Source organism: Strongylocentrotus purpuratus, unplaced genomic scaffold (genome assembly GCF_000002235.5).
Source record: "Strongylocentrotus purpuratus isolate Spur 01 unplaced genomic scaffold, Spur_5.0 spur5_scaffold_17, whole genome shotgun sequence".
In the NCBI taxonomy this organism is placed as follows: Eukaryota; Metazoa; Echinodermata; class Echinoidea; order Camarodonta; family Strongylocentrotidae; genus Strongylocentrotus; species Strongylocentrotus purpuratus.
The window spans coordinates 22,738,028-22,882,206 of record NW_022145602.1 but is presented as its reverse complement, the minus strand read 5'-3'; the positions used below and the strand labels follow the sequence as shown (position 1 = coordinate 22,882,206).

The 144,179-nt window shown below is 35.4% G+C and overlaps 2 protein-coding genes across 2 annotated transcripts in view; both read right to left on the bottom strand.

Moving 5' to 3' along the window:
* Positions 1-48,120, bottom strand: part of LOC100893784 (sushi, von Willebrand factor type A, EGF and pentraxin domain-containing protein 1) — a 54,432-nt gene extending 6,312 nt beyond the window's left edge. The window contains exons 1-17 of the mRNA XM_030987928.1: positions 47,941-48,120; positions 43,669-43,860; positions 42,760-42,948; positions 41,632-41,823; positions 40,723-40,911; positions 39,596-39,787; positions 38,687-38,875; positions 37,560-37,751; positions 36,651-36,839; positions 35,524-35,715; positions 34,615-34,803; positions 33,487-33,678; positions 32,578-32,766; positions 31,450-31,641; positions 30,541-30,729; positions 2,844-3,047; positions 1,858-2,061 (exon numbers count right to left, since the gene is read on the bottom strand). Of these exons, the coding sequence (XP_030843788.1) occupies positions 1,858-2,061; positions 2,844-3,047; positions 30,541-30,729; positions 31,450-31,641; positions 32,578-32,766; positions 33,487-33,678; positions 34,615-34,803; positions 35,524-35,715; positions 36,651-36,839; positions 37,560-37,751; positions 38,687-38,875; positions 39,596-39,787; positions 40,723-40,911; positions 41,632-41,823; positions 42,760-42,948; positions 43,669-43,696 (2,911 nt within the window). The 5' untranslated portion in view covers positions 43,697-43,860; positions 47,941-48,120. The remainder of the gene's footprint in view (positions 1-1,857; positions 2,062-2,843; positions 3,048-30,540; positions 30,730-31,449; positions 31,642-32,577; positions 32,767-33,486; positions 33,679-34,614; positions 34,804-35,523; positions 35,716-36,650; positions 36,840-37,559; positions 37,752-38,686; positions 38,876-39,595; positions 39,788-40,722; positions 40,912-41,631; positions 41,824-42,759; positions 42,949-43,668; positions 43,861-47,940) is intronic.
* A 9,777-nt stretch (positions 48,121-57,897) lies between these two features.
* On the bottom strand, positions 57,898-120,650 carry LOC585401 (CUB and sushi domain-containing protein 3-like). The gene is made up of 14 exons (XM_030988314.1): positions 120,500-120,650; positions 107,173-107,355; positions 105,684-105,872; positions 105,061-105,249; positions 101,762-101,950; positions 100,158-100,346; positions 97,510-97,701; positions 96,593-96,781; positions 95,765-95,953; positions 66,109-66,318; positions 65,124-65,327; positions 63,562-63,759; positions 61,841-61,976; positions 57,898-60,377 (listed from the first exon to the last, which is right to left on the bottom strand). The coding sequence occupies exons 1-14, from the start codon at positions 120,648-120,650 to the stop codon at positions 60,197-60,199; spliced, it is 2,589 nt and encodes an 862-aa protein (XP_030844174.1). The 3' UTR covers positions 57,898-60,196.
* Between the last annotated feature and the right edge of the window lie 23,529 nt (positions 120,651-144,179).

Genomic DNA, 144,179 nt, shown 5'->3' with positions numbered 1-144,179 from the left:
GAAAACACGGAATACCCAGCTTATATTAATAATCCGTTTGAGTCACGCGATCATCACCGCGGAACTGCTGGCAACTTTGACTACGATTTAAATAGGTGTTTTAAGACACCTAATCATGACTAATTTTTCACACCTAAAAGTCACGTATGCCCAGCTTAGATTAATAATCCGTTTGAGTCACGAGATCATCACCGCGGAACTTATGGCAACTTTGACTTCCATTTAAATAGGTGTTTTAATACACCTAATAATGACTAATTTTTCACACCCAAATATCACGGATTCACAGCTTAGATTAGTAGTCAGTTTTAACTACGTGATCATCACCAAGAAAGTTATGGTAACTTTGAAACCATTTAAATAGGTGTTTTAAGACACCTAATAATGACTAATTTTTCACACCTAAAAGTCACGTATGACAAGCTTAGATCAATAATCCGTTAGAGTCACGAGATCATCACCGCGGAACTTATGGCAACTTTGACTACCATTTAAAAAGGTGTTTTAAAACACTTAATAATTACTAATTTTCACACCTACATATCACGTTTTCACAGCTTAGATTAGTAATCAGCTTGAGCCACGTGATCATAACCAAGAAATGTATGGTAACTTTGAAACCTTTTAAAGAGGTGTGTAAGACACCTCAGAATTACTAGTTGAATATAACCAGAGATTCACGGACAGAACAATAAGACGATTAGCCGGTGTAAGTAACGTGATTATTACCATCAACCTTGGATAACCTGTGAAACCAATCAATAAAGGTGTTTACAAGACCAAATAATTACGTATTTATCGCCACCATCGGTTAACTGACAAAAAACCCGTTGCTTGGTCAAGTGGTTATTTGGTCATAAACACTTGATTTACAGAGGTAAGTGGAATCACGCTACTCCAGTCGCGTGATAAACTGGTGGTTTTTAGGTTAGATGAAAACGTGAACAGGAGTACCTTTTTTGTTTAAATGAAGGCACGTGTCGATAACGTTTAAATCTAGTTCAAAAGGCACTATACTTTAAAATCACTTAAAATACACTCCCAAAAGAGGTTACTTTTTGGTGTTCTGTTTATTGGGTATTTACTCTTGTTTCTAATGTTCTAATGAAGTGTCGGATCACATCCTTTTTTCATTTAATTAGCCAAAAGTTTCGAAAACGACCATAATGCCCTTTAAAATATTTTGCTATGATAATTCGGACGAGGATAACTCGTTGAGCAAATGGGACGTTCTATTAAAATGATTAAGAAATTATTTCTGGCAGACTGTTTTCAAGTATTATATATTAAAATTGTTATCATTGAAATAAGTCTTTTAACTAAAGGGTAACAAGCCCAATATATTATCTCTGTCCTGAGAGTTCTATGTGTGTTGCCACAATTTAAATAGTGGAATATCGGTTTAAAGAACTAAACTGTTTGTTCTTTAATAGCTAACCAGTTAGGCGAGGCGTCAAAAATAAATATACCAGCCAGCGGCAGCTAACTGCACTTGTGCGTCTTGGCTGCATTTTTTATATTAGCTCAGCCGGCTACCGCTGGCGGTAGGAAATGGCATTTAAAAGCATGCGCCGGCTGCCGCCTTTCGAATGGAAACCGAGCCTCAGATCCCAGCCTGGCGCAAGCCGGCTGGGCTAATAAGTGAAAAATAATTGCCCCAGCCAGGCTTCGGCCGTAATTGCAGCCTCGATATTTTTGACGCCTCGCCTTAAATGACAGTTCTCATCTGGTTATATATGAAGAGTGCAATGTTCTCTCCGATATGCATTTTAAAATTCTGTGTGCGCGTGTGTGTGTGTGCGTGTGTGCGTACGTGTGTGCCTATGTGTGTGAAATCACATCGCGGCCCGTTATTACCTTTCACGGGGTCAGGGCAGACTATATTTTGTCCGTTCCAAATTCCGTTGAGACATGACAATTCGAACCATTCAGGAACCCCGTTAGTCACTTCGTTACATGTCACATTTATCATGTCACGATGTTTGTAGGAAAGACGAAGATTCTGAATGTGTGAGTCAAGAGGCACCGCCGGGGCACTGCATTGGGCTTTGCCAGTAGCAACTGCATGGATGATATAAATATATGACCATAGGATATCACCATCAGTACATTTGTCATCCACTTGAATCATGGAGGGGTAGAAATTAAAATGTGCTTGAAAAGGTGAATTATTACTACCGACTGTTTGCGTTATGCAAAATGTGAGATACAATATTCCAGAAGAAAACCGAAATTACCAGGGTTCCCATTATTTTGTTTTGGTATTCAAACTATGTTTGTATTTTGGAAACACGTCGATTCAACTCAATTTGTTTCAATCCAATCAAATTCAGTCAAAGACTAAACTGAATATCTTTTACAGTGCAAATTAAATACAATGTTAATACTGATTGTAAGATTAGTAACACAGTAAAATATGATGTGGGAGAAAAGTACACGAAATTACATAAAGACAATCTCGACGAAAGTTAATATGGATTATTGAAGTACAAACGAATTTATAATTTCCATTGTACGGTGGAATATGAAAATATATGAAAAGGTAAAAAGTGATCATAATAATGATCATTATTATAGTATAATTATATTAAATAACCCACATGCAGTCTCGATTTTATACTCAGAAGTGCGACAACATTTTATTTCACTATTAAAGCAATTTAATAATGGTTTTGCGTTAACAGATCATCTTTTAGATGTTATTGTTTATCGTAAAATGGCTATATGCAGCCTGTGACGAAGATATGTTGTCGATTGCCAGTTGTGCAAGTTAGACAACGATCAGATTGCGATACTCCGCCAACTCCTTTCATAATTAATATTAAACATCCACAATTAAATACCTGCAGCGGGGGGTTCGGGCAGGGCGGGCGGTGGACAGGATACAACGGGTCCGCTCCATAATCCTTTGTTGTGACACTGAAGGGTGAAGGTAGAACCACTGGCATCACACGTCACATTCACTTTGTCTGTGAAGTTGTAATTCAGACGGAGATCTTGCACCGTGGAATGGGGAGGAACATAAGGAGCACTACAAGGTATGGAACCTGGAAGTAGTCAAAGAGAAAAACAAAACAAGATGTGATATTTAGTGAATAGCAAGATCTTTCCATTGTTATCTTCGTTAGGAAACATTTCGACTGAGGGGTAAAGGTTGGGGAGGGGGGGGGGGGGTGGGAGGTTACCGTTATTAAGGTAGACTTGGGTTCTAAACAGGTGCCAAAATAACCCAAGAGGCTGAAGGGATTTTAAATCTTGCATTAGAGAAGCACGATAATTCAAACATGGGTCCAAAAAGATCAACCAGAGAAGGATATAAGGTCTATTGATTTAAGTGTTTATACAATGTATTTTGTCCCGATTAATGATTTGTGTAAAATTAAGATTTTTTGGTTCAAACACGGGGACCTAATCGGTCATTAATAATGAACAATGCATTCAGCCGTCGACATAATGACGCTCCGCCGACTATTGTTGCGGGCTTTATTTCGTCAAAGATAAGGTGTAAAGTTAGACTCAGCGTAATATAAGGGTTATTATATGATTTAAGGTTAGGATGTCTGATAAGGAGGTTAGCGTTAAGTACAGTGTTTGGTTTAGGGTAAGAGTTGCAATATGGTTTAAGGAAGGGACGTCTAGGATTGGGGCTAGATTTACTGTCAAGTACAGTTTTGGTCTAGGTTAATAGTTGTAATAGGGTTAAGGTTAGAACGTCTAGGATGGAGGATTGTGTCAGGGTAAGATACATATGCATTAAAATTAGTGAGACATGTCGAATGAAATGAGATAAAATATGACGATGAAATATATAACAATAATGTAAGAATGTGAGAGGAAGAGCGAGGAGAAACGAAATGGGGAGAAAAGAGAAAAAAATGGGGACATGAAAAGATAAGAAAAGACGTGTGTATGAGGAGAGAGATTGGAATAGATAGATAACAGAGCGATAGAGAAAGAGAAAAAGAGGGATAGAGTTAGAGAGAGAGAGAGAAGGACAAAGAGAGAAATAAATGGTTGGAAACATTGAAAAGGGGAAATGTGTAAGCTTTAGTGTAATCTTTAAATACACACACACGTTAATCAATACGTATATAATTTCTTGAATGTGTGAATAGATTTGCAGAGATGTGTCATAAAGATAAAACGAAAAAAAAGCATCCTAATGAATTATTAATACAAAAAAAGTATGAACTTTGATTTCTTAATTCAAACAATCTAATTATTTCTTTTTATTGAATGTTATTGTATTATTATAGTACTACACAAGTAGCAAGAACAAGCTGAGCAGTAGCAGGCATAAGGTTTGATGTTAGGACGTCTAAGATGGAGGTTAGGCTTAGGTTTAGGGACGGGTACATCGTTTGGTCTAGGGTAAGGGTTGCAATCAGGTTTGATGTCAGGACGTCTCAGATGGACGTTAGGGTTAGGGTTAGGTACAATCTTTGGTCTAGGGTAAGTGTTGCAATAAGGGTTATTGCGAGGACGTCTGAGATGGAGGTTAGGGTTAGGGTTAAGTACAGTGTTTGCACATCTTTCAAATTCATTCATTTATAATGCGCACATTTCAACCCCAAAAGATGCTCAAGACGCTTAACAAGGTAAATACAAGAAACATGAAAAACAAGTTCAATTGATGTAATGCATGCAGCCATTGAACAATTTCAATTTAGAAATTCCATACAGTATATACTTAACGTTTTTAATTACGCTCCTCATTTTTTTTCTACTAATTAATATAAGTGATAAGAGATCCCCTAAATAATCTGCATTTAAAAAAAAAATTAAGGTATTATATTGCAATATCTAGATATGCCCCATGAAATAAATATTACTAAGATAGTCGATTAAACAACCATAAACAAATACAATAAAAACAATTAAAACAAACTTAATACATTATCATCGTAAACTGACATGCCGAGGAGAGGCTTTTTTTTGTAATTTAAGAATTTAGTTCGTCTTTTTTCCTTTTTTCTTTATTTTATGTATCTATTTCATTAAAAAAAAAAATCGGGGGGGGGGGGGGTGGCGTTCCTATAATATTATATACTTCGGAGTCGAAAATGCAAAACCGATCCAACTGATAAGTTAAAAACAGCCACTGGCAAACTTCAAAATATAGCATATAAGTTTTCTACCCATTAATTTAAATAATACAAATAACATAATGCAATTGAGCAAAATGCATCGTAGACTTCTCTAAACAATAGAGGCTCGGAAAAAAAAAATCTACTTACAATGCACTTCAAATTTACTCCATCACTGACTTAAGCTATAATAAATTCATTATTTTGATAAAACAAAAATCTATAACGGTTTTCTTATAGTACCTTGTCTTTATTTGTTTTGTAAGCTGCCAACGCGAGCCTTACTTCGTCTGTTTTCACCTCGGTAGAATGACTAACACTACATATCTCTATGATAACTATATTATACAAGTAATGAGGACAGTAGTTAAAGGTGGTTTTTCAAATCGAATTTAGTTTCTATGTGTAAAGTGCTTTTTTCAGTTAATGTGATTATTGTAACGGTTGACGAATAATAAAACGCCTCACTTAGTTTGTGGCATGCGATAAATGCTTGGAGTTTGCTTTACACTGTTTGAAACGTGCACATTCGTAGAATTCAATCTGTAGCGCAGATGTTCAGTTCAGTCATTAGGTATTCGCTGTTGTATGCAAATTTATTTCAAGACCCCACTCCCTCTGTTTTCCTTTAGTGGAATATTAAAACGAGATGTAAACAATAGCAGTAACTGTCTCCCGCATTATTTGACAGAGTGGATCAAAACAGCAACGGAAAGCCTGACAGAATGGTTTCTCAATGTCAACCCCTCCAAGAATGAGCAGCGCGTAGGCCCACACCTGCGATATTACAAGTAAGCCGAGAAGGAGAAGTTTGAGAGATGACGAAGAATCTTCCCTCTTTGTTTTTCTATCATCCGTTTCAAGCAGCTAGCTAATGGAGACGTTCACGAAATGAAGAGAAGGGGACTGCGGCGTCATAAGTCAAGAAAATTAGTTATCGCCTTTTATCAATGATTTAAATCTACAAAAGGCATGATGCAAAGTACCGCAATCGAAAGGATTCGTGAAGAATATATATTTTTTAAATCTTGCGTGATGTACGTATTACTATTATGATAAGAAAATGATTAACAAAACAGATATTAAAGTGGAATACACTTGCTACGTCTAGCTCACCCCCTTTCAATTCCCTTGAAAAACCTAACGTTAGGAATAAACAGAAATAAAACAAAACATAAAATTACAACAAGTACGCTTACGAGAAATTATTTTGCAAAATAGCAAATGAAGAAATATACAAATGAAGCACAATTTTGAAACTCATCTCTTGTTCACTGCACAGTAAAATTGTTAGAATGCCGGCCTACTTATTTCTATAACAAATCTTTTTGTAAAGATTAAATGATAATATCATACCATAATAACATCAGCCTTATGACGTCTGATCAATATTGTGCTATAAATTTCGGTGACAGGACAATATTACCGTTAACGTTTTTACTTATCTTTATTGTGCTAGAACATAGCTCAGCCATTCCCCAAAATACTCATTCTCGGATGCCCAGATATATATTTGGAGGCAAGTATTATAATATACTTTTCCCTTTTTTTATCAGTCAAACGCCTCACCTGGTTTGTGGCATCTGATAATTGCTTGATTATTATTTGTCAGTGTATCAAACGAGCAGATTAGGAGTTGTGAACATCAGTAAGTGCACTTAGGCACCAGCCATACTGCGCGCGCTGATATATTTATGATTATTATATTCAGTTGTCCCTCTTCATAAACGTCAAATGTTGTTTAATGTTGGTTGTGTTGCATCAGAAAAGAAACAGTTGAGCCCAACTACCACAATGTATGCTTTACCTGCACTAAACTCCATATTAATCATATTTTCCCCTCTCAATTAAGTGTGTGTGGGGGGGGGGGGAGGGGTAGTTGTTATGTTAAAAATGAGGAGGCAGGTAATACATGCGTACACGTGCGCGCGCAAGTGTGTGTGTGCGTGTGTGTGAAAATGAAACATCACCCACATTTTCGGGTAAGGGGGTAATCACTAAAAACAAAGTGTTATTTGAAGTTATCATAAGTCTAATTTCACCCCCCCCCCCCTCCACAAACATGGAAACAAAAATAGAAAAATTAAACTAAAATAAAAAGATGAGAGATTTTACAGGGGAAAATAATTATTTGTGGTAGGGCTTTGAGAGTATTATGTGAATATCCATGTAGGACAAAATAATTCAAAGACTAAATAAATATGAATTATGGGAAGATGGATATTTTCTTATTTTATTTTGCTCAATTCTACCTTTGCCAAGCATTTGGCAACTTTGAATGCCACAATTCTGCACCTATAAAACCTTTATCCATAGCATAACAGAGCCTTCAAATTTTCAGTAAAGCGGCTCACCTGATTTTTAGCATCTAACGAATGCTTGGATTGTGTTTATTTTCAGAAAACCTGCAACTCTGGTGGTTGATAATTCCGTCAGCGCAGCAGTACACATGTGTCATGGTGTACGTGCTGTTGTGTCTAGTAAGCAAAAACTTTATATTTGAGGGGCACCGTTAAAAATATTGCCCAATGGGATCTCTAAACTTACTATGCAACGAGACGAAGAAGAGAAGGCGGACATCATCGAGGAGTTACATTTTCAAATGGACCCGACATGAAGAAACACTCAATATGCAATATGCTTGTCGAAAAACATTTGTAGAGTTTCGGGAAATTTTCTCGACTAAAAGGTTTGCGCATGTTTCCCTGCGCATATCCACTGTAGTTTGCAAGCGAGGTCTTTGCGTCTTTGCATTTTCCGCGCAAGTAGACTTATGTCTGGTGAACATTTTTCGTTTTTTACCAAGCTGTCATTGGCTAATGTCATGCCTCCTGTCTTGATTGATCAGACGCATACAAATTGGATTTGTTGTTTATTGAATGTATCTTAACAGTCTTTATTGTAGTCATAGCGATAGGAAGATATGACCTTATCGAACGCCACAACACATAACGCAGGTGATCCCATATGTCAATAGACTGCTAGGGATTGTCTGTAATAAATAAGGCACCTTTAAATGGTTGTAGAGAAATCTACATCGACTCCAAACCATTTGCCTTCACAGAGTGAATTGACATTCGACAAACAATTCACCTGACTTAGGCAAGGCCTTTCCTACGACCAAGTATTCAGAAATATATAAACAAACAAAAACTTTATTCTGAAGTAAAAATGTTAATTATGATAATAATTTGCCTTTTTACAGTGTAAGCAATAAAATATTGATTTTGTGACTCGTAGCTATATAAAGAATAACCAATCGTCATTAATATTTTCGGGGAATTCCTTCCCGATTTTTGTTCCTCCTCACTCAATCTGTGTTCTTATTTACACTGTCTTTCAGTGCCTTTCACCAATGAGCTTTTTTTCCTCAACTCTGTACCGATGCCTGAATAACCCGCTTTGAACTTTAAAATTAAAACTAAATAACACGACCGCAACAGTTCTCAAAAAAATCAACCTTTAAAGGTACTATGTCCCATTTGCAGCCAAACAAATGAAAAGGTTAAATTCAAACGGCATTTGAAAGATAATACTAATTTAGAACTTTCCTAGAAAAAAAAAGTGTGGGGGGGGGGGGGTTGAAAATGTATTTAAGTGGGAAAATAACGACTATTAGTTGTCGAATCAACTTAGGAGCTATAGAGCCAGTAAGTAAAAGTCTGATTTTCAGACCATTGTACCGAATGGTTGTACGTTTTAAGCTGCGCAAATATTCAATCAGTTTAATTTTGGCCATTACAAGAAGTGGGTTATTTATGTAGAAAAATGCTCATGTACCCTTTACACCTCATTCTATGTAGATCTATGTTATTACCAAAAAAAGAAAACGCCTCACCTGGTTTGTGAAATCCGACGAAAACTTGATATTTGATGTGAAGCAAACATGTCGAGTCAGATGGTATCATACACCGTAAGAACAATCGGTCACTCTTAACATACTGAACGAGCTGGGATGTTTATAGAGATCCTACTACTTCGGCCCCCTTCCCCGTTTACTTATCTTAAAGCCCGTCTGCACTAGTTGGCCAGGATGTATTAGACCACCCAGCGTGGTCACTGACAAGTGGTTATCTAATCAGCTCTCAATTAACATAAGAAAAATAGGATCACGGGGGACCAGCGGTCTCCAATTAGGCATTGTTTACTATATAGAGGGCGCAAGTAGCTATATAAGTAGTGTAGTAGGGCTTTAAAGTATGTGGCTTTTGGGTGTCACAAATTATAGAAGGTCAGTGCAACCCAACTATACTAAAGATGTGTGTGCGTGTTTTGGAAGGGGGTGCAGGTGTTTTCGTCTCTTGCCAATATATAGAGTGTGATATATTGTTGTTTTTTTGGTGAGCATTAGGTAACTTTATCGGTACGATGAGACTATTGTGGTCTGGATCGATTAAGGAAATTAGCAGAAGTGCAGATCAGTGGCGTACGCAGATTTTTAATTTGTTTTGGTCCCAAAAATTACGCAACAACTCAGCCAACCGCTGAATAAGCGGGGGGGGGGGGGGGGGGGGGGGGGTCATCTTTTTCAGCAGGTCATCCATTATAATTTTTTTTTTTTATTTAAAATATATATATATATATATATATATTTATATAAGGGGGGTCACCCCCCCCCCCCTGCCTACGCGCCTAGTGCAGATACTTGGATTGTAAAATATGAATTTTTCGATCAAGATTTCCGAGCTCTTTTTAAATCATTAGAGCTATATGCAAAAACTAAAGACGGAAAGAGAGAGAGGGAGAGTGAGAGAGAGGGGGGGGGGGGGGTGAGCAAAAAAGAGAGACAGAGGAATAGGCAATAAAGAGAGAGAGAGAGAGAGAGAGAGAGAGAAAGAGAGATAGAGAGAGAGAGAGAGAGAAAGAAGCTAGTCTTTAGGAATGATACCTTAGTCCGCAAAATGGTATGGTCATATTCAAATGAAAAATGTCCAATCCGTTTAGTTACTTCGGCGTTTAGAACTATATAATATTTCACAGAAAACAAAATTCACCTTAGATTGTTCCAAAATCTTCTGACAGTTTATTCAAACGTCTCACCTGGTTTGTGGTATCCGACGAATATTTTGATATGTTTGTTGTAGATAAACGTGTAAATTCGAAGATGCCATAGCCGTAAGAACAAAAGAACACCTTCGTCATGTCGATCGCGCTGGTATATTCAAAAGAATTCCACCAATATGCTCAACGTATCTACTTTGACGATGCGCCTTTGTGCTGTGCTGATAAGAGAGTGTACGTCTATATCGCATTGGGGTACAGTTTATTCCAACTGCCGTTTGCTAGCTTAAACTTTACTGACTTTACCGAGACTCATAGCCTGCCATAAGGATGCATGCACGCTACCGTATTGGTGCTTTGTACATGCAAGTGAACAATTGCTTCACTGCCTTTTGCGTGCTTGCACACATTCGTAATAGCAGTTATTGTTAATGATCATTGGACTATACTGCGTGTTTCGCATGCACTATTCATAGAACCATCGCGTTAATCAGATTATCTCCCTAAAATACCTGGCACGGGGGATTTGGGGCTTGGCAAAATGGGGATTATTAGCCCTGTGGCATGATAAGAGCTAACATACCGTTTTTTTTATGTCCAGCCATACCAATTATCCATTTAAATAATTACATATATATATATATATATAATGGCAAAGTAAACTTGAATTTGTTCAAATTTAGACATTCAATGTGGCTCTATCTGTTTATTTAAGTCTCAAAATTCGGTCGATGTATTACTAGTATATATAACAAATTCCTTGTTTTAGTTCGAAGCCGGTATAAAGGGATTTTCCAAGGTCCATACACATCAACTACCACCAAGTTTTCTTCAATCTATTTTTTCCTTTCCCTTTTCTCTTAACCTTTTTTTTACCACCCGTCCCCTGAATTGTAGTAAACAAATATCGATATTGTTCTCTTTCGTAAGTGAAAATTAAAAATCTCCATTTAGTCTATGCCATAGTATGATTAAACATTATAGTGATGAAGAAATAAAATGCTGTAAACACTATCACGGCAATGCGAATGGCAAATGCCTCTAGAAAGGGCTGGTTTTGAGCTTTAAAAAAAAAAAAAAAAAGTTTTTTAGTGGAAAATGTATGTGTGATGCCGTCAAATTTCAAAGACTTTTAATAATTTAATTCCATTTTTTGTGATGGTTCTTACTAGTTTTTTATATGTCTTGAAGATAAACTTCGATAAACTGCGCAATGAGAACATTTTCTAAATAAATTAACTGATGGTGAAAAAGTTAGCTCGCAATCTACAAATCCTACTTATCACGTTTTAAATTATTTGTCATTTCCGTGTGTACGCATTTCTTTTTTTGTATCGATGCCTTAAACATTCCGCATACTCTTTCATATTGTTGCTCTCTTTTACAACGTATTATATGGATATAAATTTCATTAACATTAACATCTAGAAAGCGTTTGTATAAAAAGTAAATTAGACGTATGAACTTTGAGAAGATTTTTAAGCTCGAATGTACTTCTGCCTTTAATATGTCAAACGTCTCATTTGGTTTGTGGTATCCGAATGTTGATATATTGGACTTGCATTAAATGCCACTGATAAAGGGGATTTTTGCGTTAAAAAAGAAAAGAAATTTAGGAGGGACAATTCCTTTAAACACATTCATAGCATATTCATACCATTTTGCATTATGAATGTTGCTCGGCGGCATTCCGTGTTCCAACATTCTATTGGTCACTATATATGTCGTGGCTTCGAATCCCGACACGACACTGTTATCCTTTGGCAAGATATATACATGCACTTGCTCCTCTCCACCCAGGTGTTAAATGGGTACCCGGTAGGATGTGAACGTTCATGTGGTTGAACGAGCAAGTTCTTTCTGGGACGCACTGTATAGCGCCCAATAAATTATGATATAACGTACATGTAACTAGTGTGCGCTTCCAAAGAGCTTTGAAAATGATTACCCTAGCTTTAGCTCCGGTGTGACGGCGTTTAGTGTGACTGGCGGATCGTGTTCGCGGAACAAAATCCGCCGGCAGATATTGTTCCCGTCACAAAATCTGCCGGCAGATATTGTAACCCACCACGCAGAGTGGCTGGCAGATAGTGTTCCGTTTTGCAGCTATCGTTCCATTCTGAAGGTATCGTTTTTATGAGTGGTACGGTACGGTCTCCGCTTGCTGCATGCATGCATGCTGGCTAGGCTGCGTGCGATTGCAATTGCATGTGTACCGTAGTACTATACTGTATACCACCATGGATGCTGAGTGCGAGTACGAGTTCGAGCAAGAGGCCGCTCTTATTAAGAGTTTTCTCTTAAAAGAGGAATTAAGCCACCTAAGCGTAAAAAAGAAGAAAGCGATAAGGCGAAATTAAGAAAATAGTTTATGATATTTAAAATCTGTTTTTTCTATCATGTAGAGTGACCTTAAAGTTCACTCCCCCCCCAAAAAAAAAATGAAGGGAGGATATGGGATGATGCAAAGAGCCTCGATCACCCCCCCCCCCCCCGGCCCCGCAAGTTTCGTAATCAGTACAACCGAATAAAAAAAAATGTTATAAATCTGTAAGGGATGCACAGTAATGGCAAATTTTAAATTGATAAAGAAATACAATATAATCCTTTTCGTCTATTGGATGCGGACAACTTCTAAAGGTGGCAAAATAACCTGAATTATACTCTGTAAGGATTCGAGAATAGTTTGAAAATAGGGGTAAAACAAATTTAAGTTTATTAGGTCTATATTGTTTTATTAGCTTATAAATCTATTTTTAAAGAAATGATCGAAGCCGTTGATAATTTCTATTTCTTGCAATTTATCATATAAAATCAAAGGAATCTGTTTGGTTTTTTTTTTTTGGGGGGGGGGGGGGCTTACCAATGTTTAAAACGCTGCTATGGGAATCAGGTTGTTTTATTCTAAAAGGTTTTCTTGGCTAACAAATGCAGTAATACAAAAGTTTGAAAGATTCCAAACAAACACGTCAATTTGCTCTGACCAATCATGATCCTTCCCATATCTGCCTTCATTTTAGTTATAAATGAAAAGAAAGAAAATGAAAAAGCACAGAGACTGGATCACAGGAAAAATGTTTAATGAAATGAAATAAATACGTAATTAAATTATGATTTATTTCTGTTAAAACAGCAGTTGGGGAGGAGGTCTTATGTATAGGCCTCTAGAGGCCATTAGACCCACTCGGGCATAAATAAAACAAAAATGCCAAAATGTCAATTATGCTGGTTTTAACATAAAATTAGAACGATGGACAAGAAGAATGGACAAGAAGAAAGAGAGAAAACAAGGCTTTTTCGCCTGTGGGCGTCAATGCAATAAAGGGGGATGCTTTTCGGAATAGCCTACAGATTCGATGTCCAATACGAACAAATCAGACAATTTAAGTCTAGCAATCCGCCATGTTATTCACGATAGAATTATCAGACCATGTCCTGTAGCCACTAGCGTACCTATGGGGGGAAGGGGCCGGATTCCCCCCCCCCCCCCGACGAAAAAGAAAGAGAAAGAAAAGAAGAAAAGAGAAAAGGGAAAAGAAAGGAAGGGAAAAGAAAGGAAGGAAAAAGAAAAAGAAAGAAAAAAAAAGAGAAAAGGGAAACGAAAGGAAAGAAAAAGAAAAAGAAAGAAAAGAAGAAAAAAGGGAAAGAAAGGAAAGAAAAAGAGAAAGAAAAAAGGAGAGAGAGAGAGAGAGAGAAAAAAAAATGAAAGAAGTAGGGAAGGAAAGAGGAAAAGAGAGACGCATTTGCCGACAGAAATTTTGAAGGGCTTCATAAGCCCAGTTCCTGTCACTGTTGAGGGAAAAATCAGTTCGTAATGCCTCGCGCTCGCATGATTATTTTTTATCACTGATATGTGGATTCAGATACAAAAAGGGGGCTAATTACTTTTTTGTATTTGTTTTCAGGTCGATCACGATGTAGAAACAAATTAGTTGCATGTTTCAATATTATAGGGGGTAATGATTACTTCAAAAGGTTTTTTAATTAGATAAGAGCCTAATTAAACCATGGAATAATTAACATTTAGGATAGGGAAGGAGGGTGGTAGATGCTATGCATTTGTTAATCGGCAAATTTGGATGACGTCGCACCCTTAAAAGTTGGCAGCAAATTTGGGTGTCACACCCCTAACCCTAACCCCCCCCCTCCCAATAAAACAATCTTTTTCGAATTATGAAGACTTTTCAAATCAACAAAACATAAGTAAGGTACGGGTATGCATGAAATAGCGCGATCGCAAACATCAAAATACCGTGGGAGGGGGGAAAACCCTCCCCCCCCCCAAAAAAAAAAAAAAAAAAAAAACCCCCCCCCCCTGACGCGGTATGCCAGGTTCGCCACTGCCTGTAGCTATATAGGAACAAAATCCGCCAATGCACATTATCCGCCGTGTTCACTAGCGGCAGATTTGGTTGTAGCGGGTACGATATCCGCTGCTGATCACGATATCTGCTAGGCAGATTTTGTTCCGAGAACACGATCCGCCAAGGTAACAAGATCTGCCGTCACACCGGCAGCCGTCATCAGCGCATAGTGCATTTCGAGGAATAATAATACCAGGTACCCATTTACCTCACCTGGGTCGAGTGTGGCAAATGTAGAATTATGTCTTGCCAAAGGACATGAGTCTCGCGACGGGACTCGAACCTTGTAATCCACAGTCCGGTGACATATCTACTCGGCCATGACACTTCTACAAGCCTTAGTGGTAAACATCTCATTCAGCTCGATTGGAATGACAGAGTAGACTATAAGAGTCGTGATCGAGTGGTTTGGTCACTTGAATGGAAGTTAATAGGTCGTGAGTAGGTCTGAGTCTCAGCACCTGATATTGCCCTGAACAAGACATTTCATATGCATTGCTCCTATTTACCTTATAGTGCTACACGCTTCCCTAGTGTGATGCCAACGTGCGCGTCCGTACAAAAGGCGACTAGCTGCAAAGCTCTCCGGGGCTGGAGAATGGACACTCATTTTGCCGAATCTAGTCTTGCAGTATTTAGATTATTAAAAAATCATTCAAACCTAATATCAAGCAATGTAGGTTTAAGATATACATTTGCAGATACTGAAATTGACAATATGCCATATGTGTCGTTCATTGGATAGACGCACTGGTTAGTTCTGTAGTGGAAGGTTATCATATAATATGCACATGGTAGCAAGCACTATTTGACCGATGAGCTTCGAATTGCTTTTCAACCGAACTAGGTGAGAAACGTTAATTTATATTCAAGAAAATGTACCCGGACGCATATGTTTAAATGTAACTTGACGGGTGCCAGAGTGATGAATAGCAAATCTTCAGTGATAAATTGGGGGAGTAACGAATAAGGTGAAGCAAGGCAATTTCTTAAATGGATGTCACTACTTAAACAAAAATATAACATTCGTTACTTTCGATTTCTCTTAATTGGTATAATAATTTTTGTTTTTGATAATTAAAATTTGGATATTCATGTTTTTTACTTGACCTTTTTGTTTTAATTGTCTCTTTTAAATCTCGAATAACAATGTTTGTAGACTTCCAATGCTTGAAGAATCGGCAACAGTCTATATACATTACATGGTATTTTTGTCCTCGAGAACAAACTACTCGTTGATTTACCCTTTATACCCTCTGCCTAGTTATTAATACTCGATGCGATATTTGTTCATGTCATGGCATCCACGTCAAAACATAATGATTTAAAATACCCTGCAGTGCCATTCGTCCTGTGGGTTTGGGTTGATCCCAGTCGCGGATCCAGAATTAACAACATATCTGCAGGAACACTTTGGTTGATGTGCATGTGTATGTGTGTACATAATGCAGTAAACAGTTATATAAATACAACAATCACTGAGCGAATGCATAGTGCACTGGGCGGGGGGGGGGGGGGGGTATATCGAAAAGCTTCCGTTCACGAGAAGGGACAACAAATAAAACGCCTCACCTGGTTTGTGGCATTCGACGAACAGTTGGGATTTGATTGACTCTGTATTGAATGAGCAGATTTCGTGTAGAAATATCCGAAGAACAAGACAATCTAATCACAGGCCTACATAACGTGCTGCCGCGATCAAAATAATCCCATCAATATCGGCTCAATTTGACGACAAATGTGTGATCAATGATAACATAAAAACCAATAAAAATAAGAATAATGTCTACTCCAACTACCATTTACCAGATTGACCTGAATCTTGCTTCCATATGTAATGTTGAGTTGGTCCGTAGGTGAGACGAATGTCTGCTTCATAGCAACATGTTTGATATAAATATATACCTCTACAGATAGTTCATACATTGTCCCGTTCTCAATATAGTGTTATATATAGGCGTATTTCTTGTATTTTGTTTTTACAGCTTCCTTCCTGACAATATTTAAAACATGTTAGATTACAAACATAATACTGCCCTAGAGACCGACACAAAAATACAAAAAAAAAAAAAACAAACATTACGATTTTCAAGCAAAATAATAGTAAATGAAAAAAATCATGATTAGAAAGAGAAATCGTAGTAGATCAATCAGGGAATGCTTGGTAAATGATAATAGCACTATTTTAAAGAATATTGATGAAAAAAAAAATCAGCGAAGACTGAACATGCGTTGAGTTTTGAGCTGGGTTCAAAGAAAATATGTTGCTATATATTAGTTCGTTTATCTTATGAAGATCTTTAATAAATGAAACATGTAATTGAGAATTTTGAGGCCAGTGATTTGAATTTTTTTCATTGAAAAAACGATATACCTAAACTAGATGGTTATAAAAGAAAACTTTATTAAGGATTCTTAACAAAAGACAAATTTGTTGAGGTTCTTAAGGAAATAAAGTGCAATACAACTCCTAAAATCGATGCAACGTATGCGGTCATTTTTAAGCAGGGTTGGCGAGGCACGCTGACTGTTGTTTGTTACCCTTTCGATTTTATTCAACGACGCCGCTCGCTTAGTGAGCGCGAAATTCGATCTAATAGCAAAAGATACAACACCAAATTCGGTGCATGGGACTGTTCTAAAAAAATATGCTGCAACAGATTACCGATGCAAAAATTCAATGTAATAATTCTATGAATTTTTTCTGCTTAGTGAATGCGAACTTCGATCGAAAAGCTGAAGATACAACACACCAAATTCGGTGCATGGGACTGATCTCGAAAATTATGCTGCAACATATTGGCGATGCATAAATAAAATGTGTTTATTTTATGAATTATTCTGTAACAATTGTGATTTATTAAAGGGAAATTACAGACACGAAAATGTGTTCTAGAATTAGGTCAATTGGGTCCATTTTGTGACTTCAATGTTCATGTTTCGAGCCTACAGGAGATTGCTTCAGAACAAAGGGCGAACGCGTTTGAGAATTCTGCTACAGTGATGAGCTCGTCGATGCGCATGCGTACTGCTTTAAAAGTGACCGCATACGTCACAGTCCACTTGTGAATGTGCAAATCGAAAAGTCCCTATTAACAACATGAATGCAGATTATACGATATTTTATAAAGCATAGGCTAAGAGACTAGATGAAGCTTATGGTGATATAAATCATACTGACCAGGTAAGATATATGAAAGGCGGAACAAACGGGAGAAGCTGTAAATTTGATTGACGATATTTTATTTTATTCGAAGTCATGAAAAACTAACAAGTTTCTGATAGGTTTGCATATACTTTTGATTTTGTTTCGCATTCATTTTTATTCAAAATTCTGAAGAAATCTCATTTGAGGACGTCGTAAAGCAAATTGGTTAAGATGCACCAAGGTGGTCCTTTCTTGCCTTATTTATTTGTAAAAGTAAAAGAGATTTTGGCGAACGCGATAAGAAAGCATACTTGGGTCAACAGATTCAATCTGATAGGAGAGATGAAATTAGACAACTTATACAAATGTTTTACACGATGTTAATTCTGTAGGGTGGGTAAAAATGTTTTAAGGAAAGCTTTCGAAAATAAGTGGATTTAAGGTTAATGAAGACAAGACAAGTAGTTTTAAATTCAGAGGAATCATCATTTTGTTTACTCGATATTAATATAAAGGATGAAATGAATTTAAAATAAATTTAAAGCAAAACCCCCATAAACAAAGGAAAACAAAAAGGAGGTGGTGTCAAACAAAGAGCACACATTTACTGAAAATAGATCGGTTATAGAAAGTGATTAATCTTCCTTTTCAGTAACCGTATCGGAGTGGGCCTTTCCCGAAGTGGATACGTTTTTTTTCGATTTTATTTAGAGAAGAAAGGATTGGATGAAAATAACGATTATGTTTCAGGACTATAAGGGGGGTACTTTGAAAGGCTTTAACTGTTCGCAAAGGCTCAGGGAGTAATGTGGATAAAACGATTATTTAGTGAGGAGGCAAACATTGGCTAGATAGTTTGTTTTTATTATATGTGTTAATCGACGGATGGAAGATATATATTCACTCGTTATATGGATGTGCAACACCTGGTATTTAATGCACCACAATACAATGAATAGTTTAATGGTTTGGCAATATATTGACAGTTCTAAAAACTATGCATACATCAGTAAGTGTAGGGAACATATCTTATTCACATTTTCTTTGTAAGCATCACTTTTAATTGGTTGGTATTGAAAATTTATATTACAAAAATATTAGCAAGTCTAATCATGTAGTCTTGGTATTAGAATCAACTGATATGATTAAGATATTTTAATTTATCTTTGCTATGCCAAGACTCCAAAAAAGGGAATTTCTACTAGACATCAAAAGGATATTTTTTTCTTCTTCTTATCAATTTGGGAAAAGAGTAATTTAATTGAGGATAAATTACTTGGGTAATTATCTAGATTTGAATACAAAAAGAAAGAAAACGTAAAAATCTTTTTAAGACCCTTTTATACAACTCTAAGTGCGAAAATACAGAATTTCCAATGAAACTTGCTGCATGACACGCTTTATACAAAATACAACCTTTTTAAAGTTTGCGTTAGCTGCACGCAGATATCTTATATACATTTTGCCTGAAAGAAACGTAAACATTCCATCATGTATATCCTATTGGTAAAGTTAAGATTTGTGGTAGGAAGTAATGCTAGTGTTTGATTTACAGGAGCATAACGAAATATATTGTCAAGACTTTTTGTCCAGCGTTGGTGGATATTTAAGTAGAACCGACATACAACAACGATATAGAATCTTTATTTGCTTATGTAGGCTTTAGTCTAATAAAATAGGATCACTGTCTTTACACTTAAGAGCCTCGAACCCAAACAATTCCGCAGATTCAACCGATCATACAGGCTTGTTTAAAAGACGGAAAACCAAATACCTACCAGCAGAAATCAGCAATTCGACAGCATTTGATAACTAATAATCGTCAAATTGCATTAACAAAATAATTATTAAGAAAGGAGAAAACAAAATGAAAACTAATCTCAATCATTGAAATTATAAAGACAATGGACTAGTACTTTACATTTTTTCTGATTAAATTTTATTCCCTGTCTTCTGGGTAAGAAATAAATGAGGTAATACAATAATAAAGAGTGGTAATTTCGGGAGGTGCAAGCAATTCATGTACGATTTCCGTTTATAATACTGTTTATTGTGTAATTCGTCTTTATACAGCGATATAATAACATGAACACTTCCTTCACACCTCCTCTCCTTTAAACGATTATACTGTAAAGTCCTTTCATAATATTATAAACATCATATTTCCTGTTTATTTTATATGTTCGGGAAATATCGGTTCTTTTAACACTTTATAAACCTTACAAACAATTTGATATCAAATAATCGTCAAAAACAATTATAAAGAATTCTTAGTTTCGCAAAAATTATATATACAAATCATACTATTATTAAGAGTAGGGTTATTATCAGCCCTGGTTTATTTGTATACTCGGTTTATTATTATTATTATTATTATTAATGATATAATTTTCATCTTTTATTAATGGGAGGGGGGGGGGGGGGAAATATGAGTATACACAAATGCACTGCAATCAGAACGAAACTAAGTTGAATGTTGGAATTTCTGTAATTTGAATAAGGAAATATTAAGCCTACTTGATGATGACATGAGGAACAAGCGTTATAAAATCAATACACCCACATCTATGAAAATATAATAATATAACTAGAATTGAATCAGTAATATGAATAAGGAAATATTAAGCTTCTCCAATAAAATACTAATAAGTACATTGCCTTCAAAATATATGTCGGATAGCCAAGTGTTGAATGAAGCTAAAATCACCCTTTTGTCTTTCTTGGTTATTTATCAGTGTCAGTCCACAATGCTGTATTATTGAAATTGTTTTAGGACCATGTAATATTAATAATAATAATATACCGTACTTATATAGCGCATATCACAATATGTCTCTATGCGCTGTAAGAAAGAAAAAGAAGGTAAGGTGGATAGAGTAACACAAGAAGAGTGAGATATGCTCAACATGCTTCCTCTCGTTAACATTGGAAAGTATTTTGTTAAAGAAATGTTTTAAGAAATGTTTAGTAATCCTGAAGAATTTCATCCTATGTCATTATCATGCAGCTTGTGTCAAAATATCTATGCGCGCTGTGGTTGAGTCAGGCAGCCACCTCCACGCAATCCTTGACGTGACTCGGTAACATCAGATTCTGAAACAAAATCCTGGATTAAGCTCATGACGCGATAATAATTATAATAAACCTTTTGGTCAGTCAGGAATCCAGTGCCTTTTACAGCCGATCGCCTGTCTGATTATCAAATTTTGCATTTTTCTAACGGTCTAACGGGAAATTTGAAAAGTGGGTGGATAGTGATTCTTTACAATATTATTATATTTGGATGCACCAGAAATTTAAGCCCCCAAAACACTGCTGCTTTCGAGAAAAATTAAATATATAGATTTACCGGTGCTCCCGGTAAATTTTGATAAATGTTAAATAGCTCCTACGGCCGTACAATGGTAGCTTCGACCATGAAAATCTCAGAGTATGTAGTTGTGGTATATAATTTCCGAACGAGAATAGCTAATCGGTCGATTTTAGTCAATAAACATTTTTTTATAGCTCAACTATTATCTTGATCTTGAGAGGGAGCTATTAAACATAAAGTGTTTATTATTTACAATTTCATAATTTTAGAGTCGATTTCGACCGCGACAACGATCACTGAATATTGCAGGATCGTATATGCTTCCAATATGTTCATTTGAACCAAATTCATGACCCCATACCAAAACTTTGTATTACCTTTAAGGGCTTCAATACTATACCATATTTCAGACACTGATGTTAAGTAGGGCCGTGCATCTTAGATTTAACATTGGTAAACGATGGCTTTAAAGTGACTCGGTAACATTGCCTCAGCTTCTGAAACAACATCCTGGATTTAGATCATGCTGCGATAATATTTATAAACCTTTAAATCAGTCAGGAATCCCACGACTTTTACAAGCCAATCGCCTGTTTGATTATCAAGATATTTATGATTGGAAATCGAAATCCAATTTTGCGTTTTCCTAATGGTTTCTATAACACTACAGTCTATTGAGGTAAATTAGTATGGTAAAACCGGTCACTCAAATACTTTTACGTTTTTGAGACACTTCATGATCCTTTTGAAGCGCAATTTTTTTAAGGGCTTCAATATTACACCATATCACAGACAATGATAACACGTAGGGCCATACATCTCATTTTTTAAAAACGTTTAACAATGCCTTCCATCAGTGACTGGTCATAATTCAAAAAATGTATGCGCATGACAACAGTTTCCATGGTTGCTGTCTGTGTAATTGCATGTGTATAATTATAACCGTCTCACCTTGTTTGTAGCATCAGACGTGTGCTTAATGTGTGCGTGACAATGTATAAAACAAGCAGCCTTGGTGGAGTGCATGCATTCATAATGGACAGCTTCTTATCCAGTAAGTAAAAATCATTTTTAATATTTGATATAAAACGTGATTTTTGCCTGTTACCAACACAAACAAGGGACAATCCCCCAAAAGTTGACCAGAAAAATAGCGCTTAAAAGGGCCCCGACTTTGTTTTCCGCTTACCTCGCGGTTTGAAAAAGATGATCCCTGCTCCAACTGAGGAGAGAGAGAGAGAGAGGGGGGGGGGGAGGTTCAAATACACAAGGAACATACACAAATAAAGAATGATTAACAAAGATATACACATAGAGAGAGAGAAAATCAAATAAGTTAGGATAAACGAAGCCAATTATCTTCTTTTCCAGAGTGTAACTGTGGGAGGGGGGGGGGGGGGGGCGCCTATGTCAGGTTATGTTTTAAATTGGTTTAAATTATAAAAAAAAAGGTTTTTAAAGAGGGACATTGTGTTTTGATATATATATATGTATATACATACATATATATATACATGTTGTCATTCGTTGCAGTGTGTCACGCTTTTAACAAAAGTATGGGGGCGGGGAAGGTAATCTTCACTTTAGTTTTCCTCGGAGCTTGATATATATATACATACATATATAAATGTATATAGCTATCTTAATGATGAAGAGTAACATTTGTAGTGTAATGATGATGGTTTAATGATGCGGTTAGACTGAGCACCCAGCCTCAAAAAAGATAACGATTGGTTAATAAATGCACTGACAATCACAAGTCCAGTTCTCCCTTCCCCTTTGCTATTCCAACTCGGCTCATTCAATTCAATTGAATTACCGTCAAACAAAATGAAATTATTATATTAGCCGTTTTTTCGACTTTAAAGAGGCAATAATCAACTGCCTCATCTGGTGTCTGATAGAGATGAATACTTGAGTTTTGGTATACACTGTAGAAAACGTGAAGCTTCGATGGTGCCAAAGGTCAAAGTGTAGCTGTACACCAACGACACACTGTACGAGCTGCTATATGCAAAGACATTCCACCACAATAGCTCCCCGAAACCAAGCTACTGACAGACGTTGACAATGTACGTGTGATCCGCATAATTATAATTAATATGCAGTTTTTCAACTTTTAAATGCCTTTACGTGTATGAAGCGACTTTCCTTTTGCCATCTTCTCCTCCTTTCTTTGAATATATTTTATTTATTTGTTAACTTATCGATAGACTCATAACATACGAAGGCTTAGTGGGAGAGCGGAGTTCCAGTATCCTTTGGTAAGGCATTATTCCATTTACAAATTCCCTCAGAGACGACTCAGATCAAAGTAGCTGACCGATGAACATACGCATGCTTTCTTACCAGTCATGTAACAAACTAAATAACCATCATATTCATAGCACAGGTTAGTTTATTTTCGTTTAAAATTTCATTCCTGTTTTTTTTTCGTTTCTCTTGAAAATATTAACGATGAATTTCTTTGGAAAGATTCTTTTCCGACTATTATTAATGTGGTATATGTCTGTGGTGCGTTATTCAACATAAATTCGAATACATTGCGCCAAACCCACTGTGTTAGGTGTGAGAATGTGAATATGTCCTAATAGAAACCTATCTGTGTCATCGTTGCGTATTAGTAATATTTTCGATTAATTTAGTTATTTTATACGCATGGAAATCTCCTTGGTTCTTCACTAAGAAAAAAAGTTATCTAAACAGAAAAAGAAAAAAGATTCATAAAGTTCCACATTCATAAAGTTCCACTTCAAAGAGTGGATGGCGTAGAAAAGTGTGCTTCCAAAGCCTCCGCCATTATACGGCTACAAGAGTTTATTCAAAATAGAATTGACAATCAAGATTTGCTAAGCAATTGCAGATTCATTTTTTTGAAGCTCTTCTTGAATCTTTGAATTGTCCTTCAATAAAAAGAATTCTCGACATGCATCATTTTTAGCACGATTTCGATAATTATGCTGATGACACTTCTAACGTAACTATGAATTTGATTTTACACACAGCAATTTTACGTTTTTTTAGCCCCCCCCCCCTAAAAAAAAACAACAACAAACAAACAAACATATATATAAATATACATATTTTTTTTTTATTATCTACGGTGCTTCCTATCACCCCCCCCCCCCCCCCCCCAATGAAAAGACCGTGATAAGCAGTCTGTTCAAAAGCCTCACCTGGTTTGTGGCATTCGACGTATGTATGGTATTGTTGTGACTTTGGAGTAAACGTGCACATTTGGTGATAAGTAAACCCGTAAGTGCAATCGTACACTAACGTCATACCGATCGCGATGCCCCAGTCAAAATAATCCTCTACAAGTTCAGCGGAATTTAGTATCAACACTTTAATGAATTTTATAATTTCTCTTTAAAGAGTGCGATACCCATTTGTTACAAGACAGAAAATCACACTTGACAAACTTTTCAGAGTGTAAGTGAAATGTATATCCTTCTTTCCCTTTTTAAAGACGATATTAAAATGTTTTAGATGACTAAATCCAGTCACCCATCCTTTTTTATCTAACGATCATGCTCCTCATTAATGTATTTCATATAAATGTCGACGGTAGATGGTCAGAGCCCAGTAATAAGGAAAACGTTAAATTACCAGACCGATTCCCTATCCTACCTATTAAAACATCAATCTCAAAATAGATGAAAATAGATACAGAGCATATTGTACTCTAAGTCCCAACACTAATAAAATGGCCTGTCATAAATATATACATACGTGTATAACTATTTATGCGGTGATTGACGAAAAAGAAACAATGAAAAAACCGTATAAGTTACAAAATATATAGGATTTTTCTAATATTTTGTATCTTCTGCAGTTATTTTGTTACTTCTTTGTCATTAAGATCTATAACATAATAGCATATGCACGCGTGTGTGCTTGTGGGAAATGTCATACGTTTTATTTGTTAATAATATAATATATTATTTACATTTCTTCTCTGATTTATTTCCCAGTTTATACTCGGAATGCCAAAATGTTAGTAGGTTTCCCCTGCCAAATTTGTCCAAAACATGATTTTACTTCTCAACATTCATTCAAGTTCACCAGATTTGGTTTGCTTGCGGTTCCCATGCTTGAATCTTTGTCAAATAATGTTCTTATGTGTCTCGAAAACCCCGTGTTTCACATTCAAATTAGGGTATATTTCAACTAAATTCGAAATGCGTAGTCGTAATTTATTTCGCCAATTGTGACTACGCAGTCATTTGATTTCGCATGAAATTGAATGAACTCAATGTTACCTCGGTTACTAATTTAGAAAGTTGGAAGTGAAACCTATATCAAATTACTTATGCTAATGTGAGTGAAAGGAGTCGCATATTTTACGTTCTTACACATACAGATGCATATTTAATATTATTTGTTCTTCAATTTTAAGGAACTCAACAGTTAAATGCCGTTATGGTATATGTGGTTTCACCAGATTGAGAGAGAGAGGTAGAGAGAGAGAGAGAGGGGAGGGGGGGGGGGTGCTAGCAGGTAAACAACGCTCAGCAGATCAACGCAACATTTATTATCGGTCTTATTTTGGTGTCAGGTAAAAATATTAGAGGAAAAAATGTCAGAGGTAAAAATGTCAGAGGAAAAAAATGTGAGAGGTAAAAATGTGAGAGGTAAAAATGTAAGAGGTAAAAATGTTAGAGGTAAAAATGTCAGAGGTAAAAATGTCAGAGGTAAAAAAGTCAGAGGTAAAAATGTCAGAGGTAAAAATGTCAGAGGTAAAAATGTCAGAGGAAAAAATGTCAGAGGAAAAAATGTACGAGGAAAAAATGTACGAGGAAAAATGTCAGAGGTAAAAATGTCGGAGGGAAAAATGTCAGAGATACAAACAAAATGACAGGTACAAAAAACAACGTTGAGGTAAAAACTGGTGTCATTATAATATCTCAGCACTATATCACACAAAATGTCGAGACGTAAGCTACTGGGCTAATCTACTATATTTTATAAATGACTGTGTATTGTACTTCGTACATGTCCTGAGGATAAAAAAATGTGGAAAGTTAAATTTGAAACTTATATTTTGTGATCAGGTTTGCATATATTAATTTCCATCATTTTTCGATATTTTAAATTGGTTGATGTTTTAATGTTTATTTGGTTTTGAGGAAAAAAAGCCTAGGTACATAGAATTTTAAGATTGAATGAGATAAAACAGGGAATCAGTTATAAAGATCGCAAAGAAATTCCACAAATTCAGTAATTAGACCCATCTTCATGTCCATCCTAGCAAAGACTGTTATGACAAGAAAACATTAAGAAAAAACACGGATGCTTTGTCCCCCTCATCAATACTCTATTACAAAAGTTTAACAAACGCTATCAAAGCTTCGCTTAAAGAATGTCAGATATAGTAGGCCTACAAGTGGTAAACGTTGAGACGTATCTATCCAGATATTTTGTCATGTGCTTTCGACCATAACACTGTGTAACTTTATATTAAACAATCGTGTTTGTGATTAAGAAACGTGGGAGAAATACAGTTTAAGTCCCTCAATTTCAACTGTTTTTCTGCCAAATTTATAATGCATTTTGTTTAATGTGTAGACTTGTACAAATATGCACCTGCTGGAAACTGCCGTATACAGTGAATGCCAGCACACCTTTTTATAAATCCTGCACCAAATATCCTTCAAACAATATTATCACGTATTCAAGCAGTATCATGATGCCATAAATGTGTACAGTAAAACTACGTTTCTGATATGTTGCTCAATGCTCATGAATAAATATTTGTGAATTTCAGAGTTTGAGCTCTCACAGCAATAGCTTAAACAGAACCTCTGCAAAGCACGCGCTTATCTGGAATGGTAAGGATGCGGTTAGCATTTGATGTAACATTGGCGGCTTAATTTTTGCTTTTTATCAGAGTATTAAAGCTGCTTATTGATGTTTTTCCAGACCATTAATAGGGACTTTTAAATTTGCACGACGAGAACGTGGACTGCTACGTGGACATCCTTTTAAGGCAATGTGACGTCCTTTTAAGACACTGTTGGGCACTGATAACTTGCCTTAAAAGGACGTCACACTGCCTTAAAAGGATGTCACAGCTAGCAGTCCACGTTCTCGTCGTGCAAATATGAAAGTCCCTAATACCGCAATAGTGATCGACGATCAACTCTTTGCAAAGCGCGCTTCTCTGGAATGTAATGGTGCGGTTAGCATTGATGTAACATGGGCGGTTTCTGCTTTGTATCAAAGTATCAAGCCCACAAGACAGTGAAATTGTTGGAAATATGCATTGTATTTGTAGGAAACTACATTTAATAGTAGTCATTGCCACGCTGTTAATATGTCCATCAATCTTCAGAAGGAACGGTGAAGTGGGGGGGGGGGGGGCGGAGACGGAGGACTCACAGCGTGATATTTCATCCTCTTTTTTTGGGGGGGGGGGATGCCATGAATTTTCTTTTTATTTGATGATTACACCATCAAGCTACAACTCGGCCTAAAATTCATGGCCAAACTATTCGATTTTAGACATTCTTTTTTCCAGAAGTTTGCTCAGTGTACCAGTATCACTTGCTAAGACAAAGGCATATGAGAGGGAGGCAGTCGGGTCAGTATGCCTCTCAAAAGAAGGATACCCCCCCCCCGTCTCCCCTCAGCAATAATCTGGCGAAAAGTCACAATTTCGGGCAGAAAGGTAAATAAAAGTTAAAGAAACAATAAAATAAAGCAGCGCTCAAATTAATGACTGCAGAAAATTCTTCGTGATAACCCTATTGCACAACCATTACCAATATTTAACCTGTAACATGCTTTTTAAAAATATATTTTTACCTTTAACATTTTTACCTCTGACATTTTGTAATAAAGTATTGATGAGGGGGCCAAAGCATCCGTGTCTTTTTCTTAATGTTTTCTTGTCATAACAGTCTTTGCTGGGATGGACATGAAGATGGGTCTAATTACTGAATTTGTGGAATTTATAACTGATTCCCAGTTTTATCTCATTCAATCTTAAAACTCTATGTACCTAGGCTTTTTTCCTCAAAACCAAATAAACATTAAAACATCAACCAATTTAAAATATCGACGAATGATAGAAATTAATATATGCAAACCTGATCACAAAATATACGTTTCAAATTTATCTTTCCACATTGTATTATCCTCAGGACATGTACGAAGTAAAATACACAGTCATTTATAAAATATAGCAGACTAGCCCAATAGCTTACGTCTCGACATTTTGTGTGATATAATGACACCAGTTTTTACCTCTACATTTTTTTTTTTACCTGACATTTTGTTTGAATCTCTGACATTTTTCCCTCCGACATTTTTACCTCTAATTTTTTTTTCCTCTAATTTTTTTTCCTCGTACATTTTTTCCTCTGAAATTATACCTCTGACATTTTTACCTCTGACATTTTTACCTCTGACCTTTTTACCTCTGACATTTTTTCCTCTGAAATTTTTACCTCTTGCATTATTATCTCCGACATTTTTACCTCTGACATTTTTTCCTCTGACAATTGTACCTCTAACATTTTTTCCTCTGACATTTTTTCCTCGGACATTTTTACCTCTGACATTTTTACACCGAGCCCTTATTTTGGCGTTGTCGATATTTATTTAGAACTTCCCTTTGCCATTTTGACCTCTACCCTGCCTGTGTACTAAAAAGGTCCGCGGACGAGCCGAAACAAAACTTCATTTTGAAATTGAATGACTTTTACATGCCGGATCTCACTTTTCATGTTCATTCTTTGATTATGTTAATGATTGGAATTAATCATTCCACATTCTTCAGTCACGTCAGAATTGACGGGATTGCACACTATGCCATAAACCACGCGTACTTCCATTCATTTTTTTTCTTCAGTTTTTTTAAGGTCATAAAGCACATATCAAGATTAAATAATATCAAGCATTCTAAATTGGTATAGTGAAACGCCTCAGGTTCCTAGCATCTGAAAACATCAGGTAGGTGTTCTCATCAGCTGTGAAGCTGTTTTTAAAAGGGATATTTCTAAGGACAACTCTGCACTGTCGTATGTTTTGTTTGTCGCCAAGCATGATTAACCATTTCACAATTGCAATTATTTGAATTTGGCGACGTACTTATGATTAAATGCGAAGCTGTTGACACAAATTTGTTAAGCTTAGATCCTTTTCTTTCATTTGATGCAACTCATATGAAGCATATCCTACGCATGAGTGATTAAAAACAATTTGAAGAGAGGGTAACAAAAAGTTAATTGGCGGGTGGTATCTGCATTTCAGAGAGAAAATTCATTACTGGAAAGTTCATTTTTACCCCTTTCATATGACACCTCAATGAGGGAAAATGAGCCAGGAAAAACTAAGTTCTGATTTTTGGTAATGCTTGCTTGCATTTCCATGATTTAAGCCTTAACTCTGTTTCGTTGACGATCCTCCATGCACAAATAAGACAAAAGACTTGATGCATGGCTGATCGTCAACGAAACGGAGTTCAGTCTTTTGTCAACTTTGTTTGTTGCTACGGCAGGCAGCCAGTGAAAACGAATTCTGGGTACCTTGTAAACAGTCCAAACTTTCCCTAAAGATCAGTAATAATAATAATAATAATAATAAATTACATTTATATAGCGCTTAATACAAAGTTTCTAAGCGCTTAACAAAAAATTAAATTAAAGTAATGTTAACCTACAAATTACAAGAATATAATACATGATACATAATTATAATAACAAATTCCAAATAACAATCATACAATAATAATAGTTAATATTTACATAACACTTTATAGTTAAACAAACAAAATATGATTACATTACATTACATATTAAACAGATAAGTCTTAAGTTTACTTTTGAATGTCAGTATAAGAGTAAAAGTCTTACTAACACCCTCACTGAAGTCTATTATGTGTACGTTGTTTATTCATCTCCCCACTATACTAGTAATAGTGATAATAAAAGGAAATCATGTTATGTTCAATTGTTGCTGAAAGAAGAATGAAACTTTTATCTTGTGGATAATAAGTATTATCTTAACGTATTAGGGAGGTTACATGAGAAATTGATCACAGGAAATAAAGTCGTGTCAAATCATTTCTGCTAATGAACATAATTTATTGAATATCATTCTCTGTAGATTGACATCTAGATATCACTTAGTGACTGTTTTCCTTCTATTATATAATGATATGTACGTTGTGGTATATGAAGTGCACTTCTGAGTATAAATTTATCGTACAACGGTGTCACTAATAAAATGGCAAACATCGAAAGATAAAGCATTTTCTTAATTTTCAAGTCCGTTTAGATCTTACATGCACTGGAATTAAATGTTATTTGTCCTTTCTCTTCATCCTTTAGTAGTAATATTGGTCATATTAGTATCAGAATCATTATCATTATTGTTATTATTATTGTTATTATTATTAATATTATTATTATTATTATTATTATTATTATTATTATTATTATTATTATTTTTATTATTATTATTGTTATTCCAACAACAATTGTGCAGTTCATTATACACGTATGCACGTAGGAGCAGTGGGGTGCTTTATGTTCTGTAGTATTTACACTTTTTTTAACATTAAGAGCTAGGTAGATAAATATAAAATGATATATGAATAAATGAATAATAAATATAGCTAACCTTCTGACGGCGGTGAGCAAGAAAGGACACGTCCCGTCCAAAACCCATCTGAGTTGCACTGAAGGGTAAACGACCTGTCTGTTGTGCCGTCACAGGTGATTTCTACCCTCTTACCGATGCTGTAGGACAAACGTACGTTTGCAGCTGATGCATACTTTGGGATATATGGACTAGTGCATCGTGTAGGGGCTGTGAATGGAAATGCAAGACGTATGTTTCAATAGTAGTTTAGACAGAGAAAGTTATGATCAATATCTACAGTTTGAACTAGGAATATCGAACAGTTTTACGACCAATACCGCAGCGATCAAAGTTTTACCCTACTTGACCTCCTAACTTGAACTATTGGTATATAATGCTTCTTCTAAACATAGCCTTAATAATCACAATTATTGATCGATCCTACATTCCCATGATAAGCCCACATACAAATGTTACCTGATAATAAGTCGGATCTTTAGTAATGTGCCGAGCCCCATACGATTAGCATATTATAGCAGTTTGGGCAAATGTATTGTTGTTTGTTAAACTCTGTTTGTAATTTGAACAATTAAAGTTTGCAGAGTAACGGGCACTTTTTCCTAAATCTAATATTAAGGTTTAATATCTTCCTCCATAATCATGACCATTAATTTGGGGATCGTTTATGACGGAAGCCAGTCGAAATTTTCCTGTCAGAGGGATAGGTTTCAGATACGAATGCACTGCCGTTATCTTGTTCACCTCTTTATAAACCTCAATTAATAAGGCAGCATATCTATTCATATATTTTAGTCGTTGTCAATGTTTATGATCTAAAGTGATCAAAAATTGTAAAACTCGCAAATTTGACTCTTATCAGAGTTATATTTTTAGTCCCGTATATAGTATCGTCTGTGGCAATAATGAATACACATATGACATAGATACCTGAGACGGGTGGCGGGCACGTCTGCATTGTTCCACTCCATAACCCAGTGGTTTCACAAAGAAGACTGAACGGTTGAATGGTGGTATTGTCACATCGGAATGTCACACTGTCACCAATGTTATAGTGCGGACTAAGGGTTTCGAGCGTTGAGTATCTCGGGACTGAAGGAGCATTACAGTTCGTCGGAACAGCTAGAGTTGAGGGAAACAAATTATAAGTTACTTGCTTCACAACTGTAATAAATGCCTACAATTACTAGTTTATGTCTGAACCCTCAATGTGGAGGATTGTGGAAACTAAACTAAACGAAAACTATATGTTTTACTTTCACCAAATTGCGAATGCTTCTTACGTAATGAATTACAACTAGACATATAATGGTTGTTTGGAACAAGAATAGGTGGGCTGGTTAACTAAACTTTGATACAAAATAGAGCAAAAATAAGCGAGATAATGCTAAAAAACAATGTCATGTAGATGAATGATGTGAACGAATTTCACCTTCCTTAGGCGTAACTCGCAACTTAAGAAATTTCTGATATGTGCCCTTTGATCGTAATTTTCACTATGATAACGTGATCAAAATGATAAATGGTGATGCTGAGCTTGTAGAGAATTGTCTTAGCTAAAACACATCGAAATTTGGAAGAAAATCGATCAATATTCACAGAGATACAATCAATTTTACATAAATATGCTGAGTTCATAACATGCAAATTCGTATTTTGAGTTCCAAGGCCATTATGATGATGTCACGATACACTTAATGGCCAAAATGAGCCAGGAAAAACTAAGTTCTGTTTTTTGGTAATGCTTGCTTGCATTTCCATAATTTAAGCTTTAACTGTGTTTCGTTGACGATCCTCCATGCACAAAGAAGACAAAAGACTTGATGCATGGCTGATCGTCAACTAAACGGAGTTTAGTCTTTTGTCAACTTTGTTTGTTGCTACGGCAGGCAGCCAGTGAAAACGAATTCTGGGTACCTTGTAAACAGTCCAAACTCAGTTAATTATATACGTGTGTGCGTTGGGGCTCTGGTATTATTAACGCTTTTTTTAACATTAAGAGCTAGGTAGATAAATATAAAATGATAAATGAATAAATGAATAATAAATATAGCTAACCTTCTGACGGCGGTGAGCAAGAAAGGAGACGTCCCGTCCAAAACCCATCTGAGTTGCACTGAAGGGTAAACGACCTGTCTGTTGTGCCGTCACAGGTGATTTCTACCCTCTTACCGATGCTGTAGGACAAACGTACGTTTTCAGCTGATGCATACTTTGGGATATATGGACTAGTGCATCGTGTAGGGGCTGTGAATGGAAATGCAGGACGTATGTTTCAATAGTAGTTTAGACAGAGAAAGTTATGATCAATATCTACAGTTTGAACTAGGAATATCGAACAGTTTTACGACCAATACCGCAGCGATCAAAGTTTTACCCTACTTGACCTCCTAACTTGAACTATTGGTATATAATGCTTCTTCTAAACATAGCCTTAATAATCACAATTATTGATCGATCCTACATTCCCATGATAAGCCCACATACAAATGTTACCTGATAATAAGTCGGATCTTTAGTAATGTGCCGAGCCCCATACGATTAGCATATTATAGCAGTTTGGGCAATTGTGTTGTTGTTTGTTAAACTCTGTTTGTAATTTGAACAATTAAAGTTTGCAGAGTAACGGGCACTTTTTCCTAGATCTAATATTAAGGTTTAATATCTTCCTCCATAATCATGACCATTAATTTGGAGATCGTTTATGACGGAAGCCAGTCGAAATTTTCCTGTCAGAGGGATAGGTTTCAGATACGAATGCACTGCCGTTATCTTGTTCACCTCTTTATAAACCTCAATTAATAAGGCAGCATATCTATTCATATATTTTAGTCGTTGTCAATGTTTATGATCTAAAGTGATCAAAAATTGTAAAACTCGCAAATTTGACTCTTATCAGAGTTATATTTTTAGTCCCGTATATAGTATCGTCTGTGGCAATAATGAATACACATATGACATAGATACCTGAGACGGGTGGCGGGCACGTCTGCATTGTTCCACTCCATAACCCAGTGGTTTCACAAAGAAGACTGAACGGTTGAATGGTGGTATTGTCACATCGGAATGTCACACTGTCACCAATGTTATAGTGCGGACTAAGGGTTTCGAGCGTTGAGTATCTCGGGACTGAAGGAGCATTACAGTTCGTCGGAACAGCTAGAGTTGAGGGAAACAAATTATAAGTTACTTGCTTCACAACTGTAATAAATTCCTACAATTACTAGTTTATGTCTGAACCCTCAATGCGGAGGATTGTGGAAACTAAACTAAACGAAAACTATATGTTTTACTTTCACCAAATTGCGAATGCTTCTTACGTAATGAATTACAACTAGACATATAATGGTTGTTTGGAACAAGAATAGGTGGGCTGGTCAACTAAACTTTGATACAAAATAGAGCAAAAATAAGCGAGATAATGCTAAAAAACAATGTCATGTAGATGAATGATGTGAACGAATTTCACCTTCCTTAGGCGTAACTCGCAACTTAAGAAATTTCTGATATGTGCCCTTTGATCGTAATTTTCACTATGATAACGTGATCAAAATGATAAATGGTGATGCTGAGCTTGTAGAGAATTGTCTTAGCTAAAACACATCGAAATTTGGAAGAAAATCGATCAATATTCACAGAGATACAATCAATTTTACATAAATATGCTGAGTTCATAACATGCAAATTCGTATTTTGAGTTCCAAGGCCATTATGATGATGTCACGATACACTTAATGGCCAAAATGAGCCAGGAAAAACTAAGTTCTGTTTTTTGGTAATGCTTGCTTGCATTTCCATAATTTAAGCTTTAACTGTGTTTCGTTGACGATCCTCCATGCACAAAGAAGACAAAAGACTTGATGCATGGCTGATCGTCAACTAAACGGAGTATAGTCTTTTGTCAACTTTGTTTGTTGCTACGGCAGGCAGCCAGTGAAAACGAATTCTGGGTACCTTGTAAACAGTCCAAACTCAGTTAATTATATACGTGTGTGCGTTGGGGCTCTGGTATTATTAACGCTTTTTTTAACATTAAGAGCTAGGTAGATAAATATAAAATGATATATGAATAAATGAATAATAAATATAGCTAACCTTCTGACGGCGGTGAGCAAGAAAGGACACGTCCCGTCCAAAACCCATCTGAGTTGCACTGAAGGGTAAACGACCTGTCTGTTGTGCCGTCACAGGTGATTTCTACCCTCTTACCGATGCTGTAGGACAAACGTACGTTTGCAGCTGATGCATACTTTGGGATATATGGACTAGTGCATCGTGTAGGGGCTGTGAATGGAAATGCAAGACGTATGTTTCAATAGTAGTTTAGACAGAGAAAGTTATGATCAATATCTACAGTTTGAACTAGGAATATCGAACAGTTTTACGACCAATACCGCAGCGATCAAAGTTTTACCCTACTTGACCTCCTAACTTGAACTATTGGTATATAATGCTTCTTCTAAACATAGCCTTAATAATCACAATTATTGATCGATCCTACATTCCCATGATAAGCCCACATACAAATCTTACCTGATAATAAGTCGGATCTTTAGTAATGTGCCGAGCCCCATACGATTAGCATATTATAGCAGTTTGGGCAATTGTATTGTTGTTTGTTAAACTCTGTTTGTAATTTGAACAATTAAAGTTTGCAGAGTAACGGGCACTTTTTCCTAGATCTAATATTAAGGTTTAATATCTTCCTCCATAATCATGACCATTAATTTGGGGATCGTTTATGACGGAAGCCAGTCGAAATTTTCCTGTCAGAGGGATAGGTTTCAGATACGAATGCACTGCCGTTATCTTGTTCACCTCTTTATAAACCTCAATTAATAAGGCAGCATATCTATTCATATATTTTAGTCGTTGTCAATGTTTATGATCTAAAGTGATCAAAAATTGTAAAACTCGCAAATTTGACTCTTATCAGAGTTATATTTTTAGTCCCGTATATAGTATCGTCTGTGGCAATAATGAATACACATATGACATAGATACCTGAGACGGGTGGCGGGCACGTCTGCATTGTTCCACTCCATAACCCAGTGGTTTCACAAAGAAGACTGAACGGTTGAATGGTGGTATTGTCACATCGGAATGTCACACTGTCACCAATGTTATAGTGCGGACTAAGGGTTTCGAGCGTTGAGTATCTCGGGACTGAAGGAGCATTACAGTTCGTCGGAACAGCTAGAGTTGAGGGAAACAAATTATAAGTTACTTGCTTCACAACTGTAATAAATGCCTACAATTACTAGTTTATGTCTGAACCCTCAATGTGCAGGATTGTGGAAACTAAACTAAACGAAAACTATATGTTTTACTTTCACCAAATTGCGAATGCTTCTTACGTAATGAATTACAACTAGACATATAATGGTTGTTTGGAACAAGAATAGGTGGGCTGGTCAACTAAACTTTGATACAAAATAGAGCAAAAATAAGCGAGATAATGCTAAAAAACAATGTCATGTAGATGAATGATGTGAACGAATTTCACCTTCCTTAGGCGTAACTCGCAACTTAAGAAATTTCTGATATGTGCCCTTTGATCGTAATTTTCACTATGATTACGTGATCAAAATGATAAATGGTGATGCTGAGCTTGTAGAAAATTGTCTTAGCTAAAACACATCGAAATTTGGAAGAAAATCGATCAATATTCACAGAGATACAATCAATTTTACATAAATATGCTGAGTTCATAACATGCAAATTCGTATTTTGAGTTCCAAGGCCATTATGATGATGTCACGATACACTTAATGGCCAAAATGAGCCAGGAAAAACTAAGTTCTGTTTTTTGGTAATGCTTGCTTGCATTTCCATAATTTAAGCTTTAACTGTGTTTCGTTGACGATCCTCCATGCACAAAGAAGACAAAAGACTTGATGCATGGCTGATCGTCAACTAAACGGAGTATAGTCTTTTGTCAACTTTGTTTGTTGCTACGGCAGGCAGCCAGTGAAAACGAATTCTGGGTACCTTGTAAACAGTCCAAACTCAGTTAATTATATACGTGTGTGCGTTGGGGCTCTGGTATTATTAACGCTTTTTTAACATTAAGAGCTAGGTAGATAAATATAAAATGATATATGAATAAATGAATAATAAATATAGCTAACCTTCTGACGGCGGTGAGCAAGAAAGGACACGTCCCGTCCAAAACCCATCTGAGTTGCACTGAAGGGTAAACGACCTGTCTGTTGTGCCGTCACAGGTGATTTCTACCCTCTTACCGATGCTGTAGGACAAACGTACGTTTGCAGCTGATGCATACTTTGGGATATATGGACTAGTGCATCGTGTAGGGGCTGTGAATGGAAATGCAAGACGTATGTTTCAATAGTAGTTTAGACAGAGAAAGTTATGATCAATATCTACAGTTTGAACTAGGAATATCGAACAGTTTTACGACCAATACCGCAGCGATCAAAGTTTTACCCTACTTGACCTCCTAACTTGAACTATTGGTATATAATGCTTCTTCTAAACATAGCCTTAATAATCACAATTATTGATCGATCCTACATTCCCATGATAAGCCCACATACAAATGTTACCTGATAATAAGTCGGATCTTTAGTAATGTGCCGAGCCCCATACGATTAGCATATTATAGCAGTTTGGGCAATTGTATTGTTGTTTGTTAAACTCTGTTTGTAATTTGAACAATTAAAGTTTGCAGAGTAACGGGCACTTTTTCCTAAATCTAATATTAAGGTTTAATATCTTCCTCCATAATCATGACCATTAATTTGGGGATCGTTTATGACGGAAGCCAGTCGAAATTTTCCTGTCAGAGGGATAGGTTTCAGATACGAATGCACTGCCGTTATCTTGTTCACCTCTTTATAAACCTCAATTAATAAGGCAGCATATCTATTCATATATTTTAGTCGTTGTCAATGTTTATGATCTAAAGTGATCAAAAATTGTAAAACTCGCAAATTTGACTCTTATCAGAGTTATATTTTTAGTCCCGTATATAGTATCGTCTGTGGCAATAATGAATACACATATGACATAGATACCTGAGACGGGTGGCGGGCACGTCTGCATTGTTCCACTCCATAACCCAGTGGTTTCACAAAGAAGACTGAACGGTTGAATGGTGGTATTGTCACATCGGAATGTCACACTGTCACCAATGTTATAGTGCGGACTAAGGGTTTCGAGCGTTGAGTATCTCGGGACTGAAGGAGCATTACAGTTCGTCGGAACAGCTACAGTTGAGGGAAACAAATTATAAGTTACTTGCTTCACAACTGTAATAAATGCCTACAATTACTAGTTTATGTCTGAACCCTCAATGTGGAGGATTGTGGAAACTAAACTAAACGAAAACTATATGTTTTACTTTCACCAAATTGCGAATGCTTCTTACGTAATGAATTACAACTAGACATATAATGGTTGTTTGGAACAAGAATAGGTGGGCTGGTCAACTAAACTTTGATACAAAATAGAGCAAAAATAAGCGAGATAATGCTAAAAAACAATGTCATGTAAATGAATGATGTGAACGAATTTCACCTTCCTTAGGCGTAACTCGCAACTTAAGAAATTTCTGATATGTGCCCTTTGATCGTAATTTTCACTATGATTACGTGATCAAAATGATAAATGGTGATGCTGAGCTTGTAGAAAATTGTCTTAGCTAAAACACATCGAAATTTGGAAGAAAATCGATCAATATTCACAGAGATACAATCAATTTTACATAAATATGCTGAGTTCATAACATGCAAATTCGTATTTTGAGTTCCAAGGCCATTATGATGATGTCACGATACACTTAATGGCCAAAATGAGCCAGGAAAAACTAAGTTCTGTTTTTTGGTAATGCTTGCTTGCATTTCCATAATTTAAGCTTTAACTGTGTTTCGTTGACGATCCTCCATGCACAAAGAAGACAAAAGACTTGATGCATGGCTGATCGTCAACTAAACGGAGTATAGTCTTTTGTCAACTTTGTTTGTTGCTACGGCAGGCAGCCAGTGAAAACGAATTCTGGGTACCTTGTAAACAGTCCAAACTCAGTTAATTATATACGTGTGTGCGTTGGGGCTCTGGTATTATTAACGCTTTTTTAACATTAAGAGCTAGGTAGATAAATATAAAATGATATATGAATAAATGAATAATAAATATAGCTAACCTTCTGACGGCGGTGAGCAAGAAAGGACACGTCCCGTCCAAAACCCATCTGAGTTGCACTGAAGGGTAAACGACCTGTCTGTTGTGCCGTCACAGGTGATTTCTACCCTCTTACCGATGCTGTAGGACAAACGTACGTTTGCAGCTGATGCATACTTTGGGATATATGGACTAGTGCATCGTGTAGGGGCTGTGAATGGAAATGCAAGACGTATGTTTCAATAGTAGTTTAGACAGAGAAAGTTATGATCAATATCTACAGTTTGAACTAGGAATATCGAACAGTTTTACGACCAATACCGCAGCGATCAAAGTTTTACCCTACTTGACCTCCTAACTTGAACTATTGGTATATAATGCTTCTTCTAAACATAGCCTTAATAATCACAATTATTGATCGATCCTACATTCCCATGATAAGCCCACATACAAATGTTACCTGATAATAAGTCGGATCTTTAGTAATGTGCCGAGCCCCATACGATTAGCATATTATAGCAGTTTGGGCAATTGTATTGTTGTTTGTTAAACTCTGTTTGTAATTTGAACAATTAAAGTTTGCAGAGTAACGGGCACTTTTTCCTAAATCTAATATTAAGGTTTAATATCTTCCTCCATAATCATGACCATTAATTTGGGGATCGTTTATGACGGAAGCCAGTCGAAATTTTCCTGTCAGAGGGATAGGTTTCAGATACGAATGCACTGCCGTTATCTTGTTCACCTCTTTATAAACCTCAATTAATAAGGCAGCATATCTATTCATATATTTTAGTCGTTGTCAATGTTTATGATCTAAAGTGATCAAAAATTGTAAAACTCGCAAATTTGACTCTTATCAGAGTTATATTTTTAGTCCCGTATATAGTATCGTCTGTGGCAATAATGAATACACATATGACATAGATACCTGAGACGGGTGGCGGGCACGTCTGCATTGTTCCACTCCATAACCCAGTGGTTTCACAAAGAAGACTGAACGGTTGAATGGTGGTATTGTCACATCGGAATGTCACACTGTCACCAATGTTATAGTGCGGACTAAGGGTTTCGAGCGTTGAGTATCTCGGGACTGAAGGAGCATTACAGTTCGTCGGAACAGCTACAGTTGAGGGAAACAAATTATAAGTTACTTGCTTCACAACTGTAATAAATGCCTACAATTACTAGTTTATGTCTGAACCCTCAATGTGGAGGATTGTGGAAACTAAACTAAACGAAAACTATATGTTTTACTTTCACCAAATTGCGAATGCTTCTTACGTAATGAATTACAACTAGACATATAATGGTTGTTTGGAACAAGAATAGGTGGGCTGGTCAACTAAACTTTGATACAAAATAGAGCAAAAATAAGCGAGATAATGCTAAAAAACAATGTCATGTAAATGAATGATGTGAACGAATTTCACCTTCCTTAGGCGTAACTCGCAACTTAAGAAATTTCTGATATGTGCCCTTTGATCGTAATTTTCACTATGATTACGTGATCAAAATGATAAATGGTGATGCTGAGCTTGTAGAAAATTGTCTTAGCTAAAACACATCGAAATTTGGAAGAAAATCGATCAATATTCACAGAGATACAATCAATTTTACATAAATATGCTGAGTTCATAACATGCAAATTCGTATTTTGAGTTCCAAGGCCATTATGATGATGTCACGATACACTTAATGGCCAAAATGAGCCAGGAAAAACTAAGTTCTGTTTTTTGGTAATGCTTGCTTGCATTTCCATAATTTAAGCTTTAACTGTGTTTCGTTGACGATCCTCCATGCACAAAGAAGACAAAAGACTTGATGCATGGCTGATCGTCAACTAAACGGAGTATAGTCTTTTGTCAACTTTGTTTGTTGCTACGGCAGGCAGCCAGTGAAAACGAATTCTGGGTACCTTGTAAACAGTCCAAACTCAGTTAATTATATACGTGTGTGCGTTGGGGCTCTGGTATTATTAACGCTTTTTTAACATTAAGAGCTAGGTAGATAAATATAAAATGATATATGAATAAATGAATAATAAATATAGCTAACCTTCTGACGGCGGTGAGCAAGAAAGGACACGTCCCGTCCAAAACCCATCTGAGTTGCACTGAAGGGTAAACGACCTGTCTGTTGTGCCGTCACAGGTGATTTCTACCCTCTTACCGATGCTGTAGGACAAACGTACGTTTGCAGCTGATGCATACTTTGGGATATATGGACTAGTGCATCGTGTAGGGGCTGTGAATGGAAATGCAAGACGTATGTTTCAATAGTAGTTTAGACAGAGAAAGTTATGATCAATATCTACAGTTTGAACTAGGAATATCGAACAGTTTTACGACCAATACCGCAGCGATCAAAGTTTTACCCTACTTGACCTCCTAACTTGAACTATTGGTATATAATGCTTCTTCTAAACATAGCCTTAATAATCACAATTATTGATCGATCCTACATTCCCATGATAAGCCCACATACAAATGTTACCTGATAATAAGTCGGATCTTTAGTAATGTGCCGAGCCCCATACGATTAGCATATTATAGCAGTTTGGGCAATTGTATTGTTGTTTGTTAAACTCTGTTTGTAATTTGAACAATTAAAGTTTGCAGAGTAACGGGCACTTTTTCCTAAATCTAATATTAAGGTTTAATATCTTCCTCCATAATCATGACCATTAATTTGGGGATCGTTTATGACGGAAGCCAGTCGAAATTTTCCTGTCAGAGGGATAGGTTTCAGATACGAATGCACTGCCGTTATCTTGTTCACCTCTTTATAAACCTCAATTAATAAGGCAGCATATCTATTCATATATTTTAGTCGTTGTCAATGTTTATGATCTAAAGTGATCAAAAATTGTAAAACTCGCAAATTTGACTCTTATCAGAGTTATATTTTTAGTCCCGTATATAGTATCGTCTGTGGCAATAATGAATACACATATGACATAGATACCTGAGACGGGTGGCGGGCACGTCTGCATTGTTCCACTCCATAACCCAGTGGTTTCACAAAGAAGACTGAACGGTTGAATGGTGGTATTGTCACATCGGAATGTCACACTGTCACCAATGTTATAGTGCGGACTAAGGGTTTCGAGCGTTGAGTATCTCGGGACTGAAGGAGCATTACAGTTCGTCGGAACAGCTACAGTTGAGGGAAACAAATTATAAGTTACTTGCTTCACAACTGTAATAAATGCCTACAATTACTAGTTTATGTCTGAACCCTCAATGTGGAGGATTGTGGAAACTAAACTAAACGAAAACTATATGTTTTACTTTCACCAAATTGCGAATGCTTCTTACGTAATGAATTACAACTAGACATATAATGGTTGTTTGGAACAAGAATAGGTGGGCTGGTCAACTAAACTTTGATACAAAATAGAGCAAAAATAAGCGAGATAATGCTAAAAAACAATGTCATGTAAATGAATGATGTGAACGAATTTCACCTTCCTTAGGCGTAACTCGCAACTTAAGAAATTTCTGATATGTGCCCTTTGATCGTAATTTTCACTATGATTACGTGATCAAAATGATAAATGGTGATGCTGAGCTTGTAGAGAATTGTCTTAGCTAAAACACATCGAAATTTGGAAGAAAATCGATCAATATTCACAGAGATACAATCAATTTTACATAAATATGCTGAGTTCATAACATGCAAATTCGTATTTTGAGTTCCAAGGCCATTATGATGATGTCACGATACACTTAATGGCCAAAATGAGCCAGGAAAAACTAAGTTCTGTTTTTTGGTAATGCTTGCTTGCATTTCCATAATTTAAGCTTTAACTGTGTTTCGTTGACGATCCTCCATGCACAAAGAAGACAAAAGACTTGATGCATGGCTGATCGTCAACTAAACGGAGTATAGTCTTTTGTCAACTTTGTTTGTTGCTACGGCAGGCAGCCAGTGAAAACGAATTCTGGGTACCTTGTAAACAGTCCAAACTCAGTTAATTATATACGTGTGTGCGTTGGGGCTCTGGTATTATTAACGCTTTTTTTAACATTAAGAGCTAGGTAGATAAATATAAAATGATATATGAATAAATGAATAATAAATATAGCTAACCTTCTGACGGCGGTGAGCAAGAAAGGACACGTCCCGTCCAAAACCCATCTGAGTTGCACTGAAGGGTAAACGACCTGTCTGTTGTGCCGTCACAGGTGATTTCTACCCTCTTACCGATGCTGTAGGACAAACGTACGTTTGCAGCTGATGCATACTTTGGGATATATGGACTAGTGCATCGTGTAGGGGCTGTGAATGGAAATGCAAGACGTATGTTTCAATAGTAGTTTAGACAGAGAAAGTTATGATCAATATCTACAGTTTGAACTAGGAATATCGAACAGTTTTACGACCAATACCGCAGCGATCAAAGTTTTACCCTACTTGACCTCCTAACTTGAACTATTGGTATATAATGCTTCTTCTAAACATAGCCTTAATAATCACAATTATTGATCGATCCTACATTCCCATGATAAGCCCACATACAAATGTTACCTGATAATAAGTCGGATCTTTAGTAATGTGCCGAGCCCCATACGATTAGCATATTATAGCAGTTTGGGCAATTGTATTGTTGTTTGTTAAACTCTGTTTGTAATTTGAACAATTAAAGTTTGCAGAGTAACGGGCACTTTTTCCTAAATCTAATATTAAGGTTTAATATCTTCCTCCATAATCATGACCATTAATTTGGAGATCGTTTATGACGGAAGCCAGTCGAAATTTTCCTGTCAGAGGGATAGGTTTCAGATACGAATGCACTGCCGTTATCTTGTTCACCTCTTAATAAACCTCAATTTATAAGGCAGCATATCTATTCATATATTTTAGTCGTTGTCAATGTTTATGATCTAAAGTGATCAAAAATTGTAAAACTCGCAAATTTGACTCTTATCAGAGTTATATTTTTAGTCCCGTATATAGTATCGTCTGTGGCAATAATGAATACACATATGACATAGATACCTGAGACGGGTGGCGGGCACGTCTGCATTGTTCCACTCCATAACCCAGTGGTTTCACAAAGAAGACTGAACGGTTGAATGGTGGTATTGTCACATCGGAATGTCACACTGTCACCAATGTTATAGTGCGGACTAAGGGTTTCGAGCGTTGAGTATCTCGGGACTGAAGGAGCATTACAGTTCGTCGGAACAGCTAGAGTTGAGGGAAACAAATTTAAAGTTACTTGCTTCACAACTGTAATAAATGCCTACAATTACTAGTTTATGTCTGAACCCTCAATGCGGAGGATTGTGGAAACTAAACTAAACGAAAACTATATGTTTTACTTTCACCAAATTGCGAATGCTTCTTACGTAATGAATTACAACTAGACATATAATGGTTGTTTGGAACAAGAATAGGTGGTCTGGTCAACTAAACTTTGATACAAAATAGAGCAAAAATAAGCGAGATAATGCTAAAAAACAATGTCATGTAGATGAATGATGTGAACGAATTTCACCTTCCTTAGGCGTAACTCGCAACTTAAGAAATTTCTGATATGTGCCCTTTGATCGTAATTTTCACTATGATAACGTGATCAAAATGATGAATGGTGATGCTGAGCTTGTAGAGAATTGTCTTAGCTAAAACATATCGAAATTTGGAAGAAAATCGATCAATATTCACAGAGATACAATCAATTTTACATAAATATGCTGACTTCATAATATGCAAATTCGTATTTTGAGTTTGAAGGCCATTATGATGATGTCACGATACACTTAATGGCCAAATGAGACATGGAATCATATCTCCGACTCTTACTGTATCTAAATATGAAAAAAATTGAAGGTCACAATTTATTCCTAAGAGCTATAATGGATTATGTATAGGCATGTTTTTGCCCATATATGCTATGTATTATAAGAGCTCGCCCGCACGGACATTTATCTTGAATTGACGCTCATCTTATTATTTATGGTCATAAAGATATAAACATGGTATCTAATTCCTCGAAAAAAATATGTGAAATATCATGAAAGAAAAAACAAATGCCGATATTATGTTTTGTTATGGTGTTACGCGGGAAAACGCGCGCGCATGCGCGTGTGCGCGACTTTTTATAAAATGCTTAAAATGACCTAAAACGTATGCAAAATAAATTTGAGACGATTTTGAACATTTAATAATTTTGCGCGCGCACAGACGCGCGGACGTACGCGCACGCATGCGTATTTTGACTTGAAATTAACCGGACTGACATTGACCTTGATCATGATAAATATGAATGAAAAATACCTTTTGGTTATGAAGATATGATCATGAATTGATTTTCCGAAAATTTCAGAAAATGGCGCCTAGATGACGTTATCAGTCAAGGTCAAAGTTGAAAACTTAACCGTGTTTTGTCCATATGCCTATACATATGTGTCCCAAATATCAAAGCATTTGATTGAACCATTATAAAGTTATCTTGCTAACAAAAAAGTGGGTGGAAATAAGAAAAATTAACTAGATATGTAATACTTGTTTGGAACAAGTATAGGTGGGCTGGTCGAACTAAAATTTGAGACAAAATAAAGGGTACATTTGAGATAGCTTATTGTCTCAGCTACAACATACTTGAAGTTCAGCATAAACGAAGCTAAACGACAGAGATATTGCTCGCGAAAGAATCCAGTTTTGAGAAAAACTCATGTCCCATAGAGAATACACGCAAAATGTGAAAAATTGACATGCCTTTTAATCGCGAAAATACGCCCTGATGCCTTTGTCAAAATGAAAATTTGGGCCAACTTTATTTGTAGAGAATTGTCTCAGCTAAAACATATCAAAATTTTGAAGACAATCAATCAATATTTACAGAGAAACAATCAATTTTCCGTAAATATGCTGACGTCATAATATGCAAATTGAAATTTTGAGTTTGGAGGCCATTATGATGACGTCATGAGTTAATTGAGGTTCAAATGAGACATGAAATCATATCTCCAATTCATACTGTATCAAAATATGACCCAAAAATTGGGGTCACCTTGCATCCTAAAGGGCTACAATGGATCTTGTATAGGCATGTTTTTTCCCATATATGCTATGTATTACAAGAGCTCGCGCGCACGGAAATTTATGTTAAACGGGCCATCATTCCATTATTAATAGTCATAAAGAGACAAGCATGGTATCAATTTGTATGTAAAAATATGTGGAATATTATGAAAGAAAAAAAATGGCGATTCTATGTTGTGTAATAGTTTTACGCGCGAAAACGCGCGCGCCGCGCGCATGCGCGTGTGTGTGGGCGATTTTTTATAAAATGCTTAGAATGGCCTAAAACGTATGCAAAATGATTTTAAGACGATTTTGAGCATTTTCAAATTTTGCGCGCGCATCGACGCGCGGACGTACGCGCACGCGCGCGTTATTTTACCTGAAATTGACCGGACGGATATTGACCTCGATCATGATAAATAAGAAAGAGAAATAGCTTTTGGTTATGAAGATATGATCATGAGTTAATTTTCGTAAAATTTTACAAAATGGCGCCTAGATGACGTCATCAGTGAAGGACAATGTTGAAAACGTTATTGTGCCTTGTACATATGCCTTTACATATGTGTGCCAAATTTCAAGGCATTTGATCAAGGCATTTTTAAGTTATCTTGCTAACAAAAAAGTGGTTAGAAATAAGAAAAATATTTAATAAATAAATAAATAAATAAACTAGACATATAATACTTGTTTGGAACAAGTATAGGTGGGCTGGTCAACTAACATTTGAGACAAAATAGAGCAAAAATAAGCGACATACTGCTTACAAATTCTTAAAAGACAATATCATGTAGATTCATAACGTGAAATAAATTCACCTTCTATAGGCATAACACGCAAATTATGAAGTTTTTGACATGAGGACTTTAATCAAAATTTTCACTATGATGACGTCATCAAAATGAAAAATGGTTATTACTGCGCTTGTAGAGAATTGTCTTAGCTACAACATATCGAAATTTTGAAGAAAATTGATCAATATTTACAGAGATACAATCAATTTTACATAAATATGCTGACGTCATAATATGCAAATTCGTATTTTGAGTTCCAAGGCCATTGTGATGATGTCACGATACACTTAATGGCCAAATGAGACATGGAATCATATTTCCGACTCATACTCTATCTTAATATGAAAAAAAATTGAGGATCCCGGTGCATTCCAAAGAGCTATAACGGATTTTGTATAGGCATGTTTTTGCCCATATATGCTATGTATTAAAAGACCTCGCGCGCACTGACATTTATCTTGAATTTACGCTCATCTTGTTAATAATGGTCATAAAGAGATAAACATGGAATCAAATTCCTTGAAAAAATATGAGAAATATCATGAAAGAAAAAAAAATGGCGATTCTATGTTTTGTAATGGTGTTACGCGCGAAAACGCGCGCGCATGCTCGTACGCGCGATTTTTTGTAAAATGCTTAAAATGACCTGAAACGTATGCAAAATAAATTTGAGACGATTTTGAGCAATTAAAATTTTTGCGCGCGTATTGACGCGCGGACGTACGCGCACGCGCGCGTTTTTTGATCTGAAATTGACCGGACTGATATTGACCTTGATCATGATAAATATGAATGAGAAATACCCTTTGGTTATGAAGATATGATCATGAGTTTTTTTTCAGAAAATTTCACAAAATGGCGCCTAGATGACGTCATCAGTCAAGGTCAAGGTTGAAAACCTTACTGTGTTTTGTCCATATGCCTATACATATGTGTGCCAAGTTTCAAAGCATTTGATTGAATAATTTCAAAGATATCTTGCTAACAAAAAGTGGGTCGAAATAAGAAAAATAAATAATAAAGGCGATTTTAACAAAAATATAAGGTGGTCTGTATTAGATACAGCCCACCTGATAAATAATAAAGGCAATTCTAACGAAATTATAAGGTGGTCTGTACGTTATACAGCCCACCTGATAAATAAATAAATAAATAAATAAATACAGGCGATTTTAACAAAATTATAAGGTGGTCTGTATTAGATACAGCCCACCTGACAAGAACATTCAAAAATACCATTTGGCAATTAGTGTTCATCAGCTTTACTAGCTTTGCGAGTTTACAGTGTTTTGGCAGCTCAGGATTCGTTCGGGTATTAAGCTGGCCTATGGACATGTGTTTAAGAACAGAGCGAAACAGGACGAATATATTCACGCATCGTACTACCTGACTGAGTGTTAGGGGTTTTGATGCATTGTTTAGATTCAAATCTTGAATATTATCTTACCCGTCGATTCAGGGCAGGATACAATCGGTCCACTCCATAGTCCTTTGTTATGACACTGAAGGTTGAAGGTATCAGAAGTGGCATTACACGTCACAGTAATTTTGGCACCAAAGTTGTAGTTGAGACGAGGATTTGTTACATGTGCGTGCGCGGGAATGTACGGGGCACTGCAAGGAATTGAACCTGTAATGATGGTCATAATAAATTATTTTAAAGTGATTTTCTTTCGTTATTTCTTAAAAAGAAAAAAACTTGTACATTGAAGTTTGAGATTACCTCACACAATATTTTGCAGTGACAAATTATTTGTTGAGGGTAATGAAACTTTGAAATTTAAGGATCATGGAAAGTATTTCGACGTTATTCTAATGATTCTTCTTTTTTATTTTTTTATTTAATTCAATATGCGTCCCTTGACAAGGGTTTAATGTGTCTTAAATATATACATATATATATATATATATATATATATATAGACGATAATCGTTATCAGCAATTGTCTTCCGGACTTAACTGCGGGGAAAGGGGATGTGAGGAAAGAAACTTCCAGTTAAAAAGCATTACGTAGTTTGTAGCATATCAGTATTTGCTTGGGTCTTGTGTGACATTGAAATATATGTGTTTATTCGGAATAGATATTATAGAATGTTTTATCCCGTCACCTTTGTAATTCTGCTTGTGTTTTTTCTTTCTTCTATATTCCAAATCCATATCAATTAGCAGCATTATTTGTATAATTGCCCTTTTTTAGCACAAGTTGTATTGAATCAAGTGAGGAACAGCCATTTGATTGTTGCTTTGTTATTGTATCACTTTTTAATTTGTTACTCACACATATATGTACGGCTTATAGACTGAATTTATTAAAGCCTAGGTTTGATATAATCATAATTAATATATGAATCAAAGAAAATGGCCCTTTTTTTTAATTGTTTTTCGATCCGACTATTTGAGGATGCAACAGCTAGTTTTTGGCATCATATTTGTTTGGAGTTTGTATGAACATGGAGTACATGTTAAATACTGGAATGAAGCTGCACTGCTTCTTTACATTGTAAACTATGCATATTCCGGAAATGAAGTTGGTTCCTATATTAATATCATGATTTGGTTTATTATGGTCACACCAAGTTTGCAACGTAAGCAATTGACACGGACAAACATTGTTAAAATAGATAAGCAATGTAAATGTTAGATATATACATGTACATAATTATATAAATATATTCAATTTTTTTTTTCTGAGGACATTGGAACGGTCAGTGTAACTACTCTCGCTGTACGGTCTATTGCACAGCTCCATCTCATGGTCAATTTGCCCAAAGTGCGTAACCGAATACCTATTTTCCGTTGCGCTGACAGAGGACTCGAGCCATGTAAAGAGGATATATACTTTATTCCTCATCATCCCCATCTATAATGCTTACTTGTACTTGGAGGTATCAACAACTAAACACATGTATAAAGTTGTACCAATAATTCATTCATAACATTTTATAGCACCAATGAGCTGGTTTTCAAACGTTGTTCAAACGACTGGCGATGTGCTATTCACCAATTTCCATTTAATAACATGCATAGAAGGTGAGATGTAAAATGCTAAAGGGCAATATGGAATAAGCATATTACACGAAGATAGTAATATTATTTTGCATCCGGTGCCAATTCATATGAGGTAGGAATTTGTATCCCTTTAGCGATTAATATGTAAGCTTCATTAACGAACGTTTGTATGAATGTTTTTATTTTTGTCCGGTGTTTTTTAATATTTTTACCTAACTGCTAAGAAAGCATGTGAATGCTGGTAAGTAATCTATCTAAAATTATCTCTGTCAAACGCCTCACCTTGTTTGTGGTATCAATTCAATAAGCTTCACGCTTTAAACGAACTTTCCTAATATCAAGGAGACTTAGCACCTCGAGGCTAGTTAATGCAAATGATACATCACCAACAGTAGAAAGAACAGGTATTGTCTAGAAGATAAAGTGCACTGATTTTGGCAATACCTTGTTGCAGACACGGGGAGAACACTTAATGATTGATCTAAGAGCACTAAAGACCCCTGGGACTGAATAAATAGTAACATTCCCAGATATATTATTTTACCATCATATCAATTGTTTACAAATAAAGCTGACCCCAAGAGCCACCTTCCCCCGAAAATGTGCCACAAACCCTCCTGTGTTTTCATTTCACATGTTCATTTAATGAGAGTCCCTTCTAAAAATGCTTCATTATATGGATGAATTCATGATTTTTTTATAAACAAGGATGATGTTTTAATATAATGATAATATAATAGCTAATCAAATATCAATAACTTGCGATTCATTACTCAGTCAATGCATTTGAGACTTGATACAATTTCATTAAATTGATATTCATTTAGCTATACATTTTCATTAATAATTTACGAAATGTAGCAACGATTCTATAGTCGATCTCGATTCAAACGTCTCACCTGGTTTATGGCATCCGATGTTTGCTTGGTATTTTTCTGTCACTGTACGAAACTTGCAGTTTTGATAGTGTCACAAGTCGCTAAGCGCAGGTATGCACCTTTGGCATTGTGATCGTCGTCAGATAGTTTGAATAACTCAGTAAGTGATGTTTATTTTTTATTCAGAAAGCCTAGTATGCTGCATTGCACGTTAAACGTACCGAACTGGTACATTGTCAAAATACGATTGTCAAATAGCATTTTCAAATTAACATAATGGTGTACCGCTTACATTTGACGAAACTTTAGACAAACTTGATATAAATAATGATATATAATTGAACACTACTGGAGTATAACATGTTTAATGCACGGACATAGAAATGTCCATTGTTCATTCATGACTTAAAGGGATCGTTTAACAGTGGTAAATCTGAGATACACGGCCCTACGTGTTATCAGTGTCTGTGATATGGTGTAATATTGAAGCCCTAAAAAATTTGCGCTTCAAAATGATCAAGAAGTGCCTCAAACAAGTAAAAATCTTTGAGTGACTGGTTTTACCATACTCGTTTTCCCCAATAGACTGTAGTGTTATAAAAACCGTCAGGCGAACGGTTTTCAAAATTTGTAATTCCAATCATAAATATCTTGATAATCAGACAGGCGGTTGGCTTGTAAAAGTCACAGGGTTCCTGACTGACCTAAAGGTTTATAATTATCATTGCATCATGAGCTAAATCCAGAATTTTATTTCAGAATCTGAGACAAAGTTACCGGATCCCTTTAAGGAAATTTCATAATAACATAGCGTACACTTCAGGAAATCTGAATTTTTAATAAACAACATATTCATGTGCAAATTGATATACATCGTTACATAGAAACGGTGATAGTAGGCTAATTTGATCAATTTGCCTTAGAGTATGTACACATATCAGTGGCACGTTTGCCTTTTGTTAATTCCATTGTTGAAAAGCAGCTTTGATATTTGCTTATTATTACTGATTGCATGTTAACACATGCCAACCATGACTAAAACTTCATCAAATATCCATCTTTTGGTTAAACGCGTCACTTTTTTTTTGGTTGCCGTGTGTGTGTAATTGGGTTTTTACAGACGTGTATCAATCAGATATGATTATTTACGTCTGGGGACCGACTTTTAACGTCACCATCCGAAAGACGTGACTCAGTTTCGAACCTGCGTTCTCGGCTGAATCAGTTTGTAACTTCCACTTTTTAGCTTGATTACACACTGTAAACAAATAATAGTCGAAATAACTCAATAAAATTGAGGAAAAGAATTGCCTTATTTTTATTAAGTAAATATTACCTACGGCATCTTAAGTAGAATTTACTTATTTTGCTGAATAAATTTTACTCAGTTAAATCGAGTTACATTAACGTAAATAATTTATGTATTGTAATCATTTTAGATAATTAAAAAAAAGCTATGATAGGATTACATATTGCACGATTTGGTACCCATCTAATCTAACAAGTAACATCCACTAATCATTCACTACTTCTATTTAAGATTAATCACTAATCACTAACACTACTTCTATTTAAGATTTAACCGTATATATATATATATATATCTACCACCATCACAAACTATTACATACGCTTCAATTCGACACATATTGAAAGGCTCCAAATTTTTATATATACTTGATCGTAGCATCTTAAAAGGAAAATTGGTTGACAATTTCCTGAAATATTAAGTTTTGATTTGTTTTGAACAGGGTAACAATTACAAATTGTCTTGTCTTTGCTTAGCCATACTAAATGAATTAGTAAATGTTTTAAAGTCCTTAACATTTCATTCAACCACAAAAAAGAATTGTTTTATTTAAAAAAGAGTGTAATTTGGTCTTAATGAATATTCATGAATTATGTAAATATTTCTATTACGCACTGCATCGGTCCTTACTTTAAAAAGATAAGAATAATCAACATAAATTGTTTGAGTATTACGTATAATTTCTGATTTTGAGTTAAAATTACTAAATTAATACAAGCTGAAATTACTTAAAGTTCTTATGTATTTGATTTTACTTAAATATTCCACGTATGTTCTACTAAATTGAACGTTTGAGTTAGCAAGACTTAAATTTAGTGCGTAAGTGGCAAAACTAATGTTTTCAAGTAAATTCTACATGGAAAAAATACGTAAAAATTACCAATGAACAAATTCTTTTTTACAGTGCAGGCGCACGCCACAACGCCTACGGTGCCTGCGGTTTGCTTGGTATTTCCCTGAAACTTCCCGAGTCTTGTAATGATTAGTCAAACGTCTCACCTGGTTTGTGAAATTCGATAAGTACTTGGTAGTATCTATCGGACGTTGACTAAAATAAGCAGTTTTTGTTGCTTCAAATCTGTGCGGTTCATCACTGCTATCATACTAGTCGTGCCGTCAACAATCACAAACATCCCATCAGTGCATCATATTAGAAATGTCTATTGGTCCCACGTGATTCTCTTTTTCTTATGTTAATTGAGAGCTGAGTTGTTGAGAAAGCCACCTGTCATTGACCACACTGTGTGGTCTAATCCCGCCTGGCCCAACTAGTACAGCCGGCCTTTAAGCTTTGGTTTGATATATGGTTTATCCATTTCATTTTTCAGTTCGGATATGGTCTCTATGCTTAAAGCAAATCTTTGTCTTATCCTCGGATCTGATTTATCTTAAGACGAGGTACATTTCGAGATCACAGATAGCAGTTAGGATGGACTAACTAATTACAAAAAACGATTTAAGATGTACTTATAATCACTTTCTTCTGAACTTTGTTGCTTCACCTTTATTGGCATAGGAAACAAAGAATGTTTCTGAGTGTAGACTCGTGAACTTACATAGATTTAAAGGCAACAAACACATCAGTTGTATATTCTTGAGAAGTAAAACTGCTCCCATAGATAACATGTAAACAAGCTGACTCGGAGTACACTTTTTTTACAAGAGAGATCAGTAAAAACTAAAATTAGGTGCCAGAAAGGTACGACACATGGATTTGTCCTTATCAAATGTGAACTATTTGAAAAGTGCAGCAGAATTTAATTCTCCGCGATCGTTGACATGTAAAACAATAGTTATTTTCAAAACAGATATATCGAGTTAATGCATCCGTCAATTATTCGAAAGCAATCGTGAAAGAGATATATATAATTTTTACAACTGCAAAGATAAGTTACAGTGACTTAAAATGAATATTTTTTAGTTATCTAAACGGATGCGCGCCCTCTTTCTGTACGAGGCTGCAACATTTCCCGTTGATTTTGCAATATAGGTGCCAATGACCTAATGTTTGCATTTTGTATTGAGATATAGTTTAGGTCTACAGTGTAATCGTCGTACTCTTACATTGGTAAGTTTTTTTAAACCTTTATATTTTTTCTTATAGAATGGTAACATTTATTATATTGTCAGGAAAGAAATTTATTTGTTTCGCTCTCTGGTCTGGAGTGTTCTTTGTTAAAGTCAGGTGAAGATGTTAAGGTCAGATGTTTTCTTTTCAGGCCAAGATGTATTGTTCCCTATGAATAGGCCTGGGGGGGAGTCATTAATTCAGTGTACATGTTTTATCTGTTGTTTAGCACACATTTAGGAAGCCTCTTTTTAATACAAGTATTTTCCTTTGTAAGATCATTTCCTCTCCAAATATTTGTAGTCATGTTTTTAGAATTTACTGAAATCGAGGAGAACCACCTAAGCTATAATAGACTAAACGTCATGTTAGTCGGCAGTTAAAGTCAATATCTGAGGGTAATTCCACGTCGGGACGAGAGGCTAGCTCAACTGCCACCCGGTTCTCCATATCTTTCGTCGGGGGCTAGCTCTTGTCTGGGATCGGGACACACACCATCGTATCTCAGTCTGCGGAGGCCAAGAATCCGGAGCGACTACCGGGGCCAAGTGGAGCAAAGACACCGTCTGCGGAGGCCAGGGCCAAGTGGACGACACGAGCTGTGACCGGCGTCGATGTCAGACGGGAAACTACCCATCCAGAATTATTTTGTTAAAGATAAGTTTATTTACATACTGTATTATTATTGAAGCCAAAACAAAGTCTGTGAAACAGGAGAAATGATTGGAAATTAAACATTACAATTTAACTTTAATTAACAAGCTCTATTTCCCTTTATTTTGTGTGTCCGTAGCAATAATAAAAAATAAAAAAAAGTCTCTCACGTGACATATATGAAAACACCAAAAATCCTCAAAATTAAGATTGCAACATGATTTCGAATTGTATCGCTTGGGACGTTGTAAGTACACGTGTTTCCGTTGGGTGTTTGGGAACGCTGTATAGATTGTGAGCTTTGATTTTTTTTTTCTCCCTTTACTGGGGAGAGGGGTGGCCTCTGGGCCGAGTGCGAATTTTGTTTACAGTTTTACAACACATACAAAATGAGATGTGCAATTCACATGTGGGTGTGTGTTGTGTTTATAGGGTGAATTTACGTGCGTTGGACTTGTTATCTTGTTCTGTTGGATAAAGTTGTGAATTACGAGAAGAAAAAAAGTCTTCTTAAAAAAGTCTTCTTAAAAAAGTCTTCTTAATTGTGGAGAAAGATCAAAGGTTAGAAGAAGAAATATGTTTAGACAAATAGGTGTGGGAAAGAAAAGGAAGGGGAATAAGAGGAGAGCATCCGTTATGAAGAAGAAGAAAAATTGATACATATAGTAATAAGGTTATAATGAATTAAATGTGGTGGGGGTAATTACTGATTATTAATATATATTCCATAATATTAAAAAGGTCATTGCAGTATGTACGTTCATTTCGCTACTCCTCAGAATAGTATAAGATATGTAAACATCTCAGTCGTTTTACACTCTTTTTTTAACAAGCAAACGCCTCACCTGGTTTGTGGCATCAGATTAATACTTGGTATGGGGTTGACCTAGTTAACAAACGAACAGGTTTGATGGTTCGAATTCCATAAGCACAACTCTGCACTAATGTCATACTTTGCGAGGTGGTATAGATTGAAAAGAGTGTTCAACATATCGTTCGCGGCCCGAATTGTATATATTGAAATGTATGTTTTAAAGATTTTTGTCCTCTATCATCATTATAGGTCAAAGTTGTATGTTTTAAAAAGAAAACAAATTACGTATTTGCAGACGACTATAGATATGCAAGTGGTGATGGAAATATTGAATATTTGACTGAGGGTTGCAATACGTCTCTGAAGTGTGCTCGGTTCAAATTAATTTTTCAGAAAATCTTATCAATTTATAAAATTGATGGTTTTACGAAATAAATGTATATATATATATATATATATATATGCATATAGAGTAGAAATTGAAGTATTCATACCCCCGATACCTTAATGATTTGAGTATAAGAACAATTGCGTTACCCCCCAAAATGTTTCTTGAGAATATGACATATTAAAGCTTATATCTAAGAGTGGCCCCAATTCAACCAGTCCACCTTTTATTATTGACTTAAAAAAAACACAAAAGCCGTCGGCCGTTTGGTTGCTTACTTACAGACATTTATGCTTTCTTAGCAGTAATGTAACGAAAAAAAAAAATAACAACCACAGTTCCAAGCCGGTATAAAGGAATTATTCAAGGTCCATACACACTAACTACTACCCCGTTTTCTTCAATCTGTTTTTTCATTTCCCTTTTCTCTTAATCTTTCTTTACCACCTGTCCCCTGAAGCATAGTAAATAAATATCGATACTGTTCCCGTTGGTATGTAGTATGTGAATCTAACTTAAAACTTAAAATCCCAATGTAATATATGCCATAGTATGATTAAACATTATAGTGACGAAGAATAAAACATGCCCTAAACACTTTCGCGGCAATGGAAATGACAAATGCCCCTAAAAAGGGGCTGGTTTTGAGCCTTAAAAAATAAATTGAATGACATACGTTTTGCATGCGAAAAATCATGTGTGATGCCGTCAAATTTCAAAGACAACAAGTACTGTCAAAAATTTAATTCCATTTTTTGTCTTGGTTCTTTCTAATACTTTATATGTCTTGAAGATAAACTCTATAAACTATATTCCGTGTTTATTTTAAGATCAACAATTAAACATTTTGTTATAGAATATTACCTTGAGTCAGTTATTTTGATAAATCATTAATCCGTAGAAAGAAAACTGTACTACAAACTAAGTATGGCGAAACAAAAATTTAGATGAGGATGTACTGGAGCTCTCATCTTTCACATCTCAGGTCATTCCCCCCACCCTTACCCTTTATTCGGGGAGGAGGGGGGGGGGGGGGGGGGTTCCTGAAATGTAAAGAGATCTTCCATACAATGGCAATGCGATGACGATAACCAAGTAGTATTACAACTGCCGTTTGACTGCTTGATCTATATCCAGCCTGCATACTGATCAGGTCCTTGCACGAGTTCAATACCCACTTTACTTTTATAATCCCAATATGAATTAACAGTTCTGTTTTAATGAAAGAGAACAAATACTATATCCAGTGTTGATGATTTCAATAAAACATTCTCTAAGGTTGCTTAGGAAAACATGCTAAAGGTAACCCTGTCGTGATACACCCTTTAACGGTTACAGGAGTGCGCATGCTCAAACATGGGCCCCATTTTAAATTGCGAGTCAACATCTTGTTTACTCGCTTCCAAAATGGCGACCATGTCAAAATGATGTGAACGCGCAGCACAGGTAGTGACGCAACAATGCATGCTCATCTGAAAACATTGATGACGCAATGTTTACTCCCAATCTAAATTGACGGCTTTAATCGTGAAGGGTGTATTGAGTTTCTATTGTCAGGCTTTTTTAACAGCCTTTACCAATTTTCATTTGATCATTTGTTATTCAGTTCTGTATGAGGATATTATAATTATGACTTACAACAAAAAAACTACACGAAGAGGCAAAGGAGAAGCGTTTTAGAATAAAGAAAAGATAAGCGACATGTTTCTTGTATCTTATTTTATTTCTTAATACAACAATTACATCAATAAAAAAATACGTTAATGAGCACTGCCAAAAAAAAAATTATATCAAAAAAGCATACCATTGTTTTTTTTAAATAGGTTAATTATGCTTATAATAGTGTATTTCCCAATGCAGTCAAAAGGAAAATAAAGTATCTACTAATCTTCCGCTTAATAGGTTTTCAGAAACGAATCTTACATGCATATTTAATACGTAATTATCTTGTTAATTTTAAAAACTAAACAAGGTTGACACCAAAAGAAGGCGTATACACATGACACTTGGTATTCTTTTGAACTGGCCAATGACGTGTGTGTATATAACATGCTTAATCACTTATTTATTAATCACTACAATTGATAACCACTCAAATTGACCCTCATTTTGAACGCACAGAGAGATTTTAAATTGGGTGTTTAGAGCTGGTGTTAGTGTTTAATAAATACTAACACCAGCCTTAAATCGGCTGGTGTTAAGGCTTTGACCTCTGAATATCGCCAACTTCGGTAGCTAGTGTTATCGATATTACCGAACTTTGTGGCTGGTGTTAACATTTTACGTACACATGTCCTATTCACTAACAGTAGCCCCTAGGGATTAAGCAAATGTGGATTTTCAGTTCGGTTTTAGTGTTTTACCAGCACAACAGTCAACGCACGAACGACGCCAATTTATTGTCTGACAATCAAATAAAGAATATATGAATCAGGTCCTTTACTTTGTGATTCATACATTCTTTTGAGTAAAATTTGTTATCTTATAAGACCAGAGAAATAAGTGTAAATTTATTTTGTGCTTTTGATGATATCATATTTTTTGAAGTACTATTTTTAAATGATTTTCGTGAAATCAAGTCTGTGTGGCGATGTCACGGTGCCACTGCGGTGTTAAGCTTTCGTTATTGATATCGGTATCGGTATCGGGTTCTTAATTTCATCAGCAAATTACTTTGCTCGATTTAAGAGCTCTTGACTGCTCTAAGAACTAACACTAACACCGACTTGAAATCGCTCACTGTATGCACTCTTTATGTTGTGGAACTACGACATACTTTTAATGGATTTTGATTCCATATGTTTTTAGAAGAAAGAAATCGAGTAATAAAAAATAAAGATACCGAGTTCCCCGCTAAAAAAAGGGTAAATTAAAATTAAATAAAGTCAAATAATAAAATGAAAGAAGGGGACAGAAAAAAGTAACCCCAACCTGGATACTAAGAAAATAGGTACCAAATTGTAATAAAAGAGGGTTACGAGAACCATTACGAATGTATTGCTAGTATCACAATGTAGATTTAAAGGTGAACATGTAACTTCGTTTAGGTACCATACTCTTTATTCAATAATCCTAAACGAATTCGAAATAAAACTTCGTTTAGACTCCGAAATTAGAAAACCATTAAACAATCAAGAATGCAAAATATTATAAATTCACAGATTTCGTGGCGACAAACAAAAACCAATCGGATGAATACATCCGTGTGTGACCTCAATCCAACATCATTTAATGAAGGGTATTTCTGCATATTAAATTTGCAGTTATAACCCAGGTATTCAGATAAATGGTCAAGTGCTGGAAGGAAGCTGAAAATTGAGAAATTAACACCCGAATGAAGATCATATATCCTGAGAAATAAGATATGTTCTCTCATTGCTTCTTGAGAAGTTGTACTTTTCAAGAATCGTTTACTGCTTTCTGATTAGATGTGTAACCGTTTCATCATTACATAAAGGCAATACGGGAAATACATTTAATATCTTATCTGTGTAAATGTGTAACGCGTTCATACACTCTTGTTAAATATTCAAATTAAACTGATTAATATAAATTATCGGAAGCTTGATCAATGCAACATAGGAATGGAAATGATATTGAAATCCATGCACTAATGGTGTCATGCCAACTTAAAACATAATACCTAGGTTGACAACTGTTGGAAAGGCGCTATACAAGAACCCACTATTATTATTATTATTAAGAAGAAGAAAAGTTAATTTCGCAATATTTTTACTTTTGACCGCGCCCTTATTTACATCTAGTACACATTTCATGACTAGAACAAATCAAAACTAATAGGGTATCGTTAACCAAAAATAAAACTACTTTCTAATAATCATAAACGTAAACGTTATTATGCCATGGCAAGAGAGATATACATGATCAAACTTGAGTTTCGAATTTTTTTGAGGGGTTGGTTTATTATCGTTACACAAGATTGACAGGCAGGTCAAGGGAGATTGTAAGTAGTCACATATTCAGCTAATCATCAGGGAAAATATGACTTTATGCAAGTGTATGGTCTATAAGTTAATAATAATAATAATAATGAACATTTGTATAGCGCCTTTTCTACAAGTAGATACAAAGCGCTTAATTAACATATACAATGAACAATTAACAAAATAAAAAGATGCTTAACAACAGACATGTATGTAACAATATAGGAATGAACAAAATAAAGGGTAAGACAGGTAATAGAAGAGCAGGAACAAGTGCTGGTAAGCGGGCATTAGTTAAACAAGTGTGTTTTGAGGTGTTTTTTGAAAGTCATTAGAGAATCAGCAGTTTGTACAAAATTGGGGAGATTGTTCCATAATTTGGAGCAGTTAGTATGTTAATAGCATGAAATAAAAAGTAAGAAACTTCATTTTTGCAATGTAAATTGCGAAGATATTTGATATTACTTTTCACATTCATGACCCTTACGCAATAGAGACCAAGTGGTAATTGAGTATTTGTTTCAAACAAGAGCATGCTCTAAAACTAAAATGTAATAATTAGTAAATCATACAAATTTGCACTTAAAAGTTCTGTTCCTTGTTGGTTCATTTAGTATGAAGAGAAGAGTCAGGTGACGTTAGATTGGTTTCTCGTAGGTCTCATAGCTATGGTGAATCTCGTCTGGTTTCAAGTATGGTGCAGTGTACAGTGACTTATCACCTACAAGGTAATCCGCGTACCCTGCAGGAACCTCGGGGAGTGGTCCTCGGTCAGTTCTCTCATCTTGTAAGGAATGTTTTGAAGGTCCAAAGCTCCGTCTGTCATTAAATAGCAGATTTATGAAAGTAATGTCAGTAACAACATACTGAAAGTAACACAAAGTAGGGCCTGTTTACATAATACCGCAAAGGAACACCATAACAATGACAAAAATATAAAATTCATCAATATATTTGAAACTCGTTTTTTCTCAAAGAATAAATAACATTTCGTTTGGGGTTAGGGGTGCTAAAACAGTTAATTGGCTGAAAGTAAAATTCAAACATGAGAATAATCGTAGTAAATGGCAAATCTTCTGATGAAGTGAAGCTTCCAATTTTTGTTTATGTGTTTCAACATAATATAAAGTTACGAATATTGGCATTCCCTTACATACAGCCACCCACTACGCCCATAATTTAATTAATTGTCATCTTCTCTTAATACAAATTATACCCAAAAGTAATCTGGCCTATTCTTACCCTTTTCTTGTTCAACATTTTAACGCCCCCCCCCTTAAAAAAACGCAAGTAAATGATAGCAGCGTAAACTGACAAACTATAGGAACAAGCGCGCGGAGAATTGACGGGTTGTGATTGGCTGTCTAATGTCCGCGGGCTGTATCAATGCGTAAGCTTCAGTAATGCAATAGTCCTTCCGAACTTTGTTCATCCTTGCAATTTACTCCGACTGAGGGAAAGACGAAAATCTTAAAGGGGAAGTCCACCCTGAAATTAAGTTAGTTTTAATAGGAGTAGAAAAATGAGAGAAACAAGTCAGTGAAAGTTTGAGCAAATTCCGATTAAAAATAAGGAAGTTAGGATTTTTGAAGTTGTGATCAATCAAACACAAATTGGCAACTCTATGACGTATCATGCGAGCTCAACTTCCATTTGCTCAGTACTAAAAAAATCTAAAATTTTCATTTTCCCTCAAGAAAAATTTCAACCATACATGCACCCTAAATATAATAATTGCAAATTTGTTTCTATACTCCCCCTGCAAGGAACAAATATATATTCCGTCATCAATAACGAAGAAAACATGATTTTATGGAATATTATGCACAAAGCAAATAAAGGAGAGCTCGTATAATAAGTCACAGAGTTGCCAATTTGTGTTTGATTGATCACAACTTCAATAATTCATAACTTTCTTATTTTCATTCAGAATTTGCTCAAACTTTCACTCACCTGATTTTCTTATTATTCTGCCTCTATCGAAACAAACTTATTTTGGGGGTGGACTTTCCCTTTAATTATGTATGTTTCCGTTGCTATTTTCGATTTTGCAGTAATAATAATAATAATATTTACATTTATAGGGCGCTTAATACGGGCGTTTTTAAGCGCACATGCGGTATTGTCTAATTTATTATAATTAATTAACAAGTTCAATGGCTTAAAAGCAAAACAAAAATATATATAAATAAGCGGTACAAATAATTTCTTTATACAAAAAAATTATGTAAAAAAAAAAAAAGGGAAGACAAAAATGTCCAGTGAACTAAGGACCTTATTACCCTTTAACGGAGATCGAGAAGGCTACCATGGACATCAGGACTAGAATGAACATTATCACTGCTGCTACTAGAAGGCCTGTGATGAAGACATTTCGTCCATTTTGCTTCTCCTGTGGTTCTTTATTTCCAAATCTCCCTGTAAAGAGATTATGAAGAAGTTTCCATTAGAAATGTTCAGAAATTTTTTTTTAGTCATATCGTCGCCGTTTTCACGAACCGGCACAAGCCACCGAAATCCCTTCAAAATGTAGTTTTTATTTTTTTTGCATTTTTAGCATAAGTTATCAACAATCTTTCATCTCACCAAATTTCAGCATCCAAAACGCTTTAGTTTTTGAGATATCCATGGTTACACAAATGACAAAAACGACACACGAGCCAAAAAGCACGATTCATATTTTCACGAACCGGCACGCGCCGTAATAAGTCAATGGGCTGTGCCGGTTCGTGAAAATATCTTTGCGCTTACAAGACCTAGACGACGCGACACAGGCGGTTGTGCCGGTTCGTGAAAATAAAATACGCGCTAAGACAGCGCGAGCGCTTTTGTCTTGCGCGTAAAGTTACATAGGAAAAACGACACAGTGGCTTGTGCCGGTTCGTGAAAATATTTTTGCTACGTAAACAGCAAAATAATATTTTCACGAACCGGCACGAGAGTCCAAAGCTTCGTAATATTAATAGTAATTGTCATTATGCTTAACAAATGGAATGTATAGAAAATACAGAATATTTTCCTTTCATTGATATGTATTTTGTGATATAAAATTTGACATAAGGCATGTTTCTGGCGAATTCAAAACGGGCTAAACGTAAAACGCGTTTTTCTCAGAATGTACTTATTTCGTTGCGCGTTGGGCTGTGCCGGTTCGTGAAAACGGCGACGATATATGGGATATAATAACGTTTTGCTAACACGCTCTTCCCGGTATAAAGCTGAACATAATTTCACATAATTATACATTATCTTTTTTTTTCAAAATTTGAGCTAAAACAATAATCCGATCGCACTATTTTGTTTAAAAGAGAAGGGTGATTTTAACACGACTTTTGATGTTGAAACATATATGGACTAAATGCAAATGAAGTGAATTGTTGTCGAAGTAAAAACAGATCCACAATGTTGTGAAACCTGGATTATATTGAACAAAAAATAGTGTTGTTTCCCATTCCAATATTATATAAATCTGAGTAAACTTAAGGAATAACTTTTTTAAGGAAAATATACTTGTAGCGGAAATGGCCAAGGGTTTTAATTTGGTCTTGCCCATTTCCATTGCCTTTAACTGCAGCTGCTCAATTACCGTTGTGAAATATTTGTCTTGGTCCAACTTTTCAAATTTCTAAATTGTTATCCTTGGACTAATGAATGATTATAGTTGGGGGGAAATAACGGAGATTTAAACATGTTGCTCTTAAGACAGGACGGGAAAATGACAAGGAGGCACAATGAACAGTAGGGACCAGTTGCACATTAGTTTAACGAATGTCATCCGCTGTTAACAACCATAACTAATCAAACAAAAATATCAACAAAACGAAGGCAAATTACTTGTAAACAATACTGTACACGTGTTTGCATTACATTGACACAAAAGGATAGGTATTGCTATCATAAAGAAAACAAAACACGATAGGTGCATTTCGTAGAAATGAAAAAAAAAATAAAGGCAGTATCTAAACAAAAAAGGTAATTTTGTTAAGTAGCAGTGAGTACATACCTGCTGCAGCACCGCCATTAGGTGGTTGTGAAACTGGGCACGAAGCGACCGCACCGCGCCACAGACCATCCTTGTCGCATATCCAAACGAACGAAACCAACGCACTGTTACATGTGATGTTGATATTGTGACCAATCTTGTATCGAGCCCTTATCGTTTTAACCGATGAATCAGCTGGTAGGATCGGTTGGTTGCATTCTACGAAACAATGAATAAATGAATAAATGAATAAATAATGTGGATCATCACACAATCGTGACAAAATGGAATATGGGGAAATCCAAACCAAACAAGAAACACATGAACAAAACTATTTAAAATTTAGAATGACTCATGTGATAGCTTCCTTAAAGTTGTATACCGTAAAAGTGTTTCAAATGCTCAGCTTTCGAATTGTAGAGTTGAAGATAAAGCTTGGTTCTGGTCATGCGATTGCATTGCGAAAGAAATGGTGCGGAATCGATCGGGAAATTTGATCATGTATTATGTACGTATTGGTGTATACTGCAAGGTTCTAAAATGATCTAAACTGGGGAAATCCAAACCAAACAAGAAACACATGAAAAAATTATTTTAAATTTAGAATTACTAATGTCATAACTTCCTTAAAGTTGTATACCGTTACAGTGTGTCAAATGCTCAGCTTTCGAATTGTAGAGTTGAAGATAAAGCTTGGTTCTGGTCATGCGAATGCATTGCAAAAGAAATGGTGCGGAATCGATCGGGAAATTTGATTATGTATTATGTAAGTATTGGTGTATACTGCAAGGTTCTAAAATGATCTAAACTATAGGACAATTGGTCCAGTCTTGGTATATGTAACAAGCACTATATACAATTAGATATATATGGGAATACACAAACGTTTGGCATACAAATAGGGTCCTTGATTCTTTTGAAGCTGTTACATGTCATATTATGAATATGAACGCAATTGAAGAGCCATGCTTTTCAGGGTACATTTTAGCTCCGATGTTCTTCCACAAAATAACAATGAAAACGCTTATTAATTCTTGTTCACCCCTCCCTGTAACTCAACCTTCTCTTTGAGGAACTTATTCTATGTAGTTCTATTCAATCTTGTTTCTAATGATATGTCGGATGACATTCCTTGTGTCATTTAATTAGCCAAAAGTTTCGAAAACGACCATAATGCCCTATAGAATATTTTGCCATGAAAATTCGGACGAGGATAACTCGTTGAGCAAATGGGACGTTCTTTTAAAATAATTAAGGAATTATTTTTAGCAGACTGTTCTCAAGAATCATAACTTAGAATTGTTATCATTGAATTAAGTCTTATAACTAAAGGGCAACAAACCCAATATATTATCTCTGTCCTGGGAATTCTAAATAGTGGAATATTGGTTCAAAAAACTAAATTGTATGTTCTTTAATAGCCGACCAGTTAAATGACAGTTCTCATCTGCTAAATATACGAACAGTGCAATGTTCTCTCCGATATACATTTTAAAAATCTGTGTGCGTGTTTGTGTGTGCGTGCGTGCGTGTGCGTGTGCGTGTGTGTGCATGTGTTTGTACGTATCGCGGCCCATTATTACCTATCACGGGATCAGGGCAAACTATGTTTTGTCCGTTCCAAATTCCATTGGCACATGTCAATTCGAACCATTCAGGAACCCCGTTAGTTACTTCGTTACATGTCACATTTATCATGTCACGGTCTTTGTAGGAGAGACGAAGGTTCTGAATGGTTGAGTCACGAGGCACCGCCGGGGCACTGCATTGGGCTTTGCCAGCATCAACTGCATGGATGATATAAATATATGACCATAGGTTATCACCATCAGTATATTTGTCATCCAACTGAATCATGAAGGGGTAGACATTAAAATGTGCTTGAAAGGGTGAATCATTATTACCGACTGGTTGTGTTATGCAAAATGTGAAATAAAATATTCCAGAAGAAAACAAAAGTTACCATTTTTCTCAATTTTTTGTTTTGGTATTCAAACTATGTTTGTATTTTGGAAACATGTCAATTTAACTCAATTCATTTCAATCCAATCAAATTCAGTCAAAGACTGAACTGAATATCTTTAACAGTGCAAATTAAATACAATGTTAATACTGGTTGTAAGATTAGTAACACGGTAAAATAGGATGTAGGAGAAAAGTACACAAAATGACATAAAGACAATTTCGATGAGGGTTAATATGAATTATTGAAATAAATATAATTTATAATTCCTATTATACGGTGGAATGTGAAAATATATGAAAAGGTAAAAAGTGATCATAATAATGATCATTATTATAGTATAATTATATTATATAACCAATATGCAGTCCAGATTATACTCAACAGTGCGTCAACATTTAATTTCACTATTATAGCAATTTAATAGTTGCTTTGCGTCAACATATCATCTTTTTTATATTATTGTTAATCGTAAAAGGGCTATATGTGCAGCCTGTGACAAAGATCTGTTGTCGATTGCCAGTTGTGCAAGTCAGACAAGGATCCGATGGCGATACTCCACCAACTCCTTTGATGATTAATATTACACATCCACAGTCAAATACCTAGGCCTGCAGCGGGGGGTCCGAGTAGGGCGGGCGCTGGACAGGATACAACGGGTCCGCTCCATAATCCTTTGTTGTGACATTGAAGGGTGAAGTTAGAATCACTGGCATCACACGTCACAATCACTTTGTCTGTGAAGTTGTAATTCAGACGGAGATCTTGCACCGTGGAATGGGGAGGAACATAGGGAGCACTACAAGGTATAGAACCTGGAAGTAGTCAAAGAGAAACAAAACAAGATGTAATATTTAGTGAAAAGCGAGATCTTTCCATTGTTATTTTCGTTAGGAAACATTTCGACTGAGGGGTACACATATGGGGGGGGGGGGGGCTGCCGTTATTACGTTAGACCTGGTAGGCGTTTCACAAAACTTGTCATCAGTGACAAATGGCAGGTTTTTGTATAAGCTACTGAAATCCTTGCTTCTGATTGGTTATCAGCAGATTTGTCACTGATTTTTGTCAATTGTCATTAAAAAAAGGCCTTGTGAAACGCCCCCCTCCCCTGGGTCCTAAACAAGTGCCAAAATAACCCAAGAGGCTGAAGGTATTTAAAATCTTGCATTAGAGAAGCACGATAAATCAAACATGGGTCCAAAAACATCAATCAAAGAAGGATATAAGGTCGATTGATTCATGAAAGTGTTTATACAATGTATTTTGTCCCGATTAATGATTTGTGTACAATTAAGATTTTTTGATTCAAACACGGGGACCTAATCGGTCATTAATAATGAACAATGCATTCAGCCGTCGACATAATGACGCTCCGCCGACTATTGTTGCGGGCTTTATTTCGTCAAAGATAAGGTGTAAAGTTAGACTCAGGGTAATATAAGGGTTAAAGTATGATTTAAGGTTAGGATGTCTGATAAGGAGGTTAGCGTTAAGTACAGTGTTTGGTTTAGGGTAAGAGTTGCAATATGGTTTAAGGAAGGGACGTCTAGGATTGGGGCTAGATTTACTGTCAAGTACAGTTTTGGTCTAGGATAATGGTTGTAATAGGGTTTAGGGTTAGAACGTCTAGGATGGAGGATTGTGTCAGGGTAAGATACATATGCATTAAAATTAATGAGACATGTCGAATGAAATGAGATTAAATATGACGATGAAATATATAACAATAATGTAAGAATGTGAGAGGGAGAGCGAGGAGAAACGAAATGGGGAGAAAAGAGAAAAAAATGGGGACATGAAAAGATAAGAAAAGACGTGTGTGTAAGAAGAGAGATTGGAATAGATAGATAACAGAGCGATAGAGAAAGAGAAAAAGAGGTATAGAGTTAGAGAGAGAGAGAGAGAGAGAGAAGGAGAAAGAGAGAAATAAATGGTTGGAAACATAGAAAACGGGAAATTTGTAAGCTTAAGTGTAATCTTTAAATACACACACATGTTAATCAGTACGTATATAATTTCTTGAATGTATGAATAGATTTGCAGAGATGTGTCATAAAGATAAAACGAAAAAAAAAAAGCATCCTAATGAATTATTAATACAAAAAAAGTATGAACTTTAATTTCTTAATTCAAATAATCTAATTATTTCTTTTTATTGAATGTTATTGTATTATTATAGTACTACACAAGTATCGAGAAAAAGCTGAGCAATAGCAGGCATAAGGTTTGATGTTACGCCGTCTAAGATGGAGGTTAGGGTTAGGGTTAGTGATGGGTACATCGTTTGGTCTAGGGTAAGGGTTGCAATCAGGTTTGATGTCAGGACGTCTCAGATGGACGTTAGGGTTAGATACAATCTTTGGTCTAGGGTAAGTGTTGCAATAAGGGTTATTGCGAGGACGTCTGAGATGGAGGTTAGGGTTAGGGTTAAGTACAGTGTTTGCACATCTTTCAAATTCATTCATTTATAATGCGCACATTTCAACCCCAAGAGATGCTCAAGACGCTTAACAAGGTAAGTACAAGAAACATGAAAAACAAGTTCAATTGATGTAATGCATGCAGCCATTGAACAATTTCAATTTAGAAATTCCATACAGTATATACTTAACATTTTTAATTACGCTCCTCATTTGTTTTCTACTAATTAATATAAGTGATAAGAGATCCCCTACATAATCTGCATTTAAAAAAATAAAATAAAGGTATTACATTGCAATAGCTAGATATGCCCCATGAAATAAATATTACTAAGATAGTCGATTAAACAACCATAAACAAATACAATAAAAACAATTAAAACAAACTTAATACATTATCATCGTAAACTGACATGCAGAGGAGAGTCTTTTTTTTTGTAATTTAAAAATTTCGTTCGTCTTTTTTCCTTTTTTATTTATTTTATGTATCTATTTCATTAAAAAAAAAATCGGGGGGGGGGGGCGGCGTTCCTATGATATTATATACTTCGGAGTCGAAAATGCAAAAGAGAACCCCCAAAATGGCCATATTCCAACTGATAAGTTAAAAACAGCCACTGGCAAACTATAAAATATTGCATATAAGTTTTCTACCCATTAATTTAAATAATACAAATAACATAATACAATTAAGCAAAATGCATCGTAGACTTATCTAAACAATAGAGGCTCGGAAAGAAAATCTACTTACAATGCACTTCAAATTTACTCCATCACTGACTTAAGTTATAATAAATTCATTATTTTAAAAAAACAAAAATCCATAACGGTTTTCTTATAGTACCTTGTCTTTATTTGTTTTGTAAGCTGCCAACGCGAGCCTTACTTCGTGTGTTTTCACCTTGGTAGAATGACTAACACTACATATCTCTATGATAACTATATTGTACAAGTAATGAGGACAGTAGTTAAAGGTGGTTTTTCAAATCGAATTTAGTTTCTATGTGTAAAGTACTTTTTTCAGTTAATGTGATTATTGTAACGGTTGACGAATAATAAAACGCCTCACTTAGTTTGTGGCATGCGATAAATGCTTGGAGTTTGCTTTACACTGTTTGAAACGTGCACATTCGTAGAATTCAATCTGTAACATAGATGTTCAGTTCAGTCATTAGGTATCCGCTGCTGTATGCAAATTTATTTCAAGATCCCACTCCCTCTGTTTTCCATTAGTAGAATATTAAAACGAGGTGTAAACAATAGCAGTAACTGTCTCCCGCATTATTTGACAGAGTGGATCAAAACAGCAACGGAAAGCCTGACAGAATGGTTTCTCAATGTCAACCCCTCCAAGAATGAGCAGCGCGTAGGCCCACACCTGCGATATTACAAGTAAGCCGAGAAGGAGAAGTTTGAGAGATGACGAAGAATCTTCCCTCTTTGTTTTTCTCTCATCCGTTTCAAGCAGCTAGCTAATGGAGCCGTTCACGAAATGAAGAGAAGGAGACTGCGGCGTCATAAGTCAAGAAAATTAGTTATCGCCTTTTATCAATGATTTACATCTACAAAAGGCATGATGCAAAGTACCGCAATCGAAAGGATTCGTGAAGAATATTTTTTTTTAAATCTTGCGCGATGTACGTATTACTATTATGATAAGAAAATGATTAACAAAACAGATATTAAAGTGGAATACACTTGCTACGTCTAGCTCACCCCCTTTCTATTCCCTTGAAAAACCTAACGTTAGGAATAAACATAAATAAAACAAAACATAAAGTTACAACAAGTACGCTTACGAGAAATTATTTTGCAAAATAGCAAATGAAGAAATATACAAATAAAGCACAATTTTGAAACTCATCTCTTGTTCACTGCACAGTAACATTTTTAGAATGCCGGCCTAATTATTTCTATGACAAATCTTTTTGTAAAGATTAAATGATAATATCATACCATAATAACATCAGCCTTATGACGTCTGATCAATATTGTGCTATAAATTTCGGTGACAGGACAATATTACCGTTAACGTTTTTACTTATCTTTATTGTGCTAGAACAGAGCTCAGCCATTCCCCAAAATACTCATTCTCGGATGCCCGACTATATTTGGAGGCAAGTATTATAATATACTTTTCCCTTTTTATCAGTCAAACGCCTCACCTGATTTGTGACATCTGATAATTGCTTGATTATTATTTGTCAGTGTATCAAACGAGCAGATTAGGAGTTGTGAACATCAGTAAGTGCACTTAGCCACCAGTCATACTGCGCGCGCTGATATATTTATGATTATTATATTCAGTTGTCCCTCTTCATAAACGTCAAATGTTGTTTAATGTTGGTTGTGTTTCATCAGAAAAGAAACAGATGAGCCCAACTACCACAATGTATGCTTTACCTGCACTAAACTCCATATTAATCATATTTCCCCCTCTCAATTAAGTGTGTGTGTGGGGGGGGGGGGGGGTAGTTGTTATGTTAAAATGAGGAGGCAGGTAATACATGCGTACACGTGCGCGCGCGAGCATGTTTGCGTGTGTGTGAACATGAAACATCACCCACATTTTCGGGTAAGGTGGTAATCACTAAAAACAAAGTGTTAAATTGAATTTATCATAAGTCTAATCTCACCCCCCCCCCCCACAAACATGGAAACAAAAATAGAAAAATTAAACTAAAATAAAAAGATGAGAGATTTTACAGGGGAAAATAATTATTTGTGGTAGGGCTTTGAGAATATTATGTGAATATCCATGTAGGACAAAATAATTCAAAGACTAAATAAATATGAATTATGGGAAGATGGATATTTCCTTATTTTATTTTGCTCAATTCTACCTTTGCCAAGCATTTGGCAACTTTGAATGCCACAATTCTGCACCTATAAAAACTTTATCCATAGCATAACAGAGCCTTCACATTTTCAGTAAAGCGGCTCACCTGATTTTTTAGCATCTAACGAATGCTTGGATTGTGTTTATTTTTAGAAAACCTGCAACTCTGGTGGTTGATAATTCCGTAAGCGCAGCGGTACACATGTGTCATGGTGTACGTGCTGTTGTGTCCAGTAAGCAAAAACGTTATATTTGAGGGGCACCGTTAAAAATATTGCCCAATGGGATCTCTAAACTTACTATGCAACGAGACGAAGAAGAGAAGGCAGACATCATCGAGGAGTTACAGTTTCAAATGGACCCGACATGAAGAAACACTCAATATGCAATATGCTTGTCGAAAAACATTTGTAGAGTTTCGGGAAATTTTCTCGACTAAAAGGTTTGCGCATGTTTCCCTGCGCATATCCACTGTAGTTTGCAAGCGAGGTCTTTGCGTCTTTGCATTTTCCGCGCAAGTAGACTTATGTCTGGTGAACATTTTTCGTTTTTTACCAAGCTGTCATTGGCTAATGTCATGCCTCCTGTCTTGATTGATCAGACGCATACAAATTGGATTTGTTGTTTATTGAATGTATCTTAACAGTCTTTATTGTAGTCATAGCGATAGGAAGATATGACCTTTTCGAACGCCACAGCACATAACGCAGGTGATCCCATATGTCAATAGACTGATCAGGATTGTCTGTAATAAATAAGGCACCTTTAAATTGTTGTAGAGAAATCTACATCGACTCCAAACCATTTTCCTCCACAGAGTGAATTGACATTCGACAAACAATTCACCTGACTTAGGCAAGGCCTCTCCTGCGACCAAGTATTCAGAAAGATATAAACAAAAACCCCTTTATTCTGTAGTAAAAATGTTAATTATGATAATAATTTGCCTTTTTACAGTATAAGCAATAAAATATTGATTTTGTGACTCGTAGCCATATAATGAATATCAAATCGTCATTAATATTATCGGGGAAAATTCCTTCCCGATTTTTGTTTCTCCTCACTCAATCTGTGTTCTTATTTACACTGTCTTTCAGTGCCTTTCACCAATGAGCTCTTTTTCCTCAACTCTGTACCGATGCCTGAATAACCCGCTTTGAACTTTAAAATTAAAACTAAATAACACGACCGCAACACTTCTCAAAAAAATCAACCTATAAAGGTACTATGTCCCATTTGCAGCCAAACAAATGCAAAGGTTAAATTCAAACGGCATTTGAAAGATAACACTAATTTAGAACTTCCCTAGAAAAAAGTGGGGGGGGGGGTGAAAATGTATTTAAGTGGGAAAATAACGACTATTAGTTGTCGAATCAACTTAGGAGCTATAGAGCCAGTAAGTAATAGTCTGATTTTCAGACCATTGTACCGAATGGTTGTACGTTTTATGCTGCGCAAATATTCAATCAGTTAATGTTGGCCATTACAAGAAGTGGGTTATTTATGTAGAAAAATGCTCATGTACCTTTACACCTCATTCTATGTAGATCTATGTTATTACCAAAAAAGAAAACGCCTCACCTGGTTTGTGAAATCCGACGAAAACTTGACATTTGATGTGAAGCAAACATGTCGAGTCAGATGGTATCATACACCGTAAGAACAATCGGTCACTCTTATCATACTGAACGAGCTGGGATGTTTATAGAGATCCTACTACTTCGGCCCCCTTCCCCGTTTACTTATCTTAAAGCCCGTCTGCACTAGTTGGCCAGGAGGTATTAGACCACCCAGCGTGGTCACTGACAGGTGGTTATCTAATCAGCTCTCAATTAACATAAGAAAAATAGGATCACGGGGGACCAGCGGTCTCCAATTAGGCATTGTTTACTATATAGAGGGCGCAAGTAGCTATATAAGTAGTGTAGTAGGGCTTTAAAGTGTGTGGCTTTTGGGTGTCACAAATTATAGAAGGTCAGTGCAACCCAACTATACTAAAGATGTGTGTGCGTGTTTGGGAAGGGAGTGCAGTTGTTTTCGTCTCTTGCCAATATATAGAGTGTGATATATTGGTGTTTTTTGGTGAGCATTAGGTAACTTTATCGGTACGATGAGACTATTGTGGTCTGGATCGATTAAGGAAATTAGCAGAAGTGCAGATCAGTGGCGTACGCAGATTTTTAATTTGTTTTGGTCCCAAAAATTACGCAACAACTTTAGCCAACCGCAGAATAATCGGGGGGGGGGGGGGTCATATATATAAGAGGGGTCACCCCCCCCCCCCCCCCCCCCTGCGTACGCGCCTAGTGCAGATACTTGGATTGTAAAATATGAATTTTTGGATCAAGATTTCCGAGCTCTTTTTAAATCATTAGAGCTATATGCAAAAAACTAAAGACGGAAAGAGAGAGAGAGAGAGAGAGAGAGTGAGAGAGAGGGGGGGGGGGTGAGCAAAAAAGAGAGACAGAGGAATAGGCAAGAAAGAGAGAGAGAGAAAGAGAGAGAGAGAGAGAGAGAAAGAAGCTAGTCTTTAGGAATGATACCTTAGTCCTCAAAATGGCATGGTCATATTCAAATGAAAAATGTCCAATCCGTTTAGTTACTTCGGCGTTTAGAACTATATAATATTTCACGGAAAACAAAATCCACCTTAGATTGTTCAAAAATCTTCTGACAGTTTATTCAAACGTCTCACCTGGTTTGTGGTATCCGACGAATATTTTGATATGTTTGTTGTAGTTAAACGTGTACAATTCGAAGATGCCATACCCGTAAGAACAACTGAACACCTTCGTCATGTCGATCGCGCTGGTATATTCAAAAGAATCCCACCAATATGCTCAACGTATCTAAGTTGACGATGCGCCTTTGTGCTGTGCTGATAAGAGAATATAAGTCTACATCGCATTGGAGTACAGATTATTCCAACTGCCGTTTGCTAGCTTGAACTTTACTGACTTTACCGAGACTCATAGCCTGCCATAAGGATGCATGCACGCTACCGTTTTGGTGCTTTGTACATGCAAGTAAACCATTGCTTCACTGCCTTTTGCGTGCTTGCACACATTCGTAATAGCAGTTATTGTTCATGATCATTGGACTATACTGCGTGTTTCGCATGCGCTATTCATAGAACCATCGCGTTAATCAGATTATCTCCCCCAAAAACCTGGCACGGGGGATTTGGGGCTTGGCACAATGGGGATTAGCCCTGTGGCATGATAAGAGCTAACATACCGGTTTTGTTTATATCCAGCCATACCAATTATCCATTTAAATAATTACATATATATATATATATATATATCGTCCTTGTTTTCACGAAGTGACGGTAGTGAGGAAAATCGTCACGCCAAGCGAATGCAATTTTTTTTCACTACTGCCACTTCGTGAAAACAGCGACGATATATATAATGGCAAAGTAAACTTGAATTTGTTCAAATTTAGACATTCAATGTGGCTCTATCTGTTTATTTAAGTCTCAAAACTCGGTCGATGTATTACTAGTATATATAACAAATTCCTTATTTTAGTTCGAAGCCGGTATAAAGGGATTATTCAAGGTCCATGCACATTAAATACAACAAACTTTTCTTCAATCTCTTTTTTCCTTTCCCTTTTCTCTTATCCTTTCTTTACCACCCGTCCCCTGAATTGTAGTAAACAAATATCGATATTGTTCTCTTTCGTAAGTAAAAATTAAAAATCCCCATTTAGTCTATGCCATAGTATGATTAAACATTATAGTGATGAAGAAAAAAAAATGCTGTAAACACTATCACGGCAATGCGAATGGCAAATGCCTCTAGAAAGGGCTGGTTTTGAACCTTTAAAAAAATATACGTTTTTTAGTGGAAAATGTATGTGTGATGCCGTCAAATTTCAAAGACTACAAGTACTTTTAATAATTTAATTCCATTTTGTGTGATGCTCTTTCTAGTTTTTTATATGTCTTGAAGATAAACTTCGATAAACTGCGCAATGAGAACATTTTCTAAATAAATTAATTGATAATGAAAAAGTTAGCTCGCAATCTACAAATCCTACTTATCACGTTTTAAATTATTTGTCATTTCCGTGTGTACGCATTTCTTTTTTTTGTATCGATGGCTTAAACATCCCGCATACTCTTTCATATTGTTGCTCTCTTTTACAACGTAAACATATGGATATAAATTTCATTAACATTATGTACACTGTTGGTGGCCTATCTAGAAAGCGTTTGTATAAAAAATAAATTAGACGTATGAACTTTGAGAAGATTTTTAAGCTCGAATGTACTTCTGCCTTTAATATGTCAAACGTCTCATTTGGTTTGTGGTATGCGAATGTTGATATATTGGACTTGTATTAAATGCCACTGATAAAGGGGATTGTTGCGTTAAAAAAAGAAAAGGAATTTAGGAGGGACAATTCCTTTAAACACATTCATAGCATATTCATAACCTTTTGCATTATGAATGTTGCTCGGCGGCATTCCGTGTTCCAACATTCTTTTGGTCACTATAATATATGTCGTGGCTTCGAATCCCGACACGACACTGTTATCCTTTGGCAAGATATATACATGCACTTGCTCCTCTCCACCCAGGTGTTAAATGGGTACCCGGTAGGATGCGAACGTTCATGTGGTTGAACGAGCAAGTATGCGCTTGTAAAATGGGCGACTGGCTGGAATGCTCCCCGGGGGGTGGAAAATATGCACAAAATGTGTGCGGGTAAGCCTGAATCCGATGACCGGGGTAATAATATATATGTAAAGCGCTTAGGCACATCGTTGGATCGATGTATTGAGCGCTATATAAGCACGGAATATTATTATTATTATTATTGTTATATGATCTAGCAAAGACGAAATCCTGTATTTCAAATCAAATAATATTTATGAACATTGAGACAAGGTTTAAGAGTCTAAACCGGTACTGCGAATTTTCTTCTTTCTCTATTAATAATTCAATGAAACGTCAAAGCTTCCGCGCTTCACAAGGTAGGGGAAAACTTGCCCTCCCTGCACGCAAACCCCTAGGGAGCGCGGTTCGCCCTCTTAAATAAAATCCTATCCACGTGGTTGTGGTTACCCACTGAAAAAGAGACTTCCAGTTTTTAAATGTTTTATTACATTCAAAGCCACGATTTAATATGAAAAGGAAAAAGTCAGAATGGGCAGGGCATAACCCAGCTGAGGGCTGGGGCTCCACCAAACGAAATTTTGTAAAATTTCAATTCTTACATGAGCTGCGTAAATAATACAACATTTGCGCTTTGCTAATAAATTTTACGGCATTTGTTGCATTGAGGAGCCTCTATTTTAATTGATTTGAAGGTAAAGTTGAAGAAAAAATTATTTCAATAATGCTTAAATGATATCTCTCTCCCAAATTAGCTTTTAAAACAAGTCTTTGATTTGTACAGATGTCTTCTTTAAAGGTAATACAAAGTTTTGGGAAAAAAATTAAAAATTGGGTGGATAGTGAATCTTTACAATTTTGATATATTTGGATGCCCCTGTAGATGTTTTATAAGCACTTAAAAAATTTGTCCCTAAAACACTTCTGTTTTCGAGAAAAATTGAATATAAAAATTTACCGGTGCTCCCGGTAAATTTTCATGAATTTAAAATAGCGCCTATGGCCGTGCAATGGTAGCTGCGACCATAACAAATCTCAGAATATGAAGTTGTGATATATAATTTCAAAGCGAGGTTAGCTAATCGGTCGATTTTAGTCAAGAAACATTGTTTCATAGCTAAATTAATATATTGACCTTGAGAGGGAGCTATACGACATAAAGAGTTTATTATTTATAGTTTCATAACTTTAGACTCGATTTCAACCGCGACAACGATCATGAATGAATATTGTAGGAACGCATATGCTTCCAATATGTTAATGTAAACCGAATTCATGACCCAATACCAAAACTTTGTAATACCTTTAAAGGAATAGTTGAATTCTGTTGCAGAGGGCGCTACATAAACTATTTTTGTAAGATAATGAAAAACTGAGTGTCAAATTTGAAAGAACATACAATTTAAATGACGAAATCATCTTTGTTTGATCAAAATCGGTTCCATTAATATAGCGATTACTAATGATTGTGTAAGACCACAAATAAAAGATGATTTGAAGGATTTGGGTGGATAGTGAATCTTTACAATTTTGATATATTTGGATGCCCCTGTAGATGTTTTATAAGCACTTAAAAAATTTGTCCCTAAAACACTTCTGTTTTCGAGAAAAACTGAATATAAAAATTTACCGGTGCTCCCGGTAAATTTTCATAAATTTAAAATAGCGCCGATGGCCGTGCAATGGTAGCTGCGACCATAACAAATCTCAGAATATGTAGTTGTGATATATAATTTCAAAACGAGGTTAGCTAATCGGTCGATTTTAGTCAAGAAACATTGTTTCATAGCTAAATTAATATATTGACCTTGAGAGGGAGCTATACAACATAAAGAGTTTATTATTTATAGTTTCATAACTTTAGACTCGATTTCAACCGCGACAACGATCATGAATGAATATTGTAGGAACGCATATGCTTCCAATATGTTAATGTAAACCGAATTCATGACCCAATACCAAAACTTTGTAATACCTTTAAAGGAATAGTTGAGTTCTGTTGCAGAGGGCGCTACATAAACTATTTTTGTAAGATAATGAAAAACTGAGTGTCAAATTTGAAAGAACATACAATTTAAATGACGAAATCATCTTTGTTTGATCAAAATCGGTTCCATTAATATAGCGATTACTAATGATTGTGTAAGACCACAAATAAAAGATGATTTGAAGGGAAAAAAAACGTTGAAAAATCGAAATAGCGCCTTTTATGTTGTATTTCAGCCAATGCCGATGTTGGCTTTTTTGTTGGCATTTTCGTGTTGGTTATATTACGCACAGCCAGCCGGCCCATGTAGTGCTATTAACGGTCACCGCATTTTTTTTAATGTGGAGCTGAATTGGTAGATCGTATTGGCTAAATTTCACACATTTTTGGGGTCTAAAATTAACAAAATAGCAAATTTAGGTTCTAAAAGGGCACTATAAATGTCATAGATAAGAATGAAAGCAATAACCATGCACTTTGCGGTCTGAAAGCAGAACTCAACTTTCCTTTTAAGTCCCTTAAGACTACATAAGTCACACGAACTTAAAAATTAGCGTGGGTTTTGATACGATTTTTTTCCCCATCGACACCAAGTGAAATGTGGACGCGTTTGCTGTCGCAAAATATAATACTACGGAACAAATTTCAAGTAGTTGCCATTGGCATCTAGAACAAAGAACGACACCTTAATCATAGGGGGCTTAACGTACATCATCTACCTTTAGATGGATACCGATGTTATGGAAACGTTCAAATTGATTGTTTTCAATAAATCGTCAACCGTATGGGATGAACTCAGAATCGGCTTCAATGTTGCAAATGTATATCCGTAACCTACATCGATTGATATGAAGTTTTAATGACTACTTATACATAATTACATACAAAAATATCATAATCTATATAATGCTAAACCAATATATGAAGAGTTTCATTCCAAAAGGAGCTAAGCAAACGTAGTGTCTGTTAATTGGAAAAAGATAGTTAATGTCACTATAATCTTGCGACATGTCTACTATTATGCAGATGGGAATTGTCTAAAAACTGTAGAATTTCATGATTTAATCTATGAATATTACTATCCTCTTTCTCACAGCGTGTTACTAAGCGAGTCGGAGTGGGAGTGTCATGGTCGAGTGGTTTAAGGCGTTGTTTGGAGATGCGAAAGACGTGGGTTCGAATTCCGATACGACACTAATATCCTTTGGCAAGATATAAACCTGTACTTGCTACTCTCCACCAAGGTGTTAACTGCGTACCCGGTAGGATGCGACCGTCATTGTTGGTCAAACAGTTTGAGGGTCAAGTAAAGGCCTGGCTGGAGTGGAGGGAGTGGAGATTGTGCACACATTTTGTGCGGGCAAGCACTGAATCCAATGACCGGGGTAATAGTATATTTGTAAAGCGCATAGAGACATTTGTGATAAGCGCTTTATACAAATTAAATATTATTATTAAATTATCAAAAGCTGTTTAATATTAACTGACCAAGCCTTAACATTAATATTCAGTTCTTCTACAGTGCGTCCAAGAAAAAACGAAACCGAGAATTATCGATGTTTTATAATCATTTTTATTGTGCCAAATTTTATTATGTTTTATATGATAACTTAATCACAACTATAATTAATAAATGACACATATTCGTAAGGCTTAGATCATCTTCTTTCAATTGATGCAACTCATATGATGCACATTTTACGCATGGCTAATTTCAAACAATTTGAAGAGAGGGTACAAACAATCGCTTGGCGGGCGGTATCTGAATTTCAACGAGAAAATTACATTTCTAGTTTATTTTTTCCCCTTTAATACGACACCTCAATCAGGAAAATTGAGCCAGGAATAACAAATTTCCGTTTGTTTAAAGAAATGCTTGCCTTTCCATAATTTCATTAAACACATTCGTTTTTACTGGCTGCCCTTCGTAGCAACACACATATTTAAAAAAAAAAATACTCCGTTTCGTTGACGATCAGCCATGCATCAAGTCTTTCGTCTTCTTTGTCTTATTAATAATAATTGTGATTAAGTTATAATAAAACATCGATAATTCTTGGTATTGTTTTTACTGGGACGCACTGTATAGCGCATAATAAATTGTGATATAACGTACCTAGTATGCGCTTCCAAACTTTGCAAATTATTACCCTAGCTTTAGCTCCGGAAGCCGTCATCAGCGCATGGTGCATTTCAAGGAATAATAATACCAGGTACCCATTTACCTCACCTGGGTCGAGTGTGGCAAATGTAGAATTATGTCTTTCCAAAGGACATGAGTCTCGCGGCGGGACTCGAACCTTGTAATCCACAGTCCGGTGACATATCTACTCGGCCATGACACTTCTACAAGCCTTAGTGGTAAACATCTCATTCAGCTCGATTGGAATGAGAGAGTAGACTATAAGAGTCGTGATCGAGTGGTTTGGTCACTTGAATGAAAGGTAATAGGTCGTGAGTAGGTCTGAGTCTCAGCACCTGATATTGCCCTGAACAAGACATTTCATATGCATTGCTCCTATTTACCTTATAGTGCTACACGCTTCCCTAGTGTGATGCCAACGTGCGCGTCCGTACAAAAGGCGACTAGCTGCAAAGCTCTCCGGGGCTGGAGAATGGACACTCATTTTGCCGAATCTAGTCTTGCAGTATTTAGATTATTAAAAAATCATTCAAACCTAATATCAAGCAATGTAGGTTTAAGATATACATTTGCAGATACTGAAATTGACAATATGCCATATGTGTCGTTCATTGGATAGACGCACTGGTTAGTTCTGTAGTGGAAGGTTATCATATTATATGCACATGGTAGCAAGCACTATTTGACCGATGAGCTTCGAATTGCTTTTCAACCGAACTAGGTGAGAAACGTTAATTTATATTCAAGAAAATGTACCCGGACGCATATGTTTAAATGTAACTTGACGGGTGCCAGAGTGATGAATAGCAAATCTTCAGTGATAAATTGGGGGAATAACGAATAAGGTGAAGCAAGGCAATTTCTTAAATGGATGTCACTACTTAAACAAAAATATAACATTCGTTACTTTCGATTTCTCTTAATTGGTATAATAATTTATGTTTTTGATAATTAAAATTTGGATATTCATGTTTTTACTTGACCTTTTTGTTTTAATTGTCTCTTTTAAATCTCGAATAACAATGTTTGTAGACTTCCAATGCTTGAAGAATCGGCAACAGTCTATATACATTACATGGTATTTTTTGTCCTCGAGAACAAACTACTCGTTGATTTACCCTTTATACCCTCTGCCTAGTTATTAATACTCGATGCGATATTTGTTCATGTCATGGCATCCACGTCGAAACATAATGATTTAAAATACCCTGCAGTGCCATTCGTCCTGTGGGTTTGGGTTGATCCCAGTCGCGGATCCAGAATTAACAACATATCTGCAGGAACACTTTGGTTGATGTGCATGTGTATGTGTGTACATAATGCAGTAAACAGTTATATAAATACAACAATCACTGAGCGAATGCATAGTGCACTGGGCGGGGGGGGGGGGGGGGGGGAGGGGGTATATCGAAAAGCTTACGTTCACGAGAAGGGGCTACAAACAAAACGCCTCACCTGGTTTGTGGCATTCGACGAACAGTTGGGATTTGATTGACTCTGTATTGAATGAGCAGATTCCGTGTAGAAATATCCGAAGAACAAGACAATCTAATCACAGGCCTACATAACGTGCTGTCGCGATCAAAATAATCCCATCAATATCGGCTCAATTTGACGACAAATGTGTGATCAATGATAACATAAAAACCAATACAAATAAGAATAAAGTCTACTCCAACTACCATTTACCATATTGACCTGAATCTTGCTTCCATATGTAATGTTGAGTTGGTCCGTAGGTGAGACGAATGTCTGCTTCATAGCAACATGTTTGATATAAATATATACCTCTACAGATAGTTCATACATTGTCCCGTTCTCAATATAGTGTTATATATAGGCGTATTTCTTGTGTTTTGTTTTTACAGCTTCCTTCCTGACAATATTTAAAACATGTTAGATTACAAATATAATACTGCCCTAGAGACCGACACAAAAATACAAAAAAACAAAAAAAACATTACTATTTTCAAGCAAAATAATAGTAAATGAAAAGATCATGATTAGAAAGAGAAATCGTAGTAGATCAATCAGGGAATGCTTGGTAAATGATAATAGCACTATTTTAAAGAATATTGATGAAAAAAAATCAGCGAAGACTGAACATGCGTTTTGAGCTGGGTTCAAAGAAAATATGTTGCTATATATTAGTTCGTTTATCTTATGAAGATCTTTAATAAATGAAACAAGTAATTGAGAATTTTGAGGGCAGTGATTTGAATTTTCTCATTGAAAAAACTATATACCTAAACTAGATGGTTATACAAGAAAACTTTATTAAGGATTCTTAACAAAAGACAAATTTGTTGAGGTTCTGTGACTGTTGTTTGTTACCCTTTCGATTTTACTCAACGACGCCGCTCGCTTAGTGAGCGCGAAATTCGATCTAATAGCAAAAGATACAACACCAAATTCGGTGCATGGGACTGTTCTAAAAAAATATGCTGCAACAGATTACCGATGCATACATTTAATGTAACAATTCTATGAATTTTTCTGCTTAGTGAATGCGAAATTCGATCGAAAAGCTGAAGATACAACACACCAAATTCGGTGCATGGGACTGATCTCGAAAATTATGCTGTAACATATTGGCGATGCATAAATAAAATGTGTTTATTTTATGAATTATTCTGTAACAATTGTGATTTATTAAAGGGAAATTACAGACACGAAAATGTGTTCTAGAATTAGGTCAATTGGGTCCATTTTGTGACTTCAATGTGATGTTTCGAGCCTACAAGAGATTGCTTCAGAACAAAGGGCGAACGCGTTCGAGAATTCTGCTACAAAAGATGAGCTCGTCGATGCGCATGCGTGCTGCTTCAAAAGTGACCGCATACGTCGCAGTCCACTAGTGAATGTGCAAATCGAAAAGTCCCTATTAACAACATGAATGCAGATTATACGATATTTTCTAAAGCATAGGCTAAGAGACTAGATGAAGCTTATGGTGATATAAATCATACTGACCAGGTAAGATATATGGAAGGCGGAAAAAAAACGGGAGAAGCTGTAAATTTGATTGACAATATTTTATTTTATTCGAAGTCATGAAAAACTAACAAGTTATGATAGGTTTGCATATGCTTTTGATTTTGTTTCGCATTCATTTTTATTCAAAATTCTGAAGAAATCTCATTTGAGGACGTCATAAAGCAAATTGGTTAAGAGTATTATATTCACAAGTACATACTTGTGTTATGAACGGGGGGCATTCCAAATACTTTTAAATAAAACTTAAGGTGCACCAAGGTGGTCCTTTCTTGCCTTATTTATTTGTAAAAGAAAAAGAGATTTTGGCGAACGCGATAAGAAAGCATACTTGGGTCAACAGATTCAATCTGATAGGAGAGATGAAATTAGACAACTGATACAAATGTTTTACACGATGTTAATTCTGTAGGGCGGGTAGAAATGTTTTAAGGAAAGCTTTCGAAAATAAGTGGATTTAAGGTTAATGAAGACAAGACAAGTAGTTTTAAATTCAGAGGAATCATCATTTTGTTTACTCGATATTAATATAAAGGATGAAATGAATTTAAAATAAATTTAAAGCAAAACCCCCCTAAACAAAGGAAAACAAAAAGGAGGTGGTGTCAAACAAAGAGCACACATTTACTGAAAATAGATCGGTTATAGAAAGTGATTAATCTTCCTTTTCAGTAACCGTATCGGAGTGGGCCTTTCCCGAAGTGGATACGTTTTATTCGATTTTATTTAGAGAGGAAAGGATTGGATGAAAATAACGATTATGTTTCAGGACTATAAGGAGGGTACTTTGAAAGGCTTTAACTGTTCGCAAAGGCTCAGGGAGTGATGTGGATAAAACGGTTATTCAGTGAGGAGGCAAACATTGGCTAGATAGTTTGTTTTTATTATATGTGTTAATCGACGGATGGAAGATATTTATATTCACTCGTTATATGGATGTGCAACATCTGGTATTTAATGCACCACAATACAATGAATAGTTTAATGGTTTGGCAATATATTGACAGTTCTAAAAACTATGCATACATCAGTAAGTGTAGGGAACATATCTTACTCACATTTTCTTTGTAAGCATCACTTTTAATTGGTTGGTATTGAAAATTTATATTACAAAAATATTAGCAAGTCTAATCATGTAGTCTTGGTATTAGAATCAACTGATATGATTAAGATATTTTAATTTATCTTTGCTATGCCAAGACTCCAAAAAAGGGAATTTCTACTAGACATCAAAAGGATATTTTTTTCTTCTTCTTATCAATTTGGGAAAAGAGTAATTTAATTGAGGATAAATTACTTGGGTAATTATCTAGATTTGAATACAAAAAGAAAGAAAAAGTAAAAATCTTTTTAAGACCCTTTTATACAACTCTAAGTGCGAAAATACACAATTTCCAATGAAACTTGCTGCATGACACGCTTTATACAAAATACAACCTTTTTAAAGTTTGCGTTAGATGCACGCAGATATCTTATATACATTTTGCCTTAAAGAAACGTAAACATTCCAACATGTATATCCTATTGGTAAAGTTAAGATTTGTGGTAGGAAGTAATTCTAGTGTTTGATTTACAGGAGCATAACGAAATATATTGTCAAGACTTTTTGTCCAGCGTTGGTGGATATTTAAGTAGAACCGACATACAACAACGATATAGAATCTATATTTGCTTATGTAGGCTTTAGTCTAATAAAATAGGATCACTGTCTTTACACTTAAGAGCCTCGAACCCAAACAATTCCGCAGATTCAACCGATCATACAGGCTTGTTTAAAAGACGGAAAACCAAATACCTACCAGCAGAAATCAGCAATTCGACAGCATTTGATAACTAATAATCGTCAAATTGCATTAACAAAATAATTATTAAGAAAGGAGAAAACAAAATGAAAACTAATCTCAATCATTGAAAATATAAAGACAATGGACTAGTACTATACATTTTTTGTCTGATTAAATTGTATTCCCTGTCTTCTGGGTAAGAAATAAATGAGGTAATACAATAATAAAGAGTGGTAATTTCGGGAGGTGCAAGCAATTCATGTACGATTTCTGTTTATAATACTGTTTATTGTGTAATTCTTCTTTATACAGCGATATAATAACATGAACACTTCCTTCACACCTCCTCTCCTTTAAACGATTATACTGTTAAGTCCATTCATAATATTATAAACATCATATTTCCTGTTTATTTTATATGTTCGGGAAATATCGGTTCTTTTAACACTTTATGAACCTTACAAACAATTTGATATCAAATAATCGTCAAAAACAATTATAAAGAATTCTTAGTTTCGCATAAATTATATATACAAATCATACTATTTATTAAGAGTAGGGTTATTATCAGCCCTGGCTTATTTGTATACTAGGTTTATTATTATTATTATTATTAATATAATTTTCATCCTTTATTAATGGGAGGGGGGGGGGGGGGGATATGAGTATACACAAATGCACTGCAATTAGAACGAAACTAAGTTGAATGTTGGAATTTTTGTAATTTGAATAAGGAAATATTAAGCCTACTTGATTATGACATGAGGAACAAGCGTTAAAAAATCAATACACCCACATCTATGAAAATATAATAATATAACTATAATTGAATCAGTAATATGAATAAGGAAATATTAAGCTTCTCCAATAAAATACTAATAAGTACATTGCCTTCAAAATGTATGTCGGATAGTTAAGTGTTGAATGAAGCTAAAATCACCCTTTTGTCTTTCTTGGTTATTTATCAGTGTCAGTCCACAATGCTGTATTATTGAAATTGTTTTAGGACCATGTAATATTAATAATAATAATAATATACCGTACTTATATAGCGCATATCACAATATGTCTCTATGCGCTGTAAGAAAGAAAAAGAAGGAATGGTGGATAGAGTAACACAAGAAGAGTGAGATATGCTCAACATGCTTCCTCTCGTTAACATTGGAAAGTATTTTTTTTAAAGAAATGTTTTAAGAAATGTTTAGTAATCATGAATAATTTCATCGTATGAAATAATCGTGCAGCTTGTGAAAAAATAATTATGCGCGCTGCGATTGAGTCAGGCAGCCACCTTCACGCAATTAGATTCTGAAACAAAATCCTGAATTAAGCTCATGATGCGATAATAATTATAAACTTTTTGATTAGTCAGGAATCTCACGACTTTTGCAAACCGATCGCCTGTCTGATTATCAAATTTTGCGTTTTCCTAACGGTTTTTATAATACTACAGTCTGTTGGGGAAAATGAGTATGTTAAAACTGGTCACTCAAAGATTTTTACTTTTTTGAGGCATTTCTCGATCATTTTGAAGCTCGATTTGTTTAGGGCTTCAATACTATACCATATAACAGACACTGATGTTGCGTAGGACCGTACATCTCAGATTTAACATTGTTAAACGATGCCTTGAAAGTGGCTTGATATAACATTGCCTCAGCTTCAAAAACCAAATCCTGAATTTAGCTCATGGTTCGATAATAATTATAAACCTTTAGATTAGTCAGGAATCCCACAACTTTTACAAGCCGATCGCCTGTCTGATTATCAAGATATTTATGATTGGAAATCGAAATCCAATTTTACGTTTTCCTAATGGTTTCTATAACACTACAGTCAATTGAGGTAAAGTCGTATGGTAAACCGGTCACTCAAATACTCTTACGTTTTTGAGACACTTCATGATCCAATATTACACCATATCACAGACAATGATAACACGTAGGGCCATACATCTCATATTTAACAACGTTTAACGATGCCTTTTATCAGTGACTGGTCATAATCCAAACAAAGTTATGCGCATGACAAAGTTTCTACGGTTGTTATCTGTGCCCTTGTATTTGTCTAATTATAACCGTCTCACCTTGTTTGTAGAATCCGACGTATGCTTGGTGTGTGTGTGACAATGTATAAAGCGAGTAGCATTGGTGGAGTGCATGCATTCATAATAGGCAGCTTCTTATACAGTGAGATTTTGATTTATTGTTAATATTCGACATAAATCGTGATTTTTGTTACCAATACAAAAAAGGGGTATGAACGCCTCCCCAAGACACGCCCAAAAGGTGACTAGAAAACTAGCGCTCAACTTAAAAGCCCCCCCCCCACTTTGTTTCCCCCTTACATTGCGGTTAGAAAAAGAAGATCCCTGCTCCGAATGACGAGAGGGGGGGGGGGGAGTTGTTCAAATACACAAGGAACATATACATATAAAGAATGATTATCAAAGATATACAGAGAGAGAGAGAGAGAGAGAGAGAGAGATAATCAAATAAAACATTGCATAACATAATCAGGATAAACAAAGCCAAGGATCTTCTTTTCCAGAGTCAGGTTAAAGGTTAAGTTTTAAAAAGGTTTCAATGAGAAACGTTTTTAATTGGGGACATTGTTTCTTCATATATATAAATATATATTTTAACAAAAGTATGGGTGGGGGGCGGATAGAGAAAATCTTTACTTTAGCTTTCAGCGGAGTTCGATATATATACAGCTATCTTAATAATGAAGAGTAAAATTTGTAGTGTAATGATGATGGTTAAATGATGATAGTTAAGGTAATAATGAGCATGCAGTATTAAGACTGAGCACCCCGCCTCTAACAAAGATAACGGTGGGTTAATAAATGCACTCACACTCACACGTCCAGTTGTCCCTTCCCCTTTGCTATTTCAACTCGGCTCATTTAATTCAATTGAATTACCGTCAAACATAATGAAATTTTAAGCCGTTTATTTGTTGAATTTACAGAGGTAATAATCAAACGCCTTATCTGGTGTGTGATAGAGACGAATATTGATATTTGGTATACACTGTAGAAAACGTGAAGCTTCGATGGTGCGAAACGTCAAAGTGTAGCTGTACACCCACGGCATACTGTACGAGCTGCTATATGCAAAGACATTCTACCAAAATAGCGTCCCGAAACCAAGCTGCTGACAGACGTTGACAATGTTCGTGTTATCCGCATACTTATAAATAATATGCAGTTTTTTAAAACTTTTAAATGCCTTTACGTGTGTGAAGCGAGTTTCCTTGTGCCTTCTTCTTTTCCTTTGTTTGTATATATTTATTTATTTTTTTCACTTATCATTAAACTTATAGTTACGTTGGCTTAGTGGGAGTGTGGAGCGGGTCCGGTATCCCGGGTCGAAATCAAGTAAATGTTATAGTGTCCTTTGGTAAGGCATTACTCAATTTACCAATTCCCTCGGATAGGACTCAAATCAAAGTAGCTGACCGATGAGCATACGCATGCTTTCTTAACAGTCAGCTAAAATAAAGTAAATAACTATCATATTCATAGCACAGGTTCGTTTATTTTCGTTTATTCTCATTTCTGATTTTTCATTCGTTTCTCTTGAAAATATTAAAGACGAATTACTTAGGAAAGATTCTTTTCCAACTATTATTAACGTGGTGTATGTCTGTGGTGCATTAGCCCAACACAAATTCGAATACATTGCGCCAAACCCACTAAGTTAGGTGTGGCAATATGTACATGTCCTAAATGGAAACATATCATATGTGTCATCGTTGCATATTAGTAAAATTATCTATTGATTCTTTTATTTCAAACGCATGGACATATCCTTGTTTTTTCTCTAAGAAAACAAGTTCTCTAAACAGAAAAGAAAAAGATTCAGAGACATAGGAAAATTAGTATAGCAATGCTCTTACATAAGCCTAGATTCCACCCTAAGCGGTGGGGTTCCACTTCAAAGAGGGAATGGCGGAGTAAATTTTGTGCTTCCAAAGCCTCCACCATTATACGGCTACAAGAGTTTATACAAATATGATTGACAATCAAGATTTGTTAAGCAATTGCAGTTTCGTTTCCTTTTTAGCACTTCTTGAATCTTTAAAATGTCCTAAAATCATTTTTTTTTCGACATGCATCATTTTGAGTGAAATTTTGATATGCTGATGACACTTCGAACGTGACTACACATTTGGTTTTACGATCTTTTAGGCCCCCCAAAATAATATATTATTAACTAGACGATGCGTTAATTTTTATCAATTTGCAATTGATCGATTAGACGAGTCAGTTAATTTTTAAAAGGAAATTATAGGGTTTATTTCTCCAAAAAACATAACATTTCTTGAAATGAAATTAATCACAAAAATGACAAGAAATGCTTTCATTAAATATTAGTAGATTTATTTTTTATGCGGTTTCTCGTTTATTTTGTGAGCCGAGTGCTCGTTTCACTAGCTCGCAAATAACTTACCCAATTAAAATAAGTTGGCCCAAAGACGCCAGTTCCTTAGAAAAAAAGATACCTGCGGGCATAGATTTAATCGACGCCTTATGTCGACCTTATATTTTTGTCTCATCCAGATACGATTAACATAATTGAAGTTGTATCACATGATCTTCGTGATAACTCAATGGTTTTACAAAGCAGTAAATGTTTATACATTGATTTGGCAAGTATTGACAGTTTTAAATGTAAGAACTTCAACACCTTTAGAAAAGAAAATTTGATTTCACAAAAAGAACGTTTGTGCTCATGGTGTTTTTGTTTTGTTTTGTTTTTTTCCTCGACCATCTTACCTGGTTTGTGGCATCCGACAAATAATTGGTATTTGGTTGTATATAAAGAAAACGTGCCACAGCTTCGATGGTAAAACTACGTAATCGCAATCTCTCAACCAGGTTTAAGTGATCAAACTGTTATGTACAAAATTATCTCACCACTTGAGATTTCATAATGTTAGCTGACGATAGATGTCCAAGAGATAATACCGATACATATTCCATGCATAATGCTAACCACACATTCATTTTCGACTACCAGTTGAGCTCCCGATTTCAAACAACACTATGAAATACCATTTTTATTGCCGCTCAATCAAAGTTTTTCCTTTAATATTTTACTTTTCTGCAAAGTGACGGAGTCCAATCCAATTCATTTGATTATATTGACAAAAATTCACACGAAGTGTATAGCATTAAAGCTTCATATAAGGCTGGTTCTGAGAGTCGAAACTGGTCTATATCTTAAATCTACTTGTATCAAGGTATCTTGCGATGTTCTAGCATTGACATCATTAGGGCATTGACAACATGGAACAACCCGATGCCATTCTCCTATGTTTGTTTCTCCTTTTTAGTGTTATAAATCGGCGATTAATGCGCTGTGTGACTCAGACTGAAGGTTTAATATGCATCTTGCCGATTATCTCCGTTTTAATTTAGTGATTACGACCTTTGTGATGAAATCTGGGTCGTTGTAGCATAGTCACATATACAGTTAGTTTCCAAGCACAGAAAACATTTTTGTTTAAGATGACCAAAAAAAAAAACCCACAAAGTTTAAGACATAAATCATTAAAAAAAATTGTATACAAACGAATACATTTGCTAATAATTACTAAAATAGCCAGTTTTATTATGTGTGTTAACGCCAGGGATCCCCCCGCACCATGAGATTGCTGCCCGCATATGGAAGAGTTTCAGGCCGAAATTCCACTAAAGTGGATGTGTGCGTGTCTTTCTTTGCTCAGCGCGCACAGGTTCGTCTCATGAATAATTCATGACCCTACACACACATCCACGCAAAGGCGAATCATGGCGTGATATGACGCAAAAACTCTCTATGCTAATGAGCTCGCAGTGTCGCCAAATGTGATTGGATAGAAAAGATTAATATTCTTACTTTTTCAAGGATTCAGACGCATTTTCTAAACCATTCAGCTTTTGATTTTGATATATGACAGAGAGGGATAAATTCCGCACTGGAAAGTAAAAGCGCTGTATGAGTAGGGTAATCTGTTGCTGGGATACAGAGTCCCAAACACAGGGTTATCGAGTATGCTTCCTGTTTCGAATCGTGCGAGTACGTGCATTGCTATGGAAGGGTTGGGGTCAAATTCTTTCTTTCGAGGCCTATTCCGACGCAAATACTTAAAATTATTTTCTCATATTCTGGAAAATACAAGACAAAAATATAGAGACAGTAGAATACCGTGCGCGCCAGCCTTGTATTTTGCAGCATTGCATGGTTACACGAATATCTTTGACAAAAGAACGGTTTTTGAAGCCTGTGCCCATTGTTTATGATACATGCGCGCGAGCATGCGTTCGAGACTCGCCAAAAGACACCACTTTTCCATATGCGTAATAATGTCGGGCGTTGATCTACTACGTCTCCTGACTGCCGAACATTCGCCTTAACCATGTTCGGTCGCAATCGAGCATCACCCTTTCAGCGATAACAGGCCGTCTAAAGTCCCATCTTGCTTTTCCCGTCTGTAAATTGTCATTAACGGAGTTATTAGCCTGCGCAAAGTGGTGTATACAGAGTTGGCTACACACAAATTACAGAAAGCTATACCGAGGAAACAAGGCGACCAAGAGGTTTGTTTTATCCCTTTTCAACAGTCAGGAAACATTACCGATGAACACCTCTTCAATCGAGATTTAATTAAATTTTATGTTGTTTATTTAGAATAAAAAGTCGCTGTCCTATGCTAGTATTAGATTAGGTCCCCGAGATTCCAGACACAAATGTATTGACAATGTAATTAACGAAATATGAGGACTGCAAATATTTATAGATTTGTCTAGTATCGTCGGAAACTTATTTTGATTGATTAGTTAATCTCTACGGTACTTCCTATCATGCCCTACAAAAGACCGTGATAAGCAGTCTGTTCAAAAGCCTCACCTGGTTTGTGGCATCCAACGTATGTTTGGTATTGTTGTGACGTTGGAGTAAACGTGCACATTTGGTGATAAGTAAATCCGTAAGTGCAATCGTACACTAACGTCATACTGACCGTGCTGCCCCAGTCAAAATAATCTTCTACAAGTTCAGCGAAATTTGATATTAACACTTTAACGCACTATTTAAATGTTTAGAGCGCATTAAATTTAAATTTTCTTCATATCATTTGTTATTATAATTTGTCTTTAAAGAGAATGCGATTTTCATTTGTTACAAGACAGAAAATCACACGTGACAAACTTGTTAGACTGTAAGTGAAATATATATCTTGCTTTCCCTTTCTTAAGACGATATTAAAATGTTTTAGTTGACTAAAAGACTAAAATCCAGTCATCCATCCTTACTTATTAAACGATCATGCTCCTCATTAATGTATTTCATATTAATGTCGACGGGAGATGTTCAAAGCCCAGTGAGGAAAACTCAAAATAGATGAAAATAGATACAGAGCATATTGTACTCTAAGAGTATTTATTTTTTATTTAGATGACGTCATTATACTGAAATATTCGATAAAAGGCGACAATGCATAATTTGTCATATTTGCGTGTTATATCTATGGGAGGTCACTTTTTTCAAAACATGAATCTGCATGACAATGTGTTTTGACCAGTGTCTCGGTTGTTATTCAAAACAGTTTTCAACCAAATCTTAGTATGTTGTAGCTGAGACTATATGCTATCTAAATATTTCCTCATTTTTTCAATCAGATGTCAGGATCATGCTCATACTTATCATCGTCATCATCATCATCAATATCATCATCATCATCATCATCAATGTCACCATCATCATCATCATCATGGTCTGAAGATGATCATCATCAACATCATCATGATCATGATCATTATCATCATCATTAACATTACCGTTTTTATCATCATATAACATTATCATTATCATCATCATCATCATCATCACCTTTACTATCATAATCATCACCATGTTCATCATGATCATCATTGTTTACATGTCTATATAACTTCTCCCATTCTCAAATCTATCATAAGACTTAGAAAGACCACCTTATTCGTCTTCGTGACGAATTAAATTCTAGTTTTACTTAATTTTGTACCTAATGGCCTACGACACCACCTTATAAATACATGGAACGCCTCCTGTCTCGGTTTTTCACAAATTCCACACAAACACCCTTTAAACTAAACCTCGTAACTTTAACCCCCTTTGAAGCTGCACTTACAAAACCTCGTAACTTAAGATATGTAATTCATTTACCTCGTAACTCACACACGGCCTAACAGTACCGAAGTTAGTGTATTCAAATCCTCGTAACTTATTCAACCAAATCATCGTAACTCAATCAGAGTTGAAAGTAAGAACTCGTATCTCAATTTGAATAAAAACTAAAAACTCGTATCTCAATGTAGATAGAAGCAAAAACCTCGTAACTCACTTTCAAATATAACAACTATTATTTTACTGTATTTCAACAATATCATTACAATTTGTATAAATATTCCAGTTTTAAAAAGAAAGGACGATGTCTCAGCACTTAGTTTGTTGAGACAGGACAGTTTTTTCGCTCTCCTGAGAATTAATGATTTTTGAGATACCAGGTTTTGTCACCCCACCGACGTTATGCTAATGTGAGTAAAAGGAGTTCCATATTTTACGTTGTTACACATACATATGCATATTGAATATTATTTGTTCTTCAATTTAAAGAACTCAAAAGTTAAATGTCGTTATGGTATAGGTGGTTTCACCAGATTGAGAGAGAGAGAAGTAGAGAGAGAGAGAGAGAGGTGGGGGGGGGGGGGTGCTAGCAGGTAAACAACACTCAGTAGATCAACGCAACATTTAATGTCGGTCTTATTTTTGCGTTGTCGATATTTACTTAGAACTTCCCTTTGCCATTTTGACCTCTACCCTGCCTGTGTACTGATAAGGTCCGCGGACGACCCGAAACAAAACTTCATTTTGAAATTGAATGACTTTTACATGCCGGATCTCATTTTTCATGTTCATTCATTGATTATGTTTATAATTGGAATTAATTATTCCATCTTCTTTAGTCACGTCACAATTGACGGAATTGCACACTAAGCCATATTTGTTTTCTCCAGTTTTTAAGGTCATAAAGCCCATATCAAGATGAAATAATATCAAGCATTCTAAATTGGTATAGTAAAACGCCTCAACAGGTTTCTAGCATCTGAAAACATCAGATAGGTGTTCTCATCAGCTGTGAAGCTGTTTTAAAAGGGATATTTCTAAGGACAACTCTGCACTGTCGTATGTTTTGTTTGTCGCCATGCATGATCAACCATTTCACAATTGCAATTATTTGAATTTTGCGACATACTTATGATTAAATGCGAAGCTGTCGACACGAATTTGTAAAGCTTAGATCCTCTTCTTTCATTTGATGCAACTCATATGAAGCAAATCCTACGCTAGACAGAAATAACCATCTGATTTGGCCATTTCTTTAATAAAACTGACATTTGTTGACATTCCCCAATACAGATGGTAACCCAGACCGTGGGGGTAGCTAGAGCCAACAATGTACATCTTTTCGTTCAAAACATTTTCTCTTTATTTAGATCTAATTTTCTGATTTCTAAATCAGATGTAACATAGGTCGGTATGTCATTTGTCCTAATTGCAGTTATCAAAATTTGATAACTTAATATTAAATGTATAATTTACGGACTTACTTATATGAATTATCCAATTTGTATCTCAGAACTGAAACAGTACGTTCATGCACTCGAACATAGGGCTATATGACCCGGCGGCCAAAATATTTCCGGGTCAACCTACCAAAACATAGCCCAATGGCCAATCAGAGCACTCGTTTCGTGGGAGTTCGTTGGTCAAGCCGGGCTGACTCGTACGTAGCTACGGTAGCTATTGGACGTTCGAAAAGAAAAAAAAATGAATATTCATCAACTAAAACCAAGACGGATAATGTTGACGACAAGACTTTCTCGGATTAATCATTAATTTAGGATCTAAATGAGCAAGCTATCGTCAGTCAAATAAGCTATATATATGTTATTTTTAATTTTTATTATAATTGCAGCAGTTATGAGAATGTAAAGAGTGAAAATCTCGTTGCATATGTCATTCATCGCGGTCCAGTCGAACCGAACCATTTGTTCCGTACAGTCCCGTAAAGTCCCGATAGGCCATACTTCAGTCTCTATAATCGGAGGTCTAGTGGAACCAGACGTAGTCTCAGTGGAACAACCGACGACTAGAGAGACTGAAGTTTTCGGGCTAATCCTTCGCATGAGTGGTTAAAAACAATTTGAAGAGAGGGTAACAACAAGTTAATTGGCGGGTGGTATCTGCATTTCAGAGAGAAAATTCATTTCTGGCATTTTCACCCCTTTCATATGACACCTCAATTAGGGAAAATGAGCCAAGGAAAAACTAAGTTCTGTTTTTTGGTAATGCTTGCTTGCATTTCCATAATTTAAGGCTTAACTCTGTTTCGTTGATGATCCTCCATGCACAAATAAGACAAAAGACTTGATGCATGGCTGATCGTCAATGAAACGGAGTTAAGTCTTTTGTCAACTTTGTTTGTTGCTACGGCAGGCAGCCAGTGAAAACAAATTCTGGGTACCTTGTAAACAGTCCAAACTTTCCCTAAAGATCAAAATAAGAGTAAAAGTCTTACTAAAACCCTCACTGAAGTCTATTATGTGTACGTTGTTTATTCATCTCCCCACTATACTAGTAATAGTGATAATAAAAGGAAACTATGTTATGTTCAATTGTTGCTGAAAAAAGAATGAAACTTTTATCTTGTGGATAATAAGTATTATCTTAACGTATTCAGGGAGGTGACATGAGAAATTGTTCACAGAAAATAAAAGTCGTGTGAAATCATTTCTGCTAATGAACGTAATTTATTGTATATCATTCTCTGTAGATTGACATCTAGATATCACTAAGTGACAGTTTTCCTTCTATTATATAATGATATGTACTTTGTGGTATATGAAGTGCACTTCTGAGTTTAAAATTATCGTACACTGGTGTCACTAATAGAACGGCAAACATCGAAAGATAAAGCATTTTCTTTATTTTCAAGTCCGTTCAGATCTTACATGCCCTGGAATTTAATGTTATTTGTCCTATCATCTTAATGCTTGATGATCATTTTTCTTTATTTTTTAGTCGGTAGTAATATAGGTCATGTTAGTATCAAAATCATTATCATTATTGTTATTATTATTATTATAATTATCATTATTACTATTATTATTATTATTATTATTATTATTATTATTATTATTATTATTATTATTAGTATTATTATTATTATTATTATTATTATTATTATTGTTATTCCAACAACAATTGTGCAGTTCATTATACACGTATGCACGTAGGAGCAGTGGGGTGCTATATGTTCTGTAGTATTTACAATTTTTTTGACAATTGATAGGTGGGTACACAAATGAATAATGATTGATTAATAAATGAATAATGATTGATGAATTCATGAATAATGAGTAAAGCTAACCTTCTATCGGCTGTGAGCAAGAAAGGACACTACCCGTCCAAAACCCATCTGATTTACACTGAAGGGTAAAAGACCTGTCTGTATTGCTGTCACAGGTGATTGTTACACTCTCACCGATGCTGTAGGCCAAACGAACGTTTACAGCTGATGCATACTTTGTGATATATGGACTAGTGCATCGTGTAGGGGCTGTAAATGAAAATGCAACTAACATTAGTATTTTAAACAGAGAAAGTAAGGATTAAATCTACAATTTAAACTACAGATACCATATGTACGTGCTACAATTATAAATAATGTCAAACAGTTTTACGACCTATACCGCAGCAATCAATCTCTAACCCTACGTACTAGACCTCCTAACTTGAGCTATTAACATCTATGTCTATTGTTGTTGGTCAAACTCTGCTGGAAATTTAAACTTTCACAATTTTTGATCAGTAAATGGCAATTTTCCCTAGACCTAATTTTATTTTTTCTACTAACCCCTTAAACATCATGGCCATGAATTTTGGGCTCGTATATTGCGAAATCCAGTCGAAATAGGGGGGGGGGGGGTTTCAGACAAAAGCAATTAATCAAATCAATTAAAATTTAAAAAGTCTTACATGGGGTAGGTACGATGATGTTACTTAGTGATTACATAACACAATAAAGTGGTTCGATGCTATTTTTTTTACCACAACCACGAACAACAACAATTAAACAGTTAATTATATACGTGTGTGCGTTGGGCCTCTGGTATTATTAACACGTTTTTGAACATTGGTAAATAGGTAGATAAATACAAAATGATCTATGAATTAATGAATAACAAATATAGTTAACCTTCTAACGGCGGTGAGCAAGAAAGGACACTACCCGTCCAAAACCCATCTGAGTTGCACTGAAGGGTAAACGACCTGTCTGTTCCGCTGTCACAGGTGATTGTTACACTCTCACCGATGCTGTAGACCAAACGAACGTTTACAGCTGATGCATACTTTGGGATATATGGACTAGTGCATCGTGTAGGGGCTGTGAATGGAAATGCAATACGTATGTTTCTTAATATTTCATTAGTAGTTTAGACAGAGAAAGTTATGATCAATATTTACAGTTTGAACTAGGAATATCGAACAGTTTTACGACCAATACCGCAGCGATCAAAGTCTTACCCTACTTGACCTCCTAACTTGAACTATTGATATATAATGCTTCTTCTAGACATAGCCTTAATAATCACAACTATTGATTGATCCTACATTCGCATGATAAGCCCACATCCAAATGTTACCCGATAATAAGTCGGACCTTTAGTAATGTGCCGGGCTCCATACGATAAGTATATTCTAGCAGTTTGGGCAATTGTATTGTTGTTTGTTAAACTCTGTTTGTAATTTGAATAATTACAGGTTGCACAGTAACGGGCACTTTTCCTTGAATATAATATTAAGGTTTAATATCTTCCTCCATTATCATCACCATTAATCTAGGAGTAGTATATGACGAAAGCCAGTCGAACTTTTCCTTTCAGGGGCATAAGCTTCATATACCAATTCACATAATACCTTTTAATGCCATCATATGGTTCACTTTTTTATAAACCTCAATACTTACAAAGCAGCGTATCTATTCATATATTATATTTTATGATATAAAATGATCAAAATTTTGATAACTAGCAAACTTGACTGTTCTATTTTTAGTCCCGTATATATTTTTATCGTCTGTGGCAATAATGGATACCCATATGTCATAGATACCTGAGACGGGTGGCGGGCACGCCTGCATTGGTCCACTCCATAACCCAGTGGTTTCACAAAGAAGACTAAACGGTTGAATGGTGGTATTGTCACATCGGAATGTCACCCTGTCACCAATGTTATAGTTCGGACTAAGGGTTTCGAGCGTTGAGTATCTCGGGACTGGAGGAACATTACAGTTCGTCGGAACAGCTAGAGTTAAGGGAAACAAATTATAAGTTACTTGCTTCACAACTGTACTAAATGCCTACAATTACTATTTTATGTCTGAAACATCAATGTGGAGGATTGCGTAAACTAAACTAAACGAAAACAATATGTTTTACTTTTACCAAATTGCGAATGCTTCTCACATAATGAAGTACAACAAACACATTACCAAATACCATTTGGCAATTAGTGTTCATCAGCTTTACTAGCTTTGCGAGTTTACAGTGTTTTGGCAGCTCAGGATTCTTTTGGGTATTAAGCTGGACTATGGACATGTATTTATGAAGAGAACGAAACAGGACGGAGTGTTAGGGGTTTTGATGCATTGGTTAGATTCAAATCTTAATAGAAGCAAAGTGATCCTAAAACGGGTACGGATCTGAATATTATCTTACCCGTTGCAGTCGATTCAGGGCATTTTTCCTCTGACATTTTTACCTCTGACATTATTACCTCCGACATTTTTACCTCTGACATTTTATCCTCTGACATTTTTACTTCTAACATTATTTCCTCTGACATTTTTTCCTCTGACATTTTTGCCTCTGACATTTTAACACCGAGCCCTTATTTTGGCGTTGTCGATATTTATTTAGAACTTCCCTTTGCCATTTTGACCTCTACCCTGCCTGTGTACTGATAAGGCCCGCGGACGAGCCGAAACAAAACTTCATTTTGAAATTGAATGACTTTTACATGCCGGATCTCACTTTTCATGTTCATTCATTGATTATGTTAATAATCGGAATTAATTATTCCATTTTCTTTAGTCACGTCAGAATTGATGGGATTGCACACTATGCCATAAACCACGCGTACTTCCATTCTTTTTTTCTCCAGTTTTTTAAGGTCATAAAGCCCATATCAAGATGAAATAATATCAAGCATTCAAAATTGGTATAGTAAAATGCCTCAACAGGTTCCTAGCATCTGAACACATTAGATAGGTGTTCTCATCAGCTGTGAAGCTATTTTAAAAGGGATATTTCTAAGGAAAACTCTGCACTGTCGTATGTTTTGTTTGTCGCTATGCATGATCAACCATTTCACAATTGCAATTATTTGAATTTGGCGAAATACTTATGATTAAATGCAAAGCTGTTGACACAAATTTGTAAAGCTTAGATCCTCTTCTTTCATATGATGCAACTCATATGAAGCAAATCCTACGCATGAGTGATTAAAAACAATTTGAAGAGAGGGTAACAAAAAGTTAATTGGCGGGTGGTATCTGCATTTCAGAGAGAAAATTCATTTCTGGAAAGTTCATATTCACCCCTTTCATGTGACACCTTAAAGAGGGAAAATGAGCCAGGAAAAACTAAGTTCTGTTTTTTGGTAATGCTTGCTTGCATTTCCATAATTTAAGCCTTAACTGTGTTTCGTTAACGATCCTACATGCACAAATAAGACAAAAGACTTGGTGCATGGCTGATCGTCAACGAAACGGAGTTAAGTCTTTTGACATCTTTGTTTGTTGCTACGGCAGGCAGCCAGTGAAAACGAATTCTGGGTACCTTGTAAACAGTCCAAAACTTTCCCTAAAGATCAGTATAAGAGTAAAAGTCTTACTAACACCCTCACTGAAGTCTTTTATGTGTACGTTGTTTATTCATCTCCCAACTATACTAGTAATAGTGATAATAAAAGGAAATCATGTTATGTTCAATTGTTGCTGAAAGAAGAATGAAACTTTTATCTTGTGGATAATAAGTATTATCTTAACGTATTAGGGAGGTTACATGAGAAATCGTTCACAGGAAATAAAGTCGTGTGAAATCATTTCTGCTAATAAACATAATTTATTGTATATCATTCTCTGTAGATTGACATCTAGATATCACTAAGTGACTGTTTTCCTTCTATTATATAATGATATGTACTTTGTGGTATATGAAGTGCACTTCTGAGTATAAATTTATCGTACACCGGTGTCACTAATAAAATGGCAAACATCGAAAGATAAAGCATTTTCTTAATTTTCAAGTCCGTTTAGATCTTACATGCACTGGAATTAAATGTTATTTGTCCTATCATCTTCATGCTTGATGATCCTTTTTTTTTTTTAGTAGTAATATTGGTCATATTAGTATCAAAATCATTATCATTATTGTTATTTTTATTATTATCATTATTATTATTATTATTATTATTATTATTATTATTATTATTATTATTATTATTATTATTATCATTATTACTATTATTATTATTATTATTATTATTATTATTATTATTATTATTATTATTATTATTATTATCATTATTATTATTATTGTTATTCCAACCACAATTGTGCAGTTCATTATACACGTATGCACGTAGGAGCAGTGGGGTGCTATATGTTCTGTAGTATTTACAATTTTTTTTGACAATTGATAGGTGGGTACACAAATGAATAATGATTGATGAATAAATGAATAATGAGTATAGCTAACCTTCTATCGGCTGTGAGCAAGAAAGGACACTACCCGTCCAAAACCCATCTGAGTTGCACTGGAGGGTAAACGACCTGTCTGTATTGCTGTCACAGGTGATTGTTACACTGTCACCGATGCTGTAGGCCAAACGAACGTTTGCAGCTGATGCATACTTTGGGATATATGGACTAGTGCATCGTGTAGGGGCTATAAATGGAAATGCAACTAACATTTGTATTTTAAACAGAGAAAGTAAGGAATAAATCTACAATTTAAACTACAGATGCCATATGTACGTGCTACAATTATAAAAAATGTCAAACAGTTTTACGACCTATACCGCAGCAATCAATCTCTAACCCTACGTACTAGACCTCCTAACTTGAGCTATTAACATCTATGTCTATTGTTGTTGGTCAAACTCTGCTGGAAATTTAAACTCTTACAATTTTTGATCAGTAACTGGCAATTTCATTTTTTTGCTAACCCCTTATACCATCATAACCATGAATTTTGGGTTGGTTTATTGCGAAAGCCAGTCGAAATAGCGGAGGGGGAGTTTCAGACAAAAACAATTAATCAAATCAAATCAAATTTTAAAAGTCTTACCTGTGGTAGGTACGGGACAAGAAACATCCCGGCCGCTCCATCGACCTTTCGTGTCACACCGAAGGGTAAACTGAGCAGTGCTGTTGTCACATGTCACAGTGACAATGTCATCATAGTCATAATTCAGTCGCAAGTTCTGAATGGATGCATATCTTGGAATGTAAGGGGCACTGCACTTCTCTGGAGCTGTAAAGAAAATCAAGTAAAGATGATAGTTAGTACAAAACAAAAGTATCTACTTGAAATGCCATTTGAGTATATCTCTGGACGTAAACGGGAGAATCAAAGTAAATGTTATCTTGGACCTAGGTCCATGATGTTATTTAGTGATTACATAATTTCATTTGTTTGCCTACCCCTTTACCATCATGACCATGAATTTTGGGTTGGTATATTGCGAAAGCCAGTCGAAATAGGGGAGGGGGAGTTTCAGACAAAAGCAATTAATCAAATCAAATCAAATCAAATAAAATAAAATTGTAAAAGTCTTACCTGTGGTAGGTACGGGACAAGAAACATCCCGGCCGCTCCATCGACCTTTCGTGTCACACCGAAGGGTAAACTGAGCAGTGCTGCTGTTACATGTCACAGTGATAGTGTCATCATAGTCATAATTCAGTCGCAAGTCCTGAATGGATGCCTATTTTGGAACGTAAGGGGCACTGCACTTCTCTGGAGCTGTAAAGAAAATCAAGTAAAGATGATAGTTAGTACAAAACAAAAGTATCTACTTGAAATGTCATTTGAGTATATCTCTGGACGTAAACGGGAAAATTAAAGGAAATGTTACCATGGACCTAGGTCCATGATGTTATTTAGTGATTACATAAAACAATAAAGTGGTTCGATGCTATTTTATTTTGACCACAACCACGAACAACAACAATTGAACAGTTAATTATATACGTGTGTGCGTTGGGCCTCTGGTATTATTAACACGTTTTTGAACATTGGTAGCTAGGTAGATAAATACAAAATGATCTATGAATTAATGAATAATAAATATAGCTAACCTTCTAACGGCGGTGAGCAAGAAAGGACACTACCCGTCCAAAACCCATCTGAGTTGCACTGAAGGGTAAACGACCTGTCTGTTCCGCTGTCACAGGTGATTGTTACACTGTCACCGATGCTGTAGACCAAACGAACGTTTACAGCTGATGCATACTTTGGGATATATGGACTAGAGCATCGTGTAGGGGCTGTGAATGGAAATGCAATACGTATGTTTCTTAATATTTCTTTAGTAGTTTAGACAGAGAAAGGTATGATCAATATCTACAGTTTGAACTAGGAATATCGAACAGTTTTACGACCAATACCGCAGCGATCAAAGTCTTACCCTACTTGACCTCCTAAATTGAACTTGTTATATATAATGCTTCTTCTAGACATAGACCTTATAATCACAACTATTGATCGATCCTGCATTCCCATGATAAGCCCACATCCAAATGTTACCTGATAATAAGTCGGATCTTTAGTAATGTGCCGAGCCCCATACGATTAGTATATTATAGCAGTTTGGGCAATTGTATTGTTGTTTGTTAAACTCTGTTTGTAATTTGAATAATTACAGTTTGCACAGCAACGGGCACTTTTCCTTGAATCTAATATTAAGGTTTTATATCTTCCTCAATTATCATCACCATTAATCTGGGATTCGTATATGACGAAAGCCAGTCGAACTTTTCCTTTCAGGGGCATAAGCTTCATATACCGATTCACATAATACCTTTTAATGCCATCATATGGTTTACTTCTTTATAAACCACAATACTAACAAAGCAGCGTATCTATTCATAGATTTTAGTCGTTGTCAATGTTTATGATATAAAGTGGCCTGTCATAAATATATACATATGTGTATAAATATGTAGGCGGTGATTGACGAAAAAGAAACACTGAAAAAACCGGACAAAGCATCCGTGTCTTTTTCTTAATGTTTTCTTGTTATAACAGTCTTTGCTGGGATGGACATGAAGATGGGTCTAACCACTGAATTTGTGGCATTACTCTGCGATCTTTATAACTGATTCCAAGTTTTATCTCATTCAATCTTAAAATTATATGTACCTGGCTTTTTTCCTCAAAACCAAGTAAAAATTAAAACATCAACCAATTTAAAATATCGAAAAATTATATTAATTAATATTTGCAAACCTGATCACAAAAGTTTCAAATTTATCTTTCCACATTGTATTATCCTCAGGACATGTACGAAGTGAAATACACAGTCATTTATAAAATATAGTAGACTAGCCCAGTAGCTTACTTCTCGACATTTTGTGTGATATAGTGCTAAGATATTATAACGACACCAGTTTTTACCTCTACATTTTTTTTTACCTGACATTTTGTTTGTATCTCTGACATTTTTCCCTCCATTTTTACCTCTGATATTTTTTCCTCGTACATTTTTTCCTCTGACATTTTACCTCTGACATTTTTACCTCTGACCTTTTTACGTCTGACATTTTTACCTCTGACATTTTTACACCTAGCCCTTATTTTGGCGTTGGCGATATTTATTTAGAACTTCCCTTTGCCATTTTGACCTCTACCCTACCTGTGTACTGATAAGATCCGTGGACGAGCCGAAACAAAACTTCATTTTTAAATTGAATGACTTTTACATGCCGGATCTCATTTTTCATGTTTATTAATTGATTATGTTAATAATTGGAATTAATTATTCCATCTTCTTTAGTCACGTCACAATTGACGGAATTGCACGCTATGCCATAAACCACGCGTACTTCCATTTTTTTTCTTCAGTTTTTAAGGTCATAAAGCCCATATCAAGATGAAATAATATCAAGCATTCTAAATTGGTATAGTAAAACGCCTCAACAGGTTTCTAGCATCTGAAAACATCAGATAGGTGTTCTCATCAGCTGTGAAGATGTTTTTAAAAGGGATATTTCTAAGGACAACTCTGCACTGTCGTATGTTTGGTTTGTCGCCAAGCATGATCAACCATTTTACAATCTCAATTATTTGAATTTGGCGTCATACTTATGATTAAATGCGAAGCTGTTGACACAAATATGTAAAGCTTAGATCCTCTTCTTTCATTTGATGCAACTCATATTAAGCACATCCTACGCATGAGTGATAAAAAAAAATTTAAGAGAGGGTAACAAAAAGTTAATTGGCGGGTGGTATCTGCATTTCAGAGAGAAAATTCATTTCTGGAAAGTTCATTTTCACCCCTTTCATATGACACCTCAATGAGGGAAAATGAGCCAGGAAAAACTAAGTTCTGTGTTTTGGTAATGCTTGCTTGCATTTCCATAATTTTAGGCTTAACTCTGTTTCGTTGACGATCCTCCATGCACAAAGAAGACAAAAGACTTGATGCATGGCTGATCGTCAACGAAACGGAGTTAAGTCTTTTGTCAACTGTGTGTGTTGCTACGGCAGGCAGCCGTTGAAAACGAATTCTGGGTACCTTGTAAACAGTCCAAACTTTCCCTAAAGATCAGTATAAGAGTAAAAGTCTTACTAATACCCTCACTGAAGTCTATTATGTGTATGTTGTTTATTGATCTCCCCTCTAAACTAGTAATAGTGATTATAAAAGAAAACAATGTTATGTTTATTTGTTGCTGAAAGAAGAATGAAACTTTTATCTTGTGAATAATAAGTATTATCATAACGTATTCAGGGAGGTGACATGAGAAATTGTTCACAGGAAAGAAAAGTCGTGTGAAATCATTTCTGCTAATGAACATAATTTATTGTATATCATTCTCTGTAGATTGACATCTAGTTATCATTAAGTGACTGTTTTCCTTCTATTATATAATGGTATGTACTTTGTGGTATATGAAGTGCACTTCTGAGTATAAATTTATCGTACACCGGTGTCACTAATAGAACGGCAAACATCGAAAGATAAAGCATTTTCTTAATTTTCAAGTCCGTTTAGATCTTACATGCACTGGAATTAAATGTTATTGTCCTATTATCTTAATGCTTGATGATCATTTTTTTTAGTAGTAATATTGGTCATATTAGTATCAAAATCATTATCATTATTGTTATTATTATTATTATTATTATTATAGTAGTATTATTATTATTATTATTATTATTATTATTATTATTATTATTATTATTATTATTATTATTATTATTATTATTATTATTATTCCAACAACAATTGTGCAGTTCATTATACATGTATGCACGTAGGAGCAGTGGGGTGCTATATGTTCTGTAGTATTTACAATTTTCGTGACAATTGATAGGTGGGTACACAAATGAATCATGATTGATGAATAAATGAATAATGAGTAAAGCTAACCTTCTATCGGCTGTGAGCAAGAAAGGACACTACCCGTCCAAAAACCATCTGAGTTGCACCTAAGGGCAAACGACCTGTCTGTTCCGCCGTCACAGGTAATTGTTACACTGTCACCGATGCTGTAGGCCAAACGAACGTTTGGAGCTGATGCATACTTTGGGATATATGGACTAGTGCATCGTGTAGGGGCTGTAAATGGAAATGCAACTAACATTAGTATTTTAAACAGAGAAAGTAAGGATTAAATCTACAATTTAAACTACATATACCATATGTACGTGCTACAATTATAAATAATGTCAAACAGTTTTACGACCTATACCGCAGCAATCAATCTCCAACCCTACGTACTAGACCTCCTAACTTGAGCTATTAACATCTATGTCTATTGTTGTTGGTCAAACTCTGCTGGAAATTTAAACTCTTACAATTTTTGATCAGTAACTGGCAATTTTCCCTGGACCTAATTTTATTTTTCTACTAACCCCTTTACCATCATAGCCATGAATTTTGGGCTCGTGTGCGTTGGGCCTCTGGTATTATTAACACGTTTTTGAACATTGGTAGCTAGGTAGATAAATACAAAATGATCTATGAATTAATGAATAATAAATATAGTTAACCTTCTAATGGCGGTGAGCAAGAACGGACACTACCCGTCCAAAACCCATCTGAGTTGCACTGAAGGGTAAACGACCTGTCTGTTTCGCTGTCACAGGTGATTGTTACACTCTCGTCGATGTCGTAGACCAAACGAACGTTTACAGCTGATGCGTACTTTGGGATATATGGACTAGTGCATCGTGTAGGGGCTGTGAATGGAAATGCAATACGTATGTTTCTTAATATTTCATTAGTAGTTTAGACAGAGAAAGTTATGATCAATATATACAGTTTGAACTAGGAATATCGAACAGTTTTACGACCAATACCGCAGCGATCAAAGTCTTACCCTACTTGACCTCCTAACTTGAACTATTGATATATAATGCTTCTTCTAGACATAGCCCTTATAATCACAACCATTGATCGATCCTACATTCCCATGATTAGCCCACATCCAAATGTTACCTGATAATAAGTCGGATCTTTAGTAATGTGCCGAGCCCCATACGATTAGTATATTCTAGCAGTTTGGGCAATTGTATTGTTGTTTGTTAAACTCTGTTTGTAATTTGAATAATTACAGTTTGCACAGTAACAGGCACTTTTCCTTGAATCTAATATTAAGGTTTAATATCTTCTTCCATTATCATCACCATTAATCTGGGATTCGTATATGACGAAAGCCAGTCGAACTTTTCCTTTCAGGGGCATAAGCTTCATATACCGATTCACATAATACCTTTTAATGCCATCGTATGGTTTACTTCTTTATAAACCTCAATTTTAACAAAGCAGCGTATCTATTCATATATTTTAGTCGTTGTCAATGTTTATGATGTAAAGTGATCGAAATTTCGAAAACTCGCAAACTTTACTCTCATCGGAGTTCTATTTTAACCTATTAATCTATTATAACCCTATGGTTTCACAAAGCAGACTAAAGGGCTGAATGGTGGTATTGTCACATCGGAATGTCACACTGTCACCAATGTTATAGTTCGGACTAAGGGTTTCGAGCGTTGAGTATCTCGGGACTAAAGGAGCATTACAGTTCGTCGGAACAGCTAGAGTTGAGGGAAACAAATTATAAGTTACTTGATTCACAACTGTACTAAATGCCTACAATTACTATTTTATGTCTGAACCCTCAATGTGGAGGATTGTGTAAACTAAACTAAACAAAAACAATATGTTTTACTTTCACCAAATTGCGAATGCTTCTCACGTAATGAAGTACAACAAGAACATTCAAAAATACCATTTGGCAATTAGTGCTCATCAGCTTTACTAGCTTTGCGAGTTTACAGTGTTTTGGCAGCTCAGGATTCGTTCGGATATTAAGTTGGATTATAGACATGTGTTTATGAACAGAGCAAAACAGGACGAATATATTCACGCATCGTACCACCTGACGGAGAGTTAGGGGTTTTGATACATTGTTTAAATTCAAATCTTAATAGAAGCAAAGTGATCCTAAAACGGATACGGATTTGAATATTATCTTACCCGTCGAATCAGGGCAGGATACAATCGGTCCACTCCATAGTCCTTTGTTATGACACTGAAGGTTGAAGGTATCAGAAGTGGCATTACACGTCACAGTAATTTTGGCACCAAAGTTGTAGTTGAGACGAGGATTTGTTTCATGTGCGTGCGCGGGAATGTACGGGGCACTGCAAGGAATTGAACCTGTAAGGATGGTCATAATAAATGATTTTAAAGTGATTTTCTTTCGTTATTTCTTAACAGAAAAAAACTTGTACATTGAAGTTTGAGATTACCTCACATAATATTATGCAGTGACAAATTATTTGTTGAGGGTAATGAAACTTTAAAATTTAAGGATCATGGAAAGTATTTCGACGTTATTCTAATGATTCTTCTTTTTTATTTAATTCAATATGCGTCCCTTGACAAGGGTTTAATGTGTCTTAAATATATATATATATAAACGATAATCGTTATCAGCAATTGTCTTCCGGACTTAACTGCGGGGAAAGAGAGATGTGAGGAAAGAAAATTCCAGTTAAAAAGCATTACGTAGTTTGTAGCATATCAGTATTTGCTTGGGTCTTGTGTGACATCGAAATATATGTGTTTATTCGGAATAGATATTATAGAATGTTTTATCCCGTCACCTTTGTAATTCTGCTTGTGTTTTTTTTTCTTTCTTCTATATACCAAATCCATATCAATTAGCAGCATTATTTGTATAATTGCCCTTTTTTTAACACAAGTTGTATTGAATCAAGCGTGGAACAGCCATTTGATTGTTGCTTTGTTATTGTATCACTTTTTAATTTTTTACTCACAAATATCATATGTACTGCTTATAGACTGAATTTATTAAAGCCTAGGTTTGATATAATTATCACTTATATATGAATCAAAGAAAATGGCCCTTTTTTTTTATTGTTTTTCGATCCGACTATTTGAGGATGCAACAGCTAGTTTTTGGCATCATATTTGTTTTGGAGTTTGTATGAACATGGAGTACATTTTGAATACTGGAATGAAGATGCACTGCTTCTTTACATTGTAAACTATGCATCTTCCGGAAATGAAGTTGGTTCCTATATTGATATCATGATTTGGTTTATTCTGGTCACACCAAGTATGCAACGTAAGCAATTGACACGGACAAACATTGTTAAAATAGATAAGCAATGTAAATGTTAGATATACACATGTACATAATTATAAAATTATAAACAAAATGGACAAAAATAAAAACATCCATACAAACGTTCGTTATGAAGCTTATATATTAATCACTAAAGGGATGGATTTATGAAACATTGAATATGGTACCATTCCAAAATACCCCAAATCCCTACCTCATATGAACATGCAACGGATGCAAAATAACAATTTTCTTAACGATATTCACAATGAGTCTTATGACGCTAGTAAAAATATGCGTTTTCATTTTCATTTTTGATTGATATTATGATTTGTAGTACGCTTGATTGTGGTTGAATATTAATTAGACCCTGTCATTCACTCACCGTGTAAAGATAAATAGTAGACCTGGTGTTATTTGTTTTACATTGGTTGTAAATCATAACATACGGCACATAAAATGTGCAAGGCTCCTGATTGGTTAATACTGCAGGAAATTAACTACTCACTGCTGAGCAGTACATCGACTTATTGAATTTTCACTTAGCATAGCTCTACTTTTGCGAACAACACATGGACGAAATACATGCGCACGAAATTTACAACTTAACAAATACATTTTTAAGGTTCCAAATAACTTGATGCATTTCGACAAGTACCACCTCCGCCAAAATTGTTTTTCGATTATGTCCATATTTCGTAAGTCCACTTTTAAAGTTGCACGTTTATGTGTAGATGTGTCTAGTTATAGCTCGACTCGCGCTGTATTTTCCTTATATTGGTCAAACATGGCTCTCCATGAGATGGAGTCTTTACCACCAACTCCTTGATGAGAAGGGTGTGATTTTCTCACTTTTCTGTTACTGAATAAGTTTTTCATTTATTTTAAGTTTCTAATTCTTTTGCAAACTTCAGCGCGTTGACACATGTTCATGTAAATAATGATATTCCTAAAGTAAAAAAATTATACTAAATAGTAAAATTTCCAGATATATTATTTTACCAGCATATCAATTGTTTACAAATAAAGCTGACCCCAATAGCCACATTCCCCCCAAAATCTCCCACAACCCCTTCTGCTTTTTCATTTCACATGTTCATTTAATGAGAGTCCCTTCTAAAAATGCTCCATCATAAGGATGAATTTATAATGTTCTTATAAACAAGGATGATGTTTTAATTTAATAATAATATAATAGCTAATCAAATATCAATAACTTGCGATTTATTTCTCAGTCAATGCATTTGAAACTTGATAACATTTCATTAAATTGATATTCATTTAGCTATACATTTTCATCAATAATTTACGAAATGTAGAACCATTCTATAGTCGATCTCGATTCAAACGTCTCACCTGGTTTATGGCATCCGATGTATGCTTGGTATTTTTCTGTCACTGTACGAAACGTGCAGTTTTGATAGTGTCACAAGTCGCTTAGCGCAGATATGCACCTTTGGCATTGTGATCGTGGTCGGATAGTTTGAATAACTCAGTGAGTGATGTTTATTTTATATATACAGAAACCCAGTATGCTGTATTGCACGTTAAACGTACCGAACTGGTACATTGTCAAAATAAGATTGTCAAATAGCATTTTCAAATTAACATAATGGTGTACCGCTTAAATTTGACAAAACTTTAGACAAACTTGATATAAATAATGATATACAATTGAACACTATTGAAGTATAACATGTTTAATGCGCGGACATAGAAATGTCCATTGTTCATTCATGACTTAAGACAAATTCATAATAACATAGCGTAGACTTCAGGAAATCTGAATTTTTAATAAACAACATATTCATGTGCAAATTGATGTACATGTAAATAGTAACGGTGATAGTAGGCTAATGTGATCAATTTGCATTACAGTATGTAAATATATCAGTGGTACGTTTGCCTTTTGTTAATTCCATAGTTGAAAAGCAAGTTTGATATTTTGCTTATTATTACTGATTGCATGTTAACACATGCCAGCCATGACTAAAACTTCATCAAATATCCATCTTTCGGCTAAACGCGTCACTTTTTTTTGTTTTTTTTTGGTTGCCTGCGGTTTGGTTGGTATTTCCCTGAAACTTTCCGAGTCTTATAATGATCAGTCAAAAGTCTCACCTGGTTTGTGAAATTCGATAAGTACTTGGTAGTATCTATCTGACGCTGACTAAAATAAGCAGCTTTTGTTGCTTCAAATCTGTGCGGTTCATCACTTCTATCTTACTAGTCGTGCCGCCAACAAACACAAACATCCCATCAGTGCATGATATTATAAATGTCTATTGGTCCCACGTGATTCTCTTTTTCTTATGTTAATTGAGAGCTGAGTTGGTGAGAAAGCCACCTGTCATTGACCACAATGTGGGGTCTAATCCCGCCTGGCTTAACTAGTACAACCGGCCTTTAAGCTTTAGTTTGATATATGGTTTATCCATTTCATTTTTCAGTTCGGATATGGTCTCTATGCTTAAAGCAAATCTTTTTCTCATCCTCGGATCTGATTTATATAAACACGAGGTACCTGTCAAGCTCACGGATGGCAGTTAGAGTGGACTAACTAATTAAAACAAAACGGTTTAAGATGAACTTGTAATCACTTTCTTCTGAACTTTGTTGATTCACCTTTATTGGCACAGGAAACAACGAATGTTTCTGAGTGTAGACTCGTGAACTTACATAGATTTAAAGGCAACAAACACATCAGTTGTATATTCTGGAGAAGTAAAACTGCTCCCATAGATAACATGTAAACAAGCTGACTCGGAGTACACTTTTTTCAAGAGAGATCAGTAAAAAATAAAATTAGGTGCCAGAAAGGTACGACACATGCATTTATCCTTATCAAATGTAAACTATTTGAAAAGTGCAGCAGAATTTAATTCTCCGCGATCGTTGACATGTAAAACAGTAATTATTCTAAAAACAGATATATCCAGTTAATGCATCCGTCAATTATCCGAAAGCAATCGTGAAAGAGATATATATAATTTTTTCAACTACAAAGATAAGTTACAGTGACTTAAAATGAATATTTTTTAGTTATCTAAACGGATGCGCGCCCTCTTTCTGTACGAGGCTGCAACTTTTCCCGTTGATTTTGTAATATAGGTGCCAATGACCCAATGTTTGCATTTTGTATTGAGATATAGTTTAGGTCTACAGTGTAATCGTCGTACTCTTACATTGGTAAGTTTCTTTTTAAACCTTTATAATTTGTCTTATAGAATGGCAACGTTCGTTATGAAAACACTCAACATCCTCAAAATTAAGATTGCAACATGATTTCGAATTGTATCGCTTGTGACGTTGTAAGTACACGTATTTCCGTTGGGTGTTTGGGAACGCTGTATAGATTGTGAGCTTTGATTTTTTTTCTCCCTTTACTGGGGAGAGGGGTGGCCTCTGGGCCGAGCGCGAATTTTGTTTACAGTTTTACAACACATAACAAATGAGATGTGCAATTCACGTGTGGGTGTGTATTGTGTTTATAGGGTGAATTTACGTGCGTGGGACTTTTTACGATTGTGGAGAAAGATCAAAGGTCACTATGAGATCAAGAAGTGATATTGTTATAAAATAATTTACAAATTTCGGTGAAAATAAAAGAAAGCAATATGAATTGACAAATACAAGAAAGAATTGAGAAAGATGCTGCCAATGGTAACAATAATGAGGGTAAACACCATCGGCTCTTACTGCAAAAAAACACACAAAAAAAACACATAGACTTACACGTACACTCACACGCAAACACGCGAAGAACGCACCTACACATATTTGGAAGATATGAATTTAAACATGATAAACAAAAATCATAGTTAATATGGAGATATTTTGATTAGAAGTGATTACATCGTAGTCCGATGGTTGTTTTTCATAATATTTCTTTCTCTTGTTTTCGAAACAGACAATATTACATAACATCGTTTATACACCGGGGACATGATCATGTGCCATCCTCCATGACATAATAACTGCCAGCGGCCAGCGTCAATTACATATCAGTTGTTTATGTGTGATGGGCAGGGGAAGAAGAAATATGTTTAGACAAATAGGTGTGGGGAAAAAGAAAAGAAAGGGGAATAAAGAGGAGAGCATCCGTTATGAAGAAGAAGAAAAATTGATACATACAGTTATAAGGTTATAATGAATTAAATGTGGTGGGGGTAATTACTGATTATTAATATATATTTCATAATATCAAAAAGGTCATTGCAGTATGTACGTTCATTTCGCTACTCCTCAGAATAGTATAAGATATGTAAACATCTCAGTCGTTTTACACTCTTTTTTAACAAGCAAACGCCTCACCTGGTTTGTGGCATCAGATGAATGCTTGGTATGGGGTTGACCTAGTTAAAACACGAACAGGTTTGATGGTTCGAATTCCATAAGCGCAACTCTGCACTAATGTCATACTTTGCGAGGTGGTTTAGATTGAAAGGAGTTTTCAACATATCGTTCGCGGCCCGAATTACATAGATATTGAAATGTATTTGTTTCAGATTTTTGTCCTGTATCATCATTCTAGGTCAAAGTTGTATGATTTAAAAAGAAAACAAAGTACTTATTTGCAGACGACTATAGATAAGCAAGTGGTGATGGAAATATTGAATATTTGACTGAGGATTGCAATAGGTCTCTGAAGTGTGCTCGGTTCAAATTAACTCTTATCAATTTATAAAATTGAGGGTTTTACGAAATAAATGTATATATATATATATATATATATATATATATATATATCCATATACAGTAGCAATTGAAGTATTCATACCCTCGATACCTTAATGATTTGAGTATAAGAACAATTGCGTTATCCCCAAAAATGTTTCTTGAGAACTAACATATTAAAGCTTATATTTAAGAGTGGCCCCAATTCAACCAATCCACCTTTTATTATTGACTTTCTAAAAACACAAACAACATAGTTTATGTAATATTTATAACTATACTAGAGGACCAACACAGAAGGCCATTAATATAAGAATAAAGAGTACAGCGAAACTCAGAGGGCAATGTAAACGTATCCTCAGAAATGATTTCTTTTTGACATTGCGATAATCAACTTGTTGGAAGTTAGATTTTTAGAATTTAAAGCAGAAAACCGTCGGTGTCATAATTATATCTTATACATTATGTTTATTCGTATTCAAGATTTGACAACAAAAATAGATATGTCATTGACGTTCATTAAAAATACAAACAACATAATTCCTCGAACAATGTTGAATAACAAATCACTTGAATTCGAAAGAGGGTTTTTTGTGGTCAGTATAAGATGTCTTTGTAAATATTTAGGACGGTCTGTAATGCATAGTTTCTTCCTTCCGTCCACCCACTCCATCTCACTTATATTGATTTCCTTCCTACTAAGCAAGAGTAAACTGGATTTCATGATTGTGGTGCTATTAAACGAATACTGACTACAATAATTTGCTACAGAATAAATTTGAATCGATAAGAACGCCGAGAAAACAGTTTTGTTAGAGTAGGAACCGGAAAAAATTTGGTGAATCTTGATAATTATGGGCAAATTATGGTTCCATGACACATGCTCCGCCGACGATTGCTCCGCCGACATTTACTCCGCAAAACGCGACAATTGCTCCGCCGACAGGTGCTCCGCCGACAGTTGCTCCGCCGACAGTTGCTCCGCCGACAATTGCTCCGCCGACAGATGCTCCGCCGACAATTGCTCCTCCGACAATTGCTCCGCCGACAATTGCTCCGCCGTCAATTGCTCCGCAAAACGCGACAATTGCTCCGCCGACATTTGCTCCGCCGACATTTGCTCCGCCTGAAGCGACACTTGCTCCGCCGACATTTGCTCTGCCGACATTTGCTCCGCCGACATTTGCTCCGCCGTCAATTGCTCCGCCGACAATTGCTCCGCCTGAAGCGACAATTGCTCCGGTGACATATGCTCCGCCGACAATTGCTCCGACGACATTTGCTCCGCCGACAATTGCTCCGCCGACAATTGCTCCGCCTGAAGCGACAATTGCTCCGGTGACATTTGCTCCGCCGACAATTGCTCCGACGACATTTGCTCCGCATGAAGCGACATTTGCTCCGCCCAAAAAGTGTCCCATTAAATACAAATGCTACTAGTACTACGACAAATGCTTCGCCGACAATATTTTTTTTTCACGGGTTGTTTTTGTTTCTTTCTTTTTTTCTTCATTTTTTGAATGCATTTCATGACATTATGTAAATGAAATGAAATGAATGAATGTTGATAATGTGGGAGGAAAAAGCAGTTGCCTAAAAGTCATTTCGAATATACTGAAATAACTTTCCATCTATCACTGTACGTCCCACATAATGTACACTAAACACTCATTACATGTCATGGGAAGTTTTTTTTTTTTTAAGAGCAGCAAGCCACATTCCCCAATACGCGCATACCTCCTAGTTAATTTCAAACAGCTCATCAATATGTAAGACCTGAAATTACCTCAATGAAAGAAGACTAATAATATGAGAGGAAAGAAAAGAGCAAAAAAGACAACCGTTTTTTGCTATTCCCCATAATGTTTGATTAAAAAAAAATAAAAAAAAATTATAGCTCCTTACGCAAGTTCTCCGGCGAAAGATAATTACTCCGCTCAAAATCTGTTTCATGTATTACTCATTAGCTGATCCAAAGCTCAAGGCTATCTCTCTCTCTCTCTCTCTCTCTTTCTCTCTCTCCCATGCTCCTCCTTTTCCTGTTTACACCGTTTTCTTGTCTTCTTTGCTCTTTTCTTTCCTCTCATGCTATTAGTCTTCTTTCATTTCCATCACTTCTTCTCTGCTCCCCCTCTCGAGTTCTATTTCTCTCGTGAAATTGAAACGTAAAGTAATACAATCATGTAGTACATTCTTGTTTAGAATAATATTTTCAATAATATCCAGTTCATTTTCTAAAGGTTTCTTTCCTTTAGTTAAGTGTATGTAGCTTTAATATATATATGTTAGTGTGCAAAACACTCCGTTTCATTCGAGTACTTTGTTTTCACTAAATAATTTAAGGGACTCACGAAGCCACCGGAAGAAGAGCAATTGGCTTATCATGAAGAACTAACATCAAACTGCAACAAAATGATTTGTATAAATGTGAATAAGCAGAAAGGCTGCCATCTCATTTTCCCGTCTGAATGGGTTCTCTTCCTTACGTATATAAGTGCCCTTATTTTCTAAACTTTTTTTTTTATATTTGTGTGTTTATTAAATTTTCAATCATATAAAAATTACATATTTACAAGTCATTGGTAATAATTAGACAAAAAAAAACAAACAATATGTATAAGAACAACTAACAATAATGAAAGGACAAGAAAGTTATAAAAAAAAAACATTATAGTAAAAAAAAATACACTGTACACATATAAATCATAGTTTGAACTCCAGTGCATAAAGGGGAGTGAGGGGGCACAGGAATAAAAGTTAAATCAACATGAGTATCATAAGTCAAATCGCCATTTCTTAAAATGCGAAACAAGCTTGTTCCTTTTTTTCGCTGAGAAATATTCAATATCTTTTTGTTTCTTTATAAAACTCTTAAAAAGATCAACACTTGGTAAATCCCCCTTACTTATTTTCTAAACTTCCATGATGACCTATTACATTGTATAATGCTTTACCTAGTAAGATGCATTGATCGAGGTAATTTCAGGTATTACATATTGATGAGCTACTTGAAATTAACTAGGAGGTATGCGCGTATTGGGGAATGTGGCTTGCTGCTCTACTTTTTAAAAAAAACTTCCCACGACATGTAATGAGTGTTTAGTATACATTATATGGGACGTACAGTGATAGATGGAAAGTTATTTCAGTATATTCGAAATGACTTTTAGGTAACTCCTTTTTCCTCCCACTTCATCAACATTCATTCATTTCATTTCATCTACATTATTTCAAGAAATGCATTCAGAAAATGAAGAAGAAAAAAAGAAACGAAAAAAATAGGTGTAAAGAAAATATTGTCGGCGAAGCATTTGTCGTAGTACTAGTAGCATTTGTAGTTTATGGGACACTTTTTGGGCGGAGCAAATGTCGTCGGAGCAAATGTCGGCGGAGCAATTGTCGCTTCAGGCGGAGCAATTGTCGGCGGAGCAAAAGTCGGTGGAGCAAATGTCGGCGGAGCAAATGTCGACGGAGCAATTGTCGCTTCAGGCGGAGCAATTGTCGGCGGAGCAAATGTCGGCGGAGCAATTGTCGCTTCAGGTGGAGCAAATGTCGGCGGAGCAATTGTCGCTTCAGGCGGAGCAATTGTCGGCGGAGCAAGTGTCGCTTTAGGCGGAGCAAATGTCGGCGGAGCAAATGTCGGCGGAGCAATTGTCGCGTTTTGCGGAGCAATTGACGGCGGAGCAATTGTCGGCGGAGCAATTGTCGGCGGAGCAATTGTCGGCGGAGCATCTGTCGGCGGAGCAATTGTCGGCGGAGCAACTGTCGGCGGAGCAACTGTCGGCGGAGCAACTGTCGGCGGAGCATTTGACGTCGGAGCAAATGTCGCGGAGCAAATGTCGCGGAGCAATTGTCGCGTTTTGCGGAGTAAATGTCGGCGGAGCAATCGTCGGCGGAGCATGTGTCGGGTTACCCAAATTATATATGGATGGAAAGATTTTCTCTTGAAAAACACGAGTAATTTTCTGACAAATCCTCTACGGAGCTCCTCTGAAGGGAGAAAATCTGGATCTCAAAATTAACATTTTTTTGAGATGATTACTGCGGGCCCCAAATGCATTTTGAAGAGGGAAGTTGTTACATTTGATCATTAAGGCTTCCCCTTCGCAATGAAATGAATTTTGCAAAAATTCGAAAAGTGCAGCTGTGCACATACATTCATACTGATCAAAGTGTTAAAGTCTAACATGTAGGTTACACGTTTCATGGCTGACATATAAATTGACAACTCGACGGTAACAATATTATATTACATTTGTTGGTTTATATACTGTAGACAGGTGGTTAGACTTAGCTGATTATTTATCTTTTTAAATTATTGTATTATGCACCTGCTAGCAAATAAAAAAATCATAAAAATAACAATTCTTCATTCGGAACAACCCAGGACAAAAAATGTGTCGGTAACGGAAATACGCCAGAAAATTGTTTGTTTACTTCGTCAATTAATTGAAAAGAATCCTCTGAAATATACTGCCTATTGGGGATGAAGTAATGTTAATAAATGGGGCTTGTATTGTTGACTGTCCCATGGCAAGATTATTTTGGATGAAGTTGTCATAGTTTTCTATGCTGAATGGTTTTTTGAACAAAGGTAAAACCACTTGCATTATATTTTTTATGCAAGCTTGATCAAAATAAATTTTAAATTGCAACTTTAGAACCGGTTCATCGAGGACGGTCATATTTAAAGTGCCCGTTCAAAGAAAATCACAGAAATGGCAAATAACGTATCACTATATACTGGTGAGCTAACAGATGGCCATCGTACAAGTTTTAGGTCAACTACATATCGGATGAGTTATACAAATAAAACCTACTACATGGTATCTATGATTTACAAGAGATTTGGCAGAAAAATAGCGATGTTTTAATGACGTCACAATACGAACCAATCCTGCCCAAGCAGACAACATCCCATAAAAAAAAAACATAATTGCAATGCTATTATTTATCAAACTATAATGAGTTTAGTGTATTTACATGTGATGGTATTTTACATCATTCAAAAGAGATATGAAACCGATTCTGACAACTAAATTTTTTGGTTGTAAATCCACAGGATAGGGGTTAACTAACGATGAAAGAAATTACACTTTCAAACTCGGAATAATAGCATGGACGGCATTTGTTCCCGCTTGAAACGCCGAACACACCGCTGTGTATGCAGCTGAAATACAATGGCGTCTACTAATTTGTCTCCAAGCGACGGATTCCTTTATTTCTTTTATCAAAATAATACCATGTGCGCGGTTAAGAGTGAGGCAATGTACTGAATATTTAGCCTGACAGTAATGAAGTCAAATAAATAACTGACGAGAAGATGACAAAACACGCACTGAAAATGTGAAAGATGTCTTGGAACATCGTCTGCTTGTGCAAATCATGTTCAGCATGTGACGTCACACATCTCAGCAGCATTTGGAGAGCTCTTCAGGCGCTATGCCAGGGCTATATTTAAGCGTTTTGTAATTGATAATAATTATTTCTTCGATTTTTTCCAAGCATTACATTTTGATAACTTTGTCCGATCAAAGTTTCACTTTTGCATTAATAACCATAAAGTTAGTTTTTAAACTTAATGAATCTTCTCTTCAAGCATTCAAACATTTTCAAACTACAACAAAAATTACAAAAACGCTTCAGTGCTATGACAATTTTGCGACATACGGCTTTAGAGGGAGCACTGGTTTTCATTCTTTCGAAATTAAATTTAAACCTCGTCAGATATTTCTATACTACAGTTTCAATCCACAAAATCTAGCACCGGAATCGAAACTAATTTGTTAATATGGTTTGCTACGTTCGTAGCCATCCATAAACTTGTCATGAAATATAATTTTGTTGGTAGATTAGACCATGCTCTTCGACCTCCATCTGGTCGTTTAAAACAAGGGTATTTTTTCTGTGCGCTAGCAGACATCGTCAAAGTCACCCTGCCCCCTTCTCTTAGTCACATATGTATATTACGTACAGTATGTAAATTAACCCTCTGCAAGAGGGCTAGATCGCTATGGTCTTAGCTATCTAACATCTAATGAAATAGAAATGTTTTGATAGATTGGATGTCATCAGTGAAGAATAAAAATCCGAAAAGGCACTGTTTAAAATTGCCTTTTAGGTGATATAATGATAATGTATTTCCATGCTTAAATCAAAAAATATCATAAGATAAAAGCTAGATGTTGGTATAATTATAAGTTCAGAATCAAATGGAAATAAACACATTTAAAATTCTGAACCATGTTTGTAGTCTTTATGCAAATTTGAAAAGAAGTTAAAGATACATCAATTGAATTTATCTTTTTTATCAAAGCCAGATCATTAGCCTTTAATTAGACAATAAATTTAATGAGCCAATACTTCAAAAAAGGGACAAAATCCATTTAGAATGTTGAAACACAGCATGCAGTATGTTTACATGAAGCAGCAGGTCCATCTCTTACAAAACATGCAACTCATTACTAGTGCTGCTGCCTCTTGTATTTCCGTTACCATGTTATTCCGTTACCAGTGTGTTAATAGGAAATAAATTGATACCTCCGAAATTGATGTTTAGGGCTTTTAGTTGGTAGATAAAGGAAGAGAATTTGCAACTACAACAAAAAAAAGTAAGAAATAACTTTGTGAGTAAAACTTCTTTCAGATTTTGGTTACGGAATAACGAGATTTTAAGGGTAAAAATTGCAAAATGTGGCCTATTTTCTTTATAGAAAATGATTTTCTGAACTTGATTCCTATTTGTGATGTTGTTCAATAAGGCATACATTTAGAGGAATACGTTTTAAATTCATTGCTCCACTGAATTTTAAGAAATTAAAACTATGATCATGTAATTGTAACCCCTAACATACCCCCTAACATACCCCCCAACTTTAAATAATTTTATCAGAAAAAACGTAAAAGCTATTTCAAAATGTTTTTTCGGTTCCATTATAAGTGTTTTGTTAGCCACATGGAAAATGATAAATTATTCAAGTTGGATCAAATTTAGAATTTATGATTGTCCTCTTTTCCAAACGTAATTGCCCATATATACTTTCGAATCTAGACATTGTTCTTATTTAGTTAGTCACCCATTGTGTTTCATTATTACTACTTGAATATCATACATCTAATTTGTATAAATTTGTTCATGAATGTTTTTTATTTTAATAAATATGTAAAAAAAAGAGTTGTACGGACACTTTTTTATGTGTTTCTTTTTTATTATAACTCATTGTTCATGTTTTTATATGTGTTTTTTTAAAACCATTTGGGTGTAATTTCGGTTTCACTTGAACAGGCTTCTCTGAGTAAATAGGTAATTTGAATGAACAAGTAAATAAAGACCCAGCCAAAATAAGCACAAGCAATAAGCAATTTTCTATAAATAATGATAATTTGTTTTTGCTAAACTAAACTTGAAGAAAATGATGCTTGAAGGCATATTCAATAAAATATTATTTTATTCCTAAAGTATTCTTAGGGACGTTTCCCCTTTACTTCCTGTCCCTACAACACTGACATTTTATATCCATTCAAACGTCTCACCTGGTTTGTGGCATCCGATGAAAGCTTGGTATTTATTTGTCAGTGGATCATACGTGCAGGTTTGAGGGTACTGAATTACGTAAGCGCAATCGTACACCTTTGTTATACTGACCGTGCTGGCATAATTACTTTTCATACAAGCGTCTTCCATCGTGCAAAACATACAGACATTCTTAACTAATTGCATCAACGAATGCTACCGTGTTACGAATTAAATTGAATGGATTCTCAACTGCCATTTTCAGCTGCACCTTAACAAAACCTGCATATTAATCAGATAGGGTGACCATATGAAGACAAACATTACTTACTATAAATACTGCACACAAAAAATGAAGTGAAATTACGTTAATACTAGGATAATCGGAATTTATAAGTGAATGGAGTCTGCCCACTAACACCTAGTTTGTGGCATTCGATGAATATTTTGAATTTGTTTGAGAGTGAAGTATACGTGCAGGTTTGAGGGTACTAAATTACATAAGCGCAAATGTACACTTTGGTCAGACTGTTCACGCTGTGATACATGTTCATTCTCGATCTCCATATCTTTTAATTCTTTTGATGTCAGGCATATATTTTTTCTCCCCCTTTTCATCTGTTCCTTTTCATTCGTGTTTTTATTTTCTCATTTGCCTTCAAGCTTCAGGTCGTATTTTTGCGACATCTTATGTTTCCCTGCCTTTGCAGCATATTTAATTTTTGTTTGGTCCATCTACAATTTTTTCAGTATTCTTCTTTCTCCCTCTCTCATCTATATATCAATAATTTGGTTCTAAAACATGCAACGTCCATAAAACTAAGCTCTAAAAGCAGCGAGATTCTTTAGTCTGCTTGACCTGCATTATTATTATTTTTTTATATCTTAATATATAACACTTTATATTAATAAAATGAGATATGTTTAAATGGCAATTTAATGTATTTGTTCCGTGTATTTATACATTTAGTACAGGGGGAGCCAAGTTCCTTAGCTTTAACCAAAAAAAAAAAAATTATCAACATTAAATTGTTCAATTTATCACGAACAATAACATTAAACACAATTCTGGTGTAGATGGAGAAGAAAAAATTGGTAGACCCTTTATCTGAGAGATTTAAAAACTTGTACCAGGCGTGACTCCATTCAAACAATTACTTATTAGAAACTTAGTACTATTTTCTTCTAATCTGTTGTTACGTGGAAAATTTGATTCACCCTTTTGTGGTCCTGCATGTAGTACTAAAGTTCCAATGTCGTATTTGTTCGTCGTCCAGGCTACTGATTCTAAACAACAATGCATGCTTATGAGGTTCGCCTCGAAAAAATTCAAGCATCTTGCTGGAGAAGTAAACATTCAGTGTTTATTGCTGGTGTGATCAACACTCAAAGAAAAAAATGTTTTAAACCAGTAACCTTGAAATCTTGGCCAGTTTAATATCACACTTCAGGAACTCTATGTCCAGATACTTAAAACGCCTCACCTGGTTTATGGCATTTAATTAAAGCTTGGTATTCTTCTGACAATGTACGAAACGTGCAGACTTGACTACGTCAAATCTTTAACGGCAACTGGGCACTGCGATCATAATAATAGTGGTGTTATAAGGAATTTGGCTTTGCCCGTTCAACCCCCCCCTTGGTCTTCTTTCATTTGCTTAACTCATATCCTGCCATAAGGGTGCATGCACGCTACCGCTATTATGCGAGCGCGTTATCGATTGGCTGCTTAATTCACGCGAGCGAGCTACCGTTGCGATGTTGCATGCATGTTTGCTCGCATTCGTAATAGCAGTTATTGTTTATGCCCATTGTACTTTGCTGAGTGCTTCCCACACGCTATATATCGCACCATCAGATTATCAGATTATCTCAAAATAGACTTGGCCCTGGGGGATTTGTGACTTGGCACAATGGGATTAACCGTGTGGCTCTGTGCTGTATTCAAAATGGCACGATAATAATTAATACAGTCCGGCAGTTGGTGCTCGTCAATTAAACAGGGGGAGTTTGTTGTGACATCTTGAAATGTAAGATATTAACGATATGACAATACGGTTTGGTATAATCCAGTGAAAATCCCGGAGAGGCGAACATTGAAATCACTCTGACTTAAAGTCAATTTGAATCTAGAAGATTAATTAGGGTAAATATAAAATCTTAGTCTAGAAGAAATGTAAATCTGGCAATACATCTTTGAGGGCTTACACACATAACGTATCGGACAATATTGTTCATATTCACTGATCCTAACAATCTTTCATTGTTGTATTAAGTCTGCTCACTCACACCAATACAATTAATTTAAACGCCTCACCTAGTTTAATTTGTTTGACAGTGAACTAAGCGTGTATGTTTGCATTGTATTAAATATCGTAATCGCAACGGGACATCTTTGTCATACTGAGCGCGCTGGTATATTTAAATGCAAAATATGTATTTTTTTCACATTAGGACAAATGCTTGTGAGATTTGGCCTACAAATGAAACGCTATGTAGAGAAAACATGGCTTCAATTGGACATCCAGAACACCTGCATACTAAGTACTGAGTACCCAATGACCACAATACCTAAACAACAATTTTTCCTGTCTTACTTCCGTAGTAATGAAATGCCTCCCTTTTTCTTGATATTTCATTTCATTATCAACCTTTTAATCGTCTGATTTTTGCCCGAAGTTAAGGATGAAGAAATATTTTTTTTTCTTTTAAAAAACCTGCTTACCATTTGGGTTGAGGAGATCAAGATCGAATACCGTACAAGTACTTGAAGAGAATGTCCATTGAAATATTGCAAATACATGTAGGTAAATAATACCTCTTCACATTGCTGAGAACCTCAAGAAAAGGAATTGAGTACTTTTAAGCCCTCACTAGTGTTAAGGAATAAATGAAGTACATTTATGACTCCCTTTTCAGAACGTACTCACAAAGTGAAATGACGGCGATAAAACACATGGGATATCGTGACGTGACGGTATGAACTAACCTACATCACACATTCGGGACAGTGTGATGCCCATTGCAATTTTTTTAGATAGGGTTTAACGTTGTTTGTATATTTACCGCAAGTGTTGATATTTCCTTTATTTTGGGCACTTTAAATGAGATAATATGAATAAATAATACTTTCTACAAATGTTTGTTGGATTTGTTATGCTATTTTCCATCACATTTGAGCATAGAAATCGGGAAAATAATCACATATATCAAGGGCATGTTAGCATGTATGTGTCTGATCTGGGAGTGCGAAGGGAACTTTACATGCTGATCTAACGACTCTTCTGGAGCGATTCCAGATATTCATTACGAAAATGTCTTACAAGGCCGATAAATGTATGTTTTTTGAAAAATTTAGTCGTACTACCATATAAATGGGGAAAGGGGAAATCGAGAGGAGGCCGATCTCATTCCGGTTCGCAATTCACGGCTAGCTCGCAGGGCTGACTATGGCAGGCCAGATATCGTGCATGCGCTACAGGCAGATTATAGTACTGTACCGTACATCGACAAAATATTATAGATATATTGCTAGGTCAAGATCTACATTGTCGTTGTCGCTGTCCGAGGTAATTACTTCTTCTATCTCGTCGAAACTCAAGTCAAATAGGTTTTTGTCCATATCAATATTTCAATGGGATTTTGATGAAAGTAAAGAACGTAGGGTATGAATGGTACGGTACTTAATGCGATACATGTGATTTGCACACAAACTACATCGAGCACCGTCGTCAATCAGATCAGATGAGTGGCCCAATGTTCATGTCGTGACATCACTGACAAATCAGCATGTACTACGATTGTTTTCGGGGTCATGAGTGGTTTGAATTTCGTCAATTTTTAATCAACTTTTATAATTTTTGCTCGTTTTTACAAGTTAAACAAAGGTGATTTTCTTACTCAATATCCGTTTACGTTTGCAATGATACCAAATTCATCCAATTTCAAAATCAATGAGCCTTTTCTTTAATGCGTAAATGCGCTCTGGAAATATTTGATAGGAGTCTGACAACTTCTTCCAAATTATAATATTTAAAACTTCTTGAACAGGAACCACAAGAACACAAAACATATATCCCTAACAAAATATTAATTTAACTAACCTTAACAAAAAACAGTAGAAATGTTTTTGTAAATCTTATTGCAGTGGCATCACACCTCGCTGATTGAACATGGAATAAGTATTAACAAACTAATTCTTTCGGGGAGCGGATGCAACCCGGACCCCTTACTCATACTCGTTGTTATTGGCAGAACTTAATCCTCTTAATAACCCTTATATAATCATTTATTGTGTATGATATTTTCGAATATGATTGTTAACTAATTTGATCAGGTCCATGACAACCCTTACTAACAACATTATGAATTATTATTCCATTATAAATAGTTAAATATTGATTCCATTGAAATATCTATCCCATAAGGTTGTTTAATATTGTGTGGCAAAGGCATACAAAGAGCCAAATAATTTTGACATGTAAAGACGCCAAAAGTTCATTAAAACACCGCTTGATTATAATGAACTTGGTCACTATTCCCTATAGATGCAGCTAGCTGTAGTCAAACGAGTCACTTGGTTTGTGGCATCCGACGATTGCTTGGTGTTGTACTGACAATGTACCAAACGTGCAAGTTTAGATGTGTACAATTTGAACGTGCCACAATCGCTATGGTGTTAAGTCAACATTTATATCTCCAATTTTCCAACATTATAATATGCAGTAAACCCTTTCAATATCTATTTTGCGAGAAAGAAGTGAAATTGTAAATGAGTAGTTTTGTCCTTTTTTCAATACAATAAGCTTCACGCTTGGAACAAACTTTCCTAAAAAGTAAGGCCATCAGTGCTACCTTTGGGAGACTTATCATCCTGAATAGCAGACTACGGAGAAATCCCAGCAGCAGAAAGGACATGTACATAGGATAGGATAGTACAAAGGATAACATGCACGGATTGTGACAATTCCTATGTTGGAGAGACAGGGAGAACACGGACGGATTGATTGAAAGAACACACAAGAACACTCTGATTAATACGGGCGCAAGAAATCAACAATTTAATTAATTAACCCATTATGGTATATATGAAACAAATATCGGCTACGTTAAATTAAATTTTGTGATAAATGCTTTAAAGTTTAATCTCTTAATTCGGAAGGTTAAATCGATATTTTAGATACCGGCATAATTCTAACGTTTATCCCACCCTGTTTTCCTTCTGGTCGCATCCTCAATCAAATTTAGGGTGATGGGTAAGTCGATCCATTTTAATAGATGGTTTGTGCGTCTTCTTTTTTATCTTTTTTCTTCATTGTTATATGACGTCTGTATTCGGATTTGGTTAGGAACTCCGATTGTTTTGGCCACAGTTTCAATCAATAAGGGATATTTCTATTATAACCAATGTTAAAGATAGCTATTTGTGTGTTGATGTCATCGCAGAGAAGAATTTGGGTTCGACACTTTGTGTTTGAAATATACTTGCAATACTCTTTTTTTTATTGGGCATGAGGAGATCTGTCGCTAATTTATGAAACAAAGAATTGGTGAAACGAGAGGGAAAATCCGCTTGACGATTCCGGAATCCGCGACACCAAGGCCCTGTTTCATAACACCAAAAAAAAAAAAATTGCTCTCAACAAATAAAATGCCAATATTTCAGTAGTTTTTAACAGTGATTGAAACCTGTAATTGATTTATGATATAGAGGTGAGGTTCAATCAGCATCACCAATCAAACTCCTCACCTGATTTGTGACATTCGATAAATGCTTGGTTTTTATCTGACGCTGAATAAAACGAGCAGCTTTTCGCTGCGTAAAATCTGTGCAGCTCGTCACGTCAGTTATACTTAAACAACACATCCCTTCAGTGCATGATATAACCACAGTTGAAGACATGTATGATTATTATATAGCTTAAAACAATTACGTAAACCATACAGTCTACCCCAACTGCCATCCGTAAGCTTGACTTATACCCCCTTGTTATATAAATAAGATCCAAAGATTAGACGAACATTTGCTTTAAGCTTAAGCATGTTAAGTCCCACTAGAATGGAGATCGGTCAAAGATTAGCGACAACCAGGCAGTCGCCAGTTGATGTAAAAAGGTTTTGAGAAATATCTTAGTAGTTGATATTGGTCAGACACTTACCGCGCTAGGCTATTGGTGGCTGGTGGTTGTAAATGCGTTATCGACAAATCTCTGCCGATGCAACATGTTCATTGGTCCATGGATGAAATGTAAGCGACCGGACGGAGAGAGGTGGATGCCTGCAGTCGCCAATATTATGTGTTGGTCAATTAAAATCGGCAAACTACTTGTAAACCAGTTGGCACAAAGTGGATCACTGATTGCCGACCGGTCACCGAATTCGATAACAACTGGTTCGTAGTCAAAGGTTGTAGATGGATTTTTGTCTTTTAAGAACAAGTAGTCAGTGGTCGTCAATTTGCATGATTCGTATTCAGATTTACCAAAGTAAGTCGTCACAAAGCAATGAATTGGCTCTATTTACCATTCCAGACATTTAAGTGTTGAAATATTTTTTTAAAGCCTGTCTTACGTCATATTTTCATGGAAAAACGGTTGGGAAAATTCAAAAATGGTTGGGAGAATTTACTGTTAGAGGGTGTCGCACATTGACGCCTTCGCAGAAAATCATAAATATCTTTGTGGTTTGAAAGGAATCTTTGCATGTTAGAGGGTTAGTACAGTAGAAGGAATATAATAGGTAACATTTCATACAAAAATTGCGCAATTTGTTATCAACCCTCAACAATGTTACCGAGTCACATTAAGAATGATTGAAAATTATCTATACCCCATACAATTGGCAAGGGTGAAATACCCTTCACAAACATGCATGTATCGATCATCGACACCAGGTTAGTAATAGAACAACATTTTTCTAAGAAATATATTTGGTCAGCGTCAAACATAATGACATAAGGGCTTACAGCGATAAACCTATCAGTCAAACGTCTCACCTAGTTTGTGGCATCCGATATATGCTTGGTATCTATTTGACACTCAAGCAATCGAGCATTTTTTGTTGAGTAAAAATCTGTAAGTGCAGCTCGTCACTTGTGTCATTCTAGTCATGAGGCCATATTAATAAATATTAAACCAATACATGAGATTACCGAAGTTGAAGAAATGATTATCATATTAAACTGAATATAGCTTAAACCTATTATACAATTCATACAGAAGAGCCCAACGGCCAACCATGAGTTTGACTTGTACCTCGCCTTCATATAAATCAGATCCGAGGGTAAGACGAATAGCCAAAACTCAGGCACACTAGAGTTAGTTTACAAGCACAAACCCCTACCAGTCGCTGTGAGTAACAGTATCTGCACTTTAGCTGACACAGTAAGAGACAGGCAGACCTAGGCTCTGTTCAAGCTTTAGGAATTGTAGTTGAGTGAAAAATTAGAGTCCGTACCTGCAGACTATATTAGGGTAGAGACTAATCGCTTTAAGCTTTAGTTAAACTAGGCGTACAACCGGTTGCCGATTTTTGACGACCAAAAAACCCCACACCTGCTATCATAACAAGCATTTATATCGGGCGATCAGTTGCTGGTAAGTGGTGTAAAGGCAGTTGCTGATTGGTTTCGAAATGTGGTACGAAAAATGTCCGATGGTTTAATATTTAAATATTCATTATATTAGCGGCACCGCATTATAGCAAACATCGTTCAGTCGAATAGTAGAGCTCTCTTTTTCAGTGCCTAGCTTCAACGGGCAATGTGAAAACAATTCATTCCATAAAGAACTTCTGACTTAAAATAGGATCTGAATCAACCAAATTATACAAGTGTCGAGGATGCCTCGATGTTCACATGGACTTTTAGATTTGCCGAACGACAACATGGATTGCTACGATCGACGTCCTTTTAATGCACTGCCTTGAATGGACGTCACACGTATCAGTTTACGCAAATCTAAAAGTCCCTATTGTCGGCTATGGTCAACAAACTGTGAGTAGCAGTAAAATGACATAATGCATTCGCTTTAAAAAAATATAGACTAGAGTGATCGTATTAATCTGATATGTTAAAATTATTTTCTGCATCTTTGATTCAGGATGATTAAAATGCCTCACCTGGTTTGTAGCATTTGACGTATGCTTGGTATTTGTAAGACGATGTGACGAACGTGCAGTTTAGATGGTGTTAACAATAACGCATTGAACGAGATAGATGTGACACGATATTATAAGCTTTCGCGAGCGTGGTCGTAAATTGAATCGTGGAGCCCAAAAGAGTTATCTCCCACTTGCAATATCTAAGGGAGGAAACTATTGGAAACTCTATAAATAAATGACCAATAAAAAGCGACCTACATTTTCGTTCTTTGGAAAAAGATAAGCTTTTGTAGAATTTAGAAGAAGAAACAAAATATGAAAAATGAATGCAAATAAACATGTTTCAATTTATTAGACATCGGTTTCAATCTAGCAAAGTGATGGTGTTATTCGTTTTTATTTTCCTACCAATATTAGCTGCCACACCATGCAACTATTGTAGTGAGTATAAATGTGTTAATGATTCGCCATAGACATGGTGACGACTTTTAGTCGATATGATAGGATTGTTTCAAGTTAAGTTCCGGGTTTATACCCGGTCTAAGAAAGTGACTATGTTAATGTATATATGCATATGGATAAATAGAGAAAGGCGTTATTTTTGTAATGTGCTTTAGAGGAAACAGTTATTATCATTGTCTTCTTTTTTCCCGGAATTTCTGTCCCCAAATAATAATTGCCATGTGCCAAGCGTGTGAAGTCTGACTGACACTAGCGCTAGGGAAGAACCCACTTGTTAGGGCGAGGCGTCAAAAATAAATATACCAGCCAGCGGCAGCTAACTGCACTTGTGCATCCTGGCTGCATTTTTTAAATTAGCTCAGCTGGCTACCGCTAGCGGTAGGAAATGGCATTCAAAAGCATGCGCCGGCTGCCGCCTTTCGAATGGAAACCGAGCCTCAGATCCCAGCCTGGCGCAAGCCGGCTGAGCTAATAAGTGAAAAATAATTGCCCCAGCCAGGCTTCGGCCGTAATTGCAGCTTTGATGCACCAATACGTGAGGCGGCAGCCTGCTGGGATTGATATGTTTGACGCCTTGCCTTTAAAAAGGTAAATACTGTATGCAAAAACAGTTATCAATGTATAGACTGCTGTAAATGTCTAAATATTTCCCTTTGATAATAATTGTTTAAGTTAACTTTTGTATTAATTTTGTATAAATTAGCTCATTATAACATTAATTTTTTCAATAAAAATCATGTGGTTTATTATTCTGTAAATCAACGCTGTTGTTCCTCATCCATAATTCTCGCATTGATAAATATAAAATGGTAGACCTGCCTTCTAAATTTGGCAAGATGCCATCTGTGACGTTGAGTGAATTGACACCCCGGTAAGTTCTTTAGCGTAGTATTGTCATATATGTACATGATAGGAAACTTTTTTTGACCCATGAACTTCCACTTGCTTTTCATCTGAGTATGTGACCAACGTTTTTTTCTATTCAAGCTTTCTTGAATCTCTTGATTTTCTTTTGACAAGATTCATCAACTTCCTCCGCGAAATGTTAACAATCTTTACAAACGAAAAACTTGACTGGTGCCACATTGATGCATATTAATTTTCTGTGATGAATTTGGGAATTTCTAATCAGGTAAAGCGAAAATACATCTTAAATGGTAGCCGTCTCTATTTTTGTTAAATCTAAAACAAAAAGATATAATATTATTTCTTCTTCTGGTAGGTTTTTTTTTAAAATCATTTATTTCATCGATGATTATATTTTAATCGTTTTGTTTGTGACCCCGTTTTCATTTTCTCTCGCTTTTTAAAAGTCTCGAATGCCAAACTTCATATATTCACGAGAAGGCCTATAAGCAAAACGCCTCCCCTGGTTTTTGACATCCGACGAACAGTTGGTATGTGGTTGAGTGTGTATTAAATGAGCAGATTTCGTATACACATATAAGAAGAACAATACAATCTAGTCATACTGAACGTGCTGCTAAAGGCATAGTAATCACATCAATAGCGGCACAATCAGACGACAACTGTGTGATAAATGATGTTGTCCAAACCATTCATAATATTAGAACAGTCTATTCCAACTGCCATTTACCAGCTTGACCTCCATCTTGCTTGCATATTGATTAGGTCCGGAGGTGAGTCAAATATCTGCGTCATAGCACCATTTTGACAGACATTTATACCACGATCGATAGTCCATAAACAATCCAATGTTAACAACTTTGTAGTATATGGGCGTATTTCTTATAACGTGTGTGTACAGTTTCCTTCATTATGTTATATTGAAACTATTTTAGACATGATAAGAAAACTTACACAATAATGTTCCTGGTATACCGACATACCCAGAGCCCGACAAAACACAAGACATACACAGTTTGTGAATGTCAATTAACGCCAGGCTGAAATACTTCCCAGGGAGTGGAGATTGTGCTCACAATGTGTGTGGGCAAGCATTAAATCCAATGACAGGGGTAAAAGTATTTATGTAAAGCTTTTAAAGGCTTGAACTGTTCGTAAAGATTCAACGATTAATGCGATAAAAATTGTTACTTTTCGGGGAGAAAACATATTGGCTGGATAGTTTGTTTTCATTATATATTTAGATCAGTGTATTTTCGATGTACGCAATCAGGTATTAAAGGCATCACATTTGTATATGGATTGTTTGATGGTGTGGCGAAATCTCGACAGTTGTACAAATTCGGAAAAAAACTGGAATAATAGGGACCATATCTTATTTAATAATCATATGTTGTAGACATTTATATTCATACAGTAGACTTGCGACTGCCCATGGGAGAGGGGTAGGGGCCAACCGCAAGCATCTACATTTGTATTTGTTTTAATAATAAAAGTCATATTTACAGCATATTTACAAATAAAATCATGTTGTTATTTTCAATGACAATGTAAGGTCGTTGCCATATCTTAAAAGTCTTGGCATCAGCTCAACTAATATGATAGAGATAATAACAAGTACTTAAGGCTTTGCCAAGATTCTGAAAAAAGAGAGAAATGTTTGCTGGACAATAACAATATTATCAATCTTGTCTAAAAATCCTTGAAAGAAATGTTTACAACATATTATATAGATTATTTAACTCAAAATGACTCGCTGAACCCAGATCAGTTTGGTTTCAGGACGTTTCATTCAACTGATTTAACACTACTCTAACTATTTGATAGAGTATCAAATGCCTTGGCTGATCAGAAACATGTCATAGGCATATTCATAAATCTGAGCAAGGCATTTGATACTCTTGATCCTACTACATTATTGTATAAATTAAAGCATTACGGTGTACGAGGTAAAGCACTTGATTGGTTCGAAAATTACTTAACATTAATAAAACAATATACTTTATTCAATTCAGTTACTTATAACGTATATCGTCTATTAAATGTGGTGTTCCGCAATGTTCCATATTTGGGCCACTATTATTTTTGATATATGTCAATGATATTTCTAATTTTTCCACCAATTTTACAGTATAAATTGTTTTCCGATGATACGAATGTATTCTATTCACATTCTGATTTAAATTCGCCGATCGCAACTATGAACATTGAACTACCTGAGTTATCGAAATGGTTCAAAAGCAACATATTATCATTGAACCTAAAGAAGACCAATTGTATTCACTTTAGAAACACAATAAATAATATATTCATAATTTTGAGCTGCTTGTTGATAATGTTTCAATCTAAACAAGTCTTCAATCAAATTCTTAGGTGTATAATGATAAGTGGAAAATGTAATTTGAATGATCATGTGAACTATATCTCTACCCCTATTTCTCGCAATATTGGTATACTATTTAAGCTAACATATGTTTTGACAACATTTGTGCTTAGTACGCTATACAATACACTAGTTGTACATATATTTCTTACTGCAATACCACATGCTTATCGTATATTAATGTCACAGAAAAAAGCAATTTGAGTTTGTACCGATGCAGGTTATCGCGACCACACTGACCCTTAATTTGCCACGTTAAATAAGTAATATACACTACATGCAAAAATCTCTGTTTATGTTTCGACTTAAATCCGGCATTCCCCCCCCCCCAATCACTAGTCATATTATTCCAACATAATGCTAATTTGCATTCCTACTCAACCATGCATTCCAACGACTATCACCTATTTAACGCCAAAACAGCTTTAGCTCAAAACTCGATTAGACATTTTGGCCCTGACACCTGGAATGCACTACCCTCTGACATAAAATCGATTAATACAATGCTATCTTTTAAAAGAGCGGTAGAAACGCATAATCTTTAAATCCACAATCAAATTTGCTTACTTTCAATTTTTATAAGTTCCCCTCGTTAACCCGTCGTTACAAAACTCGATAATTGTCAGTACTCTTACTTTGTGCTTCCTTTTATTAAAAACGTTGATTATAACCTTCCGTGACCTGGTATAAATACACTTACGAAAAAGGAGTGGCCTACTTGGGATACTCACAAAACCTGTTTTTGTATACAATCAAAGGTTTGCAATCTATATAAACCAGCTCGCTGATCTCGCATTTCTATTCATATTGTCCTGAAACCTCGTGAGTCTTCTCATTCTATAATATATCCCAAGTTGGCCACCCAATATTCAAATGTGCATCTTCTTTTTTATCTTCATATATCTAATTGAAATGCAACTACATTGTACAGCATACATCTGTGAATCTTGATGTACACCCCTTTTTTCTTCTTTTATTCTCTCTCTCTCTCTCTTTCTTTCCCCTTTTACCAATGGTTGTTCCACCATATTCCTACTATTATGTATCCATTGAGGGTAGTCATTTTATCAAGGTTTGCTTACTTTGTCAACCCTCCTGTTTGATTTTTTCGATTAGTTACTTTATTCGACATTATATTCTTTTGAAATGTGTAAAAATTGCAATGATTTGTTCGAAATATATTTGTATGAATTCAAAAGAAAATGAAAATCAAACATAAATTAATAATACAAATCAAATTATAATTAACGTTTTATTATCATTTTTAAAATAAAAAAAAATTGTTGAAATTGATTTAAGCAGAATACAGGTTTTTCTTTGTAGAATATCTACAGAAAGAATATTAGTTGAAGATAAATATTCTGAGTAGTAGTCTTATTATGAATTTGAAAACAGAAAATCTATATTTTTTTTCAGACCAAGTCTTCGATTTTAATTACTAAAATAAAAGATTTCTAATGTTAGTCGGTGCATGGCACGCTTTATATCAAATACGTTTTTTTCAGTTTACATTAGCTGCATGCTGATAATTTATTATAATTCCAAAAAAATAAACGTTATCATTTTCACAATTATATCCTTTTGGTAAAGTTAAGGAGTAATTCTAGTGTTTGATTTACATAGAGATTAGGAAAAATGCATTGTTAGGACTTTTTGTTCGGCGTTGATGGATATTTCAGAAGACCTGACGTACAACTAACTGATCTACACTTGGCTCTCAATTTATAATATATATTCGGGAAATATAGAAACCTTTAACACTTTGGGAACCTCACAAATTATTGTGATATTAACTAATCGTTAAAAAACACTTTAGGAGAATTTTTATTTTTGCGTTCACATAGTATCATGCTTAATTTTATATTTATTTAGGGTGGGTTTATTATCAGTCCTGGCTTCTTTGTAAACTTGGGTTTACTATTTACTATTTTAATAAAATGTTAATTCTTTATGAAGGAGAGGGGAGGGGGTTAATTGAGTATATACGCAATCAAAGCGTTCTAAAGTTAGATTGAATAAGGAAATATTAAGCCTACTTGAGGATGACGTGCAAAACAAAGCCTTTGAAAACTGACACACCCACTTCTATCAAAATATAGTAATATAAATATTATTGAATCAGTAATATGAATAAGGAAATGTTTAGCCTCTCCATTAAAGATACTATGTCCCATTTGCAGGCCAAAAAAATGAAAATGTTAAATTTAAATGGCATTTGAAAGATAATACTAATTTAGAACTCCCCTTAAAAAAGGGGGCTTGAACATGTCTTTAAGTGGGAAAATAACGACTAATAGTTGTCAAATCGACTTAGGAGCTACAGAGCCAATAGGTAATAGTCTTGATTTTCAGACCAATGTACCGCATGGTCGTACGTTTTATGATGTGCAAAGATTCAATCAGTTTAATTTTGGCCATTACAATAAGTGGGTTATTGATGTAGACAAATCCTTTATAGCTCAATTTATGTATATGTTTTTACCAAAGAGGTAAAAAAGCCAGTCAGTCACTCAATAGTGTCTGACAGTGAAGTGTAGCAAATGAATGGGTTTCCTTGCATAATTTTAATATTAGGACACTGCTAACGTTTACATTACACAGATAGGACATACATGACATATTCGTAATTCCTGCAAAATTCTACAGAATTTGAGGTTGGCTTCAAAAGGGACATTGAACCGTTAAGAAACTAATAAGTACATCGAATTCAAATTAAATATCAGTAGGCCGAAAGACGAATGATCGTCAGAATTTTTTCGTCTCATTTTCACCTGTTTGTTCGGAGTTCCAAATATAGATAGCGATCGTAATGATGAAGGGGCTAATCTATATCATATATACTTATGATGGAAACGTATGGTAAGCAAGGCGAGTGACCGTGTGCCCCGATTCACCTTCGATTGTCGCACACACAATCACATATCCAGTTCTCTGTTCTTCTTGGCTAAGCCAATTCGGAAAATTCATTCTTATTGCATAACCGTTAAATTTTACGAAAGGAACAATTGTTTTTAATTTTTTTCAAATTTAAAGAGGCAATAATCAAAATGCCTAACCTTATTTGTGACATGCGACGAATCCTTGATATTTTCTAGACACAGTATAAAACGTGCAGCTTCGGTGGTGCGCAACTTCGTAAGTACAGCTGTACATCTACTTCATACTGTACGAACGGCTATATTCAAAGACATCCCATTATGTTAGCTCCCTGAAACCAAGCTGACGACAGAGGTTCACAATAAACAGGGCATACCAATAATCATGATAAATATTCAGCTTATGTCAACTTCTAAATGACTTTAAGTGTATATTAAACTATTATTAACACATTTCGCTTTCAGGCATGATGGCTCAGTGGCAGAACGGTGCTCCCGTATTTCGTCCCGCTTCAAGATGACGAAGTAACTTGTGTGCTTGGGAAACCTTGGCTATTTTTTATGTTACAGGACTTAAGAAACTAGGCTTGGCTTTCATTATTTTTTTCCGATAGCAGTATCTTTTATTCTTTTACATGTGTATAGTTTTTTGAATTATCACTATACTGAAATGATTTTTTTTATCAGCTGCAGAGCATTATTCTGTGCGAAAATATGATTTTATGTTAGTTATATTATCATATACATATCAAAGAGAAATATCTGTTTAGATAACATCAAAAGGGCACTTTTGTAGGTGACACTGAAAACAAGAGAATACAAATGGACACATTTGATAAAAAAAAAAAGAAAAAAAGAAAAAGAAAGATAGATTGGATAATTACCAAAATAAAAAGGGGATCTTATCTTATTCGTGATAGAAATTTTGACATTTAAAAGTTTACGCGCATTATATTTGAAAGCGGATACTTGTTAGATTTACGAAAAGGTACTTATCGTAAGGGGAAAAAACACTCCTTAGAAATTAAAGAAAGTCAGTTGCCAAAGTAAAAGGAACCCTTTGTAGAGTAGATATGGGCAGTTTGGAATAGTACTGTAATAAATATGAACGCTGTTCACCCTTTCCACTCCCTGGAGAGCTGCTTTTGTAATATCTACTTTTCACATATTTGCTCACCTTAAAGAAAACAAAAACCTTTTTGCTTTTAACCATTGCCATGTTAATATCTTATTGCGAATTTCGTATTAGATTTTAAAATATAGCACCCATTCCTGCTGGAATAAATGACTAAATGTGACTTCATTTGCAATGTCTGGTCTAAAATGTTTGTCTTATCTTCATCGAATTGCTCGAATTGCTTAGCCTTATGATGGAAAAGCTACTGTCTATCGAATATTGGAACATTATGATGGGCATAATGAACGTTCGTGCACTCCCTCCTCTTAACTCATAGCCTGCCATAAGGCTGCATGCACGCTATCGCTATGCTGCTTCGTACATGCGAGATATCTACATATTGAGTGCCGTGTGCGTGCAAGGGAGTTTTTAGCGGTTAAAGCAGTTATTGTTCATGCTCATTGGACTGTGCTGTGTGTTTTGCACTCGCCATTCATAGAACCATCGCGTTAATCAGATTATCTACAAAACAACCTGGCACGGGGGGACTTGATGCTTGACACATGTAACGCACACATAATCACATGTCCACTTGTCTGTTTTCCCTTGGCAAAGTTTTTCCTTGGCAAAGCCAACTCGAAAAATTCCTTTAATTGAATTACTGTCGAATATAATGAAAGTAACAATCGTTTTTGGTTCAAACTTAAAGAGGTAATAATCAAACGCCTCACCTGGTTTGTGACATGTGACGATTGTTTTATATTTCTTTTACAGTGTAGAAAACGTACAGTTTCGGTGGTGCACGACGTCGTAAGTGCAACGGTACACACTGTCATCCTGTATGAGCTGCTAAATTCAAATGCATCCCACTTCTTTAGCTCCACGAAACCAAGCTGACGATAGATGTTCTAACTATACAGGTAATCCCTATAATATTCAATATCCAGCTTATTCCAACTTTTAAATGACTTTAAGTGTACGTAACGACTTTCATAGTTTCCATTTGCTTATCCTCCTTTTTTTTTTTTTGGAGTGGATTTAAAAAGAATATTTTTATTATTATTATTATTATTGTTAATACATGGACATATTCATTTATTAGTTCTTTATTAAGCTACGAGGTTTGACCGTACGATGGCTCAGTGGCAAGAGCGGTGGTCTTGTGTTTCGCGTTCTAAATCAAATAAATGCTTTATTGTCCTTTGGTGAGGCATAACTCTGATACACCTCAAAGAGGACTCCACCCCAAAGCAATATAACTTTAGGATCGAATTATGGAAAAAAAATCCCCCACAATTTAGTGCATTAAAACAAAAATCCTGACTTTGTATTCGTTTCTCTTAAAAATATTTAAAAAAATTATTTTCCTTTGAAAAATTATATTTTCATGTTCCAATGTTATCTTCCGTCAATGAGTAATATGTTTGGGTTTACCCCCATATAACATTAGTATATTCTGCTACGCCAACTGTGTAAAATTTTAGAATGTGCAAATGTCCTAAGGGAGACATGTCATATGTGTGTATTATGATGGTTTTGTTACTCCAAAAGCCTGGAAACATCCGTGGTTCTTCATAAAGAAACGTAATATCTCTTAACAGAAAAAGAAAAATATCCAGTAAAATAAGAAAATGTATATAACAAATGCATGAACACAAGCTATACAATTAGACAAGAGGGAGGAGTTCCGTTTTAAAGAGAATATGGCGAAGGAAAGTGTTTGCTTGAAAGCGTCAGCCTTTATCAGGTTCTAGGGCCTTTGAATTTTCTCTGAATTAAATAATGTTTTATAATAATAATATTTTGTGCCAAATTTATTATTTGCTGTTGACACTTAAACCTGCACCACTAAATCAATTATTCGATCTTTTAATAAAAAGTATATAATTAACTAGACAATGTGTTAATTTGCATACAAAATAAGTATAATCTCTTGGACGTATCGAATTGATATTAAAATGGATAAGTTTTCTTACAATATACCCTCGTGAAGAGACCTACAGATTTTAGAATTCAAGAAATATTTGTGTTTACGCAAATTATTTACAAAATAAATTACATCTTCCTATCATTTCCCCACTAGTCCCCGTTAATATTCGTATACATGTATACGTCACTGTGTTTTTTGTTTAATTATTGCGTGAAAGAAGTTAACATGTTTACTACATGCAATCAGTGCCAGTCACGGGGAAGGGAAACGTCCCTTGAAATTTGACAATTAATGGAAACAAAAGTCAAGCGTCAAGCATCATCGAGAGCTTTTACACATACTATTGAAACATAACATATAATATCGACGCTTAGTCACTACGCCCATTCGCTTTGACCTGAACTGTATAATATTGTATTAGATATTTTTTTTTTTTTTTTTTTTTTTTTTTTTTACAGGAGTCAATGACATGCATTAAAGCGTTTCCTTTAAAAAAAAAGGGCTGCGGAATCCTCCTCTTAAAATTGCTGAAAGTAGTGCCCCTTTTGGAAACATTGCAACTTCCCTATCCCTTCCTTACCCAACACATGTCTCAATGATTATTTAAAAGTTAAAGGGCAAGTGTACATTCAAATAAGACGGAGCTTTACCCATGCAGGGAAAGATGATTTTCTTCGTGATCGTAAACAACAGGTAATCATGAAAGGAGCCGTGTTTATCAAGTCCCGTGTGACAGGTGATGTTCCGCGGGATAGCGTCAACGTCCAAATGATATTCCTGCAGTTCATCAATGACGTGCAATAGTCCCTGTCTCATGACACCACTGTTAGACTCTGGGCAGATGACTTCCTATTATATTGTAATGTTAATTGGTTGCTAATTTTAGGAAGATGGGAGTGAAAGTCTATATCAAATTAATTATGTTAATGATGAGGGAAAGGATTTCCGTATTGCCCGTTCTTAAAAAAGAGAAATGCATATTAAACTGTATTCCTTCAATCTAAAGCTTTAACAAGTTACATGCTTTTATGGTATATGTGGTTTCACCAGAGAGTGTGAGGGAGAATCGGAGGGGGTGCTAGCAGATCAACAACTTTAAGTAGAGCAACGCAACATTTAATATTGGTCTTATATGGGTGTAGTCCAAATTTTCAAAATGCAATTTGCCTCTTTGACCTCTACCCGGCCTGTGTACTGATCAGGTCCACGGATGAGCCGAAAACACACTTCATTTCAAGATTGAATGAGTATTTCATGCTGATCTCAATGATCATGCTTACTTAATTATTATAATAATTGAAATCAACTAATTCATCCTCTTTATTCTTGTCGAAATGACGAGATTGCATGTTCAGGCATAACTCATGCAAATTTTATATCAAAATTATATAATGATAAGGGCCTAAAGAAAGGAAATTGTTGGCAGTTGAACTATCATGTGGCTCCTCTCCCATCAAGCCAATATCAATCATAAATAATACTCAGCATTTAAAATTAGTAAGTTAAAACGACTCACCTATAGTTTCTAACATCTGAAAATTGTTCGTATCAGCTGTGAGGCAAAAAAGCTGTGTCATGTAGTTTGTGTGTCGCCATGGAAAACAATTTCACAATTGCAAGTGTTTACATTTGGCAACATATCAACGATGAAGTGCAAAGCTGTTCAACATTGTAATAAGGTTATTCAAACTGCCATGTGTAAGCTTGACCTGGACCCAGTCTGAATACTGATCGGGTCCGTCGACTAGTTTAATGCCCGCTTCACTTGGAACTTGACTCCATTGCATATTCTATGAACATTGTCGACAGCGCGAAACAGCCACTAATGAAACAAAAATTTAAAAAAAGAGGCAAATTTAAACAAAAATGATAAGCTAAGAACGGAAATAAATTATTTTGCTCGCGCTGCAGCGATCGCTACAGCTTTTCGATGAGCGGCACAGTGTTTGTACAAGCAATTATGTGTGTGTATACCGTGTGAGTCAAAAAAAGTTTACACCTAGACAATTGCTAATTATTTTTAAAATCGTCTATGACCAGTGAATTATTATACATTTTATGAAAGAGTGTGTTATCCCAAATCATTTAGTATCACTTTTGTGTGGAACGTGTTCACGCTTGGATGAACGGAAGGCATTGTTTGAGAGAATGCAAAAATCGACTTGCGCCAAAGAAATGCCTAAAGTAGCGGAGTGAGAGAACGAATTGAATGTATCAAATTAAATGCATTGCATATGGTTTTTGCAGAAGCAAAGTCACACACACACACACACACACAGATACGCGCGCACAAAATGTTCGTTGATATTTGATTTTCGATATTTGATATGTGGTATGGTATGATTAATATTGTTAGAGATGTTATTTGTTTCTGCATAAACCGAATTAATACCTAAATCCAAATTGTTTTATTCAAACATCACATAAGCAACTTTGGCGCAAGTCGAATTTTGCACTCACGCAAACAATGCCTCCTGTTCATCAAAGCGTGAACACATAACCCACAAAAATGATACCAAATGATTCGGGATAAAACACTCTTTCATAAGATGTATAATAATTTACTGTTCATAGATGATTTAAAAAATAATTGGTAATGTTCTAGGTGCAAACTTTTTTTGACTCACACTGTATGTGCGCGTGTGGTTGTGCGTACCTCAACGAATGGCGCCTAGTTTACACCGATACTCGTTATCAAACAATATATACATCTCACATGATATTAGGATAATAAATCACTATCACAGTTTCTGATCACCATTTTATGAAACAAATCACATGTTCTTGCATTAATAAAATCGGTCACTCTGCATGGTTGCCTTGTTAACCGTCCAAACTGTCCCCCAGATACAGCCTATTAAAGTTGATAAGCCTAAAGTATATTGTTTGTGCATTGGTAATTCATCTCCCCAATAGATAAGTGATAATGATAATACAGGGAAATCAGGATTTGTTCGATTGTTGCTGGGATCAATGTAGAAGCAACACAATCTTGAGGAACAGTATTCTTAAGCTGGACAAAATAAAGTACACGTGTATCTATAAACATTTATTTTTACCTAACAATCATTCTCTATTCACCGAGACTGAAAAAACATCAATAGAGCTATCAAACATCATTGCAATCGTTAGTAGATCCGTCCCTCCTTAAGTAGTCGCAGGTCTAAAAGAAATTTAAATGCAAGTTTTGTATTCACAACATTATATTAATGTTTGTGCTTGTAATTTGTGTTGCGTACGAAAGAAACAATAGACCCACCTTTAGTACTGTCTCAGGAATAGTAATACGCACTATATAATTCTCTTTCTCTTAATTCGATATATCTCACACTGGAATAATATGTTTCTGACATCTTCCGTAACTATTTCATTCAAATAAATGTACGGGTATTCTTAAACTTCAAACCTCAAAGAAGGCAAAGAAGGATGAACTTTTTCACTTGCGGATAATAGTTATTATCTCGACGTAGGGATGGTGGTGATATAAAAAATCGCACACAGAAATTAAAAGTCGTATGAAGTCATTTCTGCTAATGAACGTAATTTATTTTATATCATTCTCTGTAGATTGACAACTACATATCATCTACTGATTATTCTACTTCTTTACATTATACAATTTAATTTGTCGTATTTCGGTTGCAAGCCTGTGTATACATATATAATTCACCTGTGTAACGAATAACAAAGCAACAATCGAAAGATAAACCATTTTCTTGATGTTCAAGTTCGTTTAGTTCTCAAAAGCACTAGCATAAAGTGTTGTATATCCCATATCGTCATCATTAATCTCCTTCCATTATTATTATTATTAGTAGTATTATTATTAGTAGTAGTATTATTAGTAGTAGTATTAATAGTATTAGTAGTAACATTAGTATTATCACTATCATTATCATCATAATTATAATTTATTTATTACATTTTTAATTTTTTCAATTGTAATTATTATTATTATTATCGCTAACATTAATATTAGTCAATATCATTGCCATTTAACATCAATGTGAGGGAGGTTGCTATTCACTATGATTGTTAAAGGGTGTTTATTTAACCACTTATAAAAGTACTGCGTTTTTTCCAGTACCATTATACAGAGGGTGACATTGAAATATACGCCTATTGTTATTATAATTAATTGCGTTATCATTATTGTTATAATTATCATCATTATCTTTATCACCAATATCTTTTAGCCTTACCACTACCTTCATCGCCATTATTATATGATGCAGGTATACATTTATATTTTGCGAGTCATTATGGTAAAAAATCCAGGGTACCGTGCACACAAATGATTTCCATTCGGTTCTGTGTTTGTTTATCTAAACATATATTTATATATCTCCTGTTCGTATATATATATTTATAATTGAATTTCTTAATTATTTGTCACCTACTTATTTCTACACCGCTTTTTTCCCACGTTTAATTGGGTTCAATTTACATACATTTCAACAAAGGGAATACAACGAGTTTTTGCAATATGGGTTCTAGCTAGGAGTGGTACACATTTACAAGTACAATATTTATACCCTTACAACGTTTACATTTGAAAATGTTACTAAGCATGTAAATAACATATTTTCCTGATTTATTTTTCTTGAGAATATGACATATTAAAGCTTTCATTAAAAAAGTTTTATTCTAAAAGGTTTGTTTATCTAGTAAACTTTTTATTCTTGAGTTACGAAAACCAACAACAAAACAACACTTTAAAAGAAAAATACTTACCTAGAAGTATCTTTCTTTTTTTTCATTGAGGATATCTCCTTTAGTATTAACGGATTTATTGTGTATTAAATCTATCAACCAACATAGTATCGTATAATTTGATAATAACCTGCCCATGTCAAAGAAAGAAAATTATTAATTTTATTGTCAGATGATACAGCACAGATATGCAACAAGGCAAAAAGAAAGTGGCTTACCCTATCAACCAAAATGTAAGACAATGCAAGGAAATTTGTGTAATGTGTTTGTAGGAACAAAGCTGTGGAATGATCTTCCAGATGAAATTAGATTAACCCGTTGACTACTGAATTATCTAATTCCCATAGGCTTAACACAGGGACCACCAGGTTCCAGTAAGCAATGGGTTAAGACGTCGAGGTTATCTTTTCGGAAATATCTTTTCATCTACCCTCATGTAAATGACGCGGGTTTAAACCCAACTCACCCCTCTCCTTTTTTCCCTTTGAATTTACATGTCTTCTTTTTATATATGTGTGCACTTGCCAGTTAACGATTATAGTTGACCTTAAGCTTTTACTTGTACGCATATCTGTATGATTTTATTTTTTTTATTAATAAATCCTTTTCATTTCATGAATATGGTGATGATTGTATTTTTCAAAGATTTGTTATCTTTCATTATAATGTTTTAGCTCTTAACTTTGTGCGTTTTTCTTTTTTTGTTTAGAAATGTAAACAGGTTACATGATGCTCTATTATTATTTGTCTATATATGTAAATAAAACACAAACAAGATTTAAATTAATATGTACAAACACATTAAAAAAAATCTTCCCAAAGTATGGAACTGGGCTCGAGTAGCACCTGTGCCAACTTATAGTTCCCATTACCAACTTCACCTGAATATTAGTAATACACATATTAACGTGTATATCTTTTGTATATGTAATAGTATACAGATATATGTCTAAAATCGTATTTAAAACCATTACTGTTTAATCAACATTACTATTCTGCTATGTAGACATTCATCAGTATTATTCTTTGCATTATATGAATGCTCATATGTACTGTTATTATAACGGATGTGTTTTTATTTTAAATTTAGATTTAAATTCAAATAAAACTAATAAATACGTGTTTCATCCAAATGTACACATCTCCTACATACTGTACATAAAGCAAAACTGGTTTAACCTCGTCTTAAACTTATTTTAATAATAAACATAGGATATTCAAGAGATATTGGTATTTTCATATTTTTACTTGA

Excerpts from the sequence above, each read along its gene's own strand:
- LOC585401 (XM_030988314.1), bottom strand. The coding sequence starts at position 120,650 with ATGGAAGACGCTTGTATGAAAAGTAATTATGCCAGCACGGTCAGTATA. Across the intron at positions 105,873-107,172 it reads ATCCTGCCCTGATTCGACGG|CCCCTACACGATGCACTAGT; the intron begins GTAAGATAATAT and ends TTCCATTCACAG. Across the intron at positions 105,250-105,683 it reads TTGCTCACCGCCATTAGAAG|CCCCTACACGATGCACTAGT; the intron begins GTTAACTATATT and ends TTCCATTTACAG.